The sequence below is a fragment of the Lissotriton vulgaris genome, chromosome 9 (assembly GCF_964263255.1).
Source record: "Lissotriton vulgaris chromosome 9, aLisVul1.2, whole genome shotgun sequence".
Lineage (NCBI taxonomy): Eukaryota > Metazoa > Chordata > Amphibia > Caudata > Salamandridae > Lissotriton > Lissotriton vulgaris.
In genome coordinates, this window is record NC_141697.1 from 790,499,922 (window position 1) to 790,644,100 (window position 144,179).

Here is a 144,179-nt window from a genome sequence, read left to right on the forward strand (position 1 = left end):
CAGGACCAAAACCAAATTTAGCCAATACAGCCCAGAGATATGGCTATTCTACCGTATCAAAGGCCATCGTCGCGTCTAACGATGCTAATATGGCCGGTTCTCGCAATGTATGCGCCCTGGCCAGAACTCCATGCAAGCGCCTTAGATTCAATACCGTATTCCTATGCGGGATAAATCCAGATTGATCAGGATGTACTAATCCACTGATGACCTTGACCAACCTATTCGACAACACTTTAGCCAATATCTTTGGTTCCAAGTTCAGTAGCAAGATCGGTCTATAAGAAGCGCACTTGGTTCTCGGCTTCCCCTCCTGAGGTATCACTACTATCAAGGCCACTCCCTGTCTCGGGGCAACACTCCACAGTCTTGTGCTTCCAAAAACATATCCTTCAAATAGGGGGCAATCTTATCTGGTCTAAGTTTATACAACTCGATCTGGAGACCATTAGGACCCATTGCTTTCCCCGAATTTAAAGAACGCACTGCCAGGGCAATCTCATCAGCGGTAAGTTTACCATCCATGAGGTCGCGATCCTCCTCCGACAAACAAGGAAGTTGAATATCCCTCAACAGTAGATGCGAGTCCTCCTCCGGTATAAACTGAACGAAAATGAACCGCAAAACATCTATTATCCCCTGTGGGTCAGTAACATTAGTACCTTCCTTCGTTTCAATCTCAGGAACCACTCGATCTGCTCTGTCCTTCCTATCCAACCAAGCAATCAGTTTACCAGCCTTATCCCCAACATCATAAAGACGCCCTTGCTGTTCGCAGCTCAAGGCTTTAGCACTGTCTGTGACCAGCGTCCTGTACTCAAGCTGCTTAAGTTTCAAAACATGTAGCCTAGACCGGGTTACTTCCTGTTCTATTTCATTTTTGATATTTGCTATATCTGATTCAACCCTAATCACCTCTTTCTCTTTCTGTTTGTTGACTCCCGCGATAAGGGACAAGGCTTGACCCCTAATCACCGTCTTAAAGGCCTCCCACAGCGAAATCGAGGAGGAGACCGATCCCTCATTCTCCTGAAAATAGTACTCTAAAGTTCGCAACAATTCCCTGCGAATCTTAGGATTACGCAAGTGCCACGGATTATTGGGGGCAAGCCTACCAAAGGAACCCAGGGTCATCTCAAACTTGAACCAGAGCGGCGAGTGATCAGAAATGCCCCTAGCTAGATGTTTCACTTCAGTAATATACGACGCCTGGGCCGCCGGCACTAGGGCATAATCGATTCAAGAGAGGCTACCATGGGCACCAGAGAGGAAGGTATATTGTCGCTGAGTAGGATGAAACAATCTCCAGCTATCCACCAAACCCAGAGTCTCTAAAAATTCAGGTAGCCATTTCTGCGTCCGTCCCACATCTCCGGGCGGAAACCTGTCAATGGCCCCGGAAACCACAGCATTGAAATCCCCACCCAGTATCAACAAGCCACTAGGGAGGTCTCGGACGATCCTACCAAGGTCTACAAAGGTGGTGGTTTGCAGGCCAGGGGGGACATAAATCGAGACCAAGGAGAGTAGGTATCCCTCCCAACGACCCGACACTGTTATATATCGACCCCTCTCATCCGCATTTACGGAGTCAACTACAAATGGGAGAGAGTTTCTAAGAAGTATACTAACTTCTCGGGACCCCGAAGTAAATCCGGCATGCGCAACCATCCGGTAGCCTTTCCTGTGCATCGCCCTACATGCATTACCCACCAAATGCGTTTCCTGGAGTAATACAACATCGGGAGAATGTCTTTTAAGGAATTGCAAGACAACAATGCGCTTGATTTTATCCCCCAACCCATTCACGTTCCAACTCAGAACTTGCAACCCATCATAAAACATGAAGAAGGTCCAACCCCCCTCTAGTCCTTGCAACATCAATAAACAATCTCGGATTACGATGCCTTGGGAAGAAACAAAGAACATAAAAACAGAACAACAAAAAAACACCCCACCCCCACCAAAACTCCTGTTGCACTACCCCCCTCCCTGCACCCCTGCGTACAACTCTCTAGTCTCCCAAACTTGCAGCGTGCCTGTCGTCCCCACATTTAAACTTATCTACCCAAAAAAGAGAAATCTGAGGAGGGAAGAGACCCACCGATAACCCGTCGAACCCCCATATTCACTGTGTCAAAAACATTTTCATCAGAAAGAACACCGAAGTAGTCCATCCCCAATTGCTCCCCGGTTCCCAACATCAAGAGTACTTATTCTTGTTCGTGCGAGCCCCCTCCTTCGTCTCCACTTTGTCTCTGGGGTTCATGCTGAGCAGTTAAAGTGTCCAACCAATCCGCTGCAACCTCCGGCGTATCAAAGAAATAAGCCTTCTCATTATGTTCAATTCTCAGCTTGGCTGGGTATAGCATGGCGTACTTGAGTCCCTGGCCACGAAGCTTCTGCTTAATTCCCATAAAGCTCATTCTCTGCTTCTGGACCGCTTGTGTGAAGTCCGGAAAAAACTGATTGATGAGTTTTCATATTTCAAGGGGCCCATAGATCTGGAGGCCTGGAGGACCGCATCTCTGTCTATAAAATTAAAGATTCTAGCAATCAAAGGTCGAGGCGGGGCACCGACACGCGGCCTACCTCCGGGAACTTGGTGCGCTCTCTCGACGGTAAAGAAATTGCTCAGACCTTTGGGTTTCAGATGATTAAGTACCAGCTCCTCGACAAAGAGATCAGCCGCTTGCCCCTCCGCTTTCTCCGGTACTCCTATAAGACGCACGTTGTTCCTACGGACCCGTCCTTCAAAATCTTCCTGTCTACGGATAGCCAGATCATTTGAGGCCCGCAAATTCCGAACCTCCGATTGTAGTTCGGTTACATCGTCAGTAAGACTAGCAGTCTTAATGTCAAGTTATTTGACTTTTTCACTTGTCTTCGCGAGGTCTGCCCGAATCAGAGTTACCTCAATTGATACAGCATCTACTTTATGGGCCAGAGTTTCCATCTGTTGTCCGAGTGAGGACTTGATACCGTCAATGGCGATCATCACATCTTGTAGCATTGGCTCCGCTTCCAGCATAGAATGTTCCTTCGCTCCCTCTTGCGACTTCGCCGCTCCACCAGGCGACCCTTTAGTCTGTGCATACCGGTCCATGTTATTAGTTTGGGTATACCTTCCACCTCTTGTGAACTTCAGTTGTCGCTTCTCACCCTCTGGCTTAGCCGCCATTGTGGGACGACATTCGTCACTCGGTTCCCGGCAGAAGCGAGAGGCAGGCTCTATATTCAGGCCGATATCTTACTGACGATTCTTTAGTAATGTCCGGCAGCCATCTGTTAGTTTGTGCTATCAGCAAACATCTTAGGCCTCCTCACAGCGACTGGTGCAACACGCAGCAAAAACCTTCAATCTCGATTCCACAGTTCTGCACTCCGTGAAAGCACCCTCATTCTAGGATCTTTTGTCGTCTATCAGGGTGTCAACTATCACGGAGTGGGTCTCAACGAGGTATCTGAGAGTTCCAAGCGAGATCGAAAGTGAAACCAAAGTGGGAGTCGTGAGGCAGGACCAGTCACTTCCGGTCTTCAGAGCCGTTGTTGTCGCATTACAGCTTGGGCACAGCGTCAACTCAAACACCGGGATTCCAAGAGATACAGGCCTCAAACTGTCCAGATCTCTAACTCTGGCCTCCGGGGCACATTCAAGATACGGTTTTCAGCAATCGACACACCGTCGGTTCCGCTGCAATAAGCACTCCACAATAGACAGGATAAACGACAGGATATATTCCGGGGCTACAAGGGTCTCGGGAGCCCCTAGCTCACGTGGCCATCTTGGATGTGTGCATAGCTCCTCCCCCTCTGTTGACACTGTTGGGTAAACGCTCGCTATGGCCCATTAAGGCTGAACACTGTGTGCCCTGTGGAACTTCCCCATCAACCTCATCCTCCCAGAAATCGCACATTCCTCCTTTTGTGGTTCTGTGAGTAATGACTTCTTCTGCATTTGGGCAACTATGTTTGCCTGGGGCCAACCTTGAGAAATACCACACCCTACCATCACTCAATAAGGCTGAGTTACAAAATAACTTTTTGACCATGAGGGGTTTGGAAAACCTGTCCTGACCTTTGGCTATGAACCCACTCACTTTCACACGAACCATGTCCCCCACAGACACCAGCTGTCACGCTCCTCAATTTCGATTCCTCAGGATCGTGCCGATGCTCAAAGAGGGCCCACCTCTGAACCACCCCAAGTCTGAACTATGAATACCCACAGACTGTTGAGGTGATTGAGCGGGGGAAGGAAATGGTAGGAACAGCCGGGAGGGAGATCTTAGAAGGAAAAAGAAAACAACGTAAATGTCTACGTAAATGTCTATGTCTCTTTTCCTTTACCCTCAAGTTTGTCCATATCCCCTCTGTATAATAACCCCTACCTGAAACAATAAAGATGTATAGCTCGCTTCAGAAGAGAGAAGAGGGTGGAGGCATGTTCATGATACTACTATCAACAAAAGCAAAACACGAAAGAACAGTTGAGAGAATATTCCTTCGACCATGAACACTTACTCACTGCTTTGTTGACCATCATAAAACACATACCAAAGAGGCTTGCATCATACAGTTTATTGCCAGTCTGTGTCTTCACTACCCCTCTTTAATGATCTCTCTCTTCTGGGATTTAATATAACGTAAGAAAAAACCATTAAAGCATGGATGAGAGTATAAAAGGCTTTGAAAACAAATGATGGTCTCTGCTTAATTCAAACGATAAAGGACAAGGGTTGTTAGGGCACAATACCCCTGCAATGTATCAATGTTCGCACTTGGTAGGCCTTGCAAAGCGGAACAAGGAACTACTGACACATATTTGTTTGTTCTTAGGTTCATAATATTCCAAAACAATATCAGACCTTATCCGAGGTTCATATGCACAATTCTACTATTGCGGGCGCCGCTTATCTCCCTGCATTAAACCGGTATTCCTTTGGTTTCTCCAACAGGGAAATGGCCACCCAAGCACCACTGATGGCGCCTAAACTCCTCTGCATGAGACCGCCAGCCAGCAGATCCCAGCCAACAGAGGAGTCGCTGGAAAACAGTGAATACGCCACCGTAACAAAAGCTGTGACAGCAGTTCAAAGGATTTGTGCCTTAGCACTCTTACCGCCCATAAAGTAGCGCTGACTGAGAGAGAAGTCCGACTCTGCAAACTTTATCGAATAATCAGCGGCACTGCTGGGTTTCCGTTGCCTTTTGGCCCCGTTTCCGGCGTCGCATCTGAGTCATGTGATGTGGACTCATTGGACGCCGGAAATTGTAGTTTGGTGCTGGTATTCCGGGGCCAGGGAAAGCGCTGAGGGCAGTTAGTGCGCTACCGGCATCCGGAGTCTGACAGAACATCCTCCTTCCTGAAAACACTAACTGCCAGATGGTTTCTCAGGATGTAAGCGATGGAAATTGGCCACCAGTCTAGGCGCGTGCACTGCCCCAACCGGCTCCCAGGAATTCTCCTCCGGACCGAAGCCTTTTCATGCCACAAGATACCACAGCTTCCCCCACACCTTCTTTTCATCTTTGAGTTTAATCACCATTACACTCACCATCAACCCGCTCCGCTGTAACTCAGGCGTTGTAGCACGCTGGGGGGGCATTCGGCCACCCCAGCGGGGACCCGATGATGAAGCATGTCACCAACTAGTGGTGAGTGAGGGTCCTTCTAAACAAGAGGTTACTTATCTTTTCCTGTTGGATGCAGTCATTCCTGTCCACTGGGTTTTTGCCTCCTGGTTATTAGGATTGGAAATGCCAAATCCTAGAGTTGCTTTAACCAGGTAGGGGTCTTTGAATAACCTGTCACTTTTTGTTTTTCACGTATGTTACGTTTCACAGAGTCACTCCTTAGTTGTTTCTGATAGGATGGAAAAGCCCTCTGAATGGGAACTGTACTGTGTAATATGTAATATACCTGAAGCTTCATGTTGCTGTTAGATTGTCCTAGCTGTGTGCTCAAAAGTTAATAAAAATATTTTTTAAAGTGACGTTGTAGTTAGATATTAAAATGGGATACGAAACAACGTTCTAAAAAACGAAAACACCGTATGACATCACATATGATTCCAATCATGACGTTAAATGACATTCTTGATTATATCTCCGCCTTTTTTTAAAATGCACAGAGTTGACTGTTGAGGTCAAGGGGTGGCTCTCAGTTTTGAACGGCGGCTGAGAGCCTGGAAGGTGGCTGCTGGCGACCCACATAACTTTACAAGTCTTTGGGCCCGATCACAGGTGGGGTTGAGTGGCTTTCCCATAGGAAATAGGACTCCCCGCAACCAGGAATGCTCCATTATTGAATCCGCTGAGGGTACCAGGGCCGTGAACACAGGCCCCAATTTTCCAACTGAAAAAGCGAGATGGTAAGAATTGCATGCATGCAGCTCGTGCACAGACCGAGGATCCACGTCTTACACCTGCAGTGTCACAGTGATTGCCTGGAATACTTTCATCTGCTCCTCGTACACATCCTTCACTCAGCGTCGGATTGGTAACGGGGGCATTCGGGCAATGCCCGAGGGGCCGGGGTTCGAGTTCCAGCTGAGGGAGCCTGGGGGCCGATTTGTCTCTGTTGTTCGACTATACCGCCAGCAGCCCAGTGGGTTTCTGAATGGTCTTTCTGAAGGGAGATGGGCGTTCATTATCTCCCGTATAGCAGCAACAGGAAGAGGTGTCACCCCTTTTCTTTCGCTGGGCCTCCCATTAATGTAGGCATACTGAGCGGGGCAGTGGGCCTGAGCGGAAGTGGCCTCACTTGTTTTCAGGTGTGTTTCACTAGTGTAAACTGATGCGTGCATTCCCCCCCCCCTCTTTTATGTAAAATTACGCTGAAAGCAGTGATTTGAGGGAAAGCATTATGCAAATGTGGGCCGATTTTTTTTATGCGTGCCCGGGCCGATTTTTAATCCCAATACAATTCTGACCCCCCCCCATCCCGCCTCCTCTCCCGACCAGTGTACATGGCAAATGGAAATGGAATTGTTCCTAAAACTAAGAATCTGCAAAATGAAAAAAGACCCAGTAATTCCCGGTCTGCATTCTTATAACTACTAATTGTACTGTGAGGGATGCTACTACAAGCCGGATGTTGTCATTTCTGACCCAGTACATCCCCTGCACCATGACACTCGTAATATAGCCCTTGGTCGCTATGGACATAGGGAGACCAGTGACCACCTCACTACAGGCCAATATTGACACGAACAGGCTGCACGACTACAGAGGCTTCGACAAGCATCAGCACGGTGAGACCATAACAATGTGTGCTTATACCTAGAAAGTTCTTAGCGTTCGTTCTCGCGCCTCTTACACATCTGTAACAATCTCGCGAGACCAAAGAAATCATCTTCGTACAGGTCTTTTTATCCCCCCAACACATTTGATGCCGAAATGCATTTCATACGTACTTTTGTAACGAGGCATCCCACTCACTCTGAACGAGTTCGGATTTTAAAATAATGCTGACTCTGCTGCCACCTGCTGGTTCAATGGAATACTACACCCTTGTCTGTGGAAGACACGTCTTTCTCCAGGCTACTGGAGTCTCCAACCTTTTGTGTAATGAGAGCTACTTATGTTAATCGAAAATCATTGTGAGCTACCAATATTGTTGGTGTTGTAACAGTGACCACATCAGGCAAGGTTTAATTAGTAACCACCATGTCCAAGTTTACCATGAGTGATTACCTCAGTGCATCAGGAGGGTTGCGATCAGTCATATAAAAATGCCTTTGTCAATTTGGAATGTGTACAAGTAGGTAATACAGTTGCAGTGCCTCTTGCACATAAGTAATCATATAAGTTATGTCTCTGCACATGATTTATCACTCAAAATCACCTCAAAATATATTTAGGAAATTCAGCCGTTTATCTCCAAACATCAGATAATGAGTTATGAGAATGCACATATATTTCATCTTGTAATACACAATTTTGTCATACCTATGTTAATTTGACTGGGCAAAAAATTCCAGTTTAGAAGGCTGGGATGCATACAGAAGATCAACTGACAAATAGCTGGAGAACTACCAGTAGCCCCCGGGCCACTCGGAGAAGTCTGGTCTAGGAAAATAAGCCCTGGTGCATGAAAAGGTATTATTTCACGTGGTTAGCTAAACGTGGCAAGCCATCCGACCTAGTGCTTAATTTACAAATAAAATAATAATAGGTACAAGGGCCTACAATTTGTCTTAGGATGTCTGCATCACCGCTGCCTAGTCTTGTTTTCACATGATATCTCTTTCTTCCACCAACGCACACCTCAAGCCTCTTTATCGAACAATCGCAGGGTCTCTTCCATCCCTACTTTCTTTCTTTCTCACTGTTTCCCTCTCTCTCTCTCTCCTCCTTTTTTAGGTCGAAGCCTACCAGACAGTGCAGGTGTCTGTGATTGTGAACATATTGAAGACCAGGATACTTTGTAGTAGCAGAGCGCGTAATAAAATGTTTTATAGCATAACATAACATTCGGAGAGCTTCCTCTGGAATGCCTTCTGCCCGTTGTTTACCATTGGCTTTGGAACTCACATTCACTTGCCTTCTATTTGCTGGCTCTATCTGTTTTAGGCTGCCCATCATGAATTTGTCCCTTTCATTGCGCAATCTCTATTTAGTGCATTCGTCCACCAGTGCTCGATTTCTATAAATAGGCCTTTAAATCGAGTTGGTATCTTGTCACATTTTCTGTGCATTCAAAGACAGAGGTCAAACATATCAGCCTGTCTTCCAGGGAGCCTGGTGTTTACTTTTCTTCCTCTTACCTCAAAGTGAGAGGATTTATGTGACAATCATGCTGGCTCCAAGGGAGTGTTTGGGAAAGGCTGTCCGATGTTATTTTTTTCCTAGCACACAACAAAATGTAAATGACTGTAAATGAACAGTGAAGATATTTCTTAATTAGAAAAGCCCAATGAAGCAGATTTTTGGTAATTCTGAATGGTGGTGGAAACAAATATTTAAAAACAATCAAAAGAAATCAATTTACTAGGTAATAACATGTCCATACATTATTGTTTATGCACTGTATACTTTTATCATTAAAACTGTAGGCCTGTTCAAAAGTAATGGTGATTTCGATTGAAGATGTGTTGTCTGTAATGGAAGTGTACTATCACACCATGCATATTTCACTCTACGCCACTCCACTCACCTCTGCACCACTCCACACTATGCCACTCCACACCAATTTACAATGCATCACTGCACTCTACTCTGCACCACTCTGCTCTATGCCACTACTCTAAACCTCTCTACTTTACAGCACTCTACACTATGCCAATGCACTCTACCCCACAAAATTCGAATATGCACCACTGCACTGTTTGCGAATGCACGCTACACTCTGCACCACTCCACTCTATGCCAATACATCTACTCTGTACCATTCCACTACAGCCTTGGCTAGTGCAGGTAAGAGTGGTGAGGCTGAGTTGGAGGGGGGATTCGACCGACGACCAAGAGGGAAAATTAAATAAATAATAGTTTCTGCTCGTCGTTGTCTGTCGAAATCTCCCCACCTGGCCCCACCGCCCCACCACTCTTACCTGCACGGGCTACAGCTGCTCCACTCTACACCAGTACACTTTATGTCAATCCACACTAATCTACTCTGCACTATTTGCCACTGTACTATACCATGCACCACCTCACTCTACTCTGAAACGGTGTACAGACAAAATATCGACTCCAAAATATCGACTGGACATAATATCGAGTTTTAAATATAGACTGGACAAAATATCGACTGGACATAATATCGACTACAAAAATATCGTTTTTCAGGTAAGTGAAGTAATATCGACTGTATAAAATATAGATAGCAAAAATATCGAATTTTTAATAATATATAATATTTTATAGTGTATTTTTATGTAATAATATGTGTGAAAAGTGTGTCTTAATGTTATAAAATATTTTATTAAATGAATTTTGTTTTTATAATAATTGCGTAATGTAATTCTGTAGCGGGTTGTGGGTTTATAGGGGAATAGGGTGGGAAGTAATTTTATAATAATTAATTAATTAATATATGTTTGTTAATATTTTTAATTAATAATTAATTGATAATTAATTAATATTAATTAGTTAGTTAATTAATATAATTTTGAACATATTTTGTATTAGTAATTAATTGGTAATTAATTAATTGTAATTAGTTAATTACATTAATTAGAGTAAATTTTTAATATATATAATTTTGTGTTATTTTTAAGTAATTAATTTGGAAAAAATAATATTAATTATTAAAATAATTACAGCTAATGTGCTAATATATTTACTTTATTGTTATTGTTAATTAATAATTAATTGGCAATTAAATAATATTGATACATTTTGGGTAAAGGAGCATTTTTAGGGTTCAGGGTCAGTTTTCAGTTTTAGGGTAAAGGGGTATTTTTGGGGTTCAGGGTCAGTTTTCAGTTTTTGGGTAAAGGGGCATTTTTAGGGTTCAGGGTCAGTTTTCAGTTTTAGGGTAAAGGGGTATTTTTAGGGTTCAGGGTCAGTTTTCAGTTCATGGGTAAAGGGGTATTTTTAGGGTTCAGGGTCAGTTTTCAGTTCATGGGTAAAGGGCTATTTTTAGGGTTCAGGGTCAGTTTTCAGTTCTTGGGTAAAGGGGTATTTTTAGGGTTCAGGGTCAGTTTTCAATTTTTGGGTAAAGGGGCATTTTTAGGGTTCAGGGTCAGTTTTCAGTTTTTGGGTAAAGGGGTATTTTTAGGGTTCAGGGTCAACAAATAAGATTGTAAAAAATTATTTTTATTATTTTCATTTATTATTTAATTATTATAATTTAATTTAAGTATTTTTAAGTATATTTTAGTAATTAAAATTTAATATTAATTTAATTTAACACTGTTTTTAATAAAGTCGATATTTTTTACATCTATATTATTGTTAACGATATTTTGTACTCGATATTTTTGTACTTACCTGTTTGTAGATACAAACTCGATATTTTGACTGTCGATATTTTGTCCACGATATTTTGGCAAGTCGATATTTTGTCCCTCGATATTATTTCAGTGATCCCTCTGAAACAAAATCTACTCTACACCACTGCACTCTGCACCACTCCACTCTGTGCCACTCCACTCTACTTTGTGCCACTGCACTCTACTCTGCACCACTGCACTCTGCTATGCACCCCTGCACTCTACGCCAAAGCACTCTGCACGTCTTTAATCAAGTTAAGTAGAACTTCATGCCAGTAAACCATAAAAGCAGCATATCAATACAAAGAAATATTTAAAAGAAAGAAAAAGAATAAATAAGCATCCATATTAGCATCCACATTGGTAAAAAAAACAATGTACTCTACACCACTGCACTCTATGCCTCTATACTCTACTCTGCAACACTCTATGCCACTGTACGCTTCACTGCAACACTTTATGCCACTGCAGTACATACCCCAGCATTCTACGCTATTGTACTCTAAGCCATTCTTTTCTACTCTGCAACAATGTACTCTATGCCACTGCTCTTTTTGCTATTCTACTCTGCACTACTCTACACCACTGCACTCTACACCACTGCACTCCACACCAATGCACTCCATACCACTCTACTATTCACCACTGCACTTCACAACAGCCTACTCTGCAATACTGCAATCTCTGCCACTGCATGCTCCACCACTCTACGCCACTGGACTCTACTCTCCACCAGTCTTCTCTATGCCACTCTATGCCAATGCACTCTATGCCAATGCACTCTAAGCCACTACACTCTATTCTACTGCACTCTATCCTGTACGGCTCCACTCTTTTCTGTATCCCTACTCTGCATCTCTACTCTGCACCACTTCACACTATGCCACTTCACTCTATGCCACTCTTATCTGTGCCATGGCACTCTATGCCATTGGACTCTACTCTGCACGACTCTATGCCGCTCTATTGCACGCTATGCCAATGCACTGGATTCCACTACACTCTATGCCACTCTACTCTGCACCACTGCACTTTATGACATTGCACTCTACACTGAAACAATGTGCTCTACACTCCTGCACTCTATGATGCTGTATTCCACTCTGTCACATTCCACTATATGCCACTGCAATTTACCCTGCGCCACTTCACTCTATGATACTCTATTCTACGCTGCTGCACTCTGTGCCACCGCACTTCTTGCCAATGCACATTACACCACTTTACGACACCACTGCACTCTCGAACAATCTACTCTGCACCACTGCACTGTACTCTACTATACTCTATTCTGCAACACTATACTTTATGCCACTGCATTTTAAGGCACTCAACACCATTGCACTGTACGTCACTTTGCTCTGCCATATTTTACCCCAATGCACTCTACACCAAGGCACTCAATTCCACTCTACTCTGCACCACTCTACTCTACACCACTCTACGCCAATACACTCTACTCCCACGTACTCTATGCCACTACACTCTACCACAACACTCTACACTACTCTATTGCACTTTATAACACTGTGCTCCATGCAACTTCACTCTACGACTCTCCACTCTGCTCTGCACAATTATGCTTTATGGTAGAGCACTCTACCCCATTCTTCTATGAACAACTGCTCTTTTTGCCACTGCACTCTACACCATTCAAGTCTAGGTCACACCACTCTACTCTGCAGCACTCTACTCTGTGCCACTCCACTCTTCAATACTGCACTCTATGCCACTGCACTGTACCCAAACAGACTATATGCCACTACTCTATACCACTGCACTCTACCCTGCACAATTCCACTCTACCCGGCATCACTCCCCTCTACGCCACTTCACCCTAATCTGAAACAAGTTACTCTACACAGCTGCACTCTATGCCACTGCACTCTACACCACTCTACTCCACTCTCTGCCACTCCACACCACTCTAATCTAAACAACTGCGCTCTACTCTAATGCACTCTATGCAAATGCACTCAATGCCACTTTACTCAAAACTAATGAACTCTATGCCACTGAACTCTACTTCAACTACTCTGCACAACTGCACTCTTTGCCACTATACTGTTCTCTGCAACACTCTATGCCACTGAACGCTACGCCCCTGCACTCTACACTGCGCCACTCCATGCCACTCTTCCCTGCACCACTCCACTCAACCTCACATCATTGAACTCTACCCCACTTCACTGTACTTTGAAACAATCTACTGTATACCACTGAACTCTACACCACTGCACTCTATGCCAACGCACTCTACATCACTTTACTCAAAACCATTGCACTTTATGCCTCTGCACTCTACTCCAATCTAATCTGCACCACTGTACTTTATGGCACTTCACTCTAGGCCACTCTACTCCACCCTATAACACTCCACTCTAAGACACTACAATGGGCGATACTGCACTCTATGATGTTCTACTCCATTTACCTCTGCTCCACTTTATGGCACTCTACTCTACTCTATGCCACTCCACTATTAAGCACTCTACTCCATGCCACTCTAAAGCCCTACTCCACTCTATGACGCTGTATGCAACTCCCTCCATGCCACTTTACTCCAGTCTATTTTACGATATACCACTCCACTCTATTCTACTCCAATACTTCACTCTATACCACTACACTCCATGACACTCCACTGCATGACACTCTATGCCACTCCACTCTCCTTCACTACTCCACTCTATGACAATCTACTCTGTTTTACGCTGCTCTACTCTACAACACTCTACTCCACTCAAAGCAACACCCTTTACGCTACTCCACTCTGTTTTACAGCACTCCACAACACTCTATTCCACTCCATACTGTGACACTCTACCCCACTCAGACACTGTACAACACTCTATTCCTTCCACAGCACTCCGCAGCATTCTACACCACTCCACGTCACTCCATCACACTCAACTTAATTCCACTCCATACCACTCAACTTTATGCCACTCTAAGCCACGCCATAACTTCGCTGTACTCCACTTTACAACACTCCACTCCACGCCACTCTCCTTTACCACACTACCTTTTAGCCATGCTGAACAGCAGCCACCGTGTGACTAAACCACATTAGTAAAAGCCAATAGCTCTTGCATAGGCGAGACCTATTGGCTTTGCCAATTCATGTTCTTCTTTTCTTACCTTTTTCTCTAGTGTTGTGGGTCACAGTCCGATGATGATAAGTTGTGATCCCCGAAATAGAGAGTTGGTGCCAGCCTGCTCAAATTGGCACAAAGTAAGTGCTGTTTATATCATTGCACAAAGCTAATACCACCAACACCCATTAACCAAACCGGAATGTTTCAAACAGAAGTGAATTCATGGCATTGTACTTTTTTCAATTTACCCTATATTCCATTGGAGGTTTCTACTGCTCAAAATTTTGAAACATGGGGCATATTATCAAGGGGGTTTATCTCCGCTTTTTTGGCTTTAAAAGCCAAGAAAGCGGAGATAAAATTATCTCCCTATTACCAAGCTGTCACTAACACCAGTTAGTGACAGCTAATAGGAGATAGCGACCATCTTGGGCCCCGCTTTGCATGTCAGTGATATTTATCACTAATGACATGCAAAGTGGGCTTGCCAAGATGTTAGCGACTGAAAACAGTCCCTAACATCGCTATCTCCTATTACCAACTTTTGGAGATATTCGCGCTAAGCGCGAATATCTCCAAAAGCTAACACCTGCCCTGAGCAGTTCTTAGCCATGTTATCCAATGGGAGGTGGATAACATGGCTAAGAGCATTTGCTCGATAATGCATGAATATCGCTGACTTTTCAGCGATATTCATGCATTGCGGCCGTTTTTTATCGCATTTGCGATAAACCTTGCTAATAGCAAGGTTTATCTGCGATAAAAATCGCCGATGTGCGGCGATAATTTTTGTCTCTAAACAAGTTAGAGACAAAAATTATCGCTAGTTGTTGGTAATATGCCCTCATGTTTTTTAAAAATGACATTACATTACTGCTACAGCCTGCCCAGTTGTGTGACAAACAAGATTCGAATTTCTCCTTTGAGGAGTCGAGTGGCCCCTAACAACCTTTTGCGCCCACCTACTTCCTTTTCAAGTCCTGTTTCTCATCCCTTAAAGGATCAGCCATTGTTCTAGCCATATCCGCAGCCCGCTAAATTGACTACAAATAGCATCTAAAGCCTTTTCTCCTTCATATACCTTCATTGACCAGAATGTATGAAATAAAGTGCTAAGCTTGGAACGTAGCAGGGCTAAATAGCAAAAAGAAGAGATGTTTGGTTAAAGAAGAACTAAAACGACACAACTCACACGTTGTTCTCTTATCCGAAACGCATATTGCAGGGAAGGATAAAAAGCTACTCAACCAATTGGGATACGACATTGTGGTTTGCTCCACCTTCGGGTACTCCACAAGAGGGGTTGCTATTCTCAAGGACAGGCGATTCAGGGCTGAAGTAATACAAACCTCCTGTGGCAAGGGTAGCAGATGGGCATTAGCGCAGATTAGCTTCGAGAACCGCAAATATGTTCTATGCGTGGTCTACGGCTCCAATACTGATGAGCCTATCCTGTATGATCAACTGAATATTAAACTTTTGGATTGGGAGGGAGAACTTATCATCATGGGGGATTTTAATTAATAATAATAATAATAATAATGTGATTTATAGAGCGCGAACAGCTACCTCACAAGGAGGTGTCCCGGCGCTGTAAGAACGTACCACAGGGGTCCAGGGGCAGGAGTGGGAGACCTATCGAGGCTGGGAAAAGAGCCAAGTCTTTAGCAGCTTCTTAAAGCAGGGTTCAGAAGGGGCCTGCTGGATTGCTTGCGGTAGGGAGTTCCATAGCGCAGAAACATTTGCTGAAAAGGTGCGACCTCCAAGGCGTGCCTTTTTTGCTCGTGGTACAACCAGCAGGATACGGTCATTAGAGCGTAATACGCGATGTTGCGTATATCTAGGGAGGCGTTTTCTTAGGTAAGGAGGGCAGGAGCCATGCAAGGATCTGAAAGCGAGTGTCAGGGCTTTGAATTTTATCCGGTTGGCGACAGGGAGCCAATGCAGGGTTCGAAGATGCGGAGAGACCGACTGTTTGAATGGAATTTGCAGTAACAGCCTCGCAGCCGCATTTTGAACCACCTGCAGTTTATGGGTTAAGAATTTTGGGAGGCCTAGGTAAAGACCGTTAGCGTAGTCCAGCCGTGAAGTGACCGTTGCATGGACTACCATCTTTCTGCAACTCTCGGGAAGGAGTTTAAGAAATTTGCGGAGGTTTCTTAATTTACTTAGGCAGCAGCCGGCCACTTGTTGGATATGGGCAGAGAAAGACATCTTATCATCCCATCTCACTCCAAGATTTTTGGCCGAATGACTGGGCAAGGGTGAGGGGCCCATTTCCACCGGCCACCATAGCTCTGGGGCGGGGACAGGGCCTTTACCAAAGAAGATGACCTCAGTTTTGTTGGCGTTTAATTTTAATTTGTTGGTGTTCATCCAGTGAGCAATGTCCTGGAGACAGCCTTTAAAATTTGCAAAGGATTCCTGAGTCATTTCCGTGTAGGGGAATACCAACTGGGTGTCGTCGGCATATGAAATTGCTTTAACACCCCCGTATCATGGATTACAGAATAGACACTACCAGGTATGGTAGCTATCAAAGGACGCATAAAACCAGGTCGTCCATTCTTGACTTATGCCGTATCCACAACATTAAAGATGCTTGGCGGTACTTATACCCAAAAACACCGGGGTATACTTACTATTCCGCGCCTCATAAACTTTGCTCAAGATTGGATATGGCATTAACAAGTGATAACCTATTGAAGGTTAGCTCCATGGTTCTATGCCCCCGAATCTCTTCTGATCATAACGCAATAATGCTGATATTTACAACAGTACATACCAGGGCTTCTCCCAGACCATTCTCCTTTCCCAGACATCTAGTTTCAGACTTACTTTACATGACGCAGCTAAAATCACATCTTACAGAATTTATAGATATTAACACAGACTCAACTACATCTTGTATGGTATGGGATGCTTGTAAAGCAAGCATTAGGGGTTTCACTCAGGCTTATGTGATTAGACAAAAACTCAGAACGCAAAAAACATAACGACACGCTGATCTAAAAAATAACCACCCAAGAAGAGCTACTGGCCTCAGCACTCCGATTAAAATTATCAACAACCACAGAAATTGGCCTCAAACTTGGTTTATTAAAAAGCGAAGCTAAGACAAAGTTTATACAGAAAAGCAGCGCCAATATACATAAATTTAAAATAGCACAATACGAGGGGGGGTGGGGACAAAATTGGAAAAATTTTGGCCTATAAAGTTGCTGAGGATAGAGCAAGCTCCACGATTACAAATATTCGGGGGGCCGGTAATAAGATCTACAATCAGCCACTAGACATATTAGAACAATTTGCTGATTTTTATAGAACATTATATACCCCAGAAACTCAGCCTAATCTAGACGATATACAGGCATACATCAAAGAGCACTCAATAAACACACAGAACAGTCTAGAGATGGACTCACTGTCTGACGATATAACCATGGCAGAATTACATCAGGCCATTGCTCTATTACCTGTAGGAAAAGCGGCAGGGGAGGACACAATACCTTTGGAGATATACAAAGCGGGTTTAGAGGAATTAGAATATCTACTGTTGAAGGTTCTTCAATCTGTAGGTTCAAATGGAAAAGCTCCCAAATCCTGGAATAGGGCGAAAATAATATACTTCTTGAAGAAAGACAAGCCGAAGGAGGAGAGAGGGTCATATCGCCCCATCTCTCTGATAAATACGGATGCAAAAATATTTGCAAAAATTTTAGCATTAAGATTAGCCCCTATCATGCCTCAAATTATTAACCCACAGCAACATGGGTTCATAACTGGGAGAAATACTACAATACACGTTAACATGGCCATCACGGCATTTGATGTAGCAGAGACTGAATCCACCCCACTCGGAATGATTCTATTAGATGCCGAGAAGGCTTTAGATCGAGTGGGGTGGGACTTTCTCTGGTGTGTACTGTCCAAAATGAGGTTCGGGGGGCAATTTTTGCGGAGCAGACAGGCGCTGTATGATAACCCAACAGCCTGCACCAGCTATGGGGGCCTGACCTCTCCAGACTTTTCAATTCTACGTGGCACTCGTCAGGGATGTCCCCTATCACCTCTATTATTTGCCCTCTCATTGGAACCTTTTTTGTTTGCTCTTCAGTCCCAAATCCAGATTGTACCCTTTAGATCAGGCTCACAGGCGCTAAAAATAACAGTATATGCTGATGACATCGTGGTTTACTCAGAAGATATTGTCGAGGCACTAAAGGGAATCGCCTTAGAGGCCGGTAAATTTGGGAAGGTGTCTGGGTACAAACTCGACCTACAAAAGACACAAGTTATAGCTAACTACACTCCAGCCGTGATGGTACCTGAGATCTGCAAAATTGCTACATACCTAGGGGTCAAAATAACGGCTAAACTACAGGAAATTAACAATATAAATTACAATGAACTAACCAAATCCACTATTCTATTACTAAAAAAGTGGCACAGACTACCCCTGAATTTAATCGGCAGAATTAACCTAATTAAGATGAAGGTATTGCCTAAATATGTGTATTTATTTCGATCCATCCCACTGGCACTAAATAATCAGTTCTTCGAAAAACTCGACGGAGTACTCAGTAGCTTTATCTGGGGCTATAAAAAAGCGAGAAGGTCGCTGAATCTTATGAAAAACAATACGAACGAGGGATGGCTTCATTTTCCTGATTTCAAACTGTACTTTTGGTCTGCTTTTGTCATTCGCCTCCGCTCTCTACTTAATAGAGGAGGGGCACTATTTTTCCACTCTTTTATGCTAAAACTCGATTCAAATATGTTTTTATTTAGAACAAACGACCCTAATTACTACAAAAGGCTTAGATTCAAGACCGCAAGGGACATAATAAAGATTTGGGGCAATATACTAACCTTCTGTAAAACCAGCTTTTTCCACTCAAAGCTACCGCTGTGGGGCAATCCGGGTCTTCCAGGAATCTTTAATGACAACATCGCACATGGCTGGTCTAGGTCAGGAATTAGCGTTTTAGGGGAAATATATGGCACACAAGGATTTTTAGACTTCAATACTCTTAAATTGATATATGACTTACCTGAAAACATGAGGTACAAACACTTACAGTTGCATGATTACCTGATCAACAAAAAACAAGTTATGGAGGGTTTTTGATGGTGATATTTGGACCTGTTTATATTATTTAAAAAATAAGTCAGTTATAAGCGAAGCTTATAGACTTCTAATCGATCTCAAATAAAACAATTGCACTAAATTAGCTGACAAGTGGAGTATACTGTTGGGTTCAAATATAACATCAAAAAAATAGAGTGCTCCCTGATAAATATTAACAAGCGAGTACGGTCATCTAGTCTAAGGCTCCAACAATTTAGAACAACTTGCATGTTATACTATACCCCTGAAAGAATCTCCAAATGGTCCTCTAACAATTCCTACAGCGATCGCACTAAATGCCCCAAATGTTCCGCTGATGCAGCCGATCTGGCACATATGCTGTTTTCTTGTCCTAATCTTAAGGCCTTCTGGGGCGATATTCAAAAAGTTTTGAAAATGAAGCAGATCCAGCTGCCTATATTTACGGCTGCTTCTGTTTTGCTAGACACTTATCCCGTCTCTTTCCCACATGCAGCCTTGGTTACTATACTTATGTCTTGTGCCAAGCTAACCTTGGCCAGAGCATGGACCTGCTCCGAACCACCCAAGGTATGGGACTGGTGGGCACTTGTAATCGAGATTCACTCGATCGAACTAGCCTTAGCGAATATTAGGGGAACACGCTCCCTGCGCAAACATGAAAAAAATAGGGGAACTTTTGTGGAATGATGATGCTCTATTTCTTTATTGGGTATAGGCAAATACCATGCTTTAATGTATTGATAATCAGCGTCTCTAGGATAACGTATTTTGGCTGGTCATTGAAAGAAACTGTTATAACCCTTTCAAATATGTTTTAGTGAATTAATTTATTATTCTCTCTTTCTTTTGTATCTTTTCTTTCTTTTTCTCATGTCCTGTCTTCTTTATCGTATCATATATACATGTCCGTTAACAAATGTATTAATGATTTAATGTATTTCTTCCTTGTCAGCCTGTCAACAATAAAAAAGTTTGAAAACAAAAAAAAAGAATTCATGGCATTGTACTTTTTGCAATCTATACCCTATATTCCATTAGAAGTTTCTGCTGCTCAAAATTTTGAAACATGTTTTTTTTTTTAAATTAGATTTTCCTACTGCTACTGCCTGCCCAGTTGTGTGACACACAAGATTCGAATTTGTCCTTTGAGGAGTCGAGTGGCCCCTAACAACCTTTTTCGCCCACCTACTTCCTTTTCCAGTCCTATTTCTCATCCGCTAAAAGATCAGCCATTGTTCTAGCCATATCCGCAGCACGCTAAAGAGGTCGCAATTAGCATCTAAAGCCTTTTCTCCTTCATTGACCTGAGCCTGTGAGGGCGCATTAATATGCAAAGAGGATGCAGGCTGGAGAGATATTTTTCAGAATGGGGGGCTTGGAGTATGTTTTTGAATGGAATACTACACAACAGATTAGTTTGATTCATGCGATGCACACTGGAATTAGGCCCTAACGTGCTTACTCATTTCCCGATAGACACAGAATGGGTAAAAACCTTTGGTACGTCAAACCCTTAGTTCCTTATTTTTAGATTTTCCTGGTGGACAATTGAGGCTGTACTCTGCGCTCTCTTTGATGTGAGAGCTTATGTGGTCTGTGGAGCTAAAATACACTGTTTCATCTTGAGGGAGGCAATGTCTGCAGGGTAGGGGAGCTCTTGCTAGGTTACCCAAGGCGAACCAACCAGACAACCAAGCCACTGATGCGTGAGCTCCATGTGTTCTTAAGTATGGGCACTTCAATTTTTAGAAGCCAGCTAAAGCACATTACTCTGATCCAACAACGTTTCAAGGTGCTTGAAGCTGCAGCAGTGCCGAGAGGCAATTTAGTTTGCTGAGAAAGAAAGAAAGAAAGAAAGAAAGAAAGAAAGAAAGAAAGAAAGAAAGAAAGAAAGATTAAAATGAAGCCCAGCCAATAACCTGCACGAGTCATGAGGCACGAACGCCACAAAACAGAAAATACCTTAATGCGAATCTGAAGTGTTGGGGGCATCCTCACTTTTTTTAGAGGACCAAAACCTATTTTCCAACATCAGACCTTGACCAACAACAAGATAGAGAAAGTTAGAAATCCGACAAGGGAAGAAGGAAGACAAAGATAGGCAAAGAATGACAATGTAACAAAGCAGGTATGGAAACGAACCTGCAAGACGTAGATAAAAAGACATGGGGCATATTAGCAAGAACCTCGTTAAAATTATCGTCATATAGAATTCCAATAGAATCCCAGGTTAGATGTGCAGGACATCTAACCTGGGCTTCTATTGGAATTCTAAAACGCATATTAGCAAGCCCGTTATCGCCGTTTTAGCGGCAGTTTCCTGCTGCTTAAACAGCGATAATTTTAACGAGGTTCTTGCTAATATGCCCCTTAATGTCTTGGGTGTAGAATAAAGAGAGACAAGGTGGAATACATACTAGGCAGCGTGGGCGTTGCATGACCTGGTATTCAGGAGTGCCTTTTTTTTCATGTAATACTGTGCAGGTGTATTGTCAGTCACGGGTAGAATTCCACACAATGCTTCCTGCGCATGAAAAATTATTGACCTGCCATGGCAGCCATTTGGAAAGACATCTTAATGTGAAGATTAAGGGGCATATTTACAAGCCTCTATAGTCACAGGTACGTCAATTTTTAATGACGTTCCAGTGGCGATAGGGGCTTCGTCTTATTTACAAGGCGGCATTAAGCCACTTAATGTGGCTTAACGCCCCCTTGTAAATAAGGCCCCCTTTCACACTACACTTAGCATTGAAGGGGAGGGCAATGGGTGTTGCGGTCGGTGTTCCGCTACAACACCCATTTCTCCTTCACTGCCACATATTTACAAGGTATGGGGCAGTGCCAAAGATAAGACCGGGAAATACCTGGTCTTAAACAGGCAATGCCAGGAGAAATGTTTAATTTCTCCTCTTATTTTGCACTTTCCATGTGTGCTGCATTCTGCAGCACACATAGAAACAGCAAAATGCCTGTAAAGATTGTTTCTGTGCAGGAAGGTGTCCCTTCCTGCACATAAACAAACTCCCCTTGCAGCTCAGGCACCCTTGCAATATGGCGCAAAGGTGCCTGCGCTGGCGCTAGGCTGCTTCTTTAGTGCTAGCTCTAGGAGAAATGTAGGGGTGTGCCCCTTTTTTGTAAATACGGTGTATCCTTGCATTTCCAAATGGAAGGAGCACGGTGTTAGCCTTCTTGGCTTAATACCGCGGTCCGCCACCTTGCTTGTACATATGCCCCTCCGTTTTTTTTCTGTCATGAATAAAATTCCCTCATGTATGGACGAAATTATTGTGGGGTAGAACCCTCCTGGCATTTGTTAGTTAGACAGGGAACCTTAATTTTAAACCTGGGTTCCGTCGAATACTAGTGGATTCCGGTTCTGGAACATGATCCCTAGTCTCTGCGGCCCCGCAGACAAACATCAACATGGCGGTGCTTTTGTAATTTAAATGTGTTTACTTTTGCAGTGTTTCTTAACAGAGGTGATGGTCCAAGAGTTTATTCTAGAATTAACAATAGGTTGTAGATTGAACTGGGCTATATTTAATATAAGGCGCAATCGGCCCAGATGCCCACTACTATTTTTGAACACTGTATCAACTTAGAGGCCCTTGGTAAGAGTTTCACCAAAAATGTCCATTTAGATTTTCACACAGTGCCACCAGTTTCACTTTCTGCTTCAATATGGTGGGGACTTGAGGCACATGGTGACCTTTGCCCAACAGGTTAGGATGCCTCAAAAGACTGCCTTCTTTATTAGCGCATAGATTAAGTCATCCTTTTCCTTTTACATTCTTCAACACTGCCCATGCCGAGTTGTAAGGTAGTATAGCAATCTTGGAGACCTGTGCACATCATATATGGCTCCCGGTCAACAAAAGGATCACCTAAAAGCTCCTCATGCATGCCGACAGAGCCCTCCACAACACTGGACCTGCATACTTCAACCATTGCATGCCTCTCCTTCCACACCCCCACCAGACATCTCCACTCTGCCCATCAGGCCCTGGCCAGCAGGCCTCATCCCACGGATCCTCAGGACCACCGCTGGAGGAAGATCCTTCTCCTACCTCGCTGGAAGAACCTGAAACACCCTTCCTCTGCATCTCAGGCAATCACCATCTCTGCCTGAATTCAGGAAGGTCCTCAAGACCCAGCTCTTCAACTGAACAGCAGACCCCCCTGCAGCACCGTGAGTACTTACACTCTACAAAACACTGATTGAGTGATATATGGGATCATATACCGTGTATTGTGCATTATAACATTATACCGTATATGGGATAATGTATGATACATATATATCATATATAATATATGTGATAGTATATTATACATTGTACAAGGATACTGCAAAGCAACCTCTCCTACCCCAACAATGTTCTCCATGCAAACACAGTCCCTGCTTTCGTGCTTGCCCTCCCTTAAACCATGAGGGTGCGTGCAGTGTGTTTGGATGGAACCCATACTTTAATGGAAAGAGCTAGAGGGGAGAGTAAAGGGAATCTACGCTTTCTGCCACCCTCACACATTCGCTTGGGTGTTTTCGTCCATTTTCCATAGGTGCAAGGCCTAGAGCGCAGGAGGAAGATCTGCAGAGGCATGCGGCAGGAAGGCAGAAGATGCGGTGAAGTGTTAGTTTGCCAACTAAATACTTTGGAGCCACATGCCGACTAAGATGAGAAACAATTAACCCATGTTTTGCCTCAGGATTGGACTCATAAGCAAAATCAGCCTTGATAAAATGTTCATGCCAGCTCCACACGACAGAGAAAGTTTAGTAAGCAAGTCTGAGATGTTCTACTGGAGTTTGACAGACTCTCCTCAAAGGGAATCCTGGGAAAATGGGGCCAAACAGGGCCATTTACCACAACGGTTTCCAAAGGTTTGGCCCCAAATGACACAGGATTTACATGCACTACTGAAATGGACTTAATTCAGTATTCCAATACACCAGGGTCTGCCCTGACTCTGCTCTGTCCTCTCTGTAAAAAATGATGCACAAGCACAGATATGCTAAGTCTGTCCAGTATGGCAGTGTGCCTGGGGTGATCATTGAAAGCTCAAATTTGCAAGACGTGTTTATTGTTCCAGGAGGCTGCTCTCTGTGCCAGGGGCTGACCTCACATCTAGGACGTGTATAGGTTATGTCTCACCCACAGCAAAGGATTCTATAGACTTAAGCCACAGCCTTGATGATATTCTCTACATTGTCTATCTCGATGCCATGGTGGACCCCACAATGTCTTCGAAAATGCAAAGCTCTATTTCTTCCAAGCAGCCCTCTTTGACCCCAGTGTCTAAATCATTGCTTCTATGTAAGTATCCATATGCACCGCTCTGTAAAGTACCATTGTGTCAGATTTACATATGCAAACAAGATGGTCACTTACACTCAGGGTAAGAAATACATGGACACTCACCAATAAGAGGCAGGAGAAGACACAGAACGAAGCAATCATGGAAGGCATGGACAAGATTAGGGGAAGCTTCAGGTAAGCATGACCCCAGATGAGGGCGGGCCCTTCCGGGTCAGAATCACTCTGCCACTCTACAGAAGCAACTTGAGGACCAACCAGTGCTAGAACTTCCGGGCCATTAGAGACCGGGCCAGAATAAGTTTTCCTCAACTGAAGGCACATATGTATAGAACAGCAATTGCTCAGACACTCTCGCAGATGCTAAATTCTTCCCCATCTTCCGCCCCCAATACCTTGTTTGTGTTTGCCCTTCTTTCTATCTCCTTGGTAGCTCTTCTCCGGGATTTATTCTATCACTTACCTTGTGCTCTTGAGTAGCTGTTACACTCCCAAAGGGACCATCCCTTCCAGTGCACAAGTACTTTTGATTTTTCAATAGGCTCTTCGGTGGGATTCTAGGAGTGCCCTTAAGCTTGACCTAGTTTATACGCAGTGCACGCCGGGTAATTGACGCACATATTGGGAAGGACGTAAGAGGGGTCAAAGTTCATGTTCCTTGTGCAGAAACTGTAGAATAATTGGGGCTTATTTACAAGCCCCTTGCGTCACCCGTATGTCACTTTTCCCATGTTTAACCATTTGTTTGGACAGACAAAGCAGAAGTTCACTCTTTCAAGAGACGTCAGCGCCACCAGACACATTTCTGCTATTATGTAAGGACGACACTTCACAGCAATTATAGTTAAGGCTTTTATTAAGCTCAGGAATCCAACACAGGTTGAAGACCAGAACGCTCAGCTTATAACAGGGAAGGAGGGGGGGATAGGAGTAGAGAAGAGACCAAAGAGTTACAAGGAAAACACAGCACATCTTCCGCTTTACAGAAGCAATAAGGAAAAGTATGTGGTTAGTCACATACAAAATCATCGAGTTTGCTGGGTGGAACAACTATGCCTCCAAATCTTCTTCTTACAGGCTCTCTGTTGACACTGTTTTTTTAATATTTCTTTTTATTAAAACAAGGCATCAAAAAAGACATCGTTACACTTTGCAGAGGAGGGTCAGTAACAGTTTCGACACATGGTACAGAAAAAATATAATAATCAGAGGGGGACATAGAGCACAAATATGAGACAAATTAACATGTAAGGGTCATGGGGAAGGAGGAGTATCAAAAACAATCATTATAGGTGGTACACATATATTTCCTCTGTATTGGTTCCAGGGTCCCCAAATGCTGTTCCACTTTCTAGGGCGACCCCGTGCCAGATAAATGTTTTTTTCACGGAACATACACCAGTCCATACTTTCTATCCATCCTTCCAGCGTAGGTGGCCTAGCCGCTCCCCACTGCTGTGCTATGTTCCGCTTATCAATCATAGCCCCTAGAGTGACCCATCAAGTTTGTGCAATATTCAGGTCCGTAGGCTCCAAAATGTTCAATATACATCTCCTAGCTTCCGGCAAGAGAGCCACCCCTGTCACTTCCTGCATGACATTATGGACACTGTTCCAGTTGTCTATCATATATCGGCGTTCCCACAGGATATGAAGAAACGTCCCCAACTGGCCGCAACCACGTTTACACAAACCATCTCTGGTTAAACCCATTTTAACCAGACGCGGACCAGTGACATAGACCCTGTGCAGTATTTTCAATTGAACAAGCCTCAATTGTGCCGGGATCGCCACTTCCTTAGGGGAAGAAATTGCTGATTGCCAATCCTCATCATCGATTTTGATACCCTCCTGCGTCCACTTATCCCTTAAGTCTACTAGGAGATCTGCTCTATGATTTATCAACTTTTTACAAATAAGGGAAATGGTGCTATCTGGTAGATGTCCATCCAGTATTCGATCCTCCAATGGGGACGCTTCCGGTATCTCCTCCCCATCAGGGAACACCGACCTCAATGCATGTCGCACCTGCACATAGCAAAAGTGCTCTGTCCCACTCAGTTCATATTCAGTTTGCAATTCAGTAAAATATTTAACTCTTACCTTCACCCAAACATTCCCCACAGTGGTGATCCCTATCAAATCCCATCGATAAAAACCCTTCGAATTCCACAAACTGCCCAACTTATCCGAACCAAATAATGGGATAGCCAAAGTAAGACGGTCTTTCCATCCCAGTGAACAAAGAGCATCATGCCATATGCGAACAGCAACTCTGGTGGGTCCAGTCAGACCTTTCTCCACAGTTTTGGTGTACAAGCGCTCTACTGTAATCACTGCCAGGGAGCAGCCATTTATCCATTGCATAACCCGGATCCATATTGGAACCGTAGGTACCATGGTTTATGGCTCCCAACTGTGACGCCCAATAGTATCTCTTAATATCTGGGAGGGCAATACCTCCGTCATACCATGGGAGCGTCAACTTGGCCAACGCTATACGCGGTCTGCCATCCCAAAGTAGGCTACGCTGCAGTCCCTCTACTTCTCGAAAATAGCTAGATGGCACCACATCCAAGGTATTCTGGAGGGCATAAAGAAATTGGGGTAGGGACATCATTTTGAAAAGGGCTGCTCGCCCTAAAAGGGACAATAGAAGATTCTTCCAGCCAGCTACATCAATTTTCAGCCGAGCCAATGGAGGAAGGAGATTCATGTCATACCGAAGTGTGGGATCCATTGAAACATAGATCCCGAGATACTTAAACCCGTTCTGAGCTATCTGAATAGGACAATTACGAGGGAGGACAGTAGAATCACCACATAACACATAAAGATAGGATTTCGCCCAATTTATTATCAATCCTGAATTCCTACCATACGAGATCAAGACATCACAAACAACATTAAGGGATTTCCTGGGAGAAGTCAAATAAAGCAATATATCTTCAGGGTATAAGGAAACATGATCTTCGAATTGAGCGGACCAACGAATACCCTTTATCGACGGCTCCCAATGAATCCAAACCGCTAGGGGCTCAAGAGCCAGTGAAAACAAAAGAGTGGAAAGCGGGCACCCCTGTCTAGTGCCCCGCCCAAGACAAAATGGCGCCGAGACACGATTGTTCACAACAACCTGCGCAAGAGGCTCAGTGTAAAACAAGCGCACCCAGTTAATAAACTCAGGACCAAAACCAAATTTAGCCAATACAGCCCAGAGATATGGCTATTCTACCGTATCAAAGGCCATCGTCGCGTCTAACGATGCTAATATGGCCGGTTCTCGCAATGTATGCGCCCTGGCCAGAACTCCATGCAAGCGCCTTAGATTCAATACCGTATTCCTATGCGGGATAAATCCAGATTGATCAGGATGTACTAATCCACTGATGACCTTGACCAACCTATTCGACAACACTTTAGCCAATATCTTTGGTTCCAAGTTCAGTAGCAAGATCGGTCTATAAGAAGCGCACTTGGTTCTCGGCTTCCCCTCCTGAGGTATCACTACTATCAAGGCCACTCCCTGTCTCGGGGCAACACTCCACAGTCTTGTGCTTCCAAAAACATATCCTTCAAATAGGGGGCAATCTTATCTGGTCTAAGTTTATACAACTCGATCTGGAGACCATTAGGACCCATTGCTTTCCCCGAATTTAAAGAACGCACTGCCAGGGCAATCTCATCAGCGGTAAGTTTACCATCCATGAGGTCGCGATCCTCCTCCGACAAACAAGGAAGTTGAATATCCCTCAACAGTAGATGCGAGTCCTCCTCCGGTATAAACTGAACGAAAATGAACCGCAAAACATCTATTATCCCCTGTGGGTCAGTAACATTAGTACCTTCCTTCGTTTCAATCTCAGGAACCACTCGATCTGCTCTGTCCTTCCTATCCAACCAAGCAATCAGTTTACCAGCCTTATCCCCAACATCATAAAGACGCCCTTGCTGTTCGCAGCTCAAGGCTTTAGCACTGTCTGTGACCAGCGTCCTGTACTCAAGCTGCTTAAGTTTCAAAACATGTAGCCTAGACCGGGTTACTTCCTGTTCTATTTCATTTTTGATATTTGCTATATCTGATTCAACCCTAATCACCTCTTTCTCTTTCTGTTTGTTGACTCCCGCGATAAGGGACAAGGCTTGACCCCTAATCACCGTCTTAAAGGCCTCCCACAGCGAAATCGAGGAGGAGACCGATCCCTCATTCTCCTGAAAATAGTACTCTAAAGTTCGCAACAATTCCCTGCGAATCTTAGGATTACGCAAGTGCCACGGATTATTGGGGGCAAGCCTACCAAAGGAACCCAGGGTCATCTCAAACTTGAACCAGAGCGGCGAGTGATCAGAAATGCCCCTAGCTAGATGTTTCACTTCAGTAATATACGACGCCTGGGCCGCCGGCACTAGGGCATAATCGATTCAAGAGAGGCTACCATGGGCACCAGAGAGGAAGGTATATTGTCGCTGAGTAGGATGAAACAATCTCCAGCTATCCACCAAACCCAGAGTCTCTAAAAATTCAGGTAGCCATTTCTGCGTCCGTCCCACATCTCCGGGCGGAAACCTGTCAATGGCCCCGGAAACCACAGCATTGAAATCCCCACCCAGTATCAACAAGCCACTAGGGAGGTCTCGGACGATCCTACCAAGGTCTACAAAGGTGGTGGTTTGCAGGCCAGGGGGGACATAAATCGAGACCAAGGAGAGTAGGTATCCCTCCCAACGACCCGACACTGTTATATATCGACCCCTCTCATCCGCATTTACGGAGTCAACTACAAATGGGAGAGAGTTTCTAAGAAGTATACTAACTTCTCGGGACCCCGAAGTAAATCCGGCATGCGCAACCATCCGGTAGCCTTTCCTGTGCATCGCCCTACATGCATTACCCACCAAATGCGTTTCCTGGAGTAATACAACATCGGGAGAATGTCTTTTAAGGAATTGCAAGACAACAATGCGCTTGATTTTATCCCCCAACCCATTCACGTTCCAACTCAGAACTTGCAACCCATCATAAAACATGAAGAAGGTCCAACCCCCCTCTAGTCCTTGCAACATCAATAAACAATCTCGGATTACGATGCCTTGGGAAGAAACAAAGAACATAAAAACAGAACAACAAAAAAACACCCCACCCCCACCAAAACTCCTGTTGCACTACCCCCCTCCCTGCACCCCTGCGTACAACTCTCTAGTCTCCCAAACTTGCAGCGTGCCTGTCGTCCCCACATTTAAACTTATCTACCCAAAAAAGAGAAATCTGAGGAGGGAAGAGACCCACCGATAACCCGTCGAACCCCCATATTCACTGTGTCAAAAACATTTTCATCAGAAAGAACACCGAAGTAGTCCATCCCCAATTGCTCCCCGGTTCCCAACATCAAGAGTACTTATTCTTGTTCGTGCGAGCCCCCTCCTTCGTCTCCACTTTGTCTCTGGGGTTCATGCTGAGCAGTTAAAGTGTCCAACCAATCCGCTGCAACCTCCGGCGTATCAAAGAAATAAGCCTTCTCATTATGTTCAATTCTCAGCTTGGCTGGGTATAGCATGGCGTACTTGAGTCCCTGGCCACGAAGCTTCTGCTTAATTCCCATAAAGCTCATTCTCTGCTTCTGGACCGCTTGTGTGAAGTCCGGAAAAAACTGATTGATGAGTTTTCATATTTCAAGGGGCCCATAGATCTGGAGGCCTGGAGGACCGCATCTCTGTCTATAAAATTAAAGATTCTAGCATTCAAAGGTCGAGGCGGGGCACCGACACGCGGCCTACCTCCGGGAACTTGGTGCGCTCTCTCGACGGTAAAGAAATTGCTCAGACCTTTGGGTTTCAGATGATTAAGTACCAGCTCCTCGACAAAGAGATCAGCCGCTTGCCCCTCCGCTTTCTCCGGTACTCCTATAAGACGCACGTTGTTCCTACGGACCCGTCCTTCAAAATCTTCCTGTCTACGGATAGCCAGATCATTTGAGGCCCGCAAATTCCGAACCTCCGATTGTAGTTCGGTTACATCGTCAGTAAGACTAGCAGTCTTAATGTCAAGTTATTTGACTTTTTCACTTGTCTTCGCGAGGTCTGCCCGAATCAGAGTTACCTCAATTGATACAGCATCTACTTTATGGGCCAGAGTTTCCATCTGTTGTCCGAGTGAGGACTTGATACCGTCAATGGCGATCATCACATCTTGTAGCATTGGCTCCGCTTCCAGCATAGAATGTTCCTTCGCTCCCTCTTGCGACTTCGCCGCTCCACCAGGCGACCCTTTAGTCTGTGCATACCGGTCCATGTTATTAGTTTGGGTATACCTTCCACCTCTTGTGAACTTCAGTTGTCGCTTCTCACCCTCTGGCTTAGCCGCCATTGTGGGACGACATTCGTCACTCGGTTCCCGGCAGAAGCGAGAGGCAGGCTCTATATTCAGGCCGATATCTTACTGACGATTCTTTAGTAATGTCCGGCAGCCATCTGTTAGTTTGTGCTATCAGCAAACATCTTAGGCCTCCTCACAGCGACTGGTGCAACACGCAGCAAAAACCTTCAATCTCGATTCCACAGTTCTGCACTCCGTGAAAGCACCCTCATTCTAGGATCTTTTGTCGTCTATCAGGGTGTCAACTATCACGGAGTGGGTCTCAACGAGGTATCTGAGAGTTCCAAGCGAGATCGAAAGTGAAACCAAAGTGGGAGTCGTGAGGCAGGACCAGTCACTTCCGGTCTTCAGAGCCGTTGTTGTCGCATTACAGCTTGGGCACAGCGTCAACTCAAACACCGGGATTCCAAGAGATACAGGCCTCAAACTGTCCAGATCTCTAACTCTGGCCTCCGGGGCACATTCAAGATACGGTTTTCAGCAATCGACACACCGTCGGTTCCGCTGCAATAAGCACTCCACAATAGACAGGATAAACGACAGGATATATTCCGGGGCTACAAGGGTCTCGGGAGCCCCTAGCTCACGTGGCCATCTTGGATGTGTGCATAGCTCCTCCCCCTCTGTTGACACTGTTGGGTAAACGCTCGCTATGGCCCATTAAGGCTGAACACTGTGTGCCCTGTGGAACTTCCCCATCAACCTCATCCTCCCAGAAATCGCACATTCCTCCTTTTGTGGTTCTGTGAGTAATGACTTCTTCTGCATTTGGGCAACTATGTTTGCCTGGGGCCAACCTTGAGAAATACCACACCCTACCATCACTCAATAAGGCTGAGTTACAAAATAACTTTTTGACCATGAGGGGTTTGGAAAACCTGTCCTGACCTTTGGCTATGAACCCACTCACTTTCACACGAACCATGTCCCCCACAGACACCAGCTGTCACGCTCCTCAATTTCGATTCCTCAGGATCGTGCCGATGCTCAAAGAGGGCCCACCTCTGAACCACCCCAAGTCTGAACTATGAATACCCACAGACTGTTGAGGTGATTGAGCGGGGGAAGGAAATGGTAGGAACAGCCGGGAGGGAGATCTTAGAAGGAAAAAGAAAACAACGTAAATGTCTACGTAAATGTCTATGTCTCTTTTCCTTTACCCTCAAGTTTGTCCATATCCCCTCTGTATAATAACCCCTACCTGAAACAATAAAGATGTATAGCTCGCTTCAGAAGAGAGAAGAGGGTGGAGGCATGTTCATGATACTACTATCAACAAAAGCAAAACACGAAAGAACAGTTGAGAGAATATTCCTTCGACCATGAACACTTACTCACTGCTTTGTTGACCATCATAAAACACATACCAAAGAGGCTTGCATCATACAGTTTATTGCCAGTCTGTGTCTTCACTACCCCTCTTTAATGATCTCTCTCTTCTGGGATTTAATATAACGTAAGAAAAAACCATTAAAGCATGGATGAGAGTATAAAAGGCTTTGAAAACAAATGATGGTCTCTGCTTAATTCAAACGATAAAGGACAAGGGTTGTTAGGGCACAATACCCCTGCAATGTATCAATGTTCGCACTTGGTAGGCCTTGCAAAGCGGAACAAGGAACTACTGACACATATTTGTTTGTTCTTAGGTTCATAATATTCCAAAACAATATCAGACCTTATCCGAGGTTCATATGCACAATTCTACTATTGCGGGCGCCGCTTATCTCCCTGCATTAAACCGGTATTCCTTTGGTTTCTCCAACAGGGAAATGGCCACCCAAGCACCACTGATGGCGCCTAAACTCCTCTGCATGAGACCGCCAGCCAGCAGATCCCAGCCAACAGAGGAGTCGCTGGAAAACAGTGAATACGCCACCGTAACAAAAGCTGTGACAGCAGTTCAAAGGATTTGTGCCTTAGCACTCTTACCGCCCATAAAGTAGCGCTGACTGAGAGAGAAGTCCGACTCTGCAAACTTTATCGAATAATCAGCGGCACTGCTGGGTTTCCGTTGCCTTTTGGCCCCGTTTCCGGCGTCGCATCTGAGTCATGTGATGTGGACTCATTGGACGCCGGAAATTGTAGTTTGGTGCTGGTATTCCGGGGCCAGGGAAAGCGCTGAGGGCAGTTAGTGCGCTACCGGCATCCGGAGTCTGACAGAACATCCTCCTTCCTGAAAACACTAACTGCCAGATGGTTTCTCAGGATGTAAGCGATGGAAATTGGCCACCAGTCTAGGCGCGTGCACTGCCCCAACCGGCTCCCAGGAATTCTCCTCCGGACCGAAGCCTTTTCATGCCACAAGATACCACAGCTTCCCCCACACCTTCTTTTCATCTTTGAGTTTAATCACCATTACACTCACCATCAACCCGCTCCGCTGTAACTCAGGCGTTGTAGCACGCTGGGGGGGCATTCGGCCACCCCAGCGGGGACCCGATGATGAAGCATGTCACCAACTAGTGGTGAGTGAGGGTCCTTCTAAACAAGAGGTTACTTATCTTTTCCTGTTGGATGCAGTCATTCCTGTCCACTGGGTTTTTGCCTCCTGGTTATTAGGATTGGAAATGCCAAATCCTAGAGTTGCTTTAACCAGGTAGGGGTCTTTGAATAACCTGTCACTTTTTGTTTTTCACGTATGTTACGTTTCACAGAGTCACTCCTTAGTTGTTTCTGATAGGATGGAAAAGCCCTCTGAATGGGAACTGTACTGTGTAATATGTAATATACCTGAAGCTTCATGTTGCTGTTAGATTGTCCTAGCTGTGTGCTCAAAAGTTAATAAAAATATTTTTTAAAGTGACGTTGTAGTTAGATATTAAAATGGGATACGAAACAACGTTCTAAAAAACGAAAACACCGTATGACATCACATATGATTCCAATCATGACGTTAAATGACATTCTTGATTATATCTCCGCCTTTTTTTAAAATGCACAGAGTTGACTGTTGAGGTCAAGGGGTGGCTCTCAGTTTTGAACGGCGGCTGAGAGCCTGGAAGGTGGCTGCTGGCGACCCACATAACTTTACAAGTCTTTGGGCCCGATCACAGGTGGGGTTGAGTGGCTTTCCCATAGGAAATAGGACTCCCCGCAACCAGGAATGCTCCATTATTGAATCCGCTGAGGGTACCAGGGCCGTGAACACAGGCCCCAATTTTCCAACTGAAAAAGCGAGATGGTAAGAATTGCATGCATGCAGCTCGTGCACAGACCGAGGATCCACGTCTTACACCTGCAGTGTCACAGTGATTGCCTGGAATACTTTCATCTGCTCCTCGTACACATCCTTCACTCAGCGTCGGATTGGTAACGGGGGCATTCGGGCAATGCCCGAGGGGCCGGGGTTCGAGTTCCAGCTGAGGGAGCCTGGGGGCCGATTTGTCTCTGTTGTTCGACTATACCGCCAGCAGCCCAGTGGGTTTCTGAATGGTCTTTCTGAAGGGAGATGGGCGTTCATTATCTCCCGTATAGCAGCAACAGGAAGAGGTGTCACCCCTTTTCTTTCGCTGGGCCTCCCATTAATGTAGGCATACTGAGCGGGGCAGTGGGCCTGAGCGGAAGTGGCCTCACTTGTTTTCAGGTGTGTTTCACTAGTGTAAACTGATGCGTGCATTCCCCCCCCCCCTCTTTTATGTAAAATTACGCTGAAAGCAGTGATTTGAGGGAAAGCATTATGCAAATGTGGGCCGATTTTTTTTATGCGTGCCCGGGCCGATTTTTAATCCCAATACAATTCTGACCCCCCCCATCCCGCCTCCTCTCCCGACCAGTGTACATGGCAAATGGAAATGGAATTGTTCCTAAAACTAAGAATCTGCAAAATGAAAAAACACCCAGTAATTCCCGGTCTGCATTCTTATAACTACTAATTGTACTGTGAGGGATGCTACTACAAGCCGGATGTTGTCATTTCTGACCCAGTACATCCCCTGCACCATGACACTCGTAATATAGCCCTTGGTCGCTATGGACATAGGGAGACCAGTGACCACCTCACTACAGGCCAATATTGACACGAACAGGCTGCACGACTACAGAGGCTTCGACAAGCATCAGCACGGTGAGACCATAACAATGTGTGCTTATACCTAGAAAGTTCTTAGCGTTCGTTCTCGCGCCTCTTACACATCTGTAACAATCTCGCGAGACCAAAGAAATCATCTTCGTACAGGTCTTTTTATCCCCCCAACACATTTGATGCCGAAATGCATTTCATACGTACTTTTGTAACGAGGCATCCCACTCACTCTGAACGAGTTCGGATTTTAAAATAATGCTGACTCTGCTGCCACCTGCTGGTTCAATGGAATACTACACCCTTGTCTGTGGAAGACACGTCTTTCTCCAGGCTACTGGAGTCTCCAACCTTTTGTGTAATGAGAGCTACTTATGTTAATCGAAAATCATTGTGAGCTACCAATATTGTTGGTGTTGTAACAGTGACCACATCAGGCAAGGTTTAATTAGTAACCACCATGTCCAAGTTTACCATGAGTGATTACCTCAGTGCATCAGGAGGGTTGCGATCAGTCATATAAAAATGCCTTTGTCAATTTGGAATGTGTACAAGTAGGTAATACAGTTGCAGTGCCTCTTGCACATAAGTAATCATATAAGTTATGTCTCTGCACATGATTTATCACTCAAAATCACCTCAAAATATATTTAGGAAATTCAGCCGTTTATCTCCAAACATCAGATAATGAGTTATGAGAATGCACATATATTTCATCTTGTAATACACAATTTTGTCATACCTATGTTAATTTGACTGGGCAAAAAATTCCAGTTTAGAAGGCTGGGATGCATACAGAAGATCAACTGACAAATAGCTGGAGAACTACCAGTAGCCCCCGGGCCACTCGGAGAAGTCTGGTCTAGGAAAATAAGCCCTGGTGCATGAAAAGGTATTATTTCACGTGGTTAGCTAAACGTGGCAAGCCATCCGACCTAGTGCTTAATTTACAAATAAAATAATAATAGGTACAAGGGCCTACAATTTGTCTTAGGATGTCTGCATCACCGCTGCCTAGTCTTGTTTTCACATGATATCTCTTTCTTCCACCAACGCACACCTCAAGCCTCTTTATCGAACAATCGCAGGGTCTCTTCCATCCCTACTTTCTTTCTTTCTCACTGTTTCCCTCTCTCTCTCTCTCCTCCTTTTTTAGGTCGAAGCCTACCAGACAGTGCAGGTGTCTGTGATTGTGAACATATTGAAGACCAGGATACTTTGTAGTAGCAGAGCGCGTAATAAAATGTTTTATAGCATAACATAACATTCGGAGAGCTTCCTCTGGAATGCCTTCTGCCCGTTGTTTACCATTGGCTTTGGAACTCACATTCACTTGCCTTCTATTTGCTGGCTCTATCTGTTTTAGGCTGCCCATCATGAATTTGTCCCTTTCATTGCGCAATCTCTATTTAGTGCATTCGTCCACCAGTGCTCGATTTCTATAAATAGGCCTTTAAATCGAGTTGGTATCTTGTCACATTTTCTGTGCATTCAAAGACAGAGGTCAAACATATCAGCCTGTCTTCCAGGGAGCCTGGTGTTTACTTTTCTTCCTCTTACCTCAAAGTGAGAGGATTTATGTGACAATCATGCTGGCTCCAAGGGAGTGTTTGGGAAAGGCTGTCCGATGTTATTTTTTTCCTAGCACACAACAAAATGTAAATGACTGTAAATGAACAGTGAAGATATTTCTTAATTAGAAAAGCCCAATGAAGCAGATTTTTGGTAATTCTGAATGGTGGTGGAAACAAATATTTAAAAACAATCAAAAGAAATCAATTTACTAGGTAATAACATGTCCATACATTATTGTTTATGCACTGTATACTTTTATCATTAAAACTGTAGGCCTGTTCAAAAGTAATGGTGATTTCGATTGAAGATGTGTTGTCTGTAATGGAAGTGTACTATCACACCATGCATATTTCACTCTACGCCACTCCACTCACCTCTGCACCACTCCACACTATGCCACTCCACACCAATTTACAATGCATCACTGCACTCTACTCTGCACCACTCTGCTCTATGCCACTACTCTAAACCTCTCTACTTTACAGCACTCTACACTATGCCAATGCACTCTACCCCACAAAATTCGAATATGCACCACTGCACTGTTTGCGAATGCACGCTACACTCTGCACCACTCCACTCTATGCCAATACATCTACTCTGTACCATTCCACTACAGCCTTGGCTAGTGCAGGTAAGAGTGGTGAGGCTGAGTTGGAGGGGGGATTCGACCGACGACCAAGAGGGAAAATTAAATAAATAATAGTTTCTGCTCGTCGTTGTCTGTCGAAATCTCCCCACCTGGCCCCACCGCCCCACCACTCTTACCTGCACGGGCTACAGCTGCTCCACTCTACACCAGTACACTTTATGTCAATCCACACTAATCTACTCTGCACTATTTGCCACTGTACTATACCATGCACCACCTCACTCTACTCTGAAACGGTGTACAGACAAAATATCGACTCCAAAATATCGACTGGACATAATATCGAGTTTTAAATATAGACTGGACAAAATATCGACTGGACATAATATCGACTACAAAAATATCGTTTTTCAGGTAAGTGAAGTAATATCGACTGTATAAAATATAGATAGCAAAAATATCGAATTTTTAATAATATATAATATTTTATAGTGTATTTTTATGTAATAATATGTGTGAAAAGTGTGTCTTAATGTTATAAAATATTTTATTAAATGAATTTTGTTTTTATAATAATTGCGTAATGTAATTCTGTAGCGGGTTGTGGGTTTATAGGGGAATAGGGTGGGAAGTAATTTAATAATAATTAATTAATTAATATATGTTTGTTAATATTTTTAATTAATAATTAATTGATAATTAATTAATATTAATTAGTTAGTTAATTAATATAATTTTGAACATATTTTGTATTAGTAATTAATTGGTAATTAATTAATTGTAATTAGTTAATTACATTAATTAGAGTAAATTTTTAATATATATAATTTTGTGTTATTTTTAAGTAATTAATTTGGAAAAAATAATATTAATTATTAAAATAATTACAGCTAATGTGCTAATATATTTACTTTATTGTTATTGTTAATTAATAATTAATTGGCAATTAAATAATATTGATACATTTTGGGTAAAGGAGCATTTTTAGGGTTCAGGGTCAGTTTTCAGTTTTAGGGTAAAGGGGTATTTTTGGGGTTCAGGGTCAGTTTTCAGTTTTTGGGTAAAGGGGCATTTTTAGGGTTCAGGGTCAGTTTTCAGTTTTAGGGTAAAGGGGTATTTTTAGGGTTCAGGGTCAGTTTTCAGTTCATGGGTAAAGGGGTATTTTTAGGGTTCAGGGTCAGTTTTCAGTTCATGGGTAAAGGGCTATTTTTAGGGTTCAGGGTCAGTTTTCAGTTCTTGGGTAAAGGGGTATTTTTAGGGTTCAGGGTCAGTTTTCAATTTTTGGGTAAAGGGGCATTTTTAGGGTTCAGGGTCAGTTTTCAGTTTTTGGGTAAAGGGGTATTTTTAGGGTTCAGGGTCAACAAATAAGATTGTAAAAAATTATTTTTATTATTTTCATTTATTATTTAATTATTATAATTTAATTTAAGTATTTTTAAGTATATTTTAGTAATTAAAATTTAATATTAATTTAATTTAACACTGTTTTTAATAAAGTCGATATTTTTTACATCTATATTATTGTTAACGATATTTTGTACTCGATATTTTTGTACTTACCTGTTTGTAGATACAAACTCGATATTTTGACTGTCGCTATTTTGTCCACGATATTTTGGCAAGTCGATATTTTGTCCCTCGATATTATTTCAGTGATCCCTCTGAAACAAAATCTACTCTACACCACTGCACTCTGCACCACTCCACTCTGTGCCACTCCACTCTACTTTGTGCCACTGCACTCTACTCTGCACCACTGCACTCTGCTATGCACCCCTGCACTCTACGCCAAAGCACTCTGCACGTCTTTAATCAAGTTAAGTAGAACTTCATGCCAGTAAACCATAAAAGCAGCATATCAATACAAAGAAATATTTAAAAGAAAGAAAAAGAATAAATAAGCATCCATATTAGCATCCACATTGGTAAAAAAAACAATGTACTCTACACCACTGCACTCTATGCCTCTATACTCTACTCTGCAACACTCTATGCCACTGTACGCTTCACTGCAACACTTTATGCCACTGCAGTACATACCCCAGCATTCTACGCTATTGTACTCTAAGCCATTCTTTTCTACTCTGCAACAATGTACTCTATGCCACTGCTCTTTTTGCTATTCTACTCTGCACTACTCTACACCACTGCACTCTACACCACTGCACTCCACACCAATGCACTCCATACCACTCTACTATTCACCACTGCACTTCACAACAGCCTACTCTGCAATACTGCAATCTCTGCCACTGCATGCTCCACCACTCTACGCCACTGGACTCTACTCTCCACCAGTCTTCTCTATGCCACTCTATGCCAATGCACTCTATGCCAATGCACTCTAAGCCACTACACTCTATTCTACTGCACTCTATCCTGTACGGCTCCACTCTTTTCTGTATCCCTACTCTGCATCTCTACTCTGCACCACTTCACACTATGCCACTTCACTCTATGCCACTCTTATCTGTGCCATGGCACTCTATGCCATTGGACTCTACTCTGCACGACTCTATGCCGCTCTATTGCACGCTATGCCAATGCACTGGATTCCACTACACTCTATGCCACTCTACTCTGCACCACTGCACTTTATGACATTGCACTCTACACTGAAACAATGTGCTCTACACTCCTGCACTCTATGATGCTGTATTCCACTCTGTCACATTCCACTATATGCCACTGCAATTTACCCTGCGCCACTTCACTCTATGATACTCTATTCTACGCTGCTGCACTCTGTGCCACCGCACTTCTTGCCAATGCACATTACACCACTTTACGACACCACTGCACTCTCGAACAATCTACTCTGCACCACTGCACTGTACTCTACTATACTCTATTCTGCAACACTATACTTTATGCCACTGCATTTTAAGGCACTCAACACCATTGCACTGTACGTCACTTTGCTCTGCCATATTTTACCCCAATGCACTCTACACCAAGGCACTCAATTCCACTCTACTCTGCACCACTCTACTCTACACCACTCTACGCCAATACACTCTACTCCCACGTACTCTATGCCACTACACTCTACCACAACACTCTACACTACTCTATTGCACTTTATAACACTGTGCTCCATGCAACTTCACTCTACGACTCTCCACTCTGCTCTGCACAATTATGCTTTATGGTAGAGCACTCTACCCCATTCTTCTATGAACAACTGCTCTTTTTGCCACTGCACTCTACACCATTCAAGTCTAGGTCACACCACTCTACTCTGCAGCACTCTACTCTGTGCCACTCCACTCTTCAATACTGCACTCTATGCCACTGCACTGTACCCAAACAGACTATATGCCACTACTCTATACCACTGCACTCTACCCTGCACAATTCCACTCTACCCGGCATCACTCCCCTCTACGCCACTTCACCCTAATCTGAAACAAGTTACTCTACACAGCTGCACTCTATGCCACTGCACTCTACACCACTCTACTCCACTCTCTGCCACTCCACACCACTCTAATCTAAACAACTGCGCTCTACTCTAATGCACTCTATGCAAATGCACTCAATGCCACTTTACTCAAAACTAATGAACTCTATGCCACTGAACTCTACTTCAACTACTCTGCACAACTGCACTCTTTGCCACTATACTGTTCTCTGCAACACTCTATGCCACTGAACGCTACGCCCCTGCACTCTACACTGCGCCACTCCATGCCACTCTTCCCTGCACCACTCCACTCAACCTCACATCATTGAACTCTACCCCACTTCACTGTACTTTGAAACAATCTACTGTATACCACTGAACTCTACACCACTGCACTCTATGCCAACGCACTCTACATCACTTTACTCAAAACCATTGCACTTTATGCCTCTGCACTCTACTCCAATCTAATCTGCACCACTGTACTTTATGGCACTTCACTCTAGGCCACTCTACTCCACCCTATAACACTCCACTCTAAGACACTACAATGGGCGATACTGCACTCTATGATGTTCTACTCCATTTACCTCTGCTCCACTTTATGGCACTCTACTCTACTCTATGCCACTCCACTATTAAGCACTCTACTCCATGCCACTCTAAAGCCCTACTCCACTCTATGACGCTGTATGCAACTCCCTCCATGCCACTTTACTCCAGTCTATTTTACGATATACCACTCCACTCTATTCTACTCCAATACTTCACTCTATACCACTACACTCCATGACACTCCACTGCATGACACTCTATGCCACTCCACTCTCCTTCACTACTCCACTCTATGACAATCTACTCTGTTTTACGCTGCTCTACTCTACAACACTCTACTCCACTCAAAGCAACACCCTTTACGCTACTCCACTCTGTTTTACAGCACTCCACAACACTCTATTCCACTCCATACTGTGACACTCTACCCCACTCAGACACTGTACAACACTCTATTCCTTCCACAGCACTCCGCAGCATTCTACACCACTCCACGTCACTCCATCACACTCAACTTAATTCCACTCCATACCACTCAACTTTATGCCACTCTAAGCCACGCCATAACTTCGCTGTACTCCACTTTACAACACTCCACTCCACGCCACTCTCCTTTACCACACTACCTTTTAGCCATGCTGAACAGCAGCCACCGTGTGACTAAACCACATTAGTAAAAGCCAATAGCTCTTGCATAGGCGAGACCTATTGGCTTTGCCAATTCATGTTCTTCTTTTCTTACCTTTTTCTCTAGTGTTGTGGGTCACAGTCCGATGATGATAAGTTGTGATCCCCGAAATAGAGAGTTGGTGCCAGCCTGCTCAAATTGGCACAAAGTAAGTGCTGTTTATATCATTGCACAAAGCTAATACCACCAACACCCATTAACCAAACCGGAATGTTTCAAACAGAAGTGAATTCATGGCATTGTACTTTTTCAATTTACCCTATATTCCATTGGAGGTTTCTACTGCTCAAAATTTTGAAACATGGGGCATATTATCAAGGGGGTTTATCTCCGCTTTTTTGGCTTTAAAAGCCAAGAAAGCGGAGATAAAATTATCTCCCTATTACCAAGCTGTCACTAACACCAGTTAGTGACAGCTAATAGGAGATAGCGACCATCTTGGGCCCCGCTTTGCATGTCAGTGATATTTATCACTAATGACATGCAAAGTGGGCGTGCCAAGATGTTAGCGACTGAAAACAGTCCCTAACATCGCTATCTCCTATTACCAACTTTTGGAGATATTCGCGCTAAGCGCGAATATCTCCAAAAGCTAACACCTGCCCTGAGCAGTTCTTAGCCATGTTATCCAATGGGAGGTGGATAACATGGCTAAGAGCATTTGCTCGATAATGCATGAATATCGCTGACTTTTCAGCGATATTCATGCATTGCGGCCGTTTTTTATCGCATTTGCGATAAACCTTGCTAATAGCAAGGTTTATCTGCGATAAAAATCGCCGATGTGCGGCGATAATTTTTGTCTCTAAACAAGTTAGAGACAAAAATTATCGCTAGTTGTTGGTAATATGCCCTCATGTTTTTTAAAAATGACATTACATTACTGCTACAGCCTGCCCAGTTGTGTGACAAACAAGATTCGAATTTCTCCTTTGAGGAGTCGAGTGGCCCCTAACAACCTTTTGCGCCCACCTACTTCCTTTTCAAGTCCTGTTTCTCATCCCTTAAAGGATCAGCCATTGTTCTAGCCATATCCGCAGCCCGCTAAATTGACTACAAATAGCATCTAAAGCCTTTTCTCCTTCATATACCTTCATTGACCAGAATGTATGAAATAAAGTGCTAAGCTTGGAACGTAGCAGGGCTAAATAGCAAAAAGAAGAGATGTTTGGTTAAAGAAGAACTAAAACGACACAACTCACACGTTGTTCTCTTATCCGAAACGCATATTGCAGGGAAGGATAAAAAGCTACTCAACCAATTGGGATACGACATTGTGGTTTGCTCCACCTTCGGGTACTCCACAAGAGGGGTTGCTATTCTCAAGGACAGGCGATTCAGGGCTGAAGTAATACAAACCTCCTGTGGCAAGGGTAGCAGATGGGCATTAGCGCAGATTAGCTTCGAGAACCGCAAATATGTTCTATGCGTGGTCTACGGCTCCAATACTGATGAGCCTATCCTGTATGATCAACTGAATATTAAACTTTTGGATTGGGAGGGAGAACTTATCATCATGGGGGATTTTAATTCTATCATGGATTACAGAATAGACACTACCAGGTATGGTAGCTATCAAAGGACGCATAAAACCAGGTCGTCCATTCTTGACTTATGCCGTATCCACAACATTAAAGATGCTTGGCGGTACTTATACCCAAAAACACCGGGGTATACTTACTATTCCGCGCCTCATAAACTTTGCTCAAGATTGGATATGGCATTAACAAGTGATAACCTATTGAAGGTTAGCTCCATGGTTCTATGCCCCCGAATCTCTTCTGATCATAACGCAATAATGCTGATATTTACAACAGTACATACCAGGGCTTCTCCCAGACCATTCTCCTTTCCCAGACATCTAGTTTCAGACTTACTTTACATGACGCAGCTAAAATCACATCTTACAGAATTTATAGATATTAACACAGACTCAACTACATCTTGTATGGTATGGGATGCTTGTAAAGCAAGCATTAGGGGTTTCACTCAGGCTTATGTGATTAGACAAAAACTCAGAACGCAAAAAACATAACGACACGCTGATCTAAAAAATAACCACCCAAGAAGAGCTACTGGCCTCAGCACTCCGATTAAAATTATCAACAACCACAGAAATTGGCCTCAAACTTGGTTTATTAAAAAGCGAAGCTAAGACAAAGTTTATACAGAAAAGCAGCGCCAATATACATAAATTTAAAATAGCACAATACGAGGGGGGGTGGGGACAAAATTGGAAAAATTTTGGCCTATAAAGTTGCTGAGGATAGAGCAAGCTCCACGATTACAAATATTCGGGGGGCCGGTAATAAGATCTACAATCAGCCACTAGACATATTAGAACAATTTGCTGATTTTTATAGAACATTATATACCCCAGAAACTCAGCCTAATCTAGACGATATACAGGCATACATCAAAGAGCACTCAATAAACACACAGAACAGTCTAGAGATGGACTCACTGTCTGACGATATAACCATGGCAGAATTACATCAGGCCATTGCTCTATTACCTGTAGGAAAAGCGGCAGGGGAGGACACAATACCTTTGGAGATATACAAAGCGGGTTTAGAGGAATTAGAATATCTACTGTTGAAGGTTCTTCAATCTGTAGGTTCAAATGGAAAAGCTCCCAAATCCTGGAATAGGGCGAAAATAATATACTTCTTGAAGAAAGACAAGCCGAAGGAGGAGAGAGGGTCATATCGCCCCATCTCTCTGATAAATACGGATGCAAAAATATTTGCAAAAATTTTAGCATTAAGATTAGCCCCTATCATGCCTCAAATTATTAACCCACAGCAACATGGGTTCATAACTGGGAGAAATACTACAATACACGTTAACATGGCCATCACGGCATTTGATGTAGCAGAGACTGAATCCACCCCACTCGGAATGATTCTATTAGATGCCGAGAAGGCTTTAGATCGAGTGGGGTGGGACTTTCTCTGGTGTGTACTGTCCAAAATGAGGTTCGGGGGGCAATTTTTGCGGAGCAGACAGGCGCTGTATGATAACCCAACAGCCTGCACCAGCTATGGGGGCCTGACCTCTCCAGACTTTTCAATTCTACGTGGCACTCGTCAGGGATGTCCCCTATCACCTCTATTATTTGCCCTCTCATTGGAACCTTTTTTGTTTGCTCTTCAGTCCCAAATCCAGATTGTACCCTTTAGATCAGGCTCACAGGCGCTAAAAATAACAGTATATGCTGATGACATCGTGGTTTACTCAGAAGATATTGTCGAGGCACTAAAGGGAATCGCCTTAGAGGCCGGTAAATTTGGGAAGGTGTCTGGGTACAAACTCGACCTACAAAAGACACAAGTTATAGCTAACTACACTCCAGCCGTGATGGTACCTGAGATCTGCAAAATTGCTACATACCTAGGGGTCAAAATAACGGCTAAACTACAGGAAATTAACAATATAAATTACAATGAACTAACCAAATCCACTATTCTATTACTAAAAAAGTGGCACAGACTACCCCTGAATTTAATCGGCAGAATTAACCTAATTAAGATGAAGGTATTGCCTAAATATGTGTATTTATTTCGATCCATCCCACTGGCACTAAATAATCAGTTCTTCGAAAAACTCGACGGAGTACTCAGTAGCTTTATCTGGGGCTATAAAAAAGCGAGAAGGTCGCTGAATCTTATGAAAAACAATACGAACGAGGGATGGCTTCATTTTCCTGATTTCAAACTGTACTTTTGGTCTGCTTTTGTCATTCGCCTCCGCTCTCTACTTAATAGAGGAGGGGCACTATTTTTCCACTCTTTTATGCTAAAACTCGATTCAAATATGTTTTTATTTAGAACAAACGACCCTAATTACTACAAAAGGCTTAGATTCAAGACCGCAAGGGACATAATAAAGATTTGGGGCAATATACTAACCTTCTGTAAAACCAGCTTTTTCCACTCAAAGCTACCGCTGTGGGGCAATCCGGGTCTTCCAGGAATCTTTAATGACAACATCGCACATGGCTGGTCTAGGTCAGGAATTAGCGTTTTAGGGGAAATATATGGCACACAAGGATTTTTAGACTTCAATACTCTTAAATTGATATATGACTTACCTGAAAACATGAGGTACAAACACTTACAGTTGCATGATTACCTGATCAACAAAAAACAAGTTATGGAGGGTTTTTGATGGTGATATTTGGACCTGTTTATATTATTTAAAAAATAAGTCAGTTATAAGCGAAGCTTATAGACTTCTAATCGATCTCAAATAAAACAATTGCACTAAATTAGCTGACAAGTGGAGTATACTGTTGGGTTCAAATATAACATCAAAAAAATAGAGTGCTCCCTGATAAATATTAACAAGCGAGTACGGTCATCTAGTCTAAGGCTCCAACAATTTAGAACAACTTGCATGTTATACTATACCCCTGAAAGAATCTCCAAATGGTCCTCTAACAATTCCTACAGCGATCGCACTAAATGCCCCAAATGTTCCGCTGATGCAGCCGATCTGGCACATATGCTGTTTTCTTGTCCTAATCTTAAGGCCTTCTGGGGCGATATTCAAAAAGTTTTGAAAATGAAGCAGATCCAGCTGCCTATATTTACGGCTGCTTCTGTTTTGCTAGACACTTATCCCGTCTCTTTCCCACATGCAGCCTTGGTTACTATACTTATGTCTTGTGCCAAGCTAACCTTGGCCAGAGCATGGACCTGCTCCGAACCACCCAAGGTATGGGACTGGTGGGCACTTGTAATCGAGATTCACTCGATCGAACTAGCCTTAGCGAATATTAGGGGAACACGCTCCCTGCGCAAACATGAAAAAAATAGGGGAACTTTTGTGGAATGATGATGCTCTATTTCTTTATTGGGTATAGGCAAATACCATGCTTTAATGTATTGATAATCAGCGTCTCTAGGATAACGTATTTTGGCTGGTCATTGAAAGAAACTGTTATAACCCTTTCAAATATGTTTTAGTGAATTAATTTATTATTCTCTCTTTCTTTTGTATCTTTTCTTTCTTTTTCTCATGTCCTGTCTTCTTTATCGTATCATATATACATGTCCGTTAACAAATGTATTAATGATTTAATGTATTTCTTCCTTGTCAGCCTGTCAACAATAAAAAAGTTTGAAAACAAAAAAAAAGAATTCATGGCATTGTACTTTTTGCAATCTATACCCTATATTCCATTAGAAGTTTCTGCTGCTCAAAATTTTGAAACATGTTTTTTTTTTAAATTAGATTTTCCTACTGCTACTGCCTGCCCAGTTGTGTGACACACAAGATTCGAATTTGTCCTTTGAGGAGTCGAGTGGCCCCTAACAACCTTTTGCGCCCACCTACTTCCTTTTCCAGTCCTATTTCTCATCCGCTAAAAGATCAGCCATTGTTCTAGCCATATCCGCAGCACGCTAAAGAGGTCGCAATTAGCATCTAAAGCCTTTTCTCCTTCATTGACCTGAGCCTGTGAGGGCGCATTAATATGCAAAGAGGATGCAGGCTGGAGAGATATTTTTCAGAATGGGGGGCTTGGAGTATGTTTTTGAATGGAATACTACACAACAGATTAGTTTGATTCATGCGATGCACACTGGAATTAGGCCCTAACGTGCTTACTCATTTCCCGATAGACACAGAATGGGTAAAAACCTTTGGTACGTCAAACCCTTAGTTCCTTATTTTTAGATTTTCCTGGTGGACAATTGAGGCTGTACTCTGCGCTCTCTTTGATGTGAGAGCTTATGTGGTCTGTGGAGCTAAAATACACTGTTTCATCTTGAGGGAGGCAATGTCTGCAGGGTAGGGGAGCTCTTGCTAGGTTACCCAAGGCTAACCAACCAGACAACCAAGCCACTGATGCGTGAGCTCCATGTGTTCTTAAGTATGGGCACTTCAATTTTTAGAAGCCAGCTAAAGCACATTACTCTGATCCAACAACGTTTCAAGGTGCTTGAAGCTGCAGCAGTGCCGAGAGGCAATTTAGTTTGCTGAGAAAGAAAGAAAGAAAGAAAGAAAGAAAGAAAGAAAGAAAGAAAGAAAGAAAGAAAGAAAGATTAAAATGAAGCCCAGCCAATAACCTGCACGAGTCATGAGGCACGAACGCCACAAAACAGAAAATACCTTAATGCGAATCTAAAGTGTTGGGGGCATCCTCACTTTTTTTAGAGGACCAAAACCTATTTTCCAACATCAGACCTTGACCAACAACAAGATAGAGAAAGTTAGAAATCCGACAAGGGAAGAAGGAAGACAAAGATAGGCAAAGAATGACAATGTAACAAAGCAGGTATGGAAACGAACCTGCAAGACGTAGATAAAAAGACATGGGGCATATTAGCAAGAACCTCGTTAAAATTATCGTCATATAGAATTCCAATAGAATCCCAGGTTAGATGTGCAGGACATCTAACCTGGGCTTCTATTGGAATTCTAAAACGCATATTAGCAAGCCCGTTATCGCCGTTTTAGCGGCAGTTTCCTGCTGCTAAAACTGCGATAATTTTAACGTGGTTCTTGCTAATATGCCCCTTACTGTCTTGGGTGTAGAATAAAGAGAGACAAGGTGGAATCCAGACTAGGCAGCATGGGCTTGCATGACCTGGTATTCAGGAGTGCCTTTTTTTTCATGTAACACTGTGCTGGAGTATTGTCAGTCACGGGTAGAATTCCACACAATGCGTCCTGCGCATAAAAATTATTGACCTGCCATGGCAGCCATTTGGAAAGACATCTTAATGTGAAGATTAAGGGGCATATTTACAAGCCTCTATAGTCACTGGTACGTCAATTTTTAATGACGTTCCAGTGGCGATAGGGACTTCATCTTATTTACAAGGCGGCATTAAGCCACTTAATGTGGCTTAACGCCTCCTTGTAAATAAGGCCCCCTTTCACACTACACTTAGCGTTGAAGGGGAGGGCAATGGGTGTTGCGGTCGGTGTTCTGCTACAACACCCATTTCTCCTTCACTGCCACATATTTACAAGGTATGGGGCAGTGCCAAAGATAAGACCGGGAAATACCTGGTCTTAAACAGGCAATACCAGGAGAAATGTTTAATTTCTCCTCTTATTTTACACTTTCCACGTGTGCTGCATTCTGCAGCACACATAGAAACAGCAAAATGCCTGTAAAGATTGTTTCTGTGCAGGAAGGTGTCCCTTCCTGCACATAAACAAACCGCCCTTGCAGCTCAGGCACCCTTGCAACATGGCGGCGCAAGGGTGCCTGCGCTGGCGCTAGGCTGCTTCTTTAGTGCTAGCTCTAGGAGAAATGTAGGGGTGTGCCCCTTTTTTGTAAATACGGTGTATCCTTGCATTTCCAAATGGAAGGAGCACGGTGTTAGCCTTCTTGGCTTAATACCGCGGCCCGCCACCTTGCTTGTACATATGCACCTCCGTTTTTTTTCTGCCATGAATAAAATTCCCTTACGCATGTATGGACGAAATTATTGTGGGGCAAAACCCTCCTGGCATTTGTTAGTTAGACAGGGAACCTTAATTTCAAACCTGGGTTCCGTCGAATACTAGTGGATTCCGGTTCTGGAACATGATCCCTTGTCTCTGCGGCCCCGCAGACAAACATCAACATGGCGGTGCTTTTGTAATTTAAATAGGTTTACTTTTGCAGTGTTTCTTAACAGAGGTGATGGTCCAAGAGTTTATTATAGAATTAACAATAGGTTGTAGATTGAACAGGGCTATATTTAATATAAGGCGCAATCGGCCCAGATGCCCACTACTATTTTTGAACACTGTATCACCTTGGAGGCCCTTGGTAAGAGTTTCACCAAAAATGTCCATTTAGATTTTCACACAGTGCAACCAGTTGCACTTTCTGCTTCAATATGGTGGGGACTTGAGGCACATGGTGACCCTTGCCCAACAGGTTAGGATGCCTCAAAAGACTGCCTTCTTTATTAGCGCATAGATTAAGTCATCCTTTTCCTTTTACATTCTTCAACACTGCCCATGCCGAGTTGTAAGGTAGTATAGCAATCTTGGAGACCTGTGCACATCATATATGGCTCCCGGTCAACAAAAGGATCACCTAAAAGCTCCTCATGCATGCCTACAGAGCCCTCCACAACACCGGACCCGCATACTTCAACCATTGCCTCTCCTTCCACACTCCCACCAGATATCTCCACTCCGCCCATCAGGCCCTGGCCAGCAGGCCTCATCCCACGGATCCTCAGGACCACCGTTGGAGGAAGATCCTTCTCCTACCTCGCTGGAAGGACCTGAAACACCCTTCCTCTGCATCTCAGGCAATCACCATCTCTGCCTGAATTCAGGAAGGTCCTCAAGACTCAGCTCTTCAACTGAACAGCAGACCCCCCTGCAGCACCGTGAGTACTTACACTCTACAAAACACTGATTGAGTGATATATGGGATCATATACCGTGTATTGTGCATTATAACATTATACCGTATATGGGATAATGTATGATACATATATATCATATATAATATATGTGATAGTATATTATACATTGTACAAGTATATTGCAAGCCATCAGCCACAGGTGTGGCCTCCACCGTGTACTCTTGGTTTCCCCGCTACTGCAATGTATCCTCTCCTACCCCAACAATGTTCTCCATGCAAACACAGTCCCTGCTTTCATGCTTGCCCTCCCTTAAACCATGAGGGTGCGTGCAGCGTGTTTGGATGGGACCCATACTTTAATGGAAAGAGCTAGAGGGGAGAGTAAAGGGAATCTACGCTTTCTGCCACCCTCAGACATTCGCTTGGGTGTTTTTGTCCATTTTCCATAGGTGCAAGGCCTAGAGCGCCGGAGGAAGATCTGCAGAGGCATGTGGCAGGTAGGCAGAAGATGCTGTGAAGTGTTAGTTTGCCAACTAAATACTTTGGAGCCACATGTCGACTAAGATGAGAAACAATTAACCCATATTCTTCCCCAGGATTAGATTTGTAAGCAAAATCAGCCTTGAGAAAATGTTCATGCCAGCTCCACACTGCAAAGAAAGTTTAGTAAGCAAGTCTGAGATGCTCTACTGGAGTTTGACAGACTCTCCTCAAAGGGAATCCTGGGAAAATGGGGCCAAACAGGGCCATTTACCACAACTGTTTCAAAAGGTTTGGTCCCAAATGCCACAGGCTTTACATGCACTACTGAAATGGACTTAATTCAGTATTCCAATACACCAGGGTCTGCCCTGACTCTGCTCTGTCCTCTGTGTAAAAAATGATGCACAAGCACAGATATACTAAGTCTGTCCAGTATGGCAGTGTGCCTGGGGTGATCATTGAAAGCTCAAATTCGCGAGACGTGTTTATTGTTCCAGGAGGCTGCTCTCTGTGCCAGGGGCTGACCTCACATCTAGGACTTGTGTAGGTTATGTCTCACCCACAGCAAAGGTTTCTGTAGACTTAAACCACAGCCTTGATGCCATTCTCTACATTGTCTCTCTCGATATAGTACAAATTGCCATGGTGGACCCCACAATGTCTTCGAAAATGCCAAGCTCTATTTCTTCCAAGCAGCCCTCTTTGACCCCAGTGTCGAAATCATTGCTTCTATTTAAGTATCCACATGCACCGCTCTGAAAAGTACCATTGTGTCAGATTTACATATGCAAACAAGATGGTCACTTACACTCAGGGTAAGAAATACATGGACACTCACCAATAAGAGGCAGGAGAAGACACAGAACGAAGCAATCATGGAAGGCATGGAAAGGATGAGGGGAAGCTTCGGGTAAGCATGCCCCCAGATGAGGGCGGGCCCTTCCGGGTCAGAATCACTCTGCCACTCTCCAGAAGCAACTTGAGCACCAACCAGTGCTAGAACTTCCGGGCCATTAGAGACAGGGCCAGAATAAGTTTTCCTCAACAGAAGGCACATATGTATAGAACAGCAATTGCTCAGACACTCTCGCAGATGCTAGGGGCCCGATGTAGGTAAATGCCATTTACCGATTTTAAAATACCGAATCCTACCGATTCGGTATTTCAAAATCGGTAAATGGTATGTAGGTCCCAACATCTGGATTCGTTACCGAATCCTTAACAATTCTTTAATTACTGATTCGGTAAATACCGAATCGGTAATGGTCATTCATTCCTATGGGCTTTGAAGCCCATAGGAATGATTAGGCATTACCGATTCGGTATTTACCGAATCGGTAATTAAAGAATTCACAAGGGTGCAGGGGGTGTCACTTTGACACCCTCTGGCACCCCCAAAACAGGCACAGGTGCCATGTGGCAGGCATTCCTGCCCTAAGGGCAGGTCTGCCTGTCACATGACATAGGTGTGCATGCACACATGTGCATGCACACCGGAATCGGTATTTTACCATGGATTTGTATTCCATGGTAAAATACCGATTCTGTAAGCCATGTGCAGAAGGTACATTGCCTACCTACATTGCATTTTCGGTAATTTTACCGAATCGGTAAATATTACCGAATCGGTCATTATTTTACCGATTCGGTACATATTACCGATTCGGTAAATTTACCGATTCAGTAATGATACCGATTCGGTAAAATTTCCGAAAATGTGCCCCTACATCTCAATAGCCCTTTACCGATCGGAAACGGCCAAAAATCGGTATTTTCGGCCGTTTCCGACCGGTAAAGGGCTACCTACATCTGGCCCTAAATTCTTCCCCATCTTCCGCCTCCAGTACCTTGTTTGTGTTTGTCCTTCTTTCTATCTCCTTGGTAGCTCTTCTCCGGGATTTATTATATCACTTACCATGTGCTTTTGAGTAGCTGTTACACTCCCACAGGGTTCATCCCTTCCAGTGCACAAGTACTTTTGATTTTTCAATAGGCTCTTCGGTGGGATTCTAGGAGTGCCCTTAAGCTTGACTTAGTTTATACGCAGTGCACGCCGGGTAATTGACGCACATATTGAGAAGGACGTAAGAGGGGGTCAAAGTTCATGTTCCTTATTTACAAGCCCCTTGCGTCACCCGTACGTCACTTTTCCCATGTTTAACCATTTGTTTGGACAGACAAAGCAGAGGTTCACTCTTTCAAGAGATGTCAGCGCCACCAGACACATTTCTGCTATTATGTAAGGACGACACTTCACAGCAATTATAGTTAAGGCTTTTATTAAGCTCAGGAATCCAACACAGGTTGAAGACCAGGAAAGGGGGAACTGGGAGGAGGGTCCGGTCACGAAGGTCATCAGCTGTCGTCTGGTCAACATTCCAGAACGCTCAGCTGATGACAGGGAAGGAGGGGGGATGGGAGTAGAGAAGGGACCAAAGGGTTACAAGGAAAACACAACACATCTTCCTCTTTACAGAAGCAATAAGGAAAAGTATGTGGTTAGTCACATACAAAATCATCGAGTTTGCTGGGTGCAACAACCATGCGTCCAAATCTTCTTCTTACAGGCTGTGTTGACACTGTTGGGTAAACGCCCGCTGTGGCCCATTTAGGCTGAACACTGTGTGCCCTGTGGAACTTCCCCATCAACCTCATCCTCCCAGAAATCACACATTCCTCTTTTTGTGGTTCTGAGAGTAATGACTTCTTCTCCATTTGGGCAACTCTGTTTGCCTGGGGCCAACCTTGAGAAATACCACACCCTACCATCACTCAATAAGGCCGAGTTACAAAATAACTTTTTGACCATGAGGGGTTTAGAAAACCTGTCCTGACCTTTGGCTATGAACCCACTCACTTTCACACGAACAATGTCCCCCACAGACACCCGCTGTCAGGCTCCTCAATTTCGATTCCTCAGGATCGTGCTGATGCGCAAAGGGAGCCCACCTCTGAACCACCCCAAGTCTGGACTATGAATACCCACAGACTTTTGAGGTAATTGAGCGGGGGAAGGAAAGGGTAGGAACAGCAGGGAGGGAGATCTGAGAAGGAAAAAGAAAACAACATAAATGTCTATGTCTCTTTTCCTTTACCCTCAAGTTTGTACATATCCCCTCTGTATAATAACCCCTACCTGAAACAATAAAGATGTATAGCTCGCTTCAGAAGAGAGAAGAGGGTGGAGGCATGTTCATGATACTACTATCAACAAAAGCAAAACACGAAAGAACAGTTGAGAGAATATTCATACAACCCTGAACACTTCCTCACTGCTTTGTTGACCATCATAAAACACATACCAAAGAGGCTAGCATCATACAGGTTACTGCCAGTCTGTGTCTTCACTACCCCTCTTTGATGATCTCTATCTTCTGGGATTTAATATAACATAAGAAAAAAACATTAAAGCATGGATGAGAGTATAAAAGGCTTTGAAAACAAATGAGGATCTCTGTTTAATTCAAACCATAAAGGACAGGGGTTGTTAGGGCACAATACCCCTGCAATGTCTCAATGTTCGCACTCGGTAGGCCTTGCAAAGCGGAACAAGGAACTACTGACACATATTTGTTTGTTCTTAGGTTAATAATATTCCAAAACAATATCAGACCTTATCAGGGGTTCATATGCACAATTTATGCCACACAACTCGGGATTCTACTATCGCGGGCGCCGCTTATCTCCCTGCATGAAACCGGTATTCCTTTGCTTTCTCCAACAGGGAAATGGCCACCCAAGCACCACTGATGGCGCCTAAACTCCTCTGCATGAGACCGCCAGCCAGCAGATCCCAGCCAACAGAGGAGTCGCTGGAAAACAGTGAATACGTCACCGTAACAAAAGCTGTGACAGCAGTTCAAAGGATTTGTGCCTTAGCACTCTTACCGCCCATAAAGTAGCGCTGACTGAGAGAGAAGTCCGACTCTGCAAACTTGATCGAATAATCAGCGGCGCTGCTGGGTTTCTGTTCCCTTTTGACCCCGTTTCCGGCGTCGCATCTGAGTCATGTGATGTGGACTCATTGGACGTTGGAAATTGTAGTTTGGTGCTGGTATTCCGAGGCCAGGGAAAGCGCTGAGGGCAGTTAGTGCACTACCGGAATCCGGAGTCTGACAGAACATCCTCCCTCCTGAAAATACTAACTGCCAGATGGTTTCTCAGGATGTAAGCGATGGAAATTGGCCACCAGTCTAGGCGCGTGCACTGCCCCAACCGGCTCCCAGGAATTCTCCTCCGGACCATAGCCTTTTCATGCCACAAGATACCACAGCTCCCCCCACACCTTCTTTTCATCAAGAATACACCTAACCTCCTACTCTTGTTCACCCTGAACCCATATGGGAGAGGGGTTCTTCTTGACAAGACCACAAGAGGGTTTCAATAGTGACACATGAAACACCGAGTGAATCCCGAAATGACCTGGCAATTTTATTTTAACCGCCACAGGATTTATGTGTTTGATCACCTGATATGGGCCAATGAACTTTGGATTGAACACACTGTACCTTTTGAATCTTATGTGTTTTGTAGACAACCAAACCCACTCTCCACTCTTGTACAAAGGACCCGGATGTTTATCGGCCTGTGATTTATAACTTTCCTTGGCTTTAATCAGGTTGTTACGGGTCATCATCAGTGTCTTACGCAGAAGCCATAGTCTTTTTTCCATAGAAAAGGAATTTTGGTGCTCTTACTAGGGATGAGTAAGGGGGTGAATCGAGGGTGAAACCCATAGGTGCTATAAAAAGGAGTGTGCAGCGTGGAAGAGTGCTTGGCGCTGTTATATGCTATTTCAGCTACCCATAACCAATCCACCCATGCATCAGTATTAGTATCGACATAACACCTAAGGAACTGTTTGAGAGTTTAGTTCAGCCGCTCCATTTGGCCATCGGTCTGGGGGTGAAAGCTCGTCGAAAGAGAAGAAGTGATCTGAAGTTCAGAGCACCAGGGCTTCCAGAAGCAAGCTGTGAATTGGGCACCCCTGTCTGAAACAATGTCCTTGGGAAGGCCATGGAGACAGACAATGTTGACCAACAGTAGTTTGGCCAACTGGCTTGCTGAAGGAGCCTGTTTGCACACAATAAAATGACCCATCTTGGACAAATAGTCTATGACCACTATGATGGCTGTGTTTCCTTGATCCTTGGGCAAACCCACAATGAAGTCCACCGAGAACCGTTCCCACGGGGCTGCAGGTGTGGGCATGGTCTGTAAGAGTCCCTGTGCTTGCTGATGGTCAGATTTCATTTGGGTGGACGGAAGGCCATCAAAACTGTCGCAGCACCTTCTCCAAAATCTTTGTGCCTCCTAAGTGTCCCGCACACTGGAGATCATGACACCAAGAAAACACTGTTCTGCGTAGACTGTTCCTAGGGACTAACACTTGTTGGCCTTTCATAGGTAGACCCTGTTGCGTCTTCCAATCCGGATGACTTTTGAGCCAACTTCTCCAGGTAAAAGATTGTATCCCTGTTTCACTTTCTGCAAGAAATCCTCGGTGCGTGTCGCACATAATACCCGACTGGGTTCTATTATGGAATTGACTGGAGTAACAGAAGGAAGCAAGGAAGTATCTTGTCTAGTGAGGGCGTCAATCTTCTTGTTGTCTACACCAGGCCGGAAGGTCATGATGAAATGATATTCTGCAAAAGACAGCATCCACCGAAGCTGACGTGGGGGGGGATTGCGAGCGGCCCTCATGAATTGGGGGTTATGATGGTCTGAGCAGACCGTCACCTGATGTACTGCTCCCATCAGCCAATGACTCCACTCCAAAAGGTCATCCCTGATAGCCAAGAGCTCCTTTTCTGCTATTGTATAGTTTTGTTCCGCGGTATTCGGTTTCCGGGACATGAATGCTATGGGGTGAAGGTAAACAGTTGTTTCATGACGTTGGGAAAGCACGGCTTCCACTGCGACTTCAGACGCATCGGCCTCCACGATAAATGATAGATTTGGGTTGATATGTGTGAGAACCAGGGTGGTCGTGAATGATTGTTAGAGAAGGTCGACCGCCTTCTCGGTTTCTTCTGTCCAGAGAAACGGTGCCATTTTCTCGTCAATCTGGTCAGTGGGGCAACCATATCCGAGAACTGTCGTATAAACCTTCTGTAGAAGTTCGCGAACCCCAACAGACTCTGGATCTCCTTTATGTTACGAGGACATGGCCATGTCTTGACCTGAGGGGGTGAGCATGACCCCTAGGAACTCTACTGAGGTCACGTGGAACTCGCACTTGGTGATCTTTCAATACAGCTGATGCGTACATAATGCTTGCAGTACCAAACGCACATGGACAACCGTTCTTCCTTAGTGGTGGAGTATATGAGGATGTCAGCTATGTAGACAACAGCAAAGAGGTCCAAAAACCCCGTAAAGCCTCACTGAGAAAGAAATGGAACGCCGCAGGGGAGTTACATAGCCCAAAGGGCATAACAAGGTACTCAAAAAGCCCATACTGCGTCTTGAAGGCAGTCTTCCACTCGTCGCCCTTATGCATTCGGATCAGGTGATAACACCCCCCCCCCCGTAGATCCAGCTTTGTGTAAATTCCTGCTGACCGCACCTGCTCCAATAATACAGGGATCAAAGGAAGTGGATACTGTTTTTTTGTAGTTATGGCATTAAATGCCCTATAATCTATACAACATCTTAGATCTCCGTTAGCTTACTGGATGAAAAAGAGGGGAGCTGCTGCCGGGGATCTGAACAGACGAATAAAACCCAGCTCCAAATGTTTGTCCAAATACTGTCGTAGAACAGGTTCTCAGGTAATGTGAGGGCATATATCCTCCCACATGGAACCACAGACCCAGAGACCAAGTCTATTCTACAATCGTAGTCTCTGTGAGGTGGAAGTTCATCCACCTTGGTATCGCTGAAGACGTCGTCGAATGCCGCATAGCATTCAGGTAAGACCACTTCCTTTTCTGCCGCTTTGGCGATGTAATGTCTGGTTGCCAAAATACTAGCTGGTCGGGCTAGCCCGTGATTGCAATGGGTCTGGCAATATGAGGAATCCAACTGTAAGGTTTTGTTAGCCCATTGAATGGTAGGCTCGTGTTTCTTCAACCAGGGAAGACCTAGGATGACCCTATAATGTGGTGCTTGTATTATATTAAACGACAACCTCTCTTGGTGATAATTGTCATAGGTGAGCTCGTACTCCAGAGTACTATGTCTGATGGGTCCTGACTTCAGTTCCATGCCATCCACGCCATACACCGTTTCTGGAGAGGGCTTACAGATAAGCTGTACTCTTAAGTGTACTGCCACCCCTCTGTCCATAAAGCATCCTGTAGCTCCTGAATCCACCATGGCTCTTATTTGTTGGGTCTCCTGTTTGATTTTTATGACCATAGTAATAAAGAAATGTTCTGCTTCCATTAAGGTAAATGTATTTACCGAAGGGATGGTACAACTGCTTGAATATAACCCTTCTTACATCTTCAAGCGTTGTAGTTTTCCGCCCCTTTTTCGGCGGTTACAGTGGCCACTTGCCCTGGCCAGAATCGGCTGTACTTAGGTTTACTGGGACATTCTCGCAAGAAATTACCCTTTTCCAGCAGGACAGAGTCTTGCTTGCGGCGATGGTCTCTTTCGCTGAGTGTCAATGATGCTCTCACCGTTCCAATCTCCATTGGTTCTGGTTTTGAGGCAGGTTTCTCCGCAGGAAAGGATCGTTCAACAAACAGGACATATTTCTCTTTCCATTTGTGTTCTCCTTTGTGCTCCCTAAGCCTATGATCCAGACAGAGGATAAGTTCAATGAGAGCTGCACAGGTGCAGGGTTGGGGGTCAGTTTGGGCCAGAACATCCTTGAGCTCCTCTGTGAGCCCTTGATAAAAGATAGCCGACTGTTTGGTTTCCGGCCAGTCCTTTTCTGCTACGAGTCTTCGGAAATTATTTAGATAACTCACAAGATCAGAATTTCCTTGTATTAATTCTAGCAGATCTCTATCGGCAGATGTCTCGGCCCGACAATCAAAAGGTTTCTCAAAGCTCTCCCTAAATTCATCTCAGTCATAGAGGAGAGGGACATCTCTCCACACAATGGGGAGTGCCTACTGCGCAGCCTCTCCGCCCAGGTAAAAGATCAGAAAAGCCACTTGGGCTTGATTAGTTGCAAACATTTTAGGCTTACAGGGGAAATGGAGTAGCACTTGAGTTATGAAGACTTGAACCTTCTTTATGTCTCCGTAAAACCTCTTAGGTGCGGCCAAGGGTATTTGTGCAGGCATCTCCGCTACTACAGATGTTGGATGTTGGGTTCCCCCTGCATCAAACGGGTTTCTCTGTAACCTATCTACCCTGGTTTGCCAGGCCACTGTCTCGTGGAGTGAGGCAGCCAGTTCAGCCTGCACAAGGACTAGAGCTGCCATGATGTCCTCTAAAGTGGCCATCCCTAAACCTCAGCACAATCAGAAGGAGTTCAATTCTTGGGCCGATTATTTTGTCAGGCTCCTCTATTTTGATTCCTCAGGATCGTGCTGATGCTTAAAGGGGCCCACCTCTGAACCACCCCAAGTCTGGACTATGAATACTCCCAGACTGTTGAGGTGATGGAGCGGGGGAAGGAAAGGGTAGGAACAGCGGGGAGGGAGATCTGAGAAGGAAAAAGAAAACAAAGTAAATGTCTATGTCTCTTTTCATTTACCCTTCAGTTTGTACGTATCCCCTCTGTATAATAACCCCTACCTGAAACAATAAAGATGTATAGCTCGCTTTAGAAGAGAGAAGAGGGTGGAGGCATGTTCATGATACTACTATCAACAAAAGCAAAACAAGAAAGAACAGTTGAGATACTATTCCTACGACCCTGAACACTTCCTCACTGCTTTGTTAACCATCATAAAACACATACCAAAGAGGCTTGCATCATACAGGTTATTGCCAGTCTGTGTCTTCACTACCCCTCTTTAATGATCTCTCTCTTCTGGGATTTAATATAACATAAGAATGAGAGTATAAAAGGATTTGAAAACAAATGATGGTCTCTGCTTAGTTCAAACTATAAAGGGCAAGGGTTGTTAGGGCACAATACCCCTGCAATGTCTCAATGTTCACACTCGGTAGGCCTTGCAAAGCGGAACAAGGAACTACTGACACATTTTTGTTTGTTCTTAGGTTCATGATATCCCAAAACAATATCAGACCTTATCCGAGGTTCATATGCACAATTTATGCCACACCACTCAGGATTCTACTATCGCGGGCGCCGCTTATCTCCCTGCATGAAACCGGTATTCCTTCGGTTTCTCCAACAGGGAAATGGCCACCCAAGCACCACTGAAGGCACCTAAACTCCTCTGCATGAGACCGCCAGCCGGCAGATCCCAGCCAACAAAGGAGTGCTGTAAAACAGTAAATGAGTCACTGTAACAAAAGCTGTGACAGCAGTTCAAAGGATTTGTGCCGAAGCACTCCTACCGCCCATAAAGTAGCGCTGATTGAGAGAGAAGTCCGACTCTGCAAACATGATTGAATAATCGGCTGCGCTGCCGGGTTTAGGTCGCCTTTTGACCCCATTCCCGGCATCGCATCCAAGTCATGTGATTTGGACTCGCATTGGACGCCGGGAATTGTAGTTTGGTGCCAGGGAAAGCGCTGAGGGCAGTTAGTGCACTACTGGCATCTGGAGTCTTGCACCTGCACAGGTTTGCAGCTGTGTTTCATGTCGTAGTGGGCTTTGCAGTCCATTTGTGTCTTTCTCAAATGGTGTTTAACCATGTCAGGTGACCATTCCGCTCTTTTGGTTGCAGTTTGCCAACCCACATTGTCCCTTGACATGGGCGTCCTCCCTCTCATGAGTTCGAATGGGCTATGACCTGTGCAATTGCAAGGTGTAATGCGGTATGTCCACTGTTTTGCCTATTTAATTTCTCCACGCTAGATTATTGTTAGTGGCTAGTTGCAAAATACCTTTAATTACCCTGTTAAATCTTTCTACAGCCCCATTGCCAGCAGCGTGGTATACCAAAGTGGTTTTGTGTGAAATCTTGTTTCTTTTGAAGTAGTTGAAAAACATCTCAGAAGTAAACTGGGTGCCGCTGTTGCTGACAATGCATTTGGGCAGCCCTTCCTTTATGAATACTTCATCAAGAAATTGTAAAACACTCTGGGCATCAGTTTTGTTTACGAATCCCACTTCAGGCCATTTCGAGAAGTTATCAATTAGCACTATGGTGTAAACCTGTTCCCTATGTTCTTTGATGGGTCCCATGATGTCTATTCCTATTAGTTCCCATGGCGTGTTTGGACATGGAATGGTAGGAAGAGGGGGTCTAAATGTGACTTTTGACTTGTCTGAATTGCTGCATTGTAGGCAATCCCTCACAATTCTCTCTGTGGCAAGATCATTCCCTGGCGACCAATACAGATTCCTGATTCTGCTCTAAGTTTTACCAATACCCAGGTGTCCTTCATGGCATATTTCTAGAATTGTATGTCTAAGTTTGACTGGGGGAATTACTTTGCCACTCCTTGAGAGCAATCCTTCTTCCAGTGAGAGTTCATCTTTCACTTCCCAGTACGGCAACAACTCTTTTTCCACATAATTTTTCAACGGCCACCCATTCACCATCATACTGCACACTGTGCTTAAGGTGGTGTCCTTACTCTGCACGTTCATCCATTCCTCTAGTGTTATGTCGTGCATCTCCTCATGGATACTGGCAACACAATTTTTCATCAGATTCACTTCTAGACTCTTGCACCAAAACAGGAATTCGGCTCAAGAAATCTGCCACTACATTCTTTGTGCCTGGTACATATTGTACTACATAGTTGTAATCAAACTGTCTCACTGGCATCCTTGCAAGTCTGGGAGAAGCTGCATATAGTCCCTTTGTGGTCAACACTTTTAAGAGGGGTTTGTGGTCACTTCTCAAACTGTCCAACGTGTTCCAGTCCCCAAACACATGCTAAGGGCTCATGCTCGATTACAGGATATTTTTCTTCTGTCTGTGTCGGGGAGCGTGAGGCGAATATGATGGTGCATTCAGTACCCTTTGAATCTCTTTTGGTGAGGACTGCACCTAAACCTCTCCTACTGCCATCAGTTGTTACAATATTTATCAATGATGGGTCAAACCCTTGTAAGGGTGGAGCTGTGCATATGTCATTTTTTTACATGCAAAATGTTTTACAACAATCATCAGACCATACAAATTTGTTTTTGTTTTTAAGTAATTGTCTAAAATCAAATGTTTTAGCTGAAAACTTTTCAATGAATTTAGAGTAGAATTCTATGAGACCCAGGAAGGAGCGCAGCTCATCTTTGTTTTTTGGTTCTGGGGCATTTAAAATGGCATCAGGAAGCTTTTTTTGCTTTGATTCCCTCAGCAGATATAGCATGTCCAAGGTAAGTAACTTCTGAACGTGCAAATTTTCATTTGCTATGTTCAGCTGTGAGACCCCTTTTCTCCAGAATTTCAAGTACTTGCATTAATTTTTCTTCATGTTCTTTTTTTGTTCTACCCATGACTAATATGTCATCCTGAAATAAGAGAATACCATCTTCACCGTTAAATGTTTCCTGCATTAGTCTCTGGAACATGGCAGCGGCAGATGCTAATCCAAAGGGGACTCTTTTGAAACAGAAACACCCAAAAGGGGTGATGAAGGTGGTAAGGCTTCTGCTCTCTGGGTGCAAAGGGACCTGATGGTACGCTGCCTTAAGGTCTATTGTAGAAAAGTACTTTACTCTCTTGGTGCAAGCTAACATCTCATCGATGCATGGGAGGGGAAACTGATCCACTAAAATATTCTCGTTGAGATCGCGGAGATCAATGCACAATCCCAACTGCTCATTAGGACGTTTCACTACAACCATGGGGGCGACCCATTCAGAGGATTCAACCCTCTTAATTATGTCATCCTTGATTAATTTTTCTAAATGGTTTCTCACTCCATCCCTAATAGAGAACGGACTGTTTCTTACCTTAACACATATCTTATGTTCAAAACCCGTAAAATTACCATTAGAATCAGTAAATACTTTTGGGAATCTTTGTATGACTTCTTTACTACGCTCCTCCTCATTTTGGACAATGAGGACAGGTTACTCACTGTTTGGATTGAGGAAAATTCCCAGTTTCCCTTGATCTAACCACTCTAAAACTGATGGGCCTGATTTAGATACCTAGAGTTTGCACAGGGCTTCTCTTCCTTTGAACATGAATTTTAGTCTCCTATTCCCCTCAAAATTAGTGGGATCCCCAGTAAACGTTTTCATGGAGATGTCAGGGGGTCCTAACTGATCACCATATTTTGGCAAAAACGTCTCCTTCCACATTGACAATTGTGTACGGTGAACCTGAGTCCGCTACAATAGATACATTTACACCACCAATACACATTTCGCAAACTGTTTTTTTGTTGACCGTACCTTCCTTGTTATCATCAACATCTAAAACACAATCCTCATCAATATTCAGTGCAAACATGTTCATGTCTGCCTCATCTGAAAAATTAGAATCTGCCTCGTTTTCATTATCCATGTATTTTACAGCTCTAGTTGACCTTTTATGGCACACTTTCTGAAAATGATGCATGACCCCACAACAGGGACATCTATACTTTTTGGCAGGGCAATTGCTAATATTTGCTAAGTGATTTAAACTGCCACATCTAAAACATCTTCTGTTATTATTGCTTGTTTTCTCAAATTTTCTGTCACCTTTTGGTTTGTCCCTGTAATTAATTCTTCAATTTTTGGGTTTCCTGTCGCTCACTTTAGCAGCAATGGTTTCCTCTTTTTTTTCTTTACTTTCAGCTATTACTGCTTTAGAACATCTGCCAGTAAGCTTCGCTCTTCTGGCTATATCAGTGACAGTTTGTAATGGTCTCTCCCCTTTAGCCCACAAATTGTCTTGAATGTCGGTGTTTGAACCCTGCATCACTGTTTGATCACAAATGAATTCATCATGCAGCTCACCGAAACGGCATGTAATAGCTACGTTTTTCAGTGCCGCCACATAGTCATCTATGGATTCATTTTGTCCTTGCTTTCTATGGAAGAATGTATACCTGTCCACTCCCACACATACAGTGGGCTTGTAATAACTATTAAGATCATCAATTGTGTTTACGTAGACGTCACACCCATCTGCATTCCTTGGTTTTTTGTTGATTCGTTTGTAAATTTTTATTCATTCTGCACCCAAGCAGTGCATTACTATTTTGTACTTCCTTTCAGCTTTTAACTCTTCCTCATCCTCTATTGTATCAATGAAATTTGTAAAATGTTCTCTCCATTCCTCCCATTTGATAAGGGGTTCCCCTCCCCCAACTAGAAACGAAGCAGGAGGTGACAAATTCAACAAATAACCTGTAGTCATTTTTGTTTCTTTTTAAACAAAAATGTTAACTTGTATTATAAATGTGATAGTTATTATTTTTTTATGGCTTGAAAATACAAATTTTCTTTTTGAATGTAATTTGCCTTAAACTGTGTCATTTGCATATTCACACAACACACTGCCTATTTTTCTTTATTAATTGTACCTTATCATAGTGGTGCTGTGCCAATCATCGAAGAGTGCCACCTGTTCCCTATTCCTCCTTTGTGTTCCTTTAGAATGTATCTCTTGCATGTTCTGCTTCTTAATCTAGGCTCGAACAGGGGCGGCTCTAGGCTCATGGTGGCCCTGGGCAGGGAGCGTAGGTAGAGGGCCCTGGAAGAGGGGGTCTGGGCAGAGTGGAGCGTGGAGGCCAGTAAAGAGGGGGGGGGGTAAGGGTGTTTGGAAGTGGAACAGAGCCAGAGGCCGCCAAATCTCTGCCAGGGGCCGCCACGCAATTATGTATCCATCCTTATAGGATTATTATATTAAGGATATATATTGGCGTGGTGGCCCCCGGTGTTTGGTGGCCCTGTGCAGGTGCACAGCTTGCACATGCCTAAGGCCGCCCCTGGCTCGAAGTGCTTCACGCTGCATTCTGCCGATCGTCGTGAAGATCTTCCTTTAGTTCGGCGCTGGTAGGGTGACGTGCGTCACCATGTCAATGTGTTAGGATGAGTGGTGTGGCACTGTATTTCAGCAATGAGTAGAATACACATTCAAGATGGCCTCCTTGCGTAGCTGACGTGCTGCGTCAGTTACCACTTGACAGTTCCTTTCCGTTGTTAAGGAGCAGTTGACAGTTGCCAGATGACTGTTGTCATTAGTCAGTAGACAGTTGGTAACGTTGCGCTCTCTCATTCTTTTACGCAGCCAAGGCAGCTTTCTTCATGTAATTTATCATGAGACATTTTTCAATCATATTCTTCTAATTTACGAATAGTTTATATTTCTCCACATGAACCGTTCCTTTTTAATTATTGTTCCACGGTTCATAAGCGCCCTTTTAATTATTTCCTGAACAGTTTTCGTTTTTTGTTTTGCTTTTCTTCTTTTCTTTCTCCTAATTCACTGACCTTCTTGTTTGTTTTTTTAAGTCCTTCGTTGGTGAGTATTAATTACTCACATTCATGTTCTCTTCATTTTCATTTCTTTTCTTTCCTTCCTTTTAATGTTGCACGCAGGTTCTGCTGTGTTGGAGCTCGTCGCCAATTTGTAAGGACGACACTTCACAGAAATGATAGTTAATGCTTTTATTAAGCTCAGGAATCCAACACAGGTTGGAGGCCAGGAAAGGGGAAAGGGGGAACCTGGAGGAGGGTCCGGTCACGAAGGTCATCAGCTGTCGTCTGGCCAACATTCCAGAACACTCAGCTGATGAAAGGGAAGGAGGGGGGACGGGAAGAGAGCAGGGACAAGAGGGTTAGAAGAAAAACCGAACATTTTACATCCCAAGTAAGTTATCCTTCGCACCTTCTGCATGAGCTAACCTCTCTCTCTCACATCTCTCATCCCCCAACATCTTTTTCTCGTGAACAGGTCTTCTCACAGCCTTAATTCTATAGTGCGTATTTGCAGTCTTCTAAGATGAGGCAGAGGGAATGACTTTATAATCCTTTGCTCAAATGGCAGGTCGTGACAGGGATGGTACCCGAGTCCATGACAGAGGCGACTATATTAGTAGTCCCAAAGGAGGGCAGAGACCACCAACTGCCGAAAACCTATAGACCCATATCCCTCATCAATGTGGACTGTAAAATATATGCCAAAATCCTGGCGGTCAGACTTAATACGGTCCTACCCAATTTACTAAGTAACGCCCAAGTCGGTTTCATGCGAAATCGCATGTCTAGCGACAATACACAACTTTTCTGCCACATACTAGAACAATGCTTCACGAAACGAGAGCCGGCTGTAGCTATAGCACTGGACGCAGAGAAGACCTTCGATAAGGTCTCCTGGGCCTTCCTAGAGAAATGCATGCAGACCTTTAACCTAGGCGAGGATTATATCTGGATGATCATGGCCCCATACCAAACCCCTTCAGCCCGCTTTACGGTAAACGGCTCACTCTCAGACCCCTTCAATGTTCAGCAAGGAACCAAACAAGGATACCTGGTCTCACCAGCACTCTTCCTTCTGGCCCTCGAGCCCCTCATTCAGGACATAAAGCTAAACAACACCATAAAAGGGGTCGATATCAAAGGGTCCGTAGTAAAACTTGCCGCCTACGTGGATGACAGTCTGATAATAACAGAACAACCAAAGCCCTCGATAAAGGCTCTAATGGCCACAATAGCGGAATACTCCAAACTTACGGGGCACAAACTAAATAATGGAAAATCAGAATGCACGCCATTAAACATCTACTGCACCAGAGACATGCTAGGGGAGTCGGGTTTTACCTTGCAGACAGGACACCACAAATACTTAGGCATATACTTTGGTACCGACCTGCTAAACACCCTTCACCACAATGAAAAACTCCTACTAGGGAAAGTTAAGAACCTATTAGAGGTCTGGTCACCGAAATTCATAAAATGGTGGGGCGAATTGAAACTAAAAATGATGATTACGCCATTGATAAATTACCTGATAAGCATGCTCCCAATCCTTCTCACAGACGATTTCCACCGGAAGACCAATAAAATGTTCATCATATTTCTGTGGCGCGGTAAGAAGGCTAGGATTAGTATTAAGAAACTGAGACTGTCGAATTCCCAGGGGGGGGTGAACCTAGCAGACTTCAAGGTTTTCCAACTACCCTTCGTAGCTAAACAGGGAACGCAATGGGTTGCCATGTCGCCAGACTACTCACCGGTTTGGGTACAGGTAGAGAAAGCCATTCTGAACAACCTGAGCCCATTAGTACTACTAACGGGAAACACATACCCACACACATCTAGACCAAGCTTTAAAAACACTAAAATAGCACCCTTAAAGGTCGACAGGAAAATGGAGGTCAGCATTGTCGTGCCCGCATGATGACACTAGGACCCTGGGGATCAGGGTCAGCGGGACAGAGACACCGGACACCACATCCGGTCAGGGGGCGGGGGTCAGGGATCACTTGCCTGCAGGATGATGAGGTGAGAGGTCGGGGGACCACGAGCGCGGGAAGCAGATGCCCATGTACATATCCAAATAAAGATTGACGCTGACCACCTTACCGTCTCCTGAGTGTTCCTGTGCAAGGCGACGTGACAACTGGCGACGAAGGCGGCGACATCGACCTGCATAGCAGTTGTGCACCTCGGCAGAAAGGATCGCCTCCAGGGGACCGGTGACCAGAATCTCGGCGTGCCCCCAAAGCAGGAAATCAGCGAGAAAACGGAGCGCAGCGACGCGGGAGCCCACCCCGGCCGCTGCGTGGAAAGACTGCCTGCCCGGTAAGTGCTGTGCCAGAAAGCGCGAAAGTTAAAGATTTGCCGCGAGCTCTCGCGAGAGTCTCGGCGGCCATCCTAGGATCAGGCGAGAGGGCCAATCAGCGAGCAGGAAAGGCTCAGCGGCCATTTTAGAGTCCGGCGGCACTTCTATTGGCTGTGAAGTCCCGCGAGACCAGCGGCAGCCATCTTGGAAACAGGTAAATAAGCCAATCAGAAGCGAGATTGGCTCGGCGGCCATTTTAAGCCAGGAAAAATCGATCTGCCCAGGAAAGTGCCGATTTTCAAGGCAGAAAGGCAGAAGTGCACAACAAGCACAGGCAAAAACAAGGAAATAGAGAAAATAAAGGCAAAAGGACACTAAAAGAAGGAAATATAGAAAATAAAGGCAACAGAACAAAGGAGAACAAGGAGTAAACAAGAGTCACAAATAAAAGAGAATTAAGAGCACAAACAAGGAGAAGACAAAAAAGGAGAACAAGGAAAGAGAATAAAGGCACAAAGGAAGCAAACAAAAGGAAAGTAAATAAAGAAATAGAAAGAAAATAAGGAAGCAATGGCAGACCCGAAACCAAGTGCGCAATACAGAAGACCACTACCATTTAGTCTGTCGGAACCGCAAACAGGGATAAGATGGGAGAAATGGCTCAGGCGTTTTGAAAACTATGTTGACGCAACAGATGTCACAGAGGCCAAGAAAAGCGGACTATTTATAAATCTAGTGGGCGATGAGGTCGAGGATCTGTTGGTGACACTGCCAACCTCAGACATTAACACCTATGAAAAGTTAACAAAGTGCCTGACGGACAAGTTTGATCCGCAAATAAATATTGATTTTGAGAGGTATAGCTTCTTGATCGCCTTCCAACAGGCTGAGGAATCACTAGACGACTTCGCAACGAAGTTGAGGAAACTAGTGACTCACTGTGAATTTGATAAGTTTGATAACGAGCAGGCCATAAGACTACTAATCATCGCAGGCTGTCGGGACATAGATTTCCGTACAAGAATACTGAAAGAACCGATAGCGTTGGAGAACATTCTCGCACTAGGGAGGGCAGAAGCACGAGCAACAGCACACGCGAAAGAAATGGAACTTGGCAAAGGAAGAGGTGGAGAACAAATTCATCGGATGGCAAGCAACAACAAAACAGGAAATTGGAAACAAGACAGAGGCGGCCAGGCAGGGAGGAAGCTGCAAGAAGGAACGTGCTACAGATGCGGACTCGAGTTCCCACACCAAGGCCCATGCCCAGCATTTGGCCAGACGTGCCGAAAGTGCAACGGACGAGACCATTACGCAAGCGTATGTCAAGGGGCACAGTTCAAGAATGACCGTGGAAGAACAAGTAGAGGAAGGATGCCGACGCGCAGACACATCAGGCATGTCGAGACAGGAGTGAGGAGTTCGTCTGCAGAATCAGGAGAAGAAGACGAAGAAGAGAAAACGGAGCGGTTATACCTCATGACAGAGGTCAACACCAACTCAGAGGAAGATGAAGAAGAGTGCGACGAAACAATATGCCTGGTGGACAAGAAAAAAATAAAGAAAACGGAGTCCGTAACAATAAAAGTGGGGCCACACGATACTACGTTCGTGTTGGACAGCGGCGCAACGTGCAATATCATGTGCATCTCTGAATATGAGAAGATGAAGGTGAAGCCGACTCTGAAGCCATCCCGAGCGAAAATATTCACATGGGGGGCAAAGCGACCAGTGATCAACCTGGGGAAATTCAAAGAGGAATTACGATACAAGGATCAAAGGCTAGTGGAGCAGATACATGTGCTCAAAGGAGACATTCCACCGCCATGCTTGTTGAGCAACGTCACGGCACAAGTGATGGGGCTGATGGAAATGACGTATCAGATGTCAGAAAGAAAAAACATTCTAAAAGAGTATCCCAAACTGATAGAAGGGTTAGGAAAGCTGAAAGGATGGCAGATAACTTTGCACATAGATGATACGATAAGACCAGTCGCGCAACATCACAGAAGGGTGCCCATACACCTTCAGCCACAAGTAGAGGAAGAGCTGGAGGCCCTACTAAAACAAGACATCATAGAACGAGCGGATGGACCGACACCGTGGGTGTCACCCATCGTGGCCGTCCCAAAGAAGGACAAATCGAAGATAAGAATATGTGTGGACATGAGAATACCGAACAAAGCAATCGAACGTGAGCGACATCCAGGCCCACATCTAGACGACATGATTAGCTGTCTCACCCGCACGAGGAGATTTTCGAAACTGGCTTTATGCAAGGGGTACCACCAACTTGAACTAGACCCCCAGTCACGATACATCACGACATTCTCCACCCACCTTGGACTATTTAGGTACAAACGGTTGAGTTTCGGGATCTCATCGGCTGCAGAAATATTTCAGGAGACAATTCGTCAAGTCATCAGGCCGGTCAAGACAGCCTGAATTACAGTGACGATATCCTGGTGTTCGGCAAGTCGGACGAGGAGCATGACACGGCCGTAAGGGAGGTATGCTCACATCTAGAAGAACCGGGTCTAACGCTAAAGGAAGAAAAATGCGAACTGGGGCGAAATGAGCTAGTATTTTTCGGTCACATCTTTTCCAAAAAAGGAATGCGGCCAGACCGCAGCAAGGTAGAGACACTGGAAAGAGCAAAGAAGCCCACAGACGTAGCAGAAGTGAGATCGTTTCTGGGGCTAGCAAGTTACTGCGCGCGCTACATTAAGGATTTCGCCACCGTCAGTGCGCCACTGAGAGAGCTGACGAAGCAAGGGCAACAGTTTCAGTGGACCAGCGAGTGTGACAAAGGATTTGAAGAGATAAGAAGGTCAGTGACAGCAGTGGATCATTTGGCCTACTTTGACCCAAAGTTATGCACAGAGCTGACAGTGGATGCAAGCCCTGTAGGGCTGGGAGCAATTTTGGCACAACATCAGCCCGGAAGAGATTCCCCAAGACACATCGTTGCATACGGGAGCAAGAGCCTGACAGAGGTCGAGAAAGGATATTCACAACCCGAGAAAGAGAGTCTAGCAGTGGTATGGGCTTGTGAACATTACCACATGTTCGTATACGGAAAACCGTTCACGATTGTGACTGACCATCAGGCCTTGATAACAATCTATGGAAACCCAAATGCAAAGATACCGCCAAGAATAGAAAGGTGGGGAATCAGGCTCATGGACTACAATTTCAAAATTATTCACAAGCCAGGAAAAGAGCAAAACCCAGCAGACTATGTGTCAAGGCACCCCCTGCCACAAAACTCACAAGCGACCACAATGGCAGAAGAGTACCTGAATTTCGCACTGAAACTCAGTACACCGGCAACAATAACAGAGAGTGAACTGAATCAAGAGACGAAACGGGACGCCACCATGCAGGAGGCAATGAGGATCAACAGAGCGCAACGATGGAGACACGTGAACAACCACATGTGCGTAGAAAGAGGAATAGATAAAGAAGAACTGCTGGCATTCAAAAGAATAAACGAGGAGTTGTCAGAATGCGAAAATGGAACAATAATGAGAGGCATGAGAATAGTGATGCCCCAAACGCTAAGAAGAAGAACAGTGGAGTTGGCACACGAGTCACACCGGGGCATAGTAGCCACCAAAAAGATGCTGCGGGAAAAAGTGTGGTTCCCGGGACTTGACAGCATGGTGGAAGAGATGGTGACAAAGTGCCACATATGTCAAATAACAGGACCACCGTCAAAACCAGAACCCCTGCAAATGTCCCCGCTACCACAGGCGGTGTGGACCGAGCTGGCAGCAGACTTCTATGGGCCGTTAGAAACAGGAGGCTACTTACTGGTTGTGATAGACGAATACTCAAGATTCCCTCTAGTAAAGCCAGTGTCATCAACGTCAGCGAACGCTACGCTACCAGTGTTGGATGACATTTTCGCAGCATGGGGCTCGCCACAGACACTGAAAACAGACAATGGCCCACCGTTCTCAGGCGAAGAATTCAAAAGGTTCATGGCATACTTAGGAATACATCACAGGCGAATAACGCCACTGTGGCCACAAGCAAATGGGATGGCTGAACGGTTCATGGGGACCATCAAAAAGGCGGTGCAAAGAGCAAAGCTGACCCAAATATCGATTGGACAAGCCCTGTGCCAGGTACTGAGAGATTATCGGAACACACCACACAGTTCTACGTCGCCATCAGAGACAAGGGACAGAAAGCGAAAATGAAAGAATACGCCGATCAAAGAAGGCATGCAACACCTCACAAGCTAGAGAAAGGGGACATGGTGCTCGTGAAACAGCGGCAGATGAGGAAGTCAGACAGCGCGTTCGCAAAGGATCCGGTAAAGGTGGTGAAAGTGAACGGGCCCATGATCACAGCTGCCGCCGGCCAACACCAGATCACAAGAAACAGCTCCCACTTTAAGGAAGTGAAAACTGAACAGGAAGGAGACATGCCAAAGGAAGAACCGACCAGAGAGAGTTGGCAGGAAGATCGATCACCAGCCGTCGGAGAACAGCGACCAAGGCGAGAATGCGAAAAGACCAAGAGACTGATCGAAGAGATGTGAGGGGACTGTCCCCTCCACAAAGATATCTTTCTCTCTCTCTCTCTCTCTCTCTCTCTCTCTCTCTCTCTCTCTCTCTCTCTCTCTTCTCTATCTCTCTCTCTCCAATCACAAGAGTCACTAGGACAAGTGGCAAGAAACTTTGTTTGCAACAAGGGGGGAGATGTCGTGCCCGCATGATGACACTAGGACCCTGGGGATCAGGGTCAGCGGGACAGAGACACCGGACACCACATCCGGTCAGGGGGCGGGGGTCAGGGATCACTTGCCTGCAGGATGATGAGGTGAGAGGTCGGGGGACCACGAGCGCGGGAAGCAGATGCCCATGTACATATCCAAATAAAGATTGACGCTGACCACCTTACCGTCTCCTGAGTGTTCCTGTGCAAGGCGACGTGACAAGCATTAAAGGGTTCAAGTCAGACTCGCTGTGGGCTAATAGCAAGATCAAATATAAGGGGAAAAGCCTCAACTTCGTGACATGGATAGAAAACAGTATATCCTACCCACACCAACTCGAGAAGGGGGCATCCACCATTACATTCACCGACCTGAAAATAACCCACCAATTAGAAGACATAGACCTCTATAGATTCCTAAAGGTAAAAACAGCCCTGTCAAAGACAAGCCTAACCAGTACCCTCGATCTTCCAATATGTAGCAAACATCAACAAAATAGGCCATCAAGTCTCGCAAATATACAAACTACTATGCCCGAAAACCACCAAGCTTAACGCCAAAACACCCGAGTACTGGGATAAACATATCAGCCCCCGCTAAAAGACCATCAGTGGAAAACTCTGTGGGCCTCGACCACCCGAAACAAGATCACCCCAGTCTTAGCACAAACAAAACTCTGGCTACTCCACAAAACCTTCTGGACCCCAGACCGCTTACACACACTAGGCCTCAGGGAGGAATCCCTCTGCTGGAACTGTAACACAGTGAAGGGAGACCTAGCTCACCTCATCTTCCACTGCCCAACACTCAAGGTGTTCTGGGGAAGAGTATTTGACTTCATGGACAGTGTGTTTAAATGCAATCTAACGAGAGTCTTTGCCTCCCTCACAACGGCATTTATGCAAACTGATCTCTCCTCGGAGAGAGAGAGGGAACTAATGGACTTACTTCTGACAGCTGCGGTCAAACTGGTGCTAACCAACTGGAAAGACATTAGCAAAACTAGCTACAAAGGGTGGATCAACTGGGTTACTCACCTCAGAGGAGCGGACCACTTGACGGCTTGACGAGTGGTGTGGCTCACTGGTTAGAGGCGGCAGACCCGGAAGCAGAAGACGGCCCGGGACCAGGGTTCAATTCCCGACGCGGCAGGGTCATGGACCAGGGTCAGCGGACTCGATAATTCTCGCCGCGATGCCTACTCTAACCAGGGATCACACTCGGCAACTCTGGGGATTAGCTTGCCTCATCTCCACAATGGCCCCCTACATACGCCGGGGATGCCTGGTTTCACCTTTGAGATACCCAGTAGGGACCATCTCACAGGGAAAGCCAGGACGGGTTCCCCAGCGGTCTACAGTGCGGAGATACCCCATGTGGGGTGATTTAGGCGCTTTACAAGACATCATTACATTACATTACATTACATTACTCCCCCTGGAAAGCTTCATCAAGGGGACTGTGGTAAGCTTTGGACAAGTCCCTAGACCCATATGAACCTCCATTAGAAGACGACCCGAACACAAATGTAATGATCCACGGCTGAAAGCACAACAAAAGGACGAATTGGATAGACTTGAAAACTGGCGTAATAGCCTCGAGTTGAGATAAAACGAACTACAGTTGACATATCAGACGCTAATGTTTTAAGTCAAGAATGTATACCTCTCTACTTGCCTGTCCTATCCTCTTCTTTTGATCATTTCTAGCTTTTCTGACCTATCCTACTTATACCTACTTCTCTATCAAAATCTAGCCAGCAAGAGGGTAGCCGCATAAATAGCACTGTACTATGTTTCTCAGCCAGCGGTGGTTAACCGGGCAGCAACATTTGTGATTGTATACAATTTTTTTTTTTTTAAAAGAAAGACTTAAAAGTTGTGCAACAAGATTTCTCGTTTATTCTTCACTAGATTGATCAGAGAGTAAGTGCTGCATCCATTTACTCACACAGCCATAGTACTCGTCAAGGAGTTGCAGGGCCAACTAGTTCTTCTCCAATAGCCAGAGTAACTCAAAACACTAGGGCAAGTCAGGGGGTGGAGCATGCTTGGCTCTAAGATGGCCACAAATTAGAGTCTCTCTGCTAATCCGGCTCATAATCCTTCAAAATCCTACTCTGCAAAGCGCAAACCATACCGGGACACAACCGATACTGCCTCCTGATGACTGCCTGGTGATGCTGTGAACCCAATTTTGGAGGCGGAGTGCTTGTAGCGCCCAGATCGGAGGAGCCCAGGCAGAGACCCAGGCGAGGCCTACTTGAGGCGCATTCAGCGGCCCTGCGGCTTTGACCAAGAAGAGTGGCCTGCCCTGTTCCCGGAAATTTCAGGCTTCTACATGAAGACAGGTGGTTCCACCGGAGGTGTCAGCTGCATTCTGGTGCCGGCTGGGGGCCAGGTGCCAGGCCCTGCCTGGCCCGGCGATTCCCGTCCATCCTGAGAGCTGCGTCATGGCCCACCCGGGCCTACGCTGCGGAGGCCACAGTGACTAATGGAGGTGAGCTGACATGCCGTGGGCCCCATCGAGATCACCGCTCCAAAGCCGTCTGTGGTAACCTGGCAAATGGAAGCGGGAAATGAGAGGTGATCCCTGCTACTAGTTAGGTAAGTTCGAGACAGATACCCTGAGGGGATCACCGCGCCTGGCCTCGTGCGGGGGCTCTACGGGGATGCCATGTTTGCGCTCTATCCGCAGCAGTGGAGAGCCTCCAACTTTAAAATTAGCATCCATGTGACACGATGATTCTCGACCATCACCCCCCCTTAGACCTCACTACACTAGGTTCAATGGGAGCCACTCTTCGCACAACTAGGCACTGAATGCAGCACTGCACCCCCCTAAGATAAGGGGCCAAACGCTTAATACATCCGGAGGGAAGCTTATATTCCCTCATTCGCGGACTACACAGATTCTTCGCAATCACACAACTACAGTAAGATACAGTGTGGAGGTTGCGGCTCTATGGCAATATCACACTAACAACCCTTGTTGCATACTTGGAGCAATCTAAGAGGCTCCACCAAAGGGAAACCTGAAAAATCCCAATTAAAACTGCAATTTGAACCAACAGCAGAATGATCAAGATAAAAATGCCTCAGGATCGGGCAATCTAACCTCTGACCCAGACTTAGAACAAATTCTGGCAACTATGCAAAATAGTTTGAACAAGTTAGCTAACCTTTCATATGGACAGGATGTCTGAAAGGCTAGACAAGCATGCTGAACATTTAGCTGTTGTAGAAAAAAGGGTCTCTGATGATGAGGATGCCTTAAATACTACTTTGCTCTCTCACACTACCATGGATAAACATGTTTGGAGTGTACAGGCAAAAGCGGAGGATTTGGAAGCCCATTCAAGGCGGAATATTATATGAATTGTGGGAATTGCAGAATCCATAAGCATCCTCAATATGGAACTTCAAGTCAAGTCAAACAAGCTTTATTCGACTGTTGTCATAAAAGCATATAAAATAATACAATTCATCACAAGATAAGACAATAAATATAATTAAAAGTAAGTTCACATAGTAATTTCATTCAAGTATTTACATATACAATATACTTCAGGGGAACTAAAGTGCATACACTGGGTCCTGACTATAAAAGGGTGGAGTATATTTACAGCAATTTACTTCTGTGTAGAGTAAAATATATTTACAGCAATTTACTTCTTATTACCCATGCCCAGCTTAAATATTTTGCCACAGCAATGGCCACAAATTGATCAGGGCAAGTACAAATTAGTCTTACGGCCACCAACCCACTCCTGGTACCCAAGGTTTTGCACATAGGAGTTAGCCACACCCTGCGAGGTGTAGCATATACAGGGCAAACAAACAATAAGTGGTCAACAGTTTCCTTAGGGTACAAACAACCAGGGCACTCCACTTTGCCTCCACTATACCAACGGTTGGTAAATGCTCTAACCGGTAAACTACTAATTCTAAGTTGGAAGTAGAGCTTGCGATCTAAAGGTCGTGTTATGAAATCCCAGAAATGTTCGAATCTGGGCCGATCCTTGATCACCAAAAAAGTACCAGTCAATGAAAGTGGAGCAGTTTTCCTAAAAGTTTTCGAGGCAACAGCCTCCCAGTACATGGTTTTTAAAGCCTGTTTGGAGGGGAACCTGGCGTTTGTGGGGTCTTCCCATATTTCGTTCAGCCCTAGGTTCTGAAATGTCTCCCCAATCTTGCACAACCACTTAATCTTATGGAAAGTATCAGATTTGATGATATCCATAAGCCCATTTGCACATATTTTCAATGCAGGTGTTGTCCATAGTCGTCTCCAGTATAAAATTGGGCGTAAATAAGCAAGTAAAGCAATAGGGTTTAAACCCAAATCAAGTAGTAGGGGTACATATTGGGGTACTCTGGGGAAGCTTGGTAAGGTTTCCTAAAAACAGATTTTCTGAAGATGACAATTTCTGTAGATTCTCAAAACCTCAGATTTCGACACCATATAAAACAGAGCTAACCACTTTTCCATTGTACACTGTTAATGCCGGTGCTATTGGTTTGGTGAGTGACCTAGAAGGCTCCTAACTCAAAACTCCAGCAAGCTGTCGGTGTTTAAGGTTTGCCAACTCAGTCTTTAGTTTCCAGGAAAGGTCGTGTTGAATACAAACAACCAGATAATTAAAAGCTTGGACCTTCTCAAGTGGCAATTCATTCATAATTACGGTACCCTTAGAGGATTTAGATTCATTAAATTTAGATTTTAAAACATTCACCTCTAGACCTCGGGCGGTGGAAAAGTTTTCAAAAATCCCTAAAGCCTTTTGCAACCCACTCTGGGTTTTTGCAATGATCAAACAGTCGTCGGCAAACATTAAAATGGGGATTTTCTTTCCTGCAAGAATAGGAGCGTCAATATTTGATTCTATCAGCAAATTTGCCACATCATTAATGTACATGGAAAATAGAGTTGGAGCAAGGACACAGCCTTCTAACTCCTCATTCCACAGGAAACTGGGAAGTAACATTTCCTGGGTGCCCCGATCTAATCTGAGCAAAATTCTGCTCATGTAATCTGATGATTAGAGTGAGGAGGATACTCAGCATTCCCATATCTTTCAGTACGCTCCACAAAATAGGACGGGGGACAAGATCAAATGCTGCCCTAAGATCTATAAAGGCAGCATATAAGCTACCCCCTCCTATTAGTACCATTGTCCAGTACAACATAGCAAAGTGTAACACTTGATCAACGGTGCTGATAGATGATCTAAATCCTGCCTGTAGGTGGGATAGGATGTTCTGATCTAATTCCCACTCTAAGACCTTGTTTAAAATTAACCTACCGAAGACCTTTTGCATAGTGTCAATCAGGCTAATTGGTCGATAATTCCCAGGTAACGATTTATCTCCCTTTTTGAACACAGGTATAATTTCAGCCCCGTTCCAAGATTTAGGGATAGGTGCTCCTCTTGCTATGGCATTTGCTAAGAGCAATATGTACCTGGCCTAAGATTCTTTTCCATACAAGAACGTGTCAGCAGGGTCGCCATCTATACCCGGTGCTCTACCAGGAACCACCAGGTCTAGGGCAATGAGAACCTCGGCATGGAACTTGTTGTAGAACAACTACTTGCTACGCTATTGGGGAGGGACTGCTTCTCTAAAATATTCGTAGTGGAGCGAGCACACCGCTCCCTTACCTCTAGACCTGTTCCTGGGGCACCACATGCCTGATTATAGCGAGACTCCGTAATTACAGAGATCGTGATAGCGTGCTCCGTAGAGCTAGAGAACTGCAGGAGCTCCATTATGAAGGTATGGCTGTCTCCCTCTATCCGGACTCCACGCAACAGGTGCAGGACGCTCGACAACTCTTCAGGCCAGTTAAGAGGAAGCTTCATGAGCTACAATTGGACTATAGCATGATGTACCCTGCCAAGGTGCCAGTCCAAGCTGATGGGAAAACATATGTGTTCACGTCTCTATACAAGCACTGGAATTTCTTAAGTGGAGGGATGCTGTACACTCCAAAAAAGGCTCTACTAGTCCCCAGGCAAGTGGAAGGGACTAAGGGGTGAAGGAGGATCCACTTATACCCACATATTCCTCAGAAGCACTAAGTCAAAGATCGATGTTAATGTTAATTGGACTCAACTCCTGGACCGGGGATTTCTGCTCATAGTTATGGTAACAAGAACTTGTGACAATCAATAGGATGCTATATTGGTACAATTTAGGACTGTAAACTGATTATTCTGGTGTACAAAATGTTACAGTGTACCATACGGTACATTAAAAGTGGAAAGTGAACATAAAACTAGCCTGTTACTGTCCACCATAATAGCAGGGACTCCATTGGGCAGACCCTCTAGGATTTTGCGGTTTTCCACCAAATCAGCACTTTTGTAAAAATGCAGCGATTTTTACAAAAGTGCCTGCGAAATCAACAGCCCCCCATTAAACTCTTCTCCCCTCACTACGGTTCTACAGTAGGCTAAAGATATTATGTAGTATCCAGTGAGACCTAGTAAATGTCTCAACAGGTTCTGGGTTCTGGGTTGAAGGGACCTCAATGCAGGCCCTGTGGAGTGACATTGTGAGTTACGGGCTCACATGACAAGTCTCCTCCCGTCCCTGCAGCAGAGACCGCGGGCAAGCTGTGAGGTGCTGATAGTCTGGGCTGGAGGGCGCATGGCTGATCGGCAAGTGCCTGTGATGCCTGGTCAGTGAGGGGAGCTGACGGTGAGGCCTCCCGCTGCAGTGGCCCCTGCACTTGATCTCCAGAAAGTGGCACAAACGGAGAGGGTTGCACATCCAGTGCCTCTGGCCTACCGACCACACATGAGCAAAGCCCCCCACTCCACTCGCGGCATATCAGCTGAGAAGGGGGCATACTGATTGCTGTTTTTAACTTCCCACAGTCTGAGAACAGGGCCAGTTGGCAAGGGCCTGGTGCTGAGACGTAGCAGTGTCGGCCACGTGGACTCCAGAGGGCCATGTATCCTGCACCCCAACGAGCCTCTCTTGAGGGATCTGCTTGCTTGGGCCTGGACTTGCCCAGAAGGGCTGCCTGGGGGCACCCCTTAGCAGCAACTGGGCCCACTTTGCCACCTGCCCTCTGCTACCGGCCTAGATTGTGAGCAAAAGACTTGGGATGGCATGACTACCCCCTGGCATGGTGATTCCTATGTAGGGACCCCTGGAGCCTGCTGCATGTGGCGGAGAGTGTGTGGACTGTTGCTGGGGCGCCCCCAGCCACACACTGATGATACTTCCAATCCAAAACTAGACAAAAAGGCGCATCCTGCTTTTCAAGATCGCATCTAAATTTATCTCTAAGTATGTTTTATTTTAATGAATCAGTGTAGGTCTTTATTTGGTATCTGTCTTCTTTACTGTCTGTGTGTGTATGTGTATAAATAAATGCTTTAGCACTACCCTCTGATATGCCTAACTGTGTGCCCACACTACTGCAAAAAAGAACATTTGGAGTGTCATTCGTGTCTCTGTAATTCATTTGGGTGTTACCTTTTCAAGATAAACACAAAGAGTGCCATTGGTTGGTGTTTCAAAAAAAAGAAGTAGTGAAAGTTTGTGTGTCCGTAAACAGTCCTCCCAGATTAACGGACAAGAGGCATTTATGAATGAATGAATGAGCCATTTGTGTAGTGCGCAGCTGTCAGAAATACTTCTCGGCGCTAAAAAATAGCTACTAGGGGGCAGTTAATTAGAACAGCTAAATGGAATGCAATTACCGAGTTTTCATTTGTTTTTTATAAAAGTCTGTTCATTAAGGGAGGCTTGGATATTAAATGGAAGAGCATTCTACAGTTTAGGGGCTAGGCAAGAGAAGGACCAACCAGCCACACGGGTACGACATACTAATGGGACCTGCAGCAGCAACTGATTCAAGGACAGCAGAGATCTAGAGGGATTATATGCACAAATTCTATCCTTTAGATACATTGGACCTCTATTATGATACGTCCTGAATGTTATCAATAAGCATTTAAACTGAATGTGTTGACACACTGGAAGCAACTGCAGATATCGGGAGACACTGTGCATGAAGATGACCTTGTAAACTGGCTATTTGGAATCAGTAAAATGTGGTCTCATTGAAGTTCATAGATGCTTCTGCCTTTGTGGCGGTTTTAGGCACTCTACGGCTCCACTAACATGACCCCTTGTGTATCAACACATTTTGCCATAGACACAGATTGAGTAAAACTCTTTGATATGTAAGACCCATTATCCTCTAATTGATTCTATTCAACAATTATCACATATTCATCCACACAGTGTTCTTAGAATGTCCTCACCTTTCAACATTCATTTCACTTGTTAGCCTGTAGAAAAAGAGAATGAAACAAATGCTTGAAACATATCTCAAGTTTCTGGATTTCTTTAGTAAGAGGAGTGCTGAATAACTGCCCCCTCCATCCACCCACATGTTTGCCCAAGGTATACAACGTTTAGCACACATTTTTTACCACGCACTACCATTACAACGCAGGCATTACCATGCATACCATTACAACGCATTGCGCTGGGGGGCGCTCTAGGATAGGGAATAAGTTTAATTTTATTTCCAACACCTTCCCTAGTGTCCACGGGGACTGGAGTTGGAATATAAAATTATACTTACCACTATCCAGCACCTCAAAGCGCTATGCGTTGTAACGGTATTCGTTGTAAATACCGCGTTGTAAAGGTATGCGTGGTAATAGTATGCGTGCTAACGTCATACATCCTTTGCCCAATCATATTCCAGGCGCTATACCACATGGGCTGATCTACCGCTGACCATTTAAAAAGCTACAGTAATTTGGTCCTCTACAAAAAGAGCTTCTCTGTCATTCAATATCTTCCGCTGGAGTTCCAAAAATCTTTATACTGAAACTTGAAGGGGGAGTTTAGGCCATGTCTTGATTATCAAGAACTGAAAACGATCACAGTATGCAATAGAAATTCCCTGACTTTAATATTGTTTTTTATTTGATCCGATCAAATTTGCCACTGTGGGCTCATAGTTAGATCTACCAGGAATGTAAAACTTGATTAGAAATTGTAAGGGAGATGAGTGGAAAACAACATCTAACACCCACTACTTTCATGTTCAATACAATGTTATACCCTTTGGGTTAGGGCATTGCTCCTGCACCTTCCAACCTTTTGTGAATTACATCTTCTGAGACATTTTGGACACCTATGTGATCATTTATCAGATGATAACCTGATCTGTTCTGAAACACTGGAAGACATCAGGATCATGTGAAAGAGGTATTGAGGAAATTACAAAGCCATTCCCTCTTGCCAAACTAATACATGTGTCTTTCACATACCATGGGGTGTCTTACTGGAATCGTAATTTTTAAGAAAGCAATCACAAATGGAGCAAGAAAAGGTGAAGACAGTAAAAGTGTGGTCTACAACTAGAACATTGAAGGAAATGTAAAATGCACTTTGATTTTCAAATTTGTGTTGCCACTTTATTCAAGACTTTCCAATGGTGTGCTGCCCATTACTTATTTTAATCAAAAAGCTCCACCTTTCTGCTAGGGAGTAGCACATGAGCCTGCCTTCATGAGGTTAATGGACTCTTTCACTACAGCACCTATTTTGCAACATCCAGAGTGTGCTCCTTAATTTGTTGTGTAAACCAATGGTTCTTTACTTTCGATAGGAACTATTCTCTCAAAGAGATCCACTAAGCAAAGCAGTGTATCCAGTCGCATATTATTCAAGGATGCTCAATCCTGCTGAGGTCAAATACACCATATACGACAGAGAACTGTGGTGATAAAGGAAAGTTTGGGGGACTAAAGTACTACTAGGAAGGGGCTGAAAATGATATCACCACTTTGAAAGATCACACACATCTTGGACATCTGAAATCTATTAAATATATGAATCCATGATATGTAAAATGCCTTTTTTTCCCGTTTCCACTATCAGATCTCTTGTTAGCAGAAAAAGGACATGGCAAAGCTGATGCTGTGTCTCGCCAAAGGAAAAACAGAGATCTAATTACATTCTAGCAGTACAAAAGCCAACATTTGGTGACTCAAAAAAAATGTGTACAGAAACACAAGGACAGTTACCAATCTGTAAATCTCTGAAAAATTGACAATGGAAACTCTGGGCAAGGTAGGCAAGCCACTAGTCTAGTCTACCATAAGACAAGTTATTCTTCACTAATTGTTCATTACAACTAATGTAATGGTATGATTCTTTAGATTTAAGAAAGATTTAGCACAAGCAAAAGGGGAATGTAAGAAATTTGAACTAGATTGTACAATGGATTTTAATGAAATAAAGAAAAGAGTTTACAGACTTTCGTTCTACGCTTCTAATGGGTACATTAAAACAGTGAGAGCAATGTTGTTTGAAAAGAGAACCAGCACATCCTTTAACTCAACCAAAGAGTTTTTTTAGAATTGTGGACTCTTGCGTGAGAAAGTGCCATGCATAGGTATGCCCCCACTTTTTGCTGAATTGCTGATGTGCTCTGACTGAGTGTGCCCTGGGCTCTTTCCAACCAGGTCCTGTGTTCCTTCCCTAAAACTGTGTTGAAACCAAAACCCAATTGGCATCTCTGGCCACCTGTCAACCCCTAGTAAATGGGACCCTAGGTACCCAGGGCATGGTGACCAGAGAAGACCCCTAAGGGCTGCAGCACTCACTGTACCCTGACACCCACACACTGCCTTTGCAGGCTGAGTGGCTAAGTACAGAACTAAACAAAGAGTCGACATGGCACACATCCCTGTGTGCCATGCCCACAAAACCCACTGCCCTGGCCTACCTCAGCCACCCCTCTAGCTGGGTGCCCTATGCCAGTGGTACGGGCACAGGTGCATGAGCCCTGTGCGCCTACAGTACCCAGTGCCATTGCTGGGCACTGTAAGTGCAGTGATGCCATTAAGAGTATATGGTGCTGGGAGGTTGTCATTACGAACTCCACAGCACCATAATGGCTACACTGAAGACTGACAAGTTTGATATCAAACTTCTAAGCACATTAAACCCACACTGATGCCAGTGTGGGATTTAATGTAAAATGCACTACAGAGGGCATCTTAGAGATGCCCCGTGAAACCTAACCTACAACCCACGTCTTTTCTGGGAGGCTGCCTAGGCTGCCACACACCAGACATGTTTCAGGACCCCTGGGTCGAGAGCCTGCCACTCTTGGGGGCCTGAAACAATGCACATCCTGAGACGAGGTGCCAAGCCTCCTCCCCCAGGATGGGCAGGGGAAGCTTCAAAGGCATACCTCCCTTGTGAGCTTCTCCAGGCCACTTGCTGTACTCAGCAACTGGCCCCCACCGGTTCTGACCCCCCCTCTGGTGGGAAGTACAGCGGGAAACCCTAAGTGAGGAAAGGGGGTGTGCCAGCCTATGCCAACCCCAACCCCAACCCTCAGGTGGGAGTGGCGAGGGGAAGCACGACTCCAGGCTCTGGCCATTTTGAAGATGGGGAACCTGTCCAATCACAGCTAGGCTCCTGCCCCCCTCCCACAGGAGAGGAGCAGGCTAGGGGGTGTACCCACCCCGGACAGGGACCCATTGGTCCCTGCCCTTGCCCTACCTGTAACACCCCTACATTTAGTATTTAGGGGCACCCTGAACCTTCCTTCCGCAGATCCTGATTGCAACAACAAGAAGACCAAGAAACAAGAAGACCTGCCACACAGCTGCTAGCAAAAGGAGGACACCCACTAACTTGGCCCCAGAACCCTACAGGCCTGTTGATCCTTGAACCTACTCCTGTGAAACTCAGGCGTCTCCTGAGGACAACAACCTCAACAACCCTGGAGGACCTGCCTGCCTTGAACCTTCCAAAAGGCAGGGACTCCCATGAGCAGTGGTTCTGCTCCAACAGCAATACCCCTGGTGCCAGCCAGGAACCGCAAATCCAGCCCACTCTGCACCCGCCAAGCCCAGCCTATGCCTAAGTGACCCAAGACCACAAGGACATTCCCCCGGCGACTGGGACCCAAAGTCCAGTGCCCAAAGACCCTCCTCGACGAACCAGACGACGCCTGCAGCCTCAGAACCAGGGACCCCTCCAACCGTGACCAGCTGAGGGTACGTTTTCCCGACACCAAAAGACTCCCCTGCTCCCGGCGCCCTGCGGCCCCCTGTGCCCTCCTTTGGGGTACCTACCTCTTCTCAAAGATCCCAACTTACCTCTCGAAGTGGTGGTCGCACCTGAAGAATCTCCATCCCGAGCCTGCAGCCTTTGTTCACTTTTTAACTTTCCCATTGGATAACATTGAGCGCCCGACCGCTCAAAAGCACCCTGCACCCAGCCGCCCGAGTGCTGCTGGAAGTGCAACAACTACCCTACTCTACTTCCCCACTTGCCCTGAGTAAGTGACCAGGAGCTCAGCTACCACAGCTGCGTGGCCTGCTTGCTTGCAGCCACCAACCTAAGGCCCCCTACCCTCCATTGGATTGCATTGGGCCCACTCTCTCTGCACCCGGCTGCCCCTGTGCCACTGAGAGTGTGACTACTATACCTTTCCGACCCTGGGAGTCCCCTGAGTCTATGCCAGAAACCTTAACTCCACCAGTTGAGTACTTACCTAAAAGCAGATAACTCACTTTCCTTCCATAGGTTAACATTGACAGGTTTTCACTTGAAATTTCTTCTAAGTGTGGAGTTTTGAAACTTTAAAATATTCATCTAAAATCAGACGAATACTTACAAAGACCTATTGGTGCCGCGCGTGGTTGAGGTCTATGCCGAGGCCCTGGAGGTGGGTATCACCCCACCGACGTTTCGAGAACCGGTGACCATTTTATTGCCCAAACCCGGGAAAGATCCTATGCAGTGCGGCTCGTACAGGCCACTGTCCTTGTTAAATTTGGACTACAAGATTTTAGCCAAAGTCATCGCCATTAGATTATCACTATTGATGACATTTGTCATCTCCCCTGTGCAGTCGGGCTTTGTTCCACACAGCTCCACCTCTCTTAATCTCCGGACATTATTCACCATGCTGAAACGTATTGAACCCTCCACACCCGCCGCCGCAATTTTACTTGATGCGGAGAAAGCCTTTGACTCCCTTGAGTGGCCCTTTTTCCTTACAGTCATGCGTCGGATGGGTATGCCGGAATGTTTCATGGCCACTGTTACTCTTTTATACACTAAACCCACTGCCCGGTTGTGTCTTAACGGCACTTTGTCTGACCCTTTCCCTCTGTCGTGCGGCACCAGGCAGGGTTGCCCCCCTATCCCCTCTCCTTTTTATTTTAGCGATGGATCCCTTAGCTCGACAATTTCCGGAGAAGCATCTGCAGCGCGGTTTTCAATTTCGCACTGGCCCTTTGTTGCTTTCCATGTACTCGGACGACATGGTGCTGTATGTCCGACTGCCTCACGATAATCTGTCACTGTTGATTTGGGAAATCATACGATTCATCATTTTTTCCGGGCTCCATATCAATTGCCACAAATCTGTCATTTTCCCGCTTACAGCCAGCACCGTGCCTTGGTCATGCGAGTTTCCGCTGGAATGGTGCGATGATTCTATTAAGTATCTTGGTATCCACATTCATCTTGACACCGCATCGGTGATCCGTCTCAACTATGGCTCCGCAATTGACGCATTGGAATCGCAGGTCACCCGGTGGTTCCGCATGCCCTGTCCATGGCGGGTAGAATCGCAATCATTAAAATGATGGTTTTGCCCCGTTTTTTGTACTATTTTAATAATATTCCTGTTCCCTTAAAGGTCTTTTTCACGCAACTCCTCTCTATTTTGATTCGCTTGATCTGGGGAGACAAGACACCCCGGGTCAGTTGGAAAATCTTAACTTTGCCACCGGACAGAGGAGGGTTGGGTGTACCAGATTTTTATTTGTATTATTTAGTCGCGCAGTGCTGCTACGCATACGCCTGGTTTCATCCGGACGCATGCATACCGTATTTGAGGCCAGAGGCAGATCTGGTTCTCCCGAGACAGCTTCCTACGATTCTTCCCACCGGCTTCCCTCGGGACCCCCAAGACATCCAAACAGTTTCCACCACCTGCTGGGCTTGGATCAGATTGCGTAGACTTTTGGGATTAGATCTTTTATATTCCCCAGCTTTACTCCCTTTTTCCTATTACCGGGGAAACTTTGGTAGAGCGCACTTTGGCGAAATTCAACATATGTACCCTCGGAAACTTGTTCCCGGGTGGGCATGTATTCTCCTTGTCGGAGGAGGCTCGAATTAGCGATCGCTCCTTTATGGACACATTCATTCTCACCCGGATACGCTCTGCTATGAGGGCTGGATTTCCCTCCTTCCCTTTGGCCCCGGTTGAGACCCCTCCCCTCACCTTGTTGATTCAGAACCCAAATAGTGCACACCTGATTTCCAAATTGTATAAACAGTGTGGGACACTCAAGCCAATAGATGACTCTAGGCTCAGGGCTGCTTGGGAGGGGGACTTGGGTGGACCTTTCTGAGATGATCAGTGGGCATACTGCTGTAGGACCACGTCGGACGTTTCTTTGAACACTAGTCATAAGTTACTTCAGTTTAAATTCCTTCGCCGGATGTATTTCAATCCGGCCCACGCACACAGAATTGACAACTCCAGGCCACACCACTGTCGGAAATGTCTGGGCCCCTTTGCTGATTTGGCACACTTAACCTGGACTTGCCCTAAAATACACCAGTATTGGCTGGAAATCCACTCCACCGTGGGTGATATATTGTCCATGCTACTTCTTCCTATACCTGAGATTGCACTATTGGGTTATGTGGTGAACTTTCCTAAGAAGGTTCGTAGATTAGCTGCGCTGGGCTTCCTTTTGGCCAAACGGGAGATTGTATTGCTGTGGGGCAGTAGACGCGCTCCTACCCTCCGCTCCTGGTTGAACAGCCTAGCGTTCTGTAGTGTGAATTGCGAGGAATTTAGCACTTTACTCCCCAATTCTTCCAGGCCAATCGATATTTGGGGCCCATATAGGGATTACATCTCCCGGCGCCAATTAGCGCATGATTCTCAGTTACAGTCCGGCATTAACACTACCGGAGTGGGATAGTTCCCTACAGACTCCGGAGAGGATCAGCGGGGAGATGATTATATCGCATTTATTTGGCTTTTTGTTTTTGTTCTCAACAGTATATATTGTTTCCAGTTATGTCGCATGATGGAATTTTTCATTATGTGTATCACATTGGTCGTTGTCGGTGCTTATGTATCACATTGCTTTTTTGTTATCATGATTCATATTTATGTTTCAATTGAAATGTTTTTCAGAACCCTCACAAATGTCATTTTATGTCATCATATTGTAGTTTTATTGCTGGGTTTTTTTCTTCATGCAAAAATGGAAAATAAAGTTAAAAAAAAAAAAAATCAAACGAATACCGAATTCCAAATTACTCACCTGTGATCAGGAGAGAAGCCAGTACTGTACCTTTGAGCCCAGTACTGAACCAAGAATGTAATCCTAACCGTACTTACTCGTAACCTGAATTTTCTTCCATAGGAAACCATTGACTGTTTTTCTGTGAAATTTCTTCTGTGTCGATTTTTGCAAACTAGAAATATTCTTTAAAAATCGTACCAACTATCAAACCGTAATTACTTACCTGTCTTAGGTAAAGGTCCCAGTGCTGAACCTAGGAGTCCAGTACTCGATTACAAAAGTAACGAGAACCTACTTTACCTGTGACTTGAATTTCCTTCCATAGGATAACATTGCTAGTTTTTCACTGAAAAGTTTTGAAGTGTCAACTTTGAAGATACATTTATATTCTTTAAAAATCACAACTGTTCAAAACGCATTCACTTAACTGTTTACAGCTTAGGTCCCGGGAATGAATCCAGGATCCAGTTCTGTGGTTAGAAAAGTAATCCTTAAAGTAATCTTCTGCATTCATGTAGGAAAAACCCATTGAGCTCAATGGTAAATTGTGTTTAGAAATTGTGTTGCCTGTTTGCAACCACTGTAGCTATTGTACTTACAGAGTCTATTGCCTTTCTGCAAACGAATTACCTAAAGTCACTCATATTGAGAAAAGTATATTTTGATACCTGTTGGTTCTAAAATAAAACAACGATATCTTTTGATATAAAAACAATTGGTATAGAGTTCAGTTCTTGAGTGTGTGAAACCTTTTGCTGACTGAGTGTGTACCACAAATGCTTTACACTGTCCTCTGATACTGCCTTACTGCTCGACCAAGCTACCACTTTAGAGAGTAAGGTTATATCTAACTTTAACCTCTGTCATCCCTCTGGGGACTGGGGACTCTATACACACTGTACCTTACTTTGGTCCAGTATATATAAAGCCACTTTCTTACATCTTGTGAATCCAGTATGTAGCAACAATTCAGTATAATACTTACAGGAATTATGCAAATATTTGACAAGTACTTTACTAGAAAAAATATTATTATTTTTTCCACATTTAAAATAAATATGACATTTGATTCATACTTAAACAACTTTTGCTGCACTTTTAAAGTCAGTAACAGATGGTTATCCAGTTTTGATTCACTGATGCTTGACATGACAAAAGATGTAGCAAAGTCAGTGACATCTGGTTCTCCAATAGCAGGATGCCATGTTGGTAACCTCTACTTAGGAGTGATTCAAAGCATTCCAGTTCTCACAATCCTATGTAATTCATCTTTGAGGTCATCAGAGGTAACCATTGGCGGAAACAACCAGTGATTATGCACTTTAAAAAAAAGGCACGTAAGATCCAGCAGGTTTGAGCAAAAGAGTTGAGTCTCACATTTACCAGTTCCAATAAAACCCTGGAAACAGACACATACAAACTAACAGATTATGAATTATCTGGAACAAAAAGCTGTGTTAGACACCGCATAATCAAATTTCCATCCACTGCATAGCACCTAGTCAGCCTTAGTTTTTAGTACCGGACTAGTTATTGTGGCTGGTTGATGCGGAGATCGAAATGGCCCTCCTTCTTTTAGACCTTTCCAGCATTTTATACTATGTCACTTAACATCTTGCACATAAGGCTAGATGAGATTATTAGAGATTGCCAGACGCGTTTCAGGACACCCGTAGTCCTTTCTTCAGTGGCTTGTGGTTCATGGGAGACAGGAAGCACTTTTATTCACACACAAAGTCAAATAACAAACACCTGCCTGTGAGGGCGCGGCCGTATGCACAGCCTTCTGGATGTTGAAGTGCGCGATAGTTTTCACCAAGTGGGCGTGCTGCATGAGTCCTCTGTATTGCACCAAGTTGATTCCCAAGTGGGTAGGTGTAAAATGCTGTGCGTTGTCTGCCCTGCTTTATCGCCGCCATTAACGAGCGATCTGACCCCCTCCTGCAAGGCGCCAGATCCCCTCCTTCCTTGCTGCTGACACCGATGGTATCAGCTCTGGAGCTGCACTTCAGCGGTGGGCCATCTCCCCGACCGGGACCGGCCGGAAAACATCCACACAGCGCAGGTTTGCCCAAAGCGGAGAGACCACAGGAGGTTTCAAGTTCAGCTCATATTCTTTAATGTTAGCTTGCCAGCAGATGCTGCATCAGTAAAATTACTCCAAAGTTAAGATTGCCAGACGCGTTTCAGGACACCCGTAGTCCTTTCTTCAGTGGCTTGTGGTTCATGGGAGACAGGAAGCACTTTTATTCACGCACAAAGTCAAATAACAAACACCTGCCTGTGAGGGCGCGGCCGTATGCCGTCTCCCATGAACCACAAGCCACTGAAGAAAGGACTACGGGTGTCCTGAAACGCGTCTGGCAATCTTAACTTTGGAGTAATTTTACTGATGCAGCGTCTGCTGGCAAGCTAACATTAAAGAATATGAGCTGAACTTGAAACCTCCTGTGGTCTCTCCGCTTTGGGCAAACCTGCGCTGTGTGGATATATATATATATATATATATATATATATATACATATCCTCTCACCAATCTTTTTTCGTATAAAAGATACTCGGACACCTTCCTTCTGCAAAAAGTGATTTATTGCGGCAACAAACAACGCGTTTCAGCGATTAAGCCTCGTTCGAGAGTCTCAATGCACACAATCAAATTTAAATCCATTGGTGAAAAACAAATCATAAACATTAACATAGGACTACTTTAAAGGTGCTCTGTCCATGCTGGTAAATATATCGGCCATCTTAAGGTGTGCAAAACTATTGCGGCCACCAAGTAAACAATTGTACATGCACATAGCTACGATTGTAACTTTTACTTAATCACGTATTAGTCATTCATAATTATACGTACAATTGGTGTAACTTTGATATGAGTCATGACAATTTGTTTCATAAATCACACTCTTAAATCATGCGACAAACTGGGACGGTTTTGCCCAAGTGGGCTTTGGCATTATTTATATCAGCCATTTTGGACTGTGCAAAATCGTAACAGTCATCTCTAAACACCTGTGTTCATACATTTAACTGGTAAAATGTACATAATCATGTTATGCTAATTCAATAGCTTTTCGTCAAATAGGCGCAACTTTGAATCAGTTAAAACGATCCATAACACAAATCAACATCTTATCTGATGTGGCAAAGTTGGGAAATAATGCCCAAGTGGGCTTGAACATTATTGGTTGTTATAACTGTCAAATATCCACTGATATATACATCCTAGTGCCATAACACGTTGCTGCCTAAATTGGGCCTCCATGTGCGTTAATATTCCTGTGACCACAATATTCTACACCATCCAAGCACCTATAAAAATAGAAATTTAAAAGTACTAAAAACTGTGACTGCGATACTATACTGTTGTTTGCTCATACAATAACATTAATGCAAGTGTACTGCCAATTCCTCAGTGACATTTAATCCATTTGGTGCAATACTTTCGAATTCAATGATATACATTGATTCTAATTTATGTAGGGATAATTCCTGATTACCCCCCTAATCCCAAGGTCAACACAATCAATCACAACCATGCGTACTCCTGTCTCATCCTGGTAGTGATGTGAGTGAAAATGCCGAGCTATAGGATATAGTCTGTTATTATTCCTAATAGCTCGAAGATGCTCAAGGACTCTCTTCTTGGCTTGGTGTTTTGTACTTCCCACATACCATTTGTTACATGGGCAAATTAGGATGTATACACAATGTGTGGTGTTACAGGTTAGGTGTTTCTTAATTACAAATTCCTTTACAGTACTGGAGATTAACAGTTTCTTACAATTTGAACTTCCTTTACAGGCTTTACATCTGTTGCAGCACTTGTAGCCTGGTTGTATGCCCTGTATACCTCTATTTGTTTGTGTGACATGGTTATGGCTTAATTCGTCTTTCAACGATCTGCTTTTCCGAAACGTGATCTGTGGATTGCTCCCAAGATCAGGTTTCAAGTGTTCATCACTTAGGAGGACATGCCAGTGTTTCTTAAATATCTGACGAATACTTTTAGCCTGTCCACAGTTTTTGCAGAAGGAAGGTGTCCGAGTATCTTTTATACGAAAAAAGATTGGTGAGAGGACGTTTTGGGACTTCCGGTGTCCCTGCTCGGACCGACCGACGACAGCTTCTTTAATTATACCGGAGATCGGTGGGAGAATATATATATATATTGGATGTCAGTTCTTTATATACATGCATAAAGCATAGGGATGGCCTGCGTGCATGTGAGTACTATCTTGGCAGCAGGCCAATGGAATTAGCCCATCATACAAAAATGCTTTTGGAAATGCTGTCATTCTGCCTTGAGAATAATTACTTCATGTTTAATGGACAAATGTTCCAACAGGTTCAGGGTGTGGCTATGGGGGCCAGTTTCTCCCCAAGTTACGCGTGCCTGTTCATGGGGTGGTGGGAGGAACTGGTCCTCAGACGCAAATTTGAGCAGTATTGCACATCAAATATAATCTCATGGCTTCGTTTTATTGATGATCTTTTTATTGTGTGGCATGGTTCTGAAGAAAGCATTTTAACTTTCATACAGGAAATCAATTAAAATGATCCTAACTTGAATTTTACCTCTAGTATAAGCAAGGAATCGGTGACATTCTTAGATGTGCAGGTTTTATTATCAAATAAGGTTCTTAGTACTACCCTTTTTAGAAAACCGACGGCGGGGAACACTCTTTTACACGCAACGAGTGCCCATCCACAGTATTTGATCAAATCTATGCCGTATGGTGAGATGCTCCGCATCCGCCGTATTTGTAGCAATAACGAAGATATGGTCATTAAGCAAGAAGAAAGTCTAATGAGATTTGTGGATAGGGGTTATAGTATAAAGATAATACAAACCGCCATAAGAAAATCACGGCTAAAAGCAAGAGGAGAATTGTTAAAATACAACCCTAAACCAAGTGTATCACAAAGCGGAGATGCCAGTCCAGTAAGATTAATAATGACGTACTCAAAGCAGGAAAAAGAACTTAGGAGTATTGTCAGAAGAAACTGGCATTTTGTTCAAGATGACCCACTAATTGGAGAATCGATGCCCACAATCCGTCAATAACGTACCGTAAAGGCTTGAGTATGGGCACTATTCTTTCTAAAAATAGTCAGGAACATCTAGGTAAAGAACTATGGCGGCCAATTAGTAGGGGCTTCTATAAGTGTCTGGCATGCAAGGCGTGCCAACATGGTGTGAACACCAAGAAATACACTACTGTAATTCCAAAGACTACTAGGGAAATTAAACAACATCTTACCTGTAGAACCGAGTATTGTGTTTACATCTTGGAATGTGATTGTGAACTCAAGTATATAGGAAGTAGTAAGCTGCAGATCCATAAGAGGATTTTACAGCACCTACGCGCTATCACGAACAAAGATCAAAGCTACCCAGTTGCCAGGCACTTTGAGGCATGTCACAACAGTAGACCTCAGTGCCTAAAATATTATGCAATTGAATCCGTCCCGGTTACAAAAAGAGGGGGTGACAGAGAGGCTTGTATGCGTAGGTTGGAGACCAAATATATTCTTGAGTTTAACTCAAGAATATATTTCAATACTATGGAGGACCTCCACACATATTTATAAATTCGAACAGGCACACCATAATAAGATACATGGGTAATAGACATATATTAACAGCACTTTAGTCAGATCGGAAAGAGGAATTGGATTATACATTGCATAATTTGCACATTCTTGTATTTATACTGTGTAAATTATATTGCTTTTTTTATTGAAAAGATATTTATATTTGCGATGTATAATATTGACATACTTGATTTTAGCCGTCTTTTAGATATTAGGGTAGTTTTATCCTAGTGTCTTTTATGATTGCTGGTTTTAGTTGTGTAACCGATATCCTCTTTTTATAATAGATCGATTTTATGGTGTTGTTGTAATTCATTTTAACGGCATGATTAATTGGATGCCAATATAATGAATTTTAATATATTGTTTATCACATTACGTACTGTATGAATTTAGCACTCTAAGCTGTGTCTTGAAATGGATTTTATTGACACCTATGAAAATGTCCTTTTCCTTCTCCCCCAGCCGTACATCCCTACAATTTTTTCCCCAATTGTCAAGTTTCTGAAATCTCTATGCACCAGTCACTTTGAATATATTGCACTATAGCACAAGGTCACTTTATAAGCTACTTAATGTATGCTACCCCCGTGGTAATACAGGACATGCAAAATAGGTATAGAGCTAAATATGGCTATATGATGAATGCTGAGATAATAAGGATTGTTTTTAATACGCATTGTCAAGTATACCCAGTGACTGGACAACATTTCACAATTGAACATATCTTCTGTATGGTTCTACGATATTAATTGATCACTTTATGATTTTATTTATTCTTATGTAATAATAGAATTGTATTGGTTTTTTCGCAGTTATGATTTTGAACACGTTCGGTGAGCACTTGTTATAGTTTGAATTCTAAGACATGTAATGTCAGATGGATGAGGTTAAAATAATTTAGATGTGTTTTGGAGGTTGGAACCAGCATTCATGCAGGTATTATGTAATAGCGCTATGTGATTGTAATACGCTATTTTTATTCCAAAACCCTTTATAGACATTTTTAGTTAAAATGTCTAAAATCAATATACAGTTTTTTAAGTATTTATACAGCTAGCAATGTGACTACAAAACATATGTATTTATACTGATAGTATTTTTTCTATATCCATCAATTGACATGTGACTGCACTTTGCACTTTAAATGGGGTTGAGCACTTTGTAACGCCATGTGACCAAGGCCGCTGGGACGGCCGAAACGCGTCATGGCAGTCTGTCTGTTTGACAAATAAATGTATGCTGTTAAAAGTTGGTCCTTGCCTCGTAATTCGTCAATGGAGAGCGCAGCTGCTGCGAGGTATTGCAGATATATATATATATATATATATATATATATATATATATATATATATACATATATATATATATATATATATATATATATATATATCTGACAATACGTTGTTGCCGGATAAACCCTGTCACAATCAGAATTATATATTCTAAAGGCATGTTATGGGTCATTCTGGCACAAGTAAAGAGAAGAGCTTAATCACTGATGACATTGAGGTATTGTGGACTCTATACATGGACAATTATAAAGCATTATGGGTGTTGTGGTCTCAGTGATACCAACATCGAGATACAAAATAATTTAAACAATGTAGAAAGACTGTTAAACGTGAAATGAAATCTTTTTGCTAACACCAACGTCAGTCATTAATTGAAATGTGACATTGTTTTTGCATGAGGAGACTCGCAATGAGTTCTTTTTTACTAACTGACTCTCACTTTAATATCAACAGGAAATGCTGAGAGATCGAAGTCCTACTGCATTGTTGATGGAATTATGTTTAAAAAGAGCAAAACAGGTGTACTTTGTCAGTGGTTGCATATGACTAAGACTCGTTGAGTTGAAATTCGTTATGCCAGAAACCTGCCAAAACAAAGAAAGAATATCTCTACATGTGTGGATGGGCCTGTTTTACACGTGCGGAATAGTACGTGTTGTCCTTTTGGAATATAAAGGTGTGGTAGGTCTGACGGGCGAGAGGCTGGGCATTCCTTAAGTCAGTTTTATTGCAAGAATCTTTTGTGGCATATTTATATATATATATATATATATATATATATATATATATATATATATATATATATATATATATATATATATATATATATATATATATATATATATATATATATATATATATATATATATATATATATATATATATATATATATATATATATGCAAAAAATAAAGAAGAGAGAACTCTGGGTAGTTCCCAAGTTTAGGTGGAAGGCAGCTCCCGTATAGTGCACTCTCAACACCAGCGACACTCTAATTTGCTCATCTCAAATGTCTGCTTTTCTATCAAAATTTTTAAGCATAGGATTAGCACAGTGCTATCCACGCCGAGATAGAAATGGACAAAGTCTTTTGCCATTCCTACAGCAAAGTCTTTAAGCATAGGATTAGAACAGTGCTATCCACGCCAAGCTGTAAAATGACAAAAGCCATTTACCACTCCACGCACAATAATACAGCTTTCAATTGGTAAAATACCATCCAAGCCAACCTGAAATGAATAAAAGCAACCCCTGACAGGTGTTTTGCTGTCATTACAGCTCTTCAGAGAGGTTTAGCTTTGTCCAGACACAAGAGAGCACCCAGTATAAGTCTATCTCGTCATTTGAGATGTCATCAGTGATGTCATCAGTGATGTCACTGACCATGTCATGAATGATGTAATATGTGACATCATCAACAGTGGATTGCGGGTGCGCAAGTTATAGTTAGTACAACTAACTATAACGAGGGAATTTCAATGGTTTTATACGAGTGAAATGTGTAGCTAACTATAACACCCCTAAAACCTATTGTTTTTTTCAGTGAATTTCTAAGGTTTTTTAAATGCTAATTCCTAACTATAACTTATTTGAAACCTATGTTTTTTTCAGTGAATTTCAAAGGTTTTTTAAATGCTAATTCCTAACTATAACATGTCTGAAACCTATGTTTTTTTCAGTGAATTTCAAAGGTTTTTTAAATGTTAATTCCTAACTATAACATGTCTGAAACCTATGGTTTTTTCAGTGAATTTCAAATTTTTTTGAAATGCTAATTTTTAAATATTTTTATTGTTTTTTTTAATATTTTCTAACTACATTTTTTTAATCTTTTTATTTTTCCATGTTATTTTTTAAATTACATTACACATTTTTTTAATAAAAAAAATTAACATAATTTTTTTGTTCATTATTTTATATAATTTATAATATACTGAAATTATTTTTAATTTTTTTTTGCAGTTGCGCACCCTACGAACACCCTGCTCATTTACTGCGCGAAACGTGTCCGCCATTTTAGGGTCGCTGTCTAGGAGCCGCGAAGGGTGTGCAACGGGTACAACTTTTCCCATGCGGTTGCTATGCGACTTGTGTGCGACGCCTTGCACATGCGCCAGATGTACGTATAACGCGATGTGACAGACGCGCAGTAGTGTGTGACGTTATATACATATCAGACGCGATGTTTGCGTGACTTCCGTGATTTTTTCAATGTTGAAAAACCTATTTATATATATTTAATATAAATATTAAGACAAGAGACTATATGAGATTATTATTTTAATAATTTTCTTTAACTTTCTCAAATAGTACATCACTGTTATCCTATGGGAGGAAATTCACTTAGGAGGTAAATAGTGTTATCGTTACCTTTTCTTACTCAATGCTGGATACTGGATCCAGCACTGCTGCATCTCCTCTAAACAGTGGAAAGAAAGCAAATTACCAAAGAAGTGCGGAAGCTCACGTCTTTTAAAAAAAAAAAAATATTGCTAGAATGCGCGGTTCATATGCGCACCCCACGATTTTTCCCCCAAAAAGAAAAAAATATGGGCTCTGGGAGACCTTGTGGGACCCCCTAAGGAGAACTAGAGGATCACGGTGTGTTTACCCTCCCCCTTTTCACATTTTAAACACACATTTCACACGCTTCTTCAGCCTCCCTTGTACCGACACATAAAATGGCTGCCAACAGTTTCTAGTTTTGAATGTTGACAACCACTCGACAGCCAATTATCCTTCAGCGCGTGATCGGAAGGGAGCGTTTATGGTACGATGACAATAAGCGGAGAATACGTATTACATTTTTTTATGGGAAGTGGGCCGCATGGCCCCCCTCCCGTGCCCAATTCCTTGCACCGGGGTCCCCAGCCCCTGGGACATGGCTAATTATATATTATTATTTTATGAAGGAGGGCTGCAAAGCCCCCTTCCTGAAGCCACTTCAAGACCACAGGGACATCCGAACTCCATCTATGTATGTACCCTGTAGGAGTTGCCTTCACTTTGTGCATGCATGTTCGTGGTAGCGCATGCTTGTTAATGTTACGCATGCGCACAATATGGCCCACTGTCTGGCTATGTACCCCTAACGTATTTCATTTTATTTGTGCAAGCTCAATTACAACATGCCCAATCACAGCTCTCACTCCCAGTGACATCATGCTCAACCAATCATCCTTCTGCAAAGCATTTATAAGCTGCCAACCTTCTTGAACTTTTCCTATTCCGCAGTCACAGCCATTGAGAGTGTTCCTATCCACTTCTTCGTAGGTGAGCACTTTTTTTAAGAGTAATTAAATTAATTAATCTGAACAATCTTTAAATGCTTTGACTTGTAATGTTTGACCTCATTTAGACACATCAATCTAATTTTAAACACTAATTTTCTTTTTTGTTTTGCAGATTAACTACAATACGTCTTTTGGACTCCTTATTATATGTTGTTTATTTTATTGTTTTGTTAGTTATAGTTCTAGTTATTTATTGTATTGTTATCTTTTAGTTATAGTTCCAGTTATTGTTTTAATAAAAGTTAATTAAAAAAGTACATAATTTGAAGTATAATTCTGAGGCTAACTCATTAGCAACATAGTGCGGTGAACTTTTAACCTCTGTGCCCACGTAAGTGTTCCATGAACTGTTACTACGGTAACAGGCAGAAAACCGTTTGGGGGTAGGGTTAAAAGTTACTGGCTGTACAAAACCGTTATATTTACCCAGAATCTTCTACATCACAGAAAGCAAAGCAAAGTAAAACAAAACACTGTGTACCAGATTTACAACCCCCTTGCACCACTTTCGCGTCCAACCCCCCCAACAAATTTACAAGTATGTGGGCTTCAACGACCCCCCTTAAGCCCCGGGAACCACCACTGCCTGAAATTTGTATATTACTGGAGGCAAACCGCGTGGCCTATGTTTATATTTATTCACATGCTACTTTGCGTGATGCACCTGTAGGATGCAGGAGGCCTTCAGCCCCAGGAGCTGCAGCATCAACCTGACCGAGACCCGGGATAAAAGCTGAAAGATCAAAATCAGAGCCTAAATATCCAGAACCCGCTGTTCGGAGTGAAAAACCCAAAACTGCACCGAGTCCAGAACCGCTCCGATGAAGAGGAGCTTCTGAGAGGGGCACAGGTGTGACTTCGGCATGTTGATAGTCTGGAGGTGGCAGACGACTGTCTGGGGCGAGCCCGCCTTCAACAACCAGTCGTCGAGACAGGGGAAGACCGGAACACCTGATCTGCGCACATAATTGAATACACATGTGAATAAATCTTTCTACTTTTCTACAAGACTTTAGAATATTGTCCATATACCACAACAATCTTCATTTCAATATGCATGGCATCTAATAAAGAGATAGTGTACATTTTACAGATGAAGGAAACCGAGTCTTCCTCATGAACTTTAGACTCTGCATCAGTACTTACTTGTAATTACTAAAATCTCTCAATAATCACAAGGGCTCTTTGTAGAACCACCCAACATCTATACACATAAGCTTGATATATATCTCAAAAATACATGCTTCGTTTTTTTTCAGCGACCAAATGCGCGGATCCTGCTCACATCTCGTGATTTTTTTTGTAAAAATGTTTTACTTTTTTTGCCCTGCAGGTCCCTATGTCACCCCCTGAGCAGGCCTAGGGGTCAGGGTGTGTCTAACCTGCCCCTGTTCACGTTTTGCCAAAATATTTCACAGACTTCTTCACCCTTGCTTCTATCTAGGCACAAAATGGCTGCCAAAAGTTCCTGGTTTCGAATGTTTTCAACCGCTTGACAGCGGAACGATGCGCTTATCCTACGAGGCCAATCCTCGCACAATCCATGGATCCTCCACTACCATAGATATATAAATGACTTTAACCTTAATTTTCAAAGAAACTACTGAACAGATTGACACCAGATATGCCAAAGGCACAAGTCGGAACTGAGAACTACCTCTCTGCCAAATTTGGTGTAATTCCGTTCAGCCGTTCGAGCTGTAGCTGTAGCTAAAGGTCCTATAAGAAATTGCATGGGGGAAACACGTTTTTGGACCACCCCCGTTTTTCTCGCCCCCCGCTTCACCAATCACCCCCAAACTTTCAGGGAAGGAGCGGAACTGATCTGGCCAAAAGTTTAGAAAATTTCAAGAAGATTCATCAATCGATGCCAAAGTTATTGACAATAGAATGTTGTGGTTTTCCTATGGATAATAGGTCCTAACTATGCCTACTGGCGACCGCCAGTAGGTAATATATATATATATATATACACACATACATATATTTTACCAACTGTAGGTTGCACCACACAATCAAAAGAGTCCATATACAGATAATTGTACGAATGTCAGTCTCCAATGTTGATAGTGTTAAGAAATCTTTGATCTTCATTCTATTTGAAAATGTGTACACCAAACAGCCAACGCGTTTCGTTCTATTACAAGAAATTCATCAGGGTGAGTATATTATTATTACACTGTCTCGCCTGAAATACTTCTAGGTAGGCTACAGAAGATAGGGATTGAGGATTTAGCCCTGGACTGGTTTCGTTCCTTCTTAGAGAGTAGAACTATCCAGGTCATTGTCCCACCCTACCACTCCCAGACTTCAGTGATCAGACACGTGGTCCCACAGGGAACTACACTGAACCCCTGCTCTTTAACATTTATGTTCAACCCTTGGCCGGGATGGAAAAAGTAGAGGGTTGTTGTTGGTCTCCTATGCTGACGACACCCAATTAGTCTTCGCCTTCTCCATGAACTGCAAAAGCGATCTTATTAAATTCAAGGAGGACCTGCTGGCAGTCACCAATTGGCTGACATTGAACTGCTTGCAGCTTAATGCCAGCAAGTCCAACATTTTGCTGTTCGGAAGAGATAGTGAGATGTGGTCAGAACAATGGTGGCCGGGCCAACTAAAGCCAGCACCACTGCCAAAGGATGCGGTTAAGAACCTGGGCAAATCGGGCCGCAAAATGTGTAGATTGTCAAGCACTTGACAATCTACACATTTTGCAGCCCGATATTTCGCTGTAGTGGCACAACAGCCTTTTTACATGATACTGCTGCCATATTCGGATATTCATCCAGCAAGTCAATTGATAGGCACATAAGTCATTTCTTGTCTTTGTGTGCACACATCATAACAGAGGTGATGTGGAATGTGGTGATCTTAGCTGAATCAGCCAGATGACCTTTTCTTTGGTTTGAAATTTATAACAACAATATACTCGCCCTGATGAAGTTCTTCTAATAGACTGAAACGCGTTGGCTGTTTGGTGTGCATATTTTTAAATAGAATGAAGAATAAGGATTTCTGAACACTATCAACATTGGACGGACATTCGTAAAATTATTTGTATATGGACTCATTTGATTGTGTGGTGCAACCTACAGGTGGTAAAGTTTATGTGGGTCGTCTTGACCGCCTCTCTGAAACAGCAGGGGCAGTGGCGTTGCACACCGCGAGAGCATAAGGCTCATGTGCTTGTTTTAATATAGGAGGGATACAATCTAAGGACCAGTGTCTTTATTTGAGGGAGGTGCATCATGAACCCTTTGAGTGTTTGTATGGTTTAGCTGTTTCCTATTCTGTCTACACATACATATATGTTACCCAGTGGAGAGTCGCCACTGGGTTGTTATAGTTTGGTCAGTGTTTACATAGGAAATGCCTTTTTAGTTTGGTAATAACTTTGGCGCTGTTTGGCGAAGCCCCAGGAAAGTTTCCAAATAGTTATTTTTTTTTGTCTAGTTTGTGCATGCAACGTTTTGGGGTGATCTGTCAAGCGGGAGCCGAGAAAAATAGGGTGGTTTCTAAACGCAAAATAACTATGCATTTTCTATAGACTTCTTTGAGAACCACTACTGCCAAAACTGCTGAACAGAATGACATTAAATTTGGCAGGAGGCTAAATCTTGGTCTGCAGATTGTAGCTTTTGTGATGTAGTGTAATCTGTTCAGTAGAGAAATTAAAGTACAAAAATAATTGTATATCTGGACGAATAAGTCTGAGGGACTCTCTCTCTAGTAGCTCAAACCTAATTAAAAAAAAGATCGAGTGTTCTGATTGGCACAGGGAGCATTTATCCATGGGCTACTTTGCTCTTAAATGGGTCAGGGTCTTGCAGGGGTGAACGGTCTTATTGTCTGCTAGCAGCATCAGAAAAATGTTGCTGCCAGCCATTACAGGACTTGGGGACTTAGGGCTAGATGTAGGTAAATAGTATTTACTGATTCGAAAATACCAAATTTTACTGATTCGGTATTTTCAAATCGGTAAAGGCTATGTTGCTAAAAATTCGGTAAAAATGACCAAATCGTTAAGATTCGGTATTTACCGAATCGGTATTTACCGATTCAGTAATTGCCATTCATTCCTATGGGCCTGGAGGCCCATAGGAATGAATGCCGATTCAGTAAAATAGGGAAAGAGTCAAGGCTGGCAGGGTGTCACATTGACACCCTGTTGCACCCCTGAATAGTGCTTGTGTGCACATGTGGCACACATACATGCCCTAAGGGCATGTATGTCTGCCACATGGCACTGGTGTAAATGCACAGATTTGCATTTACAGAGGTATTCGTTATTTACCACCAACTAATAGTTGGTGGTAAATGCCTCAGCACACATACTTCCTTTGCTAACCCCAAGGTTACCAGACAAGGGAAGTACCTCCATTGACAGTGTTGTACATTAGTGAGCAAGATTCGGGCTGTGAATCTAAAATTTCCCAACTAAAAAGCAGTGGGCTACAGAGTGCAGTGGTGAGATCACCATGATTCAGGGGGGTTGGTTTCCATGAGGAATAGGGTCAGTACTGATTGGCATTAGTCTGTCTAGAGTGGCACAGTGGGTGAAAAATGATGGGTTGGAATGCTACCCTGAGCAATTGCCAGTGGCTAGACAATTTGTAAGTATTCATCCCAACACCTTTTGGGTGATTGATTGCCAGGGGTATGCCTGGAAGGTTGATACTAGTGCAACTTTCCAAATCTACTACTGCCATTGTTTGTGACTTCTAATTGTAGAAAATGTGCACTCATTCAAAAAGCACTTCCATGGGTGCATATTTACTACTTTTTTGTGAAACAGGTCCCTATACATATTTAAGAATCTGATCCCAAAAAATGAACAAGTTAAATCCTCTTAGTGGAATAGTAACAATGAAAAACAAACAACAGAGACATAGCAGACTCCACTCAGGGCCCCAAGACCCAACTATGAAGCCAATAATGCATTTGAAGAGTGTCACACCCCAAATACAGCGCTGAAGCAACGCCCCTCCGTGTCCCACCTGTGCCTCGTAGTTCTAGCTGAGAACTCATCTCTACAGTCATATACAACAAAACAGCTTGGAGTCACTGCCCTAGGAGCACTTATTTTGAAAGAGTTTTCACTGCACACACTCTTTGTCTCTGTTACAAGAAGCCTTGATGGTAGAGTTGTTATATTAGTACATGTGGGTAAGGGTCCATGGGCCAGATGTAGGAGCCCTAATACCGGTCGGAAACGGCCGATTTCGGCCGTTTCCGACCGGTATTAGGGTTTTCAGATGTAGGGGGCTGAAAAATACAGAATCTGTATATTTACCGATTCGGTAAAATTACCGATTCGGTAAATTACCGAATCGGTAAATATACCGATTCTGTAATTACAAATGTAGGTGGCACAGTTTACAGTGCCACAGGCCCTTAAGAGTCGGTATTTTACCACACAATCCTATTGTGTGGTAAAATATTGAATTCCGGTGTGCATGCACATCTGTGCATGCACACCTGTGCAATGTGACACACAGACATGCCCTTAGGGCATGTCTGTGTGCCACATGGCACACATGCCTGTATTTGGGGTGCTAGAGGGTGTCAAAGTGACACCCCCTGCACCCTTGCTGGAATCGGTATTTACCGAATCGGTAAATACCGATTCGGTAATTCCCATTGATTCCTATGGGCTTCAATGCCCATAGGAATCAATGGGCATTACCGAATCGGTATTTACAGAATCGGTAAATACCGAATTTTAATGATTCGGTATTTACCGATTCTGTAATACCTACATCCACCCCTCTATTTTACCACTTCTTACACCGAATCGGTAACATTCGGTATTTAAGAAGTGGTAAAATAAAATCACCTACATCTAGGCCCATGTTTCTAGCAGTCACCTTTTACAAATCATTTTAGCAAGTCACTGATACTGCCATTTTTTAAGTCTGAGTCGCAAATAGAAGAGGGCATGCAGTCAAATAAATAAGACGAGCCTAGCCAGCGATGAGCCACAAGTCTGACTTGGCTTAAAGAGTCCGTGCAAGAGCCAAGAAATGAAACATTTGGCTTGGTCATCGTGCAACAAACATAATGTAAGGATATGATACAATCTCTTAAAAATTATTTTAAAAAGTGTATTTCTTTAACATGAAGAGCGTTTCACCTTAGTACTTCAGATTATCTCACTGCATAGATAGACATTTATTAAAAGTGATAGTTTTTAGAAACATTCATGGTTTGCCCCCATAAGACAATGTGTCATTAGTGAACTAAGAGGCAAGTCAGTGGTCATGAAATAAACCAAATGTGGCCTAATTTCTTATTATAAGTGGAGCAATATTACAGTCTACCAAATCAAATATAAGAGATGCATGTACAGTGCACATCCTGAAATCAAGTATTTAAAAGTTTGTTCATATATGATAATAAAGAACACGCATTTGCAATGCAATAGGTCTCGCATTAATTAAGTTTGAGCTATTGGCATTGCTAAATATTGCAACACCAATTGCAACAAAAGTCTATAAATTGCAGGCCAAAAAAAGTGTATTAATTTTTCTAGTCCCTGTTGATACTACATAAAAGTAAAGCGATGCTATACTGCGATTGCTACAATAGTTAATTGTGGATGCGTTAACAATTGATGCGTGCACTGATGGCTGGTGGTATGTGTGCCTGTAGAAATTGTGCACTGATGGCTGGTGGTGTGTGTGGCTGGTGGTGTGTGTGCCTGGTGGAAGTGTGCACTGCCGGCTAGTGGTATGTGTGCCTGGTGGCTGGTGGTGTGTGTGCCTGGTGAAAGCATGCACTGACGGCTGGTGGTGTGTGCCTGGTGAAAGCGTGCACTGACGGCTGGTGGTGTGTGTGTGCCTGGTGAAAGCGTGTAAATGTAAATGTAAGTTGATACTTGTATAGCGCACTACTCACCCGCAAGGGTCTCAAGGCGCTTGTACGAATACCGCTGTGGAACCCATCCTGGCTTTCCCTGTGAGGCGTCCACTCCTGGGCACCCCCAAGGTGGAGGCCAGGCATCCTTAGCGTTGTGGGGGCCATTGTGGAGATTAAGCAAGCTATTGCCCAGAGTTGCAGAGTGGGACTCCATGATTGGAATAGGCACCGAGGCGAGAATTATCAGGTCCGTGGAATTTTGATCCCAAGACCCGCCGAGGCGGGGAATTGAACCCTGGTCCCGGGCTAGACCTCTGCATCAGGGTCTGCTGCTCTAATCATTGAGCCACACTTCTCCACATAGCCACACTTCTCCACAAGCGTGCACTGACGGCTGGTGGTGTTTGTGCCCGGTGAAATCGTCCACTGATGGCTTGTGGTGTTTGTGCCTGGTGAAAGCGTGCACTGACAACTTATGGTGTCTGTGTCTGGTAAAAGTGTGCACTGACGGTGTGGTTGTGTGTGGTTATGTGTGTGGTTGTGTGTGTGGTTGTTTGTGTGGTTGTGGTTGTGTGTGCGTGTCGTTGTGTGTGTGTAGTTGTGTGTGTGGTTGTATGTGTGTGGTTGTGTGTGTGTGTGTGGTTGTGAGAGTGTGGTTATAAGTGTGGTTGTGAGTGTGGTTGTGAGAGTGTGGCTGTGAGAGTGGTTGTGAGAGTGGTTGTGGGTGTGTGGTTGTGAGTGTGGTTGTGTGTGGTTGTGAGTGTGTGGTTGTGAGTGTGTGGTTGTGGTTGTGAGTGTGGTTGTGAGTGTGGTTGTGAGTGTGGTTGTGGTTGTGTGGTTGTGGTTGTGAGTGTGGTGGTGTGGTTGTGAGTGTGGTGTTGTGAGTGTGTGGTGGTTTGGTGTGTATGTATGTGTGTGTGGTGTTGTGTAGAACAGGGTGCTGGTGAGAGGTCTCGCTCATGGTACTATAAGCACTTGTGAATGGCCTCTAGGCGCCTGCATGAACAGGATGCTGGTGAGAAGTAGTGATTTATTTGCAGTGCAGTCTCAATGCACCGTAGACACTTGTATGGTAAGCGTATGATGTTGAGAATTACCGAATGATTAGCACTGCATTTCGAAAGGCCTCTTGGCGCTTGAGTGAAATGGAAGGTCCTCTACGGGCAGGGAGGAATTCTGTGTTGGTGATAGGGAGAGAAGTTTAATATTTTTACGGAGTTTTATATAGCTCGAACAGGACCCGAAGCACCAAGGTCGAGAGTGAGCTCATGGAACAGCGGGACATGGATGGAGTAAATTACAGTGGTAGGGGCGAATATATTTAACGTGATGTGGCACAAGGAGGTTTTAACTATAACATTGAGGTTTAAACAGCACACTGAGGGCCTCTCAGAGGCACATACGAGGTGCGCCAAAATTAAAAAGAGTTTCTATACCTGCCCACTGGTAAGCAAAGTAACTTCTCTATTAAAGTTATGATTATTAAAAAAACATTTTCTTTACATGCACACGGATTGCACATTTGGGTGGTGGCATGTTTTTTATTTCCCTTTTTACTGTTGTGACATATGAAATAAATAAAATACAAAAATCTATAAATAGTTCCTTGCATAGCCCAAAACTATTGCCTTTGCTAGAGTCTGTTTCGAAGCGCTGCACAGTCAAATGAAACTTTGGCGCGTTGCAGTACACACATGACTAATCCTGATAGGCAGATTTTTACAGGAGCAGAAGACCATTGCTAAAGCAGAAACTTGGTCAATAGTTTGGATTTGTGGCAGTTGCATGTGAGAACTAGAACATCAAAGCAGCCGCTTTTGTGGCGCCTGCTGTCTGTATGAAGGTGAGAAAAAAAAAGAGCTGAAGTAAAAGCAGAGCGAGGTCAACAAAGGGAGGGGCAGTACTCCTTAATGAAGCAGGGAGGGGATGGGGTGCTCTTAGTGCTTAGTGAGTTGTGTCAACAGCAGCACTGTGTGTGGGGGAATGCAGCATGTGCTCTAGTGAAGTAAATCCAAGCACAGGGTTTGCATGTAAACAGCGCCTGTGATTAGCAACAAAAACAAGTCCTTTTAGATCTATATCACACTCTAAAAACAGCATGGGGGAGGCATATAAGTGGTGCTTTATAGACTCTTAACATAACACCATTGCACTCCTCTGACAGACAAGAGCCACAACATACATCGCCATCATGTTGGAATGGAAAAAAGATAGGAGCAAACCTGGGGTCGGGTCTGTGGGGGTGACTGGGGCGCCCGAGAGACTGAGCTAAGTGGAAGAACAACAAGCAGCCATTAAGAATTTATGGTCAGTGTCACGATGTGTGAACTTGGAAACACATAGATATAAGAGGTGTTAAATGTAAAACGTGCCACTATTAAAAGTCAAAAACTTCTGTAAAAAGTAGCGAAGGAAGAAGGGAAGGCAAAAAAGGAGAGGTTAGATAAGGCGTAACGGCCAAAGCTGCAGACTGAGTCCTTGTGTAATATAACTGGTCTGCGTGTAAAGTGCTCCAATGCCTCCCGGTCGAGTTTGTGCTACATAAAGCTGCAAGAAAAGACGGAGCAGGGTAGGAGTGATGATAGGATATCGGGGAAGAGGGATTGAAATGGTATTGGGTGGAAAGAAGAGGAGAAAAGGCGAGAAGAGTGACAGGAACACGGGTGGAGGAGAGAAGAAAGAAAGGGAAGATATGAAAGAAGGCGAAAGAGAGAGCAAAGTGGCTACAATCGAGATGGAAAAGGGGGAGAAGAGTGAGGGTGGTGAGGCTGAGGGAGAAGAGAGATGGCGCGGAGAAGCCACAGAGGAGAGGTTAGGAAAAAGACGTAGAGAAGAAGAGAGGTAAAATCGTTTTACTCTCAACTTGTACATACTGGGCATTGAATACTCTCTGCTGTAAGCTTTATTAAAAGGTTGGAGAGTAATAGAGAGGGGAGAGAAGAGCAAAGGTTGCGAAGGAGGGGAAAGCGAAAAAGGAGAGATTAGATAAGGCATAACGGCCAGAGCTGCAGACATAGGGGCAGATTTACAAGCCTGTTGCGCCCCTTTTATGCCGCCATTGCATCACTTTTGTGACGCAGCGGCTGCGCAAAAGATGCGTCTTGGTGTGGGGTACTTACAACGTGACGCATCTGGGAGATGCGTCACGTTGTAAAGCTCTGCGCCAGAAGGAGGCGTTCCTGCGCATGGGGCGTTCCGGCACAGGAACGCCTCCTAAAAGTGGCTGAGTGAAATCTACAAGATTTCACTCAGTCACTTTGGGGCCCATGCTGCGTCAAACCCTGCTCCTGCTTGAAGCAGGCGTAAGGATTGACGCAGCATTAACAAGATAGGGCCCCCCAGAGCCTTGTTGGAGCTACGTCGCGCTTGCGACGCAACTCCAGCAATGCGCGGCCTTTACGGCACAGATGAGTCACGCATCTGTGCTGTTTTTGCCCATTCATGCGCCGCATTGTAAATGCGGCGCATCAATGGTGGTGGAGTCATGGCGCACAATAAGTGGCGCATCCCTGCTGATATGCAGGGATGCGCCACTTATTGTAAATCTGCCCCTAAGTCCTTGTGTAATGTAAGTGGTCCTCGAATAAAGTGCTCCAATGCCTCCTGGTCCAGTTCGTGCTACATAAAATTGCAAGAAAACAGAGAGCGGGGTATGAGTGATGGTGGGAGATCGGGGAAGAGGAGTTGGAATGGTTTTGGGTGACCCGCTGAGCCGACAGAGCTGCAAGAAAACACACAGCGGGGTAGGAGTAATGGTGGAAGATTGAAGAAGAGGGGTTGGAATGGTATTGGGTGACCCGCTGAGCGGACAGAGCTGGGGGCGGAAGAGTCACAGGGAGGTCCATGTGTGGGGTAGGAGTGATGGTGGGAAATCGGGGGTGGGAGATCGGGGAATAAAAGTGCAAGAAAAAACGGAGCAAGGAAATACGGAGCGTGGTAGGAGTGATGGTGGGAGATCGGGGAATAAAACTGCAAGAGAAAGTGGACAGAGCTGCAAAAAAAGACGGAGCGGAGCAAGAAAAGATGGAGCGGGTAGGAGTGATGATGGGAGATCGGGGAAGAGGGATTGAAATGGTATTGGGTGGAAAGACGAGGAGAAAGGGCGAGAAGAGTGACAAGAACACGGGTGGGGAGAGAAGAATGAAAGGGAAGATATGAAAGAAGGCGAAAGAGAGAGCAAAGTGGCTACAACCAAGATGGAAAAGGGGGAGAAGAGTGAGGGTGGAAATAGTGAGGGTGGTGAGGCTGAGAGAGAAGAGAGATGGCGCGGATGGACCACAGAGAAGAGGTTAGGAAAAAGACGTAGAGAAGAAGAGAGGTAAAATCGTTCTACTCTCAACTTGTACATACTGGGCATTGAATACTCTCTGCTGTAAGCTTTATTAAAAGGTTGGAGAGTAATAGAGAGGGGAGAGAACAGCAAAGGTTGCGAAGGAGGGGAAAGCAAAAAAGGAGAGGTTAGATAAGGCATAACGGCCAGAGCTGCAGACTAAGTCCTTGTGTAATGTAAGCGGTCCTCGTGTAAAGCGCTCCCATGCCTCCCGGTCGAGTTTGTGCTACATAAAATTGCAAGAAAACACAGAGGGGGTATGAGTGATGGTGGGAGATCAGGGAAGAGGAGTCGGAATGGTTTTGGGTGACCCGCTGCGCGGACAGAGCTGCAAGAAAACACGGAGCGGGGTAGGAGTAATGGCGGGAGATTGGGGAAGAGGGGTTGGAATAGTATTGGGTGACCCGCTGAGCGGACAGAGCTGGGGGCGGAAGAGTCACAGGGAGGTCCATGTGTGGGGTAGGAGTGATGGTGGGAGATTGGGGGAGGGAGATCGAGGAATAAAAGTACAAGAAAAAAAAAACGGAGCAAGGAAATACGGAGCGTGGTAGGAGTGATGGTGGGAGATCGGGGAATAAAAACTGCAAGAAAAAGTGGACAGAGCTGCAAAAAAAGACAGAGCAGAGCAAGAAAAGATGGAGCGGGGTAGGAGTGATGGTGGGAGATCAGGGCTAAAACTGCAAGAAAAAACGTAGTAAGAAAAACAAGAAAAAAAACGTAGCAAGAAAAAAAAGAGCTTTTGGGGAATAAAACTGCAAGAAAAAGCAGACAGCTGCAAAAAAAGACGTAGCTGGGTAGGATGATGGTAAAGTGAGTTCATAAACAGAATGAGTAAACAAACCAAAACAGCTGTGATTTAGATGTGCTTTGCATTCTAAACCAAGTTCTACAAACACCGTAATACAAATAGAAAACAAGACGTGCACGTACAGAGACTAAACAGAAAAGAACAAGACGTCAGCGTTTAGTTGCTTCGACCGTGAAATGAATCAAACAAGCTCTCGGCATTGCTGTGGCGGGGGCGGGGGAGGCATTCCTTAGAAGTCTGATGGGGAGAGCCTTTGAAGTGATGAGAGTCACAAATTGTGGAATGGTGGTGTGCAAGCGGCTTCCATTCAAGTGATGGGGGGGCGGGGGAGCAAATGGCGAGCGCGCGCACGAAGCACATGCACTGTCGATAATCCGCATTGAAAAGCCCCTTGGTAAGCTTTCATGGAGCAGCTCTCTATATCTCTCGCAGGGCGATTGGTACGCAGAACGCTAGGCGAGACCTAAAAAGGAAGCTCTGTGAACTTGCTCACCCGTCATCTGCATTGGTGGATTGGTCTCAGTAGCCCTGGGTACTGAGAGGGGACTTCAATGCAGTTTTAGACATGGTATTGGATTGTTCACAAGCACCCCTCCATGGTATGGGTTTGGTGTGCCAGGCTAAGGAGTTATGGCAATGGGCTGAAGGGTGGAATCTGTCAGATGTGTAGCATAACCTTAACTTGGTTTTGCACAAGTACTCTTACCCACATGCCCTTCATTCTCACCTTGACAGATTATTCTGTCCTCAACAACTGCAACCTTGCATTTAGGACTGGGTGGAGTTCACAGAGTTTTACTCTGCAGAACTCTGCCAAGTGGCAGAATAAGCCCACCGCGCTCCGCGTAGATGCCCCTGAGGCAGAGTAAGTTAAGCACTTTAAAATCAGAGCCTGGATGGCACTAAGCATCACATCAGAGGATGCTGCTACTACTTTCTGCCGCTTTCTGACGCTCAAATAGACATTCTACTTGAGCAGCAACTTCCTCAACGCGAGCAGCAGATTTCTCAACTCGAGCGCTCACGACCGTCCGTGTTACCAAATATTGCTGGGAGGAGATCTAAGGCACGATTTTTTCTTGCGAGCACTCGCCGACTTAATGTTGGTGAGCCGCCTGGGAAAAAAACTCTGCTCTGCATCATTTAGCAGAATTATTTTTAACTCCGTGCTCCATGTGGAATGGACAAATCTCTGAGAACTCTGCCGGCAGAGCAGAATTCTTCATCCTCTCCTACTTACGTTACACATGCCACGTATCTCAGTAAGACGATATCAGATCACAACACAGTGGAAATTACACTCTCACGGGGATGGGTTCCACTTCCAATACAAACCTGGTGACTACAACCACGTCTGTTAGAAGGCGTGGTGTGTAGGGAAACTTTAGCCACAAACATTTATACATATTTCTCTGACAATGCTGGTACAACGTCTACGCCATTATTGGAATGGGAAGTTTTTAAGGTGGTAGTGTGTGGCACCTCAATTGGAGCTGTGGTGGGTGCTAGACATGAGGTCCTTAGAGAACTTACAAGCTTAGAGTGTAAATGTAGGCCTCCTGGAACAGGAGGTGATTGAAAATGATGAGGTAACAGCCGCATTGCAGGAAGCCAGAATCACACACGCTGAGCTGCTATAGCACCCTTCCACTGATAGACCAGAAAGTATATACCCAGAAAACACACACAGAGTCTGGCAGGTCGAGAACACTGATGGCCCGGGTAATTCATGTGGAACCATCTGTTATGCCTATCTTATCAATCAACATACCCACGCAGGGACCAGTGGCGAAATAACTGCAGATCAACATGGTGTTCCAATACTAATACGCCACTTTATACACCACTCCGCCACGTCCCGACCCCATAGAGCTATCTGAGTTTTTCCACTGAGCAACTCTGTCTAGGATTCTTGCACCGGAAAGGGAAGAGCAAGTGGGATTCGTAACGCCATTAAAGAGTTGGCCCGCAATAAAACCCCACGCTCTGGTGGAATTCTACCCTGCCTATGCTGCAAAATTGGTAGCACAACTAGGAAAATTATATAATATATCCCTAGATATAGGTTACCAACTGCTACTAGGGAAGCTATTGTGACATCCCTGTTAAAACCGGGTAAATCGCATAATGAATTATCCTCGTACAGGCCCCTATTGTTACTGAATACCTAATATAAAATTCTTAGTAAAGTCCTGGCCAGCTGACAGCTCAGGTTACTGTTGCATTTGATACACATGGATCAATGTGGTTTTGTTCCCCAACGCAATACCTCCATGAACATAAGGCGCCCGTTTAGAATAATGGACGTTACCCAAGACCACCCTCCATGTTCTGGCTGTCTTTCCTTAGATATCCGACAAGCCTTTGATACTCTAGGCTGGGAATACATACTTACAGCTTTGGCTCACCACAGGATAACCCCTGCTTATATCCGATGGGTGAAACCACTATGGGCCTGATGTATCAAAGGGTTTTACCCATTCTGTGTCTATGGGAAAATGTGTTCATACATAAGGCCCTATATGAATTGCCTACAGCCAGAGTCAGAACTGTTCCCTATATTTCTGACTCCTATTGGTTGTCTCACTGCACTCGGCAGGGCTGCACTCATTTCCCACTCCTCTTCATATTGATGGTCAAGCCAATCATACAGCGGGTCCATCAGGCGGCAGACCATAATGGAATCCCTATAGATCGAGCGGTGCATATCGTGTCCCTATATGCCAATGACATGCTTCTGTATTTTAAGGCCCTCCAAGAGGACAAGCAGAGATAGCCCAGGTACCATCCTTGTTTGGCCACTTGTCAGGGCTGTATATTAACACAGATACATCTTGTGCTTACTCCTTTACTGATATTCATACTGAGCCCACACTTCGAATAGGTGACATAAAACTACAAACAGCACCAAGCACCTTGGGATTTAGGTATAGCGTGAAACATAGCCTATTGCAGGGCAACCTCATACGTATAATGAACATGCTGAGATCTCAAGTGTTATTTTGGGTCACATTACCTCTAATGGTGGCGGGCTGCCAGGCCCTGGCAAATGTGGTGATGTTGCCACGCTTGTTCACTTCTTGAATTTACCTATGATAATACCGGCGCAGGTGTTTGAACTGTTGAATACCATACTGATGATCTCAGATGGAGGGGGTGGCTGTAGTGCTGCAGAGTCAGTCTGCCTAAACTGCAGGTGCCAACAACCTGGGGATGCATGGGTGCCCCAGACTTCAAAACCTATTGTAGAGCTGGACAACTACAGTGGCTATCCTACTGGCTGGCTGGGCATAACCTGTTTAAAATCTGATTCCCACTGACTCAGATTAGACAGAGGCGATTACATCGGCTGATTTGGCATGATGCCTCAGCACCACACACTTGCTCACTTTTGCTGTGCATAGCCTTAGCCTAATGGAAAATGGTAGTGAAATATTCTGCTACACGGGTGCCTTAAGCACCAAATATCTCACTCTATGGCTTTCCCACTTCCTCAGATACATTAAAGGGCGTGCTTGCTGACTCCGTGGTAACAAGCAGGGGTAACGACTGGGAGTCACTGTTTGTAGATGGCACCCTAATGCCACATGCTGATTTGGTACAAGCTCCTGGATGGCCAGAATGGTTGTTCCTGACACATGCTAATATCCTTCTATATGTTCACAAACATTGGGCACCAGTTGCCAGAGAACCCCTCACTCATGAACTACTCCAAGGACTACATACTATGGGACCCGGGAGGCACTTAATAAGATGGCTCTACCTGGGACTTCGGGAACAGCTCATGACACTACTTACTTCCTTGAAAGCTAAATGGAAAACTGACTTGAACAGGGAGCTCACAGATAAGTAGTGGGCTTGTCTACTAGAATACCTAGCTTTTCGGAAGGCAATCAAAACACATTTCTTCTCTCTGTTGTAGGCCCTAGCTCCATCTGTGGCCCTTCTTCTCTGCTGTCAGCACCGGGACGCCTCTTTGCTGGGGAAGCTGTGCGCTATACAAGACTGTATAACATAACATAACATAACAATACCCCGAGAAAATCTCACACAACTCAAGATTTAAATATCTTACATTTTCCATATTATATAGAGCATACCTAACTGCACACTGAATCCACAAAATTTTCGCTACAGCCCCCTCCACATTCCCAGGCTCTCATGCCCCGGAAGCAGATATGATACACATGCTTTGGGCATGCCCGTCCCACCGAAAACACCCACTAAAGCTACACCCCTGTCTATCGACGTAAAACATAAACTGCAAGCAACCCACAGCGGCTCCAAATGCAAATTAGCAGGGATGCGCCAGTAATTGTGGGCCATGCCTCTGCCACCCATGATGCGCCGCATTTACAATGCGCCGCACCATGGGGCAAAAACGGCACAGATGCGTCACGCATCTGTGCCGTAAAGGTATCGCATTGCTGGAGTTGCGTCGCATGCGCGACGCAGCTCCAGAAATGCTCTAGGGGGGCCCATTCTACTAATGCTGCGTCAAGCCTTACGCCTGCTTCAAGCAGGCGCAGGGTTTTGACGTAGCATTGGCCTAAAAGTGACTGAGTGAAATCTTGTAGATTTCACTCAGCCACTTTCAGGAGGCGTTCCTGCGCCGGAACGCCCCCCCCCCCCCTGCACCAGAACGCCTCCTTAAGGCGCAGGGCTTTACAACGTGACGCATCTCCAAGATGCGTCACGTTGTAAATAGCCCGCACCATGGCGCATCTTTTGCGCCGCCGCTGCGTCACAAAAGTGACGCAACGGCGGCGCAAAAGAGGCGCAAGGGGCTTGTAAATCTGCCCCAAAGTACTGCACTTTTAAAGGCAAAAAATCAGTGGTCCACTGCAATCGATACGATTTTATTCATCCTTTAAAAGCTTCTGTGTACAAATCGTTTATTTTGCTCGTAGTCTGTTCAAGTGAACCTTAATCAGCACAGGTGCTCCACGTACTTGCATACCTTAACACAGTAAAGCTCAGTAAAGCAGCAGCGAGCCAGAGGGAATTTGTTTAATATCATATTATCCTGCCAAGTCAGGCCATGCAAATTCCCCAACAGAATTTCACTCCACCTGATAAGGACTGGCCTGGTGTTCCCCTCTCCCCTCCCGGTTTTCCTGGCGCAGGAACCCCAGACCTGGCTTTACAGTAATTGCAGTAAAGTAGCATGAGTCTAGACTGCAATAGCATTCCGTGTGGATAACCTCGCAAAAGCTGAAATTCCATGAGGAAATTCTGACTGGTGGATAATTCCAGCTGCCCGGAAATTCCTCAGGGATCCCTCTATACCCGAAATATGGGCCATAGTGTATGGCCTTGACACACACAACCAGCCACAAGCAGGTTTCCTGATCAGAGAATCCCTCCAATTCCAAAGAAGAGGCGATAACTGAGGAGCACAAAAGGCCAATCTTTTTATTCGCTCTTTCATGCTTTCAACTAATTTTTTCCAAAAGCTTGTTTATGATGGGGGGTATTTTGTTCACCAATAGAATAGGTAAGCATTTTTCTAAATTCTGTGAAGATGGCTCAATAGCCAACTGGTATGTATATATTCCTTCAAAACTGCAGTAGGGTTGGAAAACTATTTAATCGTTATTCTGGGTTTGTCTGTCTGGACAAATTCTTAGAAAAATTGGTGAAAGCAAACAAAGCGATGTAGGCTACAAGTGCTAAATAACTCTTGATTTCTTCTACATATGATAAAAAGCAGATCCACTGGGATTTCATAAAAAATATTCTTTTGGCAGTTGCTTATTAAGAAAAAACAAATTATGACTTTTAGATCTCCTTTCAATGAAGGTAATACATAACACCTATTCCCCCAGTCCAGCCTATGCTACATCAAGCCACCAGCCAGTCTCACCATGCCCCATCCTCTCCTAAATTTAATCAGACCCACAAATCAATTGACACAACAAACTTCAACCCCCAACAAGTTGTTGGCAAACAGAACGATAAACCAAAACCAGTTGGCACTATACCATACAATATCCGGCCCACCTTGGCTCAAGGAAGTAACCCTACACGTTTAACTCCTTACCTACTTCGTTTAACAGTCAATACAATAACAGTAACTAGATTTCTCATGATCAAACCACTCACATCAGTATACCCTATCCACAGGTACTATCAACGCAATAGAGATACTTACCATTATCAAAGACGCATTGAGCCATCTTCAACTCCTTATCATTCAAGACAACACCAAAAACTGCGCGAAACAAGCATAAACTCTGGAAACTGATAGTAAACCAATTCAAAAAGATTCCAGTAGCCTATAGACCCGAATCTACTTAACCTCACATCACTACCAGATGTAGAATAATCCTAAATTGTTGGCATGCTATTAATAACTAAAGTGTATTAACTGTCCCGTTAGTGTAGACGTTTACCGCTAATTAACTTGCTCATCCGCACTCACCCAAGAGAAACAACTAATGCTATTGATCATAGCAACAATCCTGGAGCCCACAGCCCCAACACCCTAAACTAATAAAAAATAATCATAATTCCAGATTTGTAAAGCACAACTTATCAACCCTAGGGGTATCAAGGCGGTGGGGGCATCGGGGAGATAAAGTGAGCTATTGCCCGTAGTCACATGATGCTGAGCTGAACTATTGCCAGGGATCGAACCGTGAGTCCCACTCAGTCAGCCGCTCTGGCCGGTGTGCGACACCTCTCCCACTACTAAGCCTCCTACTTTCACACACCCTTTATATGCTGAGAGCTGGAGCATCAATGCCTTTGCACCAAGGACACCTAAAGAGAAACTCAAGGAATAACAAAAACAGATGAATGAAAAGCTGTTCAGTGATCTCAGTTACCAGCCAAACCTATGAGTGGAAACAGTGCATGCTCTACAGGCTCAATTACATTTATGAGACTACCAAGTTAAAACGAGCCATGTACAAAACGTACCATTCCCCACACACCTGACCCTGAAGTGAAGAAATACTCGCATCATAGCTCAGAAACACCCTACCTTATTCAAAAAGCAAAACAACCTTTCTCCAACCCTGGTGACTCTCCATCTGAGAATTTCACTACTGAAGTAAGCAACATGCACATTAACTAATACTCCACACTATCAGGATGTTTGGGATGATTCGATTGCCATGGATCATCAAAACCGACAAAAGAACTACCACTTTAATCCATCACAACTTCCACTTGACATCTTTCTGTTTGCCAAAGACCTTGAACTCCAAAAGCTAGTATCCACCACCAGTACATGTGTCCATAGTATGGTCCACTGCTCCCAACCCTCTTCAAGAAGCTTTATATATTATCTTCAATGGAAACACATCAACACACCACCATGAAATTGAATAATTCCTGTTAGATTCAATACCACGTGCTAAAAAATTGCTGAAACTTGATCGTTAACACCTAAACTACTAAAGGCCAATCCCTAACAATCCTCCCTACAAAACTCATAAAGAGCAAGGTTCATCACCCACTGCTAGAATTCCTTCAGACTTACAACCTATTAGACTACGTGGAGGTTGATTTCTGATGCCCCACACAGCGGCACTCTCCCAATGATTCATCTTGTCTTGTTATGTTATGTTCAAATGTTTCCTAAGCGCTCAAATACCCATGGGTGTCTTGGTGCTGGTTGGGAGTAGCAGTATAGGTGAGAGCAGAGGGAGATTAGAAGTTAAAAGGCCAGGTTTTTGTCAGTTTCCTAAAACTCAGTAATGTGGGAACTGCTTTGATATTTATAGGCAGACTGTTCCAAAGAGCGGGAGCTACAGAGGAAAAGCAACTGCCTCCCCATTGGAGTCTCTTAAAACTGGGACGAGAAACCTTCAGAGAGCTTTTAGATCGTAGGTCTCTGTTGGGCATGTACCAGGAAAGAGACTGTTTCAAGTAAGTAGGACCTAGATCGTCCAAGGCTTTATAGGTAAGGCATAGCGCTTTGAATTTAATGTGGTTACCCACTGAAAGCCAGTGAAGTCCCATGATGGGGGGCTGAACCAGGAGGGAACTCGGGAAGATCAAGAATAAGCCTGGAAGCCGCATTCTTCAAGCTTTGGAGTTTTTACACGTATTGTTTTTTGAGGCTTAATAAAAAGTCTGTTACAGTAGTCCAGCTTCGTGAGTATTAATAATAAGATGACTGTTTTTCTGGGAGTGGGAGGAATAAAATGAAGAATCTTCCTGATGATTCTCAAAGTGTTGAAGCTGGAAGAGACAACAGAACTGATATGCTTATTAAAGTTCAGTTTGTCATCTATGGTATACCTGTTTTTTGCTTTTTTGACTGGGATTGGGAGAGTCCCTAACTCTGGTGGCCAGCATGCTAGGCTCCAAAGCTGAGGTTTCTTACCAAAGAGTATCACCTCTGTTTTCTCAGAGTTTAGTTTAAGACAGTGTATACCCATCCAGTCACAAACAGCTCTCTTACAGTTGTGAAACTGAGAGGTAGTGACTTCCATATTTTTAAACTCTGAAACCATGATTTGAGTATCATCCGCGTAAGATGTGGGGGAGAACCCAAAAGATCTAATCAGGGAGGCCAATTCTGTAACATAAACATTGAAGAGCAGGGGGCTTAGAGAGGATCCCTGGGGGACCCCAAATGGAAGAGAGACGGAGTGGGATGAAAATGTATCCAACATCACTGAATGACATCTGTCTGTTAGGAATTATTGAAGTGGGGAGAGGGCTGTTTCAGCAATGCCCAGTTTGCTGAGGCGGCCAACAGCAGTGTCTCCGCAGCATTTCACACTGTTCACTACAGTACCCTAATTAACTTCTTACATCAATTAAGAATTAAAAAACAAGCCCTCTACTTCAAAATCTCCTTCCTCACAGAAAGAAAAAGCCCCCAAATATGTTCAATAGCACGTTTCCATCCTATCATGGGTCTGTTCCTTTCAGGGATAGGCCCAGACAAGATTTGGTTTACACTGGCAAAATCTAGTACAATTTCTGGCATTTCAATGTGTGATTACTATGCAAATGCCAAAGACTACGATATTATGTCACTTTGTGTAATAGAGGTTCCATTAAAATTGTATCGCAGGACTACGAGAACACAAATGAACTAAATATGAGCGACTGTTGTTCACTTTGCATGCGATTTTCTGGGTTTTCTTCAGAGTTAAATGCGCCCTCACATCAAAATTGATGCAAGGATGCAGTTTGCACTAAAAATAGCGTAAAATGCCAGATCACCACTCTGCAAAATAACACATAATTTTGCCTAATGTTGGGGTATTTTACATAATTTTCACAAAACAAATTCTGAAAATTTCATCCAAGCTTATTCGAATGTCCCAAAGGTCCACACAAGAGCTTCTACCGCATAAAAATGTTACCTTTCTACCAGGGGCCTAGCTTGGTCAGTAAGATTGGAGGGGTGTGAACTTCAGACTTCTCAACAATCATGCTAGCATATCTTGTGAAAATACATTACATGAGAAGCAGGGCATGAGGGGGCTTAAGGGGCAGTGTGTATTGCTAGGAGTATTTAAAACACAATATTTGTCAAACTAGCCAACATTTTTGAAGACCTTCAAAACAGAGACGAGAGAGTGAATGTGTGTGTTTTTGTCTGTGTGTATATAAATATCCTAGATGAAATCCGACATGGGCCTCACCATACCTGACTGAAAGCACTTGTACCCAAATATTTATTACAAAATACATTTTTTAGCAGGTTGTAACACCCAAACACTTCCTCGAAGCTAGGCCTGTGTTTTCTACTGGTGGTTAATCATATAAATTCCATTATCAATGTTGAGTAAACTAAGATAAATCTCCAATCAAAATCAGCAGCAAATCCCATTGTTGACATAATGCTTCTCCAGTAGCATAGCGTGGGAGGGTCCACAGGGGTAGTTGCCTAGGGAGCAACATTCTTAGGGGGCGCAAAACTTTAACAGAAAGTATTGCGCCCCCTAACCAGTGTACCGTTAGCACTTCCTGAGCTAACGGTTGACGGGTTAGGGGGCACAATACTTTTTTTTTTAAATGTTGCCCCGGGCTCTGGCAACCCACTCTACGCCTTTATGCTTCTCTACCCACTCTGGAAAATATTGCCATTTTGGTTAATTCACAGCCACTTTATCTGTAAAGATCTCACAATTTATTAATTCAACCAGTTGAGTATGAAATTCACATTTCTCATGTCCAATATACAGGTTGTGTTCTTTTAATCATCTTTTTTTGTTTATTCTGTTGTGAAGGGATCAAGATGGAACTCTGATAAATAACAAACAAACATCCTAATTCTCGCTCTCTTAAACTCCATTACACATCTTTGAAGTGCGAATAAAGAGAAACTCTAGTATTTAATTGAGCTGAGTCTTCTTTCAAGTTGAGTATCCCACCCTTCCCCCCCCCCTTTGCCACATTCTCAATAAGGACCTCATTTTAGTAAGAAGGTTTCTGTTTGTACTGTACCCAATACTTTTTCCAAGATCTGATATTGGGTTCTGATGTTAGAAGATAACTTTAGTCACTTGATATTCTTTTGAAGGACATACACGGCCTGTTCTTTTTCTAGCAAAGAGGAGATGGGTTTGTGTCCAGGAAGAGACAGGCTAAATTAATCGCATCTTCAAGTTTTCTTCAATATTCTTCATTTTTTTCTGCTCACTGGAAGTTAAAGCATAGATTTGCCCTTATTGGTAGCTTAAAAGCCTAGTTTATATGGAATACTTCTGTCTACTCTTGATATTTTTGATATTTTACCAAACAACATCAACAAGTTTTACCATGACCTCCTGTGCTCGTTCTGTGCTCCTACATGTCATTTTCTAGCAAATATACTGAGTTGTTAATTCACTGTCAGCCAAAGCTTCTGCCAACTCTACTATAGGGCTCCTCCAAAGAAAAAAGTATGTGCCCTCACACACAGGGCAAGCCACTTTTGCTGCAGCACAGAAATAGATCAATGGCAAACCCTTGGATAAGGGTCTGTCAGACTTCATTTCCTCTTCATAGAAGAAGGGCATATTTACTAATGTCTCATGCAACGCCATAGCTATGATGCAGCTCTCAGCCTATGCCCTGGCGCACTTTCTGGCCGCCTACACCACACATGCATTTGCATCTTAGTTCAAAGGTGTCTGTGTGCGTCTAGCATAGGCTTTCCACTGGAAATGTGCCCTTCCAGTACAAAATGTTATGCTTTGACTTGACTTATTTTACAACTTTTGCCACTTTGTAAGTGTGGTGTACAGTGCACCACACATGCAAAGATAAAAAAACATTTGGAGAAAAGAAAACTTTTCGCCTTCTTTGCACTTGCTTTAACCCCCTGGCTGCGGCCGAAATTCCGCGCCTGTGCTGGACATTCCGATCGCGGGCGTGGTCATGACGGCCCCCAGCCATCATCAGCACACGAGCACCGTGACTCATGGGGGCCGTCATCAGCACCGAAGGGGTTAAGGAGGCATATTTTATTGATTCAAAGCCATGTTTACAAATATTAGTAGCTAGAGCTTTGCGTCAAACACCATGGGTGGTTGCGCGGGAATGCCCCTTCACCAACCACGGAGTGCCCACTTGACACAAAGTTGCTCAAAGGTTGCTTTGCTTTTCGTCAACTTTCCAATGCAAAACAAAATTTTCACTGGAAAGTGAACCCCAAAACAACACTTTGAGTCGATCTGCGTCACTTTTGATGATTTTTCACTGTTCCAAAGTGTTGATAAATCAAGCCCAAAGTATTTCAGCCACACTTGTTTACGAGGTGATATTACGATAATGCCTGACTACAGTCCAACATTACCACTGAACCCTTGACATTTCCAGCCAGTAATGATCATTGTCTTTTAGCTCAAATTCCTCCTTACTGGATCACTAGGAGTCACCCTTTTCCCACCCTCCTGAGCATGGGTGTAGCTCACACAAATTGATCTAAAAGTAATGATAAATCAATATTATTTCTGTAGAAGCAGTGATATCATTTAATTAAAAAAAATAAACAATATTATTTATCTTTCTCTGACCATGGTATTTCGTCTCTTGGTGGTAGCCACAAATATGTCGTCTATTGCAAAGATAGCCACAGGTCTGAAATTGTCTTAAGAAAATTAAGTCTGGCCATCAAGCTTCTGCAGTGAATTTCTGTGCAATGTTCACTTTCAGAGTTACTGATTAGGACTTTGTCAGGGCATAATATTGATATTGAATTTATTAAAGCATCTCTGCATTATATTGGGAAACATATATGTAGGTGATGCAAAAATATTTTTTGTAGGCTATAGACTTTTTAATGGACCCCCTATAAATCCCTGATTCTTGTGCAAATGCGATTTTGTGCCTGATCTGATATTCTGAGTTAGGCACAATTAGCACACCTGTACATGACTGCAGTCATGATTTAGGCCAGATGGCCGAAATTGTGCAGGCAAATATTGCATCTGTGCTGAGAGTAGTGTCGAGAACGTATCAGAGTGTGCATGTTCGGAAAGGGAAGAAGCATTCCTCGCACTTCCAGCTAGTGTGTCCCAGAATGCCTTGCTTAGTGCATGGCTGAGCATCTGCACTGCCCAAACAACTGTGGAGTCTCCGCAGTCTCAGTCATCCAGAGGGGTGTTTCGCAGTCGGCCTGAGGCACTAGGCATGAAGGGATCAGTAGGTATCTAGAATCCAGTGAAAAACAAAGGATGCCTAACTTGGGATTCATTGTTTAGCAAACGAACACTATGACTTTCTGGCAAGGATCAAGCACAAGCCTTATAATCAGCCCTTCCCAAGATGGTGGCCAATCCATATGATGTTTTTCTAGCTATGTCCCAGTCCAAGATGAAGTCCTGTGTTGTCAGTTTCTGTTTAGATCATATATAAGGGAATGAATCAGGAGAGCAAGATGTGTCTCAGCTCCTTCACTCCCCTATTTTTCACTCCCTTGCTAAAACTTGTGCTGCAGATGTTTACTGACTGTAGTAGGATCTTCATCTGGATCCTCCTCTTGGATCCTTTCCGGGCTCTTTTCACCTTGCTGATATCAGGAAAAGTTTGGTGCCCTGTCGATTTCTTCATTATTAATCTGCATCTTCAATCAAGAATTAAAAATTGCCAAGGAGGCTTTTTCCCTTTGAGGGTTTTTCCTTTTAACTGCGACACTCTTAAACAAACGTAATACCTTGAACATAAACTATTCTTGCCAGGAAGTGCAATGGCTACTAGGAAGATTCACCCTTCTCTTGTGAAATTAAAAAGGTGATTCCACAGAGCTTCTCAGTGTCCAGTCCTTGACTGCAAATTGCGCACATTCCAAGTTGAACACAGGGAAAGCACAAGCTGAAAACAGGAAAAGGGATAAGGGAAAACAAATACTGTTAGAAAGTTGACCATCATTCTGAGAGCCAAAACCTAAAAAATGTATTGCAGTTGCACACCAGGGGCCATATTACAGATGGTGCCCGGGGGGCGCAATGGCCATTTGCGCCTGCTTTGTACGCCCCTGGGGCACTTTGGTATTATAGAAGGGGGCGCAGACGCTTGTGTGTCCCCTTCTATAATAATGATAGCGCTTGTGCACTTAAAGCGCCAGCGCTATCAACAGAGGGTTTCCTATTCAAATGAGGGAATTCCTTTGACTTTGTGGCAGCGCCATATTATAGACGCGGGTGCAGAGTTAAAGAAGCCCTCAGTAGACGCACTGACAGTGCGCCATTTAAAAAGGTGGTGCACTCTCAGCGCGCCTCCTGACAGCAGCCCTCTGCATGTGATAAAGAAGGTCCCACGGACCCCAGACATCCCCTTTCAGGCGGGTGAAGTCACTGACTGCACACTGCACCTGCCTGCAAGGGGATCTCTAAACCCCTTTGAAAGTGCAGGTGGGTGCCGCCTGCACTGTGAAAACACAGACTGGCTGCTCCGTGTTTTCACATGAATGCGCTGCCCCCAGGGCAGTGCGAGTTCGAGGCTGCCCCCAGGGCATTACATACACCATAATGGGGCGCATTATGCGCCCAGCGCACCTTTTGAAAGGTGCGCCGGGTGCAAATAGTGATAAGGTGTTTTACGGCCCCAGAACATCCTGCTCCCAGCAGTATAGGTATTTAGCAGATACTCTATTACTATGAAAGATTGCATGAGACTTAGAATTAAACTGTAAGCCTGAAAAGTATAAAACTTATAAATATCTCCAGGGTAAAAACATCTTACGAGTGGAATGGGTTATCTAGCTTAAAGAATGTGTATTTGATGGTACAAGGCAGATTTATTTTCTTTTTTTTAGGCCCCAGGTAGGAAGTCCATCATTCCCACCAGTGTTTCTACAGCACCCATAGACAGATCTGAACATGTCCACTGACAAGTCTCTAATTCTCTACACGGGTTCAGTGGGAGTAATAACAACCAGACACCATTTTGTCTTCTTAAACATCCCTACAGATCTAATCCCATGTGGATATGGCATAGGTGGAAGCCACATGACCTTGCATTGAACATGCAGCTTCACATATGGCACTTACAACCCCACACCATTCCTTTGCCATCCATATTACCACTCTCTGTGTGCCATAGCATCATGCACATGAGAAGATGCCAATATTTATCTAATGTCACAATATAAAACCCTAATGTGTCACTAACCTCTAGGTGGCCGTGAGGTATAGGCCTGTACTCCTATCCAATCATCAGTTTCTTCTGCTTCACCCCAATCTGCTTCATTCATGACTTTGACCTTCAACTTGGACACTATCCTTGACAACAAAACAGGCCAACATCCATTCCTGTTCCAGGAATATGGATACACAATCCTCCTGGAGCCATCCATGATCCACCACTAAAATAGACATTTGACCATAACGCGGATAATTGGCTTATTTCTGTATTCTCTTCTTCGTAGGGGAAGGGCTCATGGAAGGTAACAGAACCCACTTTCCACTAGAGCCAGCCTTGACCTTTACAAAATAATATAAAGAACAATTGTAATGTCATTGTCCACCTGGCAACAAATATGGGTAGGCTACCAATGATGTGCGCATCATGCTGCACTAAGAACAATCAAAACTGTAAACATCACGGCAAATACCATTGTTCTGGGCATTGCTCCAGCCCTTGTTCTGCATTAATCAACTATATCTATAGCAAGAAAGACTTTTGGGGCTTGATATATCAAAGGGGTTTATAGATTCTGTGCCCCTAGAGAAATACATTGGTACATTAGAAACCCAGTAATGGTAACAGCACAGTAGCACTGATGTTAAATGTTTTTGAATGAGTTTAAGCCAAGTGTTTAGAGAGGTTGTATTGTTTCTCTGGATAATGACACACTTACTGTCTACATACCAGTTCATTTTACAACCTCCCTGTGTCCTGTTGTGATCAAACTTTTTCTTTGTTATCTTCATAAAGGGGTGATAGTATTGTCAGTACAAGGGTTTCCTGGGGAGGTATGGTGCAGCTGCCAGGGCGGCTGACTTTGGAACACAGGGGCTTATGGTTCGATCCCCGGCGCCAACAGCAGGTTAGTCCAGCACATTTTCACTCTGGGCAATAGCTTGCTAATCTTTCCGATGGCCCCTAGTGCGAGACACCTCTCCGGAGGTAGTTGTGCGCTTCATAAATGCTGGTATTTCATTTCTGGGGAGAGTGTATGTTTTGGTTGGATGTACAACTGCCACCCGCACAGCTACAGTCTCTCTCAAAAGTAATTCTGCAACTCCAAGCCCATTCTTAACATTAGTGTAATAGTGAGGATAGGGGCATATGTAGGTAAAAATGGATTTGCGATTTTGAAATAGCGATTTTCCATGAATTTTGAGAATCGCAAATTCCGATGTAGGTAAAATATTGCAAAAGAATAGCGATTCCCAAAAATTTGCAGAATTACATAGCGATTACTCAAATTGCGATCCCTTAATTTCAAGAGCGCAATTAAGGAATCGCAATTCCAGGAATCTGCAATTCAGGTGCAGAATGATGACATCACAACCAGGAAGTGTGACTGCCCATGCTGCACCTGATTGCCAGAAGCTGAGTGAGAACCAGAAGCTGAGTGAGATCCTGTGAGGAGGGTTGGAGAATTCTGCTCAGCAACTGAAAGCAGGAAAAATGAAGTCTCAGGGAAAAGCAGCAGGAAGAAAATCCCAGAAAGAGGAAAAAAAATTGCGAAAGGGAGATGGAGGTCCTCACCCAGGAAATAGTCAGCAACCATGACTTCCATGACCATGACTTCCTGTTTGGAAAAAGTTCAGTACATGTGCCAGAGGCAAGAAAAAGAAAAATATGGACTGACATCCAGGAGAAAGTGAATGCAATTGGCGTTACACACCGCTCAGTCGAAGACCTCAGAAAAAGGTGGTACGATATGCTGCAAAGGTCAAAGGAGAGGGTGGCTACAAGATTGGCCGAGGCCAAACAGACCGCTGATGGGACGTCCAGAGCACCAGACCCAACGCCCCTGGAGGAGCTGGTGGAGGGCACCCTTCAGCATGAAAGTGTGAGTGGCGTGGCTGACCTGGACAGTTCCGAATGCACAGACACCAGACAAGGTAAGATGCATGACAAAAACCCCTAATACATACCCAACCCACTTACACCCCCAGACACCCAACCTGAGTGCAACTCCAGTACATGTCCACAAGCACACCCAGAAATGCATTATGGGAGAAGCAGTCACATGCACTAATACCTGGACCAGTGAGACATAGAAAGGTGGAATAGGGATGAGTCATTCCGAAAACAGACAGGTAGTACTCATGTGAATTGAAAATTACAAACTGTAATGCATTACAAATGCGAGACAGGACTCAGAATTAATGTGTGCATTTAAATTCACAGCACCACCAACAACACAGGAAACTGAGGCAGAAGGGGTGGACACACCAGAAAATGAGGAGAGGCAGGGCAGGAGGAGCAGGGCGAAGCGAGACCAGCAAACCCTGCGCCATGCAGATGGCGCAACATAGTGCCACCACTACCACTGCTGGAGGCAGAGGCAACAGATACAGCAGGAGAGGCACAGCCAGTCTAGAGGCAGCATTCAGGACAGCAGACAACACAGTCCCCTGTACAATCCAGAGAAGGGAGTGGGTCGAGACGCAAGGCACGCCCTCCACCAGCACTGCTCCTGTCGACGAAGACATGGTGTTTTCGGGCCTTCAAGGCAGCATGCTGAAAGTACAGGGCCTGCAAGTGAAAGGAATAAGGTCAATACAGAGCCAATTGGCTGAACACAATCATAAAATGATTAAACCCAGATCTTTTTACTGGGTGTGAGTGTTTGATTGATTCAGATGCTCCGTCCATCACCACCCCCTTTTGTACCGCTTTTGGCCGCCATAAGTGTGGCAGGGTATGCTCAGGCGTGAGTCTCTTGCTCACTTTGCCACTGGATTCAAGCAAGCCGGGCTGAAGACGGCTGGAATGCCAGAAAACGGTCATCGGAAGCTTGTTTCCGGTCCAGAGAAGACATGGCTTGGCAGTTCGGGCTGGACTGCTCCCATGAGGCACAGGGTCAAACTGATTTGCATATAGCCATGTCTGAACTGGGGTGGCAGAGTGGGCTAAAGAACGGTGATGGATTAAACCCAGATCTTTTGACTGGATGTGAGTGTTTGATTGATTCAGATGCTCCGTCCATCACCACCCCCTTTTGTACCGCTTTTGGCTGCCATAAGTGTGGCAGGGTATGCTCAGACGTGAGTCCCTTGCTCACTTTGCCACTGGACTCAAGCAAGCCGGGCTGAAGACGGCTGGAATGCCAGAAACCGGTCCTCGGAAGCTTGTTTCCGGTCCAGAGAAGACATGGCTTGGCAGTTCGGGCTGGACTGTTCCCATGAGGCACAGGGTCAGACTGATTTGCATATAGCCATGTCTGAACTGGGGTGGCAGAGTGGGCTAAAGAACAGTGATGGATTAAACCCAGATCTTTTGACTCGGTGTGAGTGTTTGATTGATTCAGATGCCCCGTCCATCACCACTCCCTTTTGTACCACCAGACAAGGTAAGATGCATGACAAAAACCCCTGATACATACCCAATCCACTCACACCCCCAGACACCCAACCTGAGTGCAACTCCAGTACATGTCCACAAGCACACCCAGAAATGCATTATGGGAGAAGCAGTCACATGCACTGATACCTGGACCAGTGAGACATAGAAAAGTGGAATAGGGATGAGTCCTTCAGGAAATGAAGAAAACAGACAGGTAGTACTCATGTGAATTGAAAATTACAAACCGAGGCAGAAGGGGTGAACACACCAAAAAATGAGGACGATGCAGGGCAGGATAATCAGGGCGAAGCGAGACCAGCAAACCCTGCGCCATGCAGATGGTGCAACATAGTGCCACCACTACCACTGCTGGAGGCAGAGGCAACAGATACAGCAGGAGAGGCACAGCCAGTCCAGAGGCAGCATTCAGGACAGCAGACAACACAGTCCCCTGTTCAATGCAGAGAAGGGAGTGGGTCGAGACGCAAGGCACGCCCTCCACCAGCACTGCTCCTGTCGACGAAGACATGGTGTTCTCGGGCCTTCAAGGCAGCATGCTTAAAGTACAGTGCCGGCAAGTGAAAGGAATAAGGTCAATACAGCGCCAATTGGCTGAACACAATCATAAAATGACAGAGTTGTGGCTTGGTGTAATGGCCTTGACAGGTGCATTGGCCGGGCGCAGAGAGAGACATCATCACACCCGGCTGGACTCGTACACAAGAGCTGTCAACCGCCAGTCAACCGCCACATCCCTGCTGGCCCGAAGATGTGTCAGTATGCAGCACGAGATGGCCCACTGCTGTCAGGAAGTGGGCAGGGGCCTGGTGCAGGTGACACTTGCCATGGATCAGATGCGCACAGCTGCCACAGGTGGCACCGGGCCACTTAGCACAATGGATACAAACAAACAGTCCAGCAGGAGCAGCATCACTCCACCACTTCCACCAGACAGACGCCGGAGTGCGCGCCGGTGGAGAGTAGATGATGACTCCAGGGAGGTCAGTGGGCAGCCTGAGCAAGGGGCAACTGGGCGTGCACATAGGAGGTAAAGAAACATCAGGGACTCATGGCTATGTGTGAAGCAACACATTCTATATGGACTTATTGACTGATGGAAATACTTGCACTGTGGTACAAACATGTGCAAGCGATCACAATAAAGTCATGCTGTGTGACAGATGTATTCCTGCAGCAAAGGAAATAAACATCACAGTTAAGCACCATTCTGTGGCATTGTGTCCTTATTACTCACTTAGAAGTAGTTCTGTGTGATTTCATCTCGTCACAGGCGCCCGGCAGCCGCCCCGGCACCACCTGCACGTCTGCTTTGTGGAGCTGGTCCCTCCTCATCCGATGTGTCTGAATCTGTCAGATTCACTGTGGTGCCTTTCTTGGTAGCGATGTTGTGTAGTATTGCACAGGCAACCACGATTTTGCAACATGTCTCAGGGCTGTACTGTAGCGCACCTCCACTCCTATAGAGTCAGCGGAAATGGCTCTTAAGGATTCCAAAGCTCCTCTCAATGGCACAGTGTGTGGCTCTGTGGGCGCTGTTGTACCTCCCCTCTGCTACTGTGGCTGGATTCAGGTACGGTGTGAGGATGTAGTCATGTACAGCATACGCACTGTCACCTGCAGGGTATAAGTAAATTTATGTTCAATACTGTCCTGCCATTTCAAACTTTTACTGGCTGTGTTTGTGAGCCATGCATTCACCTAGCAGGTAGCCCTCGCCAATTGTGAGTCTGCGATTTAATCCACAGTGGCGAAACCTGAATCAGTCGTGTGTACTTCCTGGGTATTTAGCCACAATATCAGTGATTATATGTTTGGTATTGAACACTACCTGGATGTTCAGGGAATTAAATTACTTTCTGTTCCCTAACAAATACTCATTCTGTGATGAGGTGAGAGTGCGACATGGGTCCCATCTATGCGGCCAATTACATGGGGAAATTGGGCTATTTGGTAGAATTCCTGCTTGGTCTGATCTTGTGCCTGTTGTGTGCTGGGAAATTGGATGTGGTGATGCAGCCTCTGAACCATTGCATCAAGGAAAACGTGGAAGAGGCGCAAAAGTGCACTCTGAGAGACCCCTCCTGCTTTGGCTATCACCCTCGGAAAACTCCCTGATGCCAGTAGGTGCAGTGAGCACAGAACCTGGACATGGGTGGGAATGGTATGTGCCCTGTGTGTGGGGTGTTCAAGTATGGGTGTCAGCTCCTCTATTAAATCCAGGATGCTGTCTGGGTGTAGCCTGTAGTTCACATGGATCTCCTGCTCGGTCAGTTGGAAGAGGGTGATGCGTGCTCTGTAGATCCTTTCCTGGCGTCTCCTCTGTGCAGCATCTCTGATTTGCAGCCTCCTGGCTATCACATACAGGTCAGCCATTGTGGGAAATCCCAGTTGCATTGTTGGCTTGTTTAAATAGGTAGCACCTGGTTGCCACCTGCTCAGAGTTGGTGGTTATTGAGAAGTGCAAAATTGCGAATTTCGTAAAATCGCAAATTGCGACTTTTTGCTACATCTCAATTTGCGAATTCGCATTTAGCGGGAATGGTATTTGCGAATATCGCAAATGCTGTGCCGCAGATTGTGATTTTGCAAGATAATTTGCAGAATCATTGGAACGCAAAAATGGTAATCGCTAAATTAGAGATTCACAGTTTTGCGCTGAGGAAACCTTTCCTACATAGGAACAGTCTGTTTTGCAATCACATACACCCTGATTTTTGCGAATCGCAGTGTTTGCGATCGCAACACAGCTTCCTACATATGGCCCATAATGCCTTGATGTGGAAATCACATAGAGTCTACCACAAAAGTGGTAATGCAAAGAACACCACACCACATTCTATTCCTTTCAAGACAGCTATCTCCACCAGCAGGTGCATCCCATATTCCAACCATCCTAGAAAGAACAACACATAACATATCTCCACACACTTCATTTCCACAAATTTCCATCCTGAACACAGACATACACCTAAAGCTGCAATGAAACACCACCAGCCAATGCTCATGAGCAGCAATACTGCAAACGCCTAATTCTTCCCATAACCGTTGGCTAGACTTGCCATCTTTCTTAAAACAAAAATCGTCATCTGCTATTCTGAAGCTTCATGTGTGAGTAAGTAAAAAAGAATTAGTGTAACATTGTCAGTATTCTTTTGTACTAAGAGACTTAGGGCCATATTATCAAGAAAGGGCGATACATTATCAACGCTTTTATTGGCAGGAAACTGCAGCTAAAGCGGCTATAATGGGCTTGATAATATGCCCTTGTGAATTCCCATAGAAGCCCAGGTTAACACCAGAACCTGGGCTTCTATCGGAATTCACAAGGGCATATTATCAAGCCCATTATCGCCAATTTAGCGGCAGTTTCCTGCCGATAAAAGCGACAATAATGTATCGCCCTTTCTTGATAATATGGCTCGTATTTCTCTGCTGTAATTATCATTTAAAACTTATTTAGGTAGCTCTCACATACCTTTTAAGTGATTTATTCATGTGCTTGCTGTTTTATTTTCAGATTTGAAAGGGGGAAAAGTACAGTATTTCACTGTTTCCCCAATATTTTTCCTGGTGTGGAGAAACAAATAAAAGCCAGGCTGATAAAAAAATAACTATGTGGCAACCCTTTGATTAGCATCTCCAAGCAGAACACTGCAGTTCAAGCTATCAGAAACACTGCAGTATCAGCGGTGGCTCCTCCATTAGGGAGAAGGAGCGCCGGCCCACCTTCTGCAAGCGCAAAAAACATGAAAAATAAAATGGTGATAAAATTACTAAATTGTAATTTTATTATTGTTGCCAGCCTGAGCCGCATGTGAGGGCATGATTGGCAGCAACAGGGAAGAGTAATGTGGCAGTGATGGTCATTTCAACTTAGTGTACATGTCAGTTTGGCCGGCTGTCTTGTGACAGTCAGGCCTACAAGTGCACTTTGAACCAACCCACCCGAGCTGTGTAAGACAGCCTGGTGGAGAACAGACACAGGCCCCAGTATCTGAATGAGCGCCAAGCCAGCCCAATCCCACCAATACTGGCACTTCTCTTATGCTGGTTAATATTATTAACAGCACTATAGGAGCGTCTAGATTGGTTAGGGGAGTTGACTCTAGAGCCCTGCGCTCAGAGCCATAGACCGACGGGCTGGAGAAGAACCGAGGCAGAGGGCAACTAAACTTTTAATTTTTTTGTTAAGAATGCTTTTTGACTTACTGACGGGAACTGTGAGAAACTCGCACTGCCTTCAGTCTAAACTCCAGAGCTCTCAGTTGTGGGAGATTACCCCTTACATCCTGTGGACCACCAGTCCTCCCATTTACTCACGCCCCTTGAGGAGGCAGAGTGTATCCAGGCAAGCCCCCGGTTGCTCAGGTTACAACCACCCGAAGGACTAGCGGGGTGCCGTCCTTTCTCCAGGGTCCTGCCGTAAGGACTTCCTGGGGCGATTTGGCATTTGTACCCTTCTTCTGGTCCTGAAGAGGGTACCCCTATGTACAATTCAGCCTCTGGATCGCCCTGTAACTCCGCCACATGGGTGTGGCACCCATGATACCCAGGGCCCCCCACCAAGGCAGGTATTCTTACTTAAACCCTGATTTTTCTAGGGTATCCCCCAGGTCCAACAGAAACAGGTTCATGCCCAATCTAGACAAATGGACCCCATCCACATCAAAACATACCGTTGTCATGGCATGCAAGAGCCGAGTCTGATAAATCCAGAAACCCCTCTGTTACGTGAATTTTGTACATGACGCTTTTTACCCTCCTGCGAGCAATTTCAAAGGCCTCTCCAGACCCGGAAAATCCCCATTTACCTTTGACATGGATACCAGTCCTTCTGGCTGGACAATTCACATCTACCTCTGCAGGTGTTTCCCAGCCCTATCAGGGAAATCTTGCGATGTAGCACTAAAAAGACCATGCCTAATTCACTGAGCCCTTCAGATTATATATGATTTTGGATTAGAGATGAACCAAGCCCTCCTGCAAGGTGTCCTTGGGCATAGCCTATTTACCCTTCCGTAGGCAAGTTCGCTGGCCTCCACTTAACTTGGGAACTGCTATTCTCTGTTTTAGCCACAGCTGTACTTGCCCCCATGGGCACGTTCAATGGCCTCCCCGGGGTTGCAGCAACTGATCACTACTTTAACAACTTTTCAGGCAGAAACCCCTATGGTGCCCTGTGCTACACTAGCGGCCTACTTGTTGGGTGTTGCCGCATCATATGTTTATCCTTTACCACCCGGTACCTGCTATAAGGCTTGGCTGGTAATAATGGTGGATTTCTCCTCCAAGCCCATCTGTATAATTGTTAACAGTTATTAATTGTGGCCACACAATACTCTTTTCTCTACCGGCTGACCTACGTTGTATAAGAGTACAGCGCCATCCAAAGATATTATAATAAAATTCAACCACTGCTCTTCCTTGACCAGGCCTGTGTGTGGTATACTCCATTGTTCAACGTGGTACCATTATGTGCAGTTCCCTATGGGGGTTGGCTAAGCCCTTGAGCCCTTGGTTACCCACCCTTCCTTGGCGAGTCCACACTTGGGGTTCACTGATGACCGTGTGCTGTACCAAGAGAAATATGGACTCCCAAGAGAGGGTCATCGGGCGGGGACAGGGGGAGTCTTGTGACGGATGCTGTGTCGCCATGCTGGTGTCCCCATCAGAGTAGCAGCCCACAACCCTGTACATAATTTCATAGGTTGTACGCAAGATTGCACCTAGTTTGTTCAGTAGTAACACTGCACACAAGTTGGCCCATGGTGCCACGCAAGATTGTACTTAGTTTGCTCATAAGTCGTACTGCACACATTCACACCTGGTGCTCCAATGTACCTCAGCCATGAAGACTGAGCCCTTGTTTAACTCCTGTACTTACTTATTCCCAAACATTGGGGGTTCGCTCCTATATCCGTGTACTGCACCAGCAGTGGAAGTTTACCTTCTCCTTCCCCATTTGCATTTTCATGAATAATGGACATGCCGGGTATTTTTAATACATTGTAGCCTTTTTCTGCATTTACTCTTTGTTTACCTGAGAGCCGGAAAAGTTAGTCAATGCTGTGGATTTGAGGACACGGAGTAACATATGAGCAAATTTACCTGCACCTTCGAAATATGACTGCAAATGTGTTCTGGTAATAGTTAGCACTGGTGCCCCAAACCCATATTTACCAACACTCTTGCAGTAACAGCACCTATTTTGGCATGACAAACTAACGCAACCCACCAGGCTGACTGGTGGATCTAGCGTATGTAACCCATAAGCCAGCGTTTGCTAGAGGTATACCAGTGTGTCAAAGAGGGCCCATGCTTTTGGTTAGAGGGACCCTGGAGTAAATCATATGCACAAATTGCCTGCCCTTTACTTTTTTATTGCCTGCAATTCCTTCACCGTCTGAAAGCGATCTATAGATGCTGAGTCACCTTGCTGCTGTCCCCTGCCTGGTGTGAGTAGCCCTGTGCGAAACTTCTTGTACTGTATACCAGGAAGCAGATGGTGAGAATGGGAGGACAGTCTGAACAGAATCCAATCCCAGTCTAACTACGGACTTTGACTGGATGTTGTGTAGCCGTACCAGTGCACACACCCTTGTGTGGATTACACTGCCCCCAGATTTGAAGTATTGTTTCTGATGCAGGAGAGGAAAATGTAAGTAGCTTTAATACACTTTGTCAGCCAGAGTTTTAACATGGACATGCCTCTAAGTGAGAATGGCTCTACCCAGCCATACGCCCAGAGATACACATGCATGAAACCCACAGATACACCTTTGAGGTTTGTTAACCCGCCCCAGAATCTGTTTCTCCCTCGGAGTCTGGGTGAACTTGAGGTGGGTGGGGGGACTGCTATCTGCCTTTGCAGTACCAGAGTTATTGTTTTGACCAATTTACGGTACCCATGGTGCTGAAACTGGCCCTTCAGATCTCAGAGTATCCCATTGAAGCATGAACCTGAGGCTTTTGCCTTAGAGACCTATACGTATGTGCCGCATAACGCATATTTGATTGCGCCATGAATCTGAAAGGTATGTCGGCTCTGAATAACAGATGTCAGTTGATACTTGACTTAATGGCAGTCATTATCAACCTCAGGGGGCTGAAAGGGTAGGTAGTGGAGGTAGCAAACCCCAAAATCACAATGAGACCCGCCGGCTAAAGCTGCGACTAAAAGCATTACAATCATTTCCCCAGGCCTGATGAAAGTACAGTTTTATTACATTATACGTGGCTGGGTGAAATTACGTTAGAGGAGTGGGTCTAATATTGCATATGAAAACATACCTAGGTGGTGGTGAGGTGAGTGCCGCAATGCTCCTGCTGAGCCTGCCCCTTGATAAGACATTTACCTCATGAGATGAATAGGGTACCGTTCACATGACAAGGTCAATACATTTGCTGCTGTCTGAATCTGCAGAATACTTTGGAGCCCCCTGTGGTCTTTCCTTTTACTGGTTGGTACCAAACCTTGCCTGACACATACCACGCTATACCGAAGTTCTATCAGATACTTCTGACATACCTCCTGACCTGCACCATGCATAACGCAATTAGTAGTAGAAGCATAACCCCAAAGGGGCGATATCTTCTCACACAGCATCTAGAACACTTTCCCCAGTCAGATGGTAATCCTGTAAAACGCTGTTCCTGAAACTTGTTAACGGTACCACTATCAATTGCTGGTTACTAGCATACTGCAAGCGTTTGCCAGTTAAAATGTGTCCAGTTTGTCCAGTTAAAACTGTGCAGGTCATGGTCACTTGACACGTGTACTGCTAATGCTTTGATTGATGGATAAGGTGTTCAGAAGTAGGAAATGCCAAAAGAAGAGGCAAACAATAATAATTTGAAGATGCATCTCTGGAAGAGACCAATAGGCTGCGATGCAAATATGGAGTCCCCGAAAACAGGCAATTTCCGAGGAGCACATGGAATGCAATTGACGCATACTATGCCTATCATTGATAACCAATGTCACCGCAAATATTTGGTAGGAGAGTACCAGAAAATGTGGCAGGGTTGACTAAATTATGTGCCAAGAGAAGGCAAACATATGCAGTATAATACAGTACATTGTGTGATACTAATATGTCATTATTTTGTTATTTTAGCACATTTTACTACTGTCTGGGCAAAAAATGTCACCTCATTAGTACCAGTTTAACGACCAAATGCAGTAATAAGCAACTGAAAGATGACCGGTTAACCTTCACAGAGCGCAAACACGTTGCTATAGTTGTAGATACCTTTGATCTGTGTGAGCTAGAAATAAATGTATTTATTTGTTTAAATCTTTAGATTATTCAGAAGATGATGGATTATGTACCAAATGTGGCAAATCTATACCTATGTGTGAGAAACCAGAACTTGTTTGCAGCAGCCCCCCACTTTCTTTCCCCGTTTTGAATACTAGATGCTGGTTTTCTGACCCTGATTGTGCCCTGGGCCCTACTAACCAGACCCAGGACCTGTGCTGTGATTAAAAGTACATGGTAATTAGGTCAAATTAAATCGGTACTGACAACCTACCTGCAAGTCTCTAGTATATGGTAGGGTATGTAGGTTTAGAGGCCCAGTAGCTTTCATTTTAAATGCAAGGCCTCCTTTGTTGGCTGCCTTTAAAATATAAGTACATGCAAATTCGACTTTGGAATTAAAGATACTTCTGAAGTCTCAAATGACCTTATTTTAACATGCAGGTCACCCTTTAGGTCTTCCCTAGGTGGCCCAGGGGTATAGTGCCTTGTAACTATGAGCAGGGACATTATAAAATATGTGTTATATGCCCTGGTGAGGGAAAACTCCCAATATCGTTTTTACTCATTGTAGCACAATGGTTAGATAGGTTAAAATGGGAACACTTTATTAAAGAATAACTATTGATAGAAAGGAGCTAAAATATACTTCATTGTATCAAAATGATAGTCAGGATAAATCCAACAACTTGCCACTTGTAGATTTATTATAACTATACCAGAAAATAAGTTATGGAACTTTCTTTTCTGCAAGTCAAAATCCAGCCTTCCAGCAGCCTTCTCTTAATTGGCCGGCCTCGGCCAGGCAGAGCCAATGTGTCCTAGTCCTATTGAGGTGTGAAATGTCCTGACTAGAGACAAGGATTTCGTGTGGGAGGAGAATTGCAAGCTGCAGAGTACAAGGCAGGATAGGGATGGAGTAGCCAAACTGGGCTTCAAAGGAAGAATGAAAGTTTAAGGCAGCACAGGCTCACCCCCACATCCTGCACCCTCAGCCAGACAGGAGCCCCAGTAATAAGATTAGCAGAGGTGCTGGAAGAGGAGTGTTAGGGAAACCTAGCCACATCAGTGGGCTGTGTTAGTGAGATCTAACCCTCCAGGAGACATTTCAATGTTTTGGATTTTGGAAGAAGTGTGCTTTCTGGGTCAGGAATACATCACACTTTGGAGGAAGTGGTTGTACACCTGGGGGGCACCCCGGACTGCATACCATTGGTTAGGGGTGCCCCCCTGCTTGATGCCCAAAAACTTTTAATAAATATGGGAGAACTGTCAAGCAACTTAATCCCCTGCAGGAAACAAACAGGATAGGGACTGCCCTGCTGGAACCCTGATCTGCACACAAAGGATTGCATTCTGAAGGACTGCACCTGCTACACAATCTATGGCCTTTGCCTGGCTTCTCAAGGATTAGGTAGTGGATCCCTGACAACAACAGGTTAATAGAGCTCACCTGCACCTTCTCCACCAAGACGTCCCCAGCCTGGAGTGCGTCCAGTGGACATTTAAGACATGGCCAGGTGCATTGTGGGGATTGTAGTCCAAAAATCCAGGGACCAACTCAGAGCTTCTAGACCCTTGGATTGGCGTTTTGGACACTTTGAACCCACAAGAGGTACTTCAGGTAGAAGTTCCAAAAGTTTGGAGCAACTTTGGTAAAAAGCTTCAGAAGGTGACCGACCCATCATAGAGAGTCAACCTGCCGACGTCGAACTGCAACACAGCCAGGATTTCCAGTTTGTCCCACTGAAAGCTCCGTAGCTCAAGACTTCCAGGAGTTGACGAAAGCTCATGCTTGACCAAGCCGATGATATTACTGCGAATCCGGCCTGACAAAATGCTTTGCTCCACATTAAGAGGAAAATGCTCCCGAAAAAGTTTCCAAGCGTCTGATGACCAGTTTGACGGACGGGTTGCTCCATCACAAAATTGACGGATATCCTGTCCGTCCTATTACGAGTTCCATTATGTTCTATTGGATATAATGGACCTCTGTTAGACTTGGCGGTCTCTAGTTGGCAGAGGTATACACTTCTGACAAATAGGGACTCACCTCCTCTAGTCAGGGCAAGGGGATCACACACTTAGATGACCCCTGCTCACCCCCTCGGTAGCTTGGCAAAGCAGATAGGCTTATCTTAGAGGCAGTGCGTTAAGCATTTACGACCACATACAGTAATAAAGTGAAGACACTACAAATGGACACGACACCGTAGTATTATAAAAATATGGATTTTTATATAAGGCTTAGCACAAGACCAAATAACGACAAAAATATACCACAATCTTAATAAATACTCTTGGGAGGAAAAATAATAGTTCAAGCGTAGTTTCTTCTTAGCACAAAGTCTTTAGTAACAAAAGGCAAGTCTTCTTCTTTAGATCACAGTTCTTGGCAACAATGTAACCCACACGGGAGTCACACGACGTCGAGGCAAAGTTAATCCAAAGGTTCGGCGTCAACCGCAAGGAGCGCTACGTCGAGCCGGAGTCACACGGACCCCCAACAACACAGTACCGTGGAAAAGTGAAGCACACGATGATCAGCGGCGTCGAGCAATCCGGCGTCGCGTCTTCGGTGTCGATCAGGCCTCAGTAGTCGTCGATGTCGATGATGATGTTGCAAGAGTGAGCAGCGCTCACGGCGTCGAGAGGGCTCAAGGTCGAGGCGTCGGCAGCGGCTTCGCTACTAGCATCGATCGGGCCCGGCGGCCGGCGTCGAGGAAGCGGGACACTGGAGCCGTTACTCACGATGTCGAGCTGGATTCGGCATCGTCCGTCGGCGTCGATATAGCTGGATTCTTTCAGAGCTGCTGGATTTTCAGGTTCCAGCAACAAGCACTTTAGCAAACGGTGAAGTCCTTTAGCCCTGTGACTTCAACAGGAGGCTGGCACTCTTCCAGCCCTTGGAGATTTCCTTGGCAAAGTTCGAGAGTACACACTCAGTTCCTCTCTCCTGGTTCCTTGGCAAAAATAAAGAAGCAACTGCAGGATTCCCCCCCCGCAACCAGCACTCTGGCAGAAAGGGTAGGCAAGTCCTTGGATCAGCAGGCTTCTTGTCCTTGGTTCAGGGTTCCTTGTCAGAATTAATCTAAAGTCTTGGTTCAGGGGTCCTTCTCTTATACCCCTTTTCGGCTTTGATCCCTTTGTCCATGCAGGAGAACTCCCCCTCATTCTGGGTCTGTGGTGGGTGTAGCCAGGTGGCGACACCTGGCCGATTCACGGTGCAGGGCTGGGTCCTCAGACCCCCAGAAGGAAGTGGAGCCAGTATTGTCACTGGCAGGAGCAGAGCTATCCGTCGCTCGGCAGGAGGTGGAGCCAGCATTGTATCGGGCAGCTACTCTTCCCCTACTCTCAATGCAGATGTACCACTCACCCCACACTGACTCATTCAGAACTCTGGAGCCACCCAGCCCCTGTCACACACACACCAAAGCAGCAGAAACCAGAAATAGTTAGACAAGAAAATAGTCACTTTCTAAAAGTGCTATTTTCAAACCCAGAGTCCAAAAACCATCCACCCAAACGGATGCGTTACCAAACTCCGAGTTAAGGGATACCAAACTCGACATTGGGCCATGCTCCCCGAGCCAGCTAGGATCATACCATTAATAATCCCGGCAGCCCATTCTAACTAATGGCGAGCAGGCGACCTTACGATAGTGAAGTACGAATATGGCGGTAGTTCACTATTAGGATATGCCAACTTCGTCAGGCTTGTCCTACCTTATGCTTACAACACACCCTGCCCTCGGGCCTACCATAGGGGTGACTAATATGAAGTTAAGGGAAGGTTTGGAGGACTGGCAAGTAGGCATACTTGTGCAGCCCGCGTGACAGTACGAGACTGCACGTAGGTCTCGCAATGACAGACCTGTAGACATACTTTTACTAGGCAGCTCGTGTGGGTGGCACAACACGTGCTGCAAGCCCACTAGCGGCATTTGTATTTACAAGCCCCGGCACTCCGCGTGCACTAGACTAGGGACTGACAGTAAACCAAATAAGCCAAACATGGAATCCAATCAATACAGTAATTTAACATAGGGAGCACTTGCACCGCGGCACTGATCAGCAGTGGCACAGTGCCCAGAGCGATATACCAGCAAAAACATCGTAAACAGAGGAGGCAAACAGAAAAAATGGAGGAGAGACTCAAGCCAATGATGTCAGGTCTAACACATGTCCCCTCCAGCTAAAATGTGGGGAGAACTACCCTTGACCTAGGGAGTCCTCATCACTAAGGCGGAAAAATCTGGACAGACCATCATTATTGGCGTGATCTGTACCATGGCGGTGTTCCACCGTAAAGTCCATCCTCTGTAGGGAAATGGACCACCTCAACAGTTTCGGATTCTCACCCCTCATCTGCATCAACCATCTGAGGGGCCTGTGGTCTGTCTGAACCCGGAAGTGAGTCCCAAACAGGTAGGGTCTTAGCTTCTTCAGCGCCCAGACCACAGCAAATGCTTCTCGCTCTATCGCACCCCACCTCTGTTCCCTGGGAAGTAACCTCCTACTGATGAAGGCTACGGGTAAGTCTCGGCCCTCTCCATTCACCTGAGCTAGAAAAGCCCCCACGCCATGCTCTGACGCGTCCGTCTGGACAATAAATTCTTTAGAAAAGTCGGGTGCCTGGAGTATGGGTGCCGTACACATTGCAGTTTTCAGGGTGTCAAAGGCCGTTTGACAGGCGTCAGTCCAAATCACATTTTGCGGCTGCTTCCTAGAAGTCAGCGAAGTCAAGGGGTGCACAATGTTACCATAATCCTTGACAAACCTCCTGTAGTAACCCGTGAGACCTAAGAAGGCTCTCACCTGTGTTTGGGTTTTGGGCAGTGCCCAAGCCTGGATGGTATTGATCTTTGGTTGCAGGGGGGCCACCTTGCGGCTCCCTACTTGGTGCCCCAAGTACACCACTGAACCCTGCCCACTCTGGCACTTACTGGCTTTGATTGTGAGGCTTGCTCTGCGCAGGGCCAACAACACTTCCTGGAGGTGGCGCAAGTGTTCCTCCCAGCTGGCGCTGAACACTGCGATGTCGTCAAGGTAGGCGGCACTGAAAGCCTCCAGTCCTGCCAAGACCTGGTTGACCAATCTCTGGAAGGTGGCAGGGGCATTCTTCATCCCAAAGGGCATAACCCGGAACTGGTAGAGCCCATCTGGTGTGGAGAATGCGGACCTCTCCTTTGCCCCATCAGTCAAGGCGATCTGCCAGTACCCAGATATCAGATCAAACCTACTAAGGTACCGGGCAGCCCCCAACCGATCTACGAGCTCATCAGCTCTGGGGATGGGGTGCGCGTCGGTCTTGGTGACCGAATTGAGTCCTCGGTAATCCACACAGAACCGGAGTTCGGGTGAAGCACCAAGCGCCGCAGCCTTCGGGACCAAGACCACTGGTCTGGCCCAAGGATTGCTAGAGGACTCAACCACCCCTAAGGCAAACATTTTGGAGACCTCCTCCTTAATGTATGCTCTGACCTTGTCAGTCACCCTGTAAGCCTTGTGCTTCACAGGAGGGCTGTCCACGTCATCGACACACCAGTGAGTGACACCAGGAATCAAGGAGAACAGATCAGGGAATTGTTCCAACAGTTGGCGACAATCTTGCTGCTGCTCAGGGGTCAGTGTGTCAGAGAGGACAACATCATCCACTGACCCGTCTTGCTCTTTTGCGTACAGGAGGTCAGGAAGTGGTTCGCTCTCCTCCTCCATTCCAGCATCTGTAGCTAGGAGCATGCCCACTTCGGACCTTTCTAAGTGGGGCTTTAACCGGTTGACATGCAGGACCCTCAAGGGGTTCCTGGGAGATTTCAAGTCCACCAAGTAGGTGACATCGCTCTTCTTCTCCACAACCTTAAATGGTCCAGTCCACCTGTCCTTGAGCGCACAAGGTTCCACAGGGGACATGACCCAAACTTCTTGACCAGGCTGTAGTTCGACCAGAGTGGCATTCCGGTCGTACCACTGCTTCATCTCTTCCTGGCTGGCCTCCAGATTTGCCTGAGCAAGATCTCTGAAGCGCCGAGTCTGGTTCCGAAAGGCCAGCATGTAACTGTATACATCCTGGGGAGGTTTCCTGGGAGATTGGTCCCAGCCTTCTTTGACCAGACTCAAAGGTCCTCTTACCGGGTGACCATACAAAAGCTCAAAGGGGCTGAACACTAGAGACTTCTGCGGCACCTCTCGGTAAGCAAACAGCAGGCATGGCAAGAGGACGTCCCATTTACCCCTCATTGGTTCTTCAAGACCCATGATCATGCCTTTAAGGGTCCGGTTGAATCTCTCAACCAGCCCATTACCTTGAGGGTGGTAAGGAGTGGTGAACTTGTAGGTTACCCCACACTCCTTCCACAGAGACTTCATATAATTGGAAATGAAGTTGGTGCCCCGGTCTGACACCACCTCTCTGAGGAACCCCATGCGGGAGAAAACACCCATCAGTGCCCGTCCCACCACGGGGGCCGTCACTGTTTGGAGAGGGATGGCTTCTGGGTACCGTGTGGCATGGTCCACCAAGACCAGGATGAACCTGTTGCCCAGGGCTGTCTTGGGGTCCAGGGGCCCAACAATGTCAATCCCCACCTGGTCAAAGGGGGTACTGACAACTGGAAAAGGTTGGAGGGGAGCCTTCTACTTCCTTCCATTTTTCCCACTTGCCTGGCAAGTGTGACAGGTTTTACAATGGATGTCTACATCCCTTCTCATCTGAGGCCAATGAAAATGGGTGACAAGCCTGTCATAGGTCTTGTCCTGCCCCAGATGTCCAGCTTACGGAACGTCATGAGCCAAACCCACTAGGAAGGCCATGAAGCTCTGGGGCACCACCAGCACATGGGCTGACCCAGGCTCAGCAGCCTTAGGCTCGCTATACAGGAGGTCGTTCTCCCAGTAGACAAAATGCGATCCTGACTGATCACCTGCGGTCTGGGCTGAGGCCTGCTGCCTCATACCCACAAGAGAAGGGCACCCTTTCTGTTCTGCACAAAATTCTTCCCTGGAGGGACCACCATCCTGCTGCCAATGGGTCAGCTCGGGCAGGTGTCCCAGTTCAGCAACTTGTTCCCCTGTGGGCTCCAGGGCATCCCCCTCTGGGTCTATCTACTCCTGGACAACGGGAACGGTGTGGGCCGGTTTCCCGCGCCTCCTGCCTCTTCTCTTCACAGCTGGGTCCTGGGCCATATTTTCAGGCTCCGGGACCCCATCAACACCCTTACTCGCTGTCATCGATCGAGTGGTCGCACACACCCACTATGGCACACCCAACATTTTCAAATGCGATGCTCGCTCCACCTTAGCCCAAGGGGAGTCTTCCAAATCATTGCCCAGGAGACAATCAACAGGCATGGCGGGCCTCACAGCAACCTGAAGAGTACCTGAAACTCCCCCCCATTGAAAGGAAACCTGAGCTACCTCACACTCTTTCTGGGAGTTGTCGGCAGCTATCATGGGGTAGAATACGTGGGGAACCACCTGCTCTCTGGACACCAAGTGACACTTGACAGCTGTCACACTCGCTCCGGTGTCTCTGAGAGCCTCTATGGCCATTAATGGTCACCCACTGCCCATATTTATTAGTGTTACTAGGCAGAGGGGATGGCAGGATCATTTCCATGTCTCCTAGCGAGACCAGGGACATCTCTGCGGGAGCCTTCCCACCAGGGACAACCATCTCCTCCCCTCCCAGGGCTACACTCGCCAACTGACTGGGGGTGCACGTGGTGGTGCATTCGAGTCCCTCATGGGACACTGGGGATCGTAAAAACGATGTCCCACCTGCTTACAAACATAGCAGGTCATGGGGCCCCTATGAACAGGTTTACCTGTCGTGGCTCCGGATTTCTTCACAGGGGGAGGCTGGGAACCTTTCCCTTGGTTCCCTTGGGGATTACTTTGGGGCCCTTTCTGGGACTCCTTCTGTTTACCCTTGTCCCCCCCACTCTTCTGCTGGGGACCCTGCCCACCTTTGGCTGAGTCTCCCACTGGACCCTTGGGGACCCTGGTACTGACCCAGCGGTCCGCCTCCTCAGCAAGTTTTCTAGGGTTAGATATCTTGCTATCAATAAGGTGCTGGCGCAGCTCTGGAAAACAGTTATTCGACAAGTGCTCCCAAGCAAACAAATCATAAAGAGCTTCGTAACTTTCCACTTTGCTGCCCTTTACCCAACCATCCATGGCTCTGCAAAAATATGACACATACTCAACCCACGTCGTACCAGGCAATTTCTTACATTCTCTAAAAGCTTGTCTGTACTTCTCTGGGGTCAGGCCATATCTCAACATTAAAGCATCTTTCATATGAGTATACAACATCCTATCCTCCATAGGAAAAACCTAACAGGGTATCTCTCCCCTCATTCACAAAGCAACCCCACAACCCCGCTCCCCAATCCTTCTCAGGGACCCGGTGGGCCAACAATGCTAACTCATACGCTTTAAACCATTGGCCAATATCTTCATTTTTATGATAATCTTTGATCACATCTTTGGGAAAATAAAACCTACTTTCT